The 122,562-nt window shown below is 55.3% G+C and overlaps 3 protein-coding genes across 5 annotated transcripts; 1 reads left to right on the top strand and 2 right to left on the bottom strand.

The window, feature by feature from the left end:
- Window positions 1-1,012: 1,012 nt before the first annotated feature.
- On the bottom strand, window positions 1,013-11,708 carry LOC132486017 (palmitoyltransferase ZDHHC11-like). The gene is made up of 7 exons (XM_060092674.1): window positions 11,532-11,708; window positions 6,199-6,374; window positions 5,708-5,809; window positions 4,505-4,629; window positions 3,719-3,874; window positions 1,380-1,492; window positions 1,013-1,129 (listed from the first exon to the last, which is right to left on the bottom strand). Exons 1-7 carry the CDS (start codon window positions 11,706-11,708, stop codon window positions 1,013-1,015), a joined length of 966 nt encoding a protein of 321 aa, XP_059948657.1.
- A 3,974-nt stretch (window positions 11,709-15,682) lies between these two features.
- Window positions 15,683-37,668, bottom strand: BRD9 (bromodomain containing 9). Of its 3 annotated transcripts, none has more exons than XM_060092695.1 (16): window positions 37,506-37,668; window positions 36,633-36,847; window positions 36,245-36,377; window positions 34,429-34,489; window positions 33,847-33,991; window positions 31,814-31,924; window positions 31,021-31,133; window positions 29,709-29,841; window positions 28,021-28,096; window positions 26,760-26,855; window positions 26,161-26,293; window positions 24,257-24,368; window positions 20,777-20,815; window positions 19,593-19,692; window positions 17,465-17,632; window positions 15,683-16,439 (listed from the first exon to the last, which is right to left on the bottom strand). In XM_060092695.1, the coding sequence occupies exons 1-16, from the start codon at window positions 37,555-37,557 to the stop codon at window positions 16,339-16,341; spliced, it is 1,788 nt and encodes a 595-aa protein (XP_059948678.1). In that variant the 5' UTR covers window positions 37,558-37,668; the 3' UTR covers window positions 15,683-16,338. The 3 variants fall into 3 exon arrangements, with proteins under 3 accessions (XP_059948678.1, XP_059948676.1, XP_059948675.1); XM_060092693.1 differs by having other exon boundaries at window positions 31,021-31,136; XM_060092692.1 differs by having other exon boundaries at window positions 31,021-31,196.
- A 58-nt stretch (window positions 37,669-37,726) lies between these two features.
- TRIP13 (thyroid hormone receptor interactor 13) lies at window positions 37,727-52,396 on the top strand. Its single transcript, XM_060091562.1, has 13 exons — window positions 37,727-37,950; window positions 38,985-39,150; window positions 39,245-39,374; window positions 40,079-40,134; window positions 40,933-41,023; window positions 42,282-42,354; window positions 44,990-45,053; window positions 45,850-45,936; window positions 46,147-46,253; window positions 47,940-48,093; window positions 49,974-50,086; window positions 51,069-51,138; window positions 51,448-52,396. Exons 1-13 carry the CDS (start codon window positions 37,859-37,861, stop codon window positions 51,541-51,543), a joined length of 1,299 nt encoding a protein of 432 aa, XP_059947545.1. The 5' UTR covers window positions 37,727-37,858; the 3' UTR covers window positions 51,544-52,396.
- The last annotated feature ends 70,166 nt before the right edge of the window (window positions 52,397-122,562 follow it).

The following is a 122,562-nucleotide window of genomic DNA, read 5'->3' on the forward strand; positions in this document are numbered from 1 at the left end:
GGATGAGGAAAAGTGGACCATTTAATTAATGAGGTGGCAACCAACAGTTATGCTGTAATAAAATAACCTCAGTAAATACAAAAATAAATAGAAGATGGTTTAAAAACCAAATGTAAAGAAAGCAAGTAAAAATTACAAAAATATTAGGAAAGAATATGGAGGATGTTCCTTGGGCTAAGAAAGACTTTTTTTTTTTTTTGCAGTACGCAGGCCTCTCACTGTTGTGGCCTCTCCCGTTGCGGAGCACAGGCTCCGGACGCACAGGCTCAGCGGCCATGGCTCGTGGGCCCAGCCGCTCCGTGGCATGTGGGATCCCCCTGGACCGGGGCACGAACCCGTGTCCCTTGCATCGGCAGGCGAACTCTCAACCACTGCGCCACCAGGGAAGCCCGTAAGAAAGACTTTTTAAAGCAAGCCAGTTAAGAGGAGAATATAGCTGCTCTAGGCAGATGACGACTTACCCCTGCACAGATGATCTCAGGTCCTTATCCAGCTGCTGTGGGAGATAAAGGAAAAGTCATAAAATGAAAGCACGTTGTTGACACTTTCAGTGGATTTGCAGCAGTGGTACCTAAGAGTCCCCTGGGTCCTGGGAAGGGACCTCACAGGAGGGGAGGGGGGCACCCTCCCCCACACCCTTACACATGTGTGCACGTTTCCACTTCTCTTTGGCAAGAGACAGGGAGTGGGGTGACTGGGTCACTGAGACGTATATATTTCACTTTTTAAGAAAATGCTGAACCTCCTTGCAAAGTGATGTAGTTCCGCATCCCCACCGCCATCTACAGCCTCACCGACACTCGGGGCTGGTCTCTTTGATTATGGCCACTCTAATGGGCATGTGTGATGTCTCACCGTGGTTTTAATTTGTGTTTCCTTAACGATGAATTATGTTGACCATCTTTTCATGTGCTTATCTGCCACCCATAGATCCCCTTTGGTGCAGTGTGTTCAAATCTTTTGCCCATTTAAAAAGCTGGGTCGATTTTCTTATAATTGAGTTTTGAAATTTCTACACATTTTCTGGGTACAAGTCTATGATCTGCAAATACTCATTTGTGTCTGTGGCTTTTATTTTCATTTTCTTCATGGTGGCCTTTGAAGAGTGGGTGTTAATTTTGATGAGCAGCTGCAGAAATGGGCGGCCTGAACGGAGTCGGCCCTGCTGACTCAACCTTGGGGAGAGTGAGTTCGGAAATGACACAACACACACATGCACACTACATGCCAAACTCACGCACATGCACATACAGCCACACACACACACACCAACATAGAAGCGAAGGACTGTGGCTAAGTGGTCCTAGCTGCAAGGTGACCTTGGGTCTTGCCCCGGCCCTGCATGAACCTGGATGGTGAAGCAGAGAGACGTCCAGTACCTGCGACAACTCTTTTCCTTTAGGGGTCACACCTCTCTGCACTGCCGGGGGCTCCGAGCTCTGTTCTTCTTTGTCTCGCTTTAGGTAATCATATGTGCTCAGCTTCTTGGCCCCTAGAAAGGAGGACGGAGGCAAGGGGCAGAGTCACCCTCCATGAGCTGCGCAGCGGCCCCGCCCTCTGTGGTCCGGGGCGGTGGGGGCTGGTTCCCAGGCCACCCCAAGCCCGGCTGGCCTTGGGCCACGGCCAGCAGTGGCCCACCAGCCCCGTCCCGGGCAGGGGAGCCATGGCCCTGCGTCCCTCACAGGCCCGTAAAGCCAAGGTGGACGGGGGAGTGCTGAGCCCAGCTCCGTTTTAATTAAGGTGAGATACCAGCTCTCACACGTGGCGGAAGGACCCCAGGTTGTTAGAAGAAACTCTCAAACATGTTTGCCAATGGAAAAGCACTATTAACAAAAGCATGCTCTGTGCCCGTTTCACTCGTGTGCCTTCGCGGAGGGGCCAAACTTTCCCTGAAAACTAACAAACGTGAGAACAGAGGGTTGACCATCATTTCTGAAAAGCGAAAAGGGCCACCCACAGAAGCCTATTTGCCGCTTGAGGAGCAGACGGAGGGCCACCTGCCCTCACAAGTCCTCACAAGGCCTCACAAGACCCGCTCGGCTGCAACCCCGCGGGGGCCCGAGGCTCAGAACCCCTTCCCCGTCCACTTCCGTGAGGGTTCCTCCAAGGGCTTTTGCTTCGTTTGCCTTATCTTTCTTGATGAACTGCACACATTCCCTCAGAACCTGTGTCACACTTTGAGGATGTAAACTTGACCCTGTTTGTATTCTCATGAAAATATTCATTCTTCTGTGTGGGTCTGCACAAACACCACCAAATCCAGACTGAGACACCCCTGCGTGCCTCCGGAGCTCACCCTCTTCTGAGCGCACTTCGCGTGAGGTGTGGCGATCGGACTGCAGTGATCAAGCAGAGGAGGGGACACGGACGCAGAGCCTCACACACCGCGCGGCCTGGGAGCTGTGGCCGGAGCCCGGCCTCACTGAGGAAGGGCCACCTGTGTCCACCCGCCTTGCAGGGCCCACCCGCCAGCTCGGGCCGCTGGAGGACCCTCTTCTTCCTCAGCATCTTCCATGGCGCTTTCTCTCCCACTTGCGGTGCCCGGCTCTCCCTTGAGCCTCCGGCCCGAGGGTTTCACTCCGATTGCACGCTGAGCACTCGCCACTGCGCTGAGCCTGGACTGAATTCCGACTCGCCACTGCGCTGAGTCTGACCCCGCAGAGACTGAGGGGCCGCGAGGATGTTAAGTAGATACGTTCCAGGGTACTTTTACTGTAACTAACAATAGCTAAATCCCAACGTTTTCCTGGAAATCCATTCTTGGAGGTTCAAAGACCCTAAAATAAACCCACTCGGACCTGAGTCCCGCACGTCTCCCCCCGTACAGGCCTCCTGTGTGTCCTCATGCTCGGTGACGGTGGCACCACTAGCCCCTGGACACTCCTGTCCTTACGTGTCCAGCCGGCCACCGAGTCCTGTGGGCTTGACGTCTCCAGGCCCCTCCTCACTCCTGCGGACTCACCGCGTCCCCATCAGCTGCAGAAGTGCAGAGAGCAGCGCTTGGGCATGCTCCGCCTGGACGGACGCAGCGGCCCCCGACACGCACCCCGGCCCGAGCCCAGGGCCCTGCTGGCCCCGCCGTGCACGCAGGAGCTGGGGGAGCCGTCCGGGGCTTCCAGGGCGGGTTCTGCCCTCGTCTCTGGCTCAGCAGGGCATGGTGGGCGCCGGAGCACCCGGCACGGCCACCACAGGCGCCTTGCCTTCCCTTTGGGGCCGCAGAGGTTGGTGACGGTTGTGACTTCCAAACAAAGGCTTCACAGGGTGCGGGACAGGCCTCCTCCCCTCATTTTAAAGGCAGATGGAGCCGGCCCCGGGCAGCTGCCGTGCGGACACGAGAAAACCACCGGTTCTCCCTCAAGCGAGTTTGGTTAGTGGAGACGCCATCGCTGAGTTCAGTGCTCTTCATTGTTAGGGTTTCTGGTTGTTGCTCTTCTAAACCTCTCTGCTCTTTTCCACAGTGTCCTGTTCCTGCCTCATGGATTCTGTTCCCTTTTCCGTCTCTGAACACCGTCCTGACCACTTCCTGAACCTCCTTTATGTTTCCCGCAGGTCTTGGAACAGAACTCAGCCCTTCTGCCCCTCGTGGGGTGTTTCTTCTCTTCCTGTGACTTGTCCTTTGTGCTCTGAGCTTGTTTCTGGCGGAGGCTGCCTGCCCGGGGACCCATGTGAACATAGGGGCGAAGGCTGGCCAACACGGGGCAGCCCAGGGGGCACGTACTCAAGTAGAGGTGGAACAAGAGCAGCTGACCAACCAGCAGGAGGCTGATGAGCTCAAGCGGCAGCACCAGCACCACGATGCCCAGGAAGACCGGGGTGCCCGTCCTCACGGGCAAGAGCGGAAGGAGCAGTAGCCACGTGTTCTGGTCGGAGACACCTGTGCCGGGGGGGAGAGACACGCATCCAGCTCCTGCTGACAAGGTCGCACCTCTCGTCAGCTGAGTACCTGGGGACAGAGCTTGGCAGTGGGGGAGGGAACACCAGCCCGAGGGAGTGACTCCCTGCCCAGGTGAGCCCCTCCCTGCCCAGGTGAGCCCTTCCTCCTCGCCCAGGTGTGCTCTGCCTGGCCTAAGTACCCTTGCAGCCCCTCCTGACTGCAGTGGGTATATCACGATCCACTTTCTGGGTCTGGAAGGTAAGGCTGGGAGAGGGTAACTAGGTGCCCAGGTCACAGAGCCTGACCCCGGCGTCCCCTGCGCTGCCCCGCTGGGCCCTCCCCACTCTAACTAGAGCTGGAAGGTCAGAGCCACCGCCTGGGGCATTTCCAGGATACAGTCCTCTGTGACCCAAGGGGACCCGACACCACAGCCACGCGGCTTCCAACAATTAAGTGAAGAAAAACAGAGAAGGGTCAGGTGCTGGCCAGTGAAGACCGAATTCCAGCTCAAGCGGCTTCACCCCACAACTCAGCCTGGACAGGTGCTCGACCCCGGGCTGCCCTACGTGGCCCCCCAGAAGGAAGGTGGCGGGAGGGGAGGCCCGGGCCCGGGCCCGGGGCAGCGCATACTCCCGTAGTGTGGGTCGGTGCGCAGCCTGGCGGGGTTGATGAAGTACTGGGTGAAGACATACAGCAACATGGCGACCACACACAGCAGTCCGGCCGACGCTGAGGCCACTGAGGCGAAGAAGTACCTGTGGGACGAGAGCCTGCTCGGGCGGCTGCACAGCCCAGGCCCTGGGGCGGTGGCGGCTGGTTCCCACGCGCGCCGGGGCCCAGGGCAGTGTGCGCGACCCGGAGTCGCCCCTGCTGAGGGTGTGCCCCGGCCGCCGTCCCGCAGCCCGTCCCCCTCTGGCTCCCGACCTTTGGGCTTCTCTCTCCTGCTCTCGGGGTGACCGCACAGACCCACGGCCCCGGGGCCTCCCCTGCGGTTTCTGTTGCTCCACAACACGCACCTGAGATCTCACTCGGTCCTACAGGAGGGCCCTAACCCTAACACTAAGCACCCCAGCTCACAAGAGGGAGATGGAGGCTCAGACACGGGGCACGACTGGTCCAAGCCGGCCCCTCCCGGGTCCCCTTCTCCTGCTGGTTCAGACCCGGCTCCCTCCCAGCCACCACCAAGGGCACGGCCGGCCGGGGTGCTGATGCCAGCGCCAAGGAGCGGGGCCACACTGCCTTCGAAAAGCACACCCGTCAGGGCTGCGTGCTTCGGTTTTAGACCCAAATCACTGCTGCACTCTGCGCACAAAAGACACCGAGAATGGTCTCCCCGTCCGAACAAATAAACCCTGGGTGGCAATTCCTGGAATACGGTTCCACTAAAACGCCTTCCTTTAGTCTTTCTGCTGTAATACCTTTAACATTTTCAGTGTTAAACAGTGTCTGTGGTTCACCTGAAGTCGCCGTACACCTGCCCTGAGGTCCTCCCCCAATGCCCCCGATAACCCCGCACAGGCCAACCCTGTTGCGTGCCAGGCCCCCCCACCCCGCCGTCCTGCCGACCCTGCCCAGTGGACATGGGGAGGCGCCCGCCAGGAGAGCCCTCTCAGCCAGCTCTGTGCTTGGAGCCGCCGTCGGGACCTCCTGGCCCCCTCGGTGCTCTTCACGGCAGGGCCACACCCCTCACCCGTCCCCACGGCAGGTGGACCTTGAGGTGCTCGGCCAGTTAGGAGGCCCCTTAAGGAGGCTCGTCCCGGAGGAGGGGGAGCGAGCCGCGTGAGGGGTGAGTGCCACCCCAGGCCCCACGTCCCAGGCGGGGAGACCCCTCACCAGTAATTCCTGCTCCCCACGCAGTTGTTAAGCCATTTGCAGTGATGGTCGAAGCCTGAGACACACTTGTTACAGGCGATACAATGCTTGGATTTCACATTCCTGGAAGGAAGGTTGGGAGGGGCAGCCTGTCAGAGCCCCTGTCTGCCTGCAGGGCCAACCTCACGCGGTGGGCGCCTGCCCGGGCAGGCGCGGCCGTCACAAGGTACCAGGGCCTGAGGCCCGGAGGCTGAGTCAGATCCCTCCCGGCCCCTACTGACACCCCTGGGGCCCTGAGCAGCCCCGGGCTGGGATCCGGTCGGCGGCAGAGGCTTGTGTGAGACCCAAGGCCACAGCGCTCCTGCCCCGGCCTGGCGGGGGGCTGTGTGTCGGGGCCCCTGCTTCTCTGCAAAAGGGGCGGCGCCCGTCGGCTGCTGGGGACCAGGTGCTCCCGAGCCCAGCCCACCCCCGCGGGACGGCGCGGGGGTCCCCTCGCACGGCTGGGTACTCACACAGTGACCTTGCACAGGTAACAATACTGCCTCTCGATGACATGTGCGTGTTTGGACCGGTCGAAGGTCGGCACAGAGCGTGAGTAGCTCTTGAGGCGGACACTGGCTTCGGCCGGGTCGATGGAAACCACCACCAGGTGGGCCAAGATGTAGAAGAGCCAAATCCCGCCGGTCACCTGGGGGGTGTCAAGGACAGCTCGGCCTGGGCGGCACGCGCGAGGGGCCCACTCCGGGTGGCCGGGTGGCCAGGTGGCCAGTCCCCAGGCAGCCACGGGAGCCTGTGCCTGGCCGGGAATGGGAGCGGGCCCTCTGGCTCCTGCGCGCCCAGCAGAACCCGCCCGAGTCCTTTGTCCCTGAGGGACAGAGCAGGGCCCGCCAGAGGCCGTGGCCCTGCGACCCAAGTGGAGCTTTGCTGGGACAGCGGGAGAGGCCCGTGTGCGTCCGCGGGCACTGAGCCTGGCGCCGAAGCCAGGCTGTGGAGGTCCTTGGGGCAGGGAGGCCACACTGAGCGCACGTGCCATCAGGAGAAGGAGGGAGGGAGGGAGGGAGGGTTCCAGTACCCCCAGTGAGCCTCTGTGGTGAGTGGGCCGGGGCTGTCTGTCTGTCTGTCTCTGTCTCTCGCTGTCTCCCCCAAGCCCAGGACCCCCCAGGCCCACTCCAGCTCCCACGCCCTCCAGGGCTCCCAAGGTAAAATCAATTCCTCAGATCCCACCCTCTCCACCTCCTCTTCAGGAACTGACACACGGTCCCCATGGAAACCAAACAGAAGGGGAGGAAGTGTCGGCCTGGCCTCCCCATCAGCCCTGCCCTGCTTCCCAGGACGGGTCTGAGCTGGGAGGGTTCGGGTTCACAGGTCCAGCTCCTGCGAGGGCGGCCTGGGCGTGGTGGGGAGACGCCTCTCTCCGCCCGCCCACAGGGTCTCGTGGCAAAGCCGCATGTGCACAGGGTCTACGGTGCCTGTACAGAGGCCCACCGGCAGTGCAGACTCTGAGCAAAGAGGCCCCTCTTCTGGGGTCCTTCTCAGGCTGCACCGCGTTGGGGGTCCAGGGCCTGCTGGCCCTGCCTGTAATGCTCAGCCGCAGTGGAGCCGCCCTGGGGCTCTGGGGCTTGTGCTCACAGGCGCGGTCCTGCCTGGACCAAGCATCCCTGCTGCACGGTGAGCCTCAGTGGGGAGCTGGTCTGGCCAAAGCTGCTTGGCCTCCCTTGTCCTCCAGCCTCCAGTGCAGACCCAGGGCCCTGGGTGCCAGGCGTGGGGCACCAGAGGCCCGGCCCAGCCAGGGGGCACAGAGACCACGGTGAGGGCGAGAGAGCCGAGGACCAGCCAGGCCAGGGGACCTACACAGGGAACGGGACTGACCAGATCCCGCAGTGCCACATAGGACACCCTTCCTGTGGCCTGGACCTCCCTGCCCCTGCTGTCCAGCAGACGGAGCCACGCTCCTGTGCAGGGTGTGGGGCAGTGGGCAGGTGGTCAGCGGCCAGCCTGCACTGTCCCATCTGGAGATGCCAGCAAGGTCGCACTGTTTGTGTGGTTGCTGTGGCCACGGGAGCGTGTCCTGAGCGCAGGACACAGGCTGGGGCACAGCCGGGACAGGAGATGCGGCAGGAAGTCGCACTGCGGCCCAGGTGCGGCCCTGCTCTGCGGAGCTAGAGGAGGCCGGTCCCCATCAGACGGCGGGGGGCGGGGCCAGGAGGGTGGACAGGAGGGCAGCTGGGAGGCTGGAGCCCAGGGTGGCCCAAGGGCTCTGTCCACACGTCCACACTCGGCTCCACACGAGACCGCCGCCAGGGAGGGCGGGGGGACAGCAGCCCACGCTCAGACCCTCAGCCTCACGGGGGAGGGGCCCGGGGGCCCAACCCAAGCCTGACAGGCAGCCCTGCAGAGCCCCTAAACCTGCAGGTGCCCGGGGGTTCCCGAGACCCCGATGCGGTGGGCCAAGCTGCCACGGCCCCTCAGACGTCACACGTCTGCCACAGGTACGCGCGTGGGCCCACCTGCCTGCCCGCGTCTGCGTTTGCCAGAGACGACCCGGCCACTCCCGCTGTCGGTCACACACTCAGTGGCCGTCACCGAGCCCCCAGAATAGAAGGTGCCACAGGCGGGGTGTCGCGCCCTCAAGCTGCCAGCTTTCACTTTCGATGTAATTTTATCTCAGGAGCGTCTTAGGTTCAAGTAAATAATAAAAAGAACCCGGTCTGCCTTCTCACTTCCCCTGCAAAGCAGGGCCCCAAGCTGTTCTGAGGACGCGGCGGTCCCCTAGCAACTATCTTTGTTCAGTAAACAAACAGCACCGGGCGCCAGCCCAGGATGCCCGCCCTGTCACACGGCCGCCTCGCCGGTCCTGCAGCGGGAGGGCGCGGCCCCCGCGGAGCTGCCCTACCGCTGCCTGGGTCCCAGAGGAGCCCCACCCCGCCCAGTGCTTTCCGCAGGCCAAGGGCGGCCAGGCTTCCGCACGGTGACCCCCACGCTGCACGTGCAGCCTTGCTGACGCTTCCCTGTCTCCACCGGGCCCACGGAATGCCACCCGGCTTCCTGAAATCCCGCGGCCCTGACCCGGGACACTGCCCTCCCTGCTCCTGGGTCGCTGCAGGCGCCAAGTGACGCTGGCGCGCCCTAGTGGCCAGAGCATGGCGCCCAAGTGCAGCTGCCGGGGCCTGAGGAACATCGCTGGGGCAGTGGCGGGTCTGGGGGGCAGGAAACTGGACCAGAAAACATGTCCTGAAGGCCGTCTGAGCTCTGAACAGCCAGGGACGCCATCCTGCATCCACCGCTTGGGACAGGCAGGAGGGGGCCACACAGACTGGGTGCTGAGCCACCCAGAGGCAAGAGGCCCACCAGGGGGCCAGGACTCTGGGAAGAAATGGCCGTCCATGTGGGACGGGGTGCACTTGACCCCGGGGCTCCTTGCTGTGCACAAAGCAGGTAAGCACTCACAGTGGCTACTGGACAAAGCACACAGGACACTCAAAAAGGCTCCAAGGGCCAAAACTCAGCTAAGTTTTGGGTCGAAAGAGAATGAAGATACAGCATCATAGCCAGCACATAAGCAAAGACCCACAGGTGAGGCTGAACTGTGTCCCCAAAAGATGTTGAAGTCCTAACCCCAGGAACTGTGAATGATTTTACTTGAAAATGGGGTCTTTGCAGATGATCAAGTTGAGATGAGGTCCTTATGGTGGGTCCTGATCTCATAGGACTGGGGTCCTTATAAGAGGGGAAGATCAGGACTCAGACACGCACAGCGGGACAACCCTGTGAGGACGCAGAGGTGGTGGCATCTAAAGCCAAGGGATGCCTGAGGCCACCGGAGCTGGGACAGGTCCTGGGAACTTCAGAGGGAGCACGGCCCTGCCAAACCAGTTGGACCTCTGGCCTCCATCTTGGACCTCTGGCCTCCATCTTTGTGCCTCCGTGCCTCTGTGTGTGTGGCAGAGTGGGTGCCCATATGTGTGGCTGGTTTGTGACTTGTGCACTGTATGTATATTTGTGTGTTTGTAGGTCTGTGTGTGCTTGCACCTAGGGGGAAAATTATAGCTTCAGATACGACAAAAAGAAAAAAGGTCTAAAATCAATGGCTTAAGTTTCCACCTTAAGAAGGTAGAAAAAACAGAACTTCCCTGGTGGTCCAGTGGGTAAGACTCTGCGTTTGATCCCTGGTCGGAGAGCTAGATCCCGCATGCCGCAACTAAGAGTTCACTTGTTGCAACTAAAAGCTCCCACGTGCCACAGTGAAGATCCCACGTGCCACAGCAAAGACCTGGCACAGCCAAAATAAATAAATAAATGGATAAAGATAAATCTTAAAAGAAAAAAAGAAGGTAGAAAAAGAGGAAATTAAAGCCACAATACATTGAAAATAAATAGTAAAAATAAAAGCAGAAATTCAAAAAAAGAAAACAGGGAAAATCAGTAAGTCCAAAAGCTGACTCTCTGAATAATTGATAAAAGCAATAAACCCTAGGAAGACTGATCAGCAGTGGCATCACGACAGATCCTACAGATAACAGGAAATAGTGCAAATAATTTTATTCCAAGAAATTTGACAATTTAGACAAAATACTAAAATGTCTTGAAAAACATGACTTGCCAAAACAGACAGAAGATGAAACAGAAAAGCTGAAGAGCTCTTTTCCTATTCAGGAAACTGATCACTGCAAACCTTACCACAAAGAAATCTATCTCTGTGACCTCGAGGGGAAAAAATGGGCCTCATCTGAGTGAGAGGCACTCCAGGCAGATGCCCTGCTTTTTCTGACTGATTGGGGCTCAGGGGGCCCCACCTCTGCACAACGACACGTGTCAATCTTGGTAACGTCCCATGGGATTTTTTAGATGAGATAAGAAGAATGGTGGTGTGGAGACAAAAGTCTCTGTCAGATGCAAACTGGGGCATTCCAGTGAAATTTCATGATGTCTGGGGTTTTTAAAGATACTCAGTGTATGTGTGTGAGATATGAAACAACACCGGCAAAGTCTTAACTGGTGAAGCTGAGTACCTGGTAGCTGGGGTCCATCACACTGTTCTCTCCACTTCTTCAACGCTGAAAGGCGCCACGATACGGGGCTGGGAGGCCCCGGGAGCCAGAGGGCCCTTCTTGGTCCTGACACCTCCCTCGCGCCCGATCCCCACCACTTACACACACCTGGCCAGGGGCACGGGGCAGCCTAGGAGAAGAGGCAGGCCGTGTAGCCACAGGCGCAAACACCCCACTCTTAGAAGCCGGTTCCAACGCCCACATCGCAGCAGCCCAGCCTGTCCACTGGCTGTAACGTGTGGCGACCCTCAGTGTGAGGGCCGGGGTTCCTGGTGGAGTCCCGCGCCACCCTGACGCCCACCCCGACGCCCACCCCAGCATTCAGAGCAGACGTCTCTCGCCCAGAACACAGCCACCACACATTATCACAGACGTCAGCGCCTCGGGTCCACACAGGTGACCCTCGCGGGGGCACGCGAGCTCTTCGAGTCCTTATTAAAACCCACCAATCCTCTTGGACAGCACAGAGCGACCGCTTAGCCATGGTTGGGAAAGTGCGTGGCCCGTCTGCGGCTCCCCCGCTCCTGGGGTCTCTGTCCACCCGGGACCCTCCCACCCCTGCTGCCAGCTGGGCACCCTCTCCCGGCCCCAGCACTGGTGGGCACTTGTAGCCCAGGCCCTGAGGCGGCGGCGGCCTGGAGGACAGCTGTGGGGTTTCCAGCACTGTGACCGTGGGAGCCGGGGCGGAGGGCAGGTCTGACCACCTCTGCGGGTGGCCTGGAGCCAGGCCTACTGGAGGCCCCTCCGGGACCCCCTCGCCCCCTTAGATGACAGCAATGCCCCCAGTAAAAGGATACACTGTAGGCAATGTATCTCCACTCGGGTGGCAGGAAGGGAATGAAGATGCCAAAGGTGGTGAAGGTCAGGATCAGGAACACGATCCAGACCACGACCTGAAAGCAGTGGATGGGCTGCGACCAGCCATTCACCCTGGACCGCCTGGGTGGCACAGTCTCCGTGCTCTTCCTGGACATGGTTCCTCGGAGGGTGAGCCTCAAGATCCTGGCACAGAACGCCATCTGCAAGGCAGGACGGGGCATGGCAGGCCATGTTCTCCTGCCCTCGTGGCCCGGGGACTCGGGGTGGGACCCACGGCCCAGCATTGCCCGGGGCCCCGGTGACATCACAGCTGCGGAAAACAGCTCTTGGAGGGGGGTGGCCCCCTGGGTGAGGAACAAAGGGCACCCCCTGCCCCCCACCATGACCGCAGGGCGGGCAGCTCCCAGCCCCGCATGGCCTGGGGACCACTTGCAGCAATGAGCCTGGGGGCTGGTTTATAGATGCACATGCCCCATCAGAAGACTCATGGGATGTGGTGGACCCAGTGAGGAAAAGGTCCTCATCCCCGGGGAAACCGAGGGCGGGGCAGGAAAAGCCAGCTTTAGCTGGTGTGATCATGTGACACTTTCATCCACCAGAAATCCTACAAGTTTCCCGTGTGGCAGGAGAGGCCACATTTCCAGAGTCCTGTGTTTTTCCTTCCACAGGAACAGGCCCTCCAGGGGTGGGAGGGAACCAGCCAGTCAGGTGGGCAGGGCCACTGGGAAAGGGAGGGACATGGCCAGGGAGGCTGTCGGGTGTTTGGGGGTGCTGGAGGGGGCAAGGATGTTAACGGCTGTTACAGGTGGAATGTTGAGGTTAGAAGGCCCCGTGCACGGCCTTCATTGTCTCTTCAGGAAGAAATGCACAGAAAATACAGCTGATATTAATGTGTTACTCTGGGAAGAGACAGAAATGTTGAAAAATATTCTAAGACTCTTTTTTTCTGTGAGCTGTGACTTCCCCTTGGGGATTGTCCTAAGAGCAGGTTTCAGCTGCTGGCCACAGCTTTTGGTCATCTGCTCTGGCCCTCTGGATGTGACGCCACGTGGACATCGGGACACAGCAGCCCTGAGTTTGCGTGGGTTTCATGAGCATCTAACAGCACATCTGTACAACACAACCAAGGCACCAGGGGTTCAGAACCCAGAAAGGCAGGCTTGGTATTGAAACATGATTCCCAGATGAAAGCATCCAGATGGAAGGGCCAACTAACAGAAGAGATGCTGCCAAAAATCAAACTCCAGTCACGTGCAAGGTCACATCAAGGGATGACTGCAGATCTTGAAACAGAGACGTGTGGAAGGGATAATTGTGAGAGCAAATTTAAGTGACACAGACACAATGTGTGTCTGTCAGGGTTTCCAGAAGAGGAAAAGGAAGAGGGCGTGAGAGAAACAAGAAAAGTGAAGCAATGTCCGCACTGCAAGGAGACTGAAGACTAAATTATCCTCCAAGAACCAGACAGTGGAAAGAAGAAGACATCTACGGTGGTGAAAATGCGAGCTTCCAGGACACAGAGTCCTACAGGTGTCCCGGAAGAAGGAACAATATTACCTATGACATGATGTAACTGGCATTTATCAAGTTCAAGTGCTGAGTCTTCTGTCCTGAGATGGACCAGCCAGCCTGTCACTGAAGGTGAGATAGAGCAAGCCCCCAGGAGGCTTGGAGACTCAAGCGCACCCACTCACCTTTTCCCAGAGGTCTTCTGGAAAGATTTACTCCATCAGACCTGAGAGTCACCCTGACACCCCGCACTTCAAGTGCAGAATGCAGGCCCGAGCGGGTGGGTCTTCAGTGAAAGCCGGAGCCCACGGCGCTGGCCGCGCGGACACCCGCCAGCCCGTCAGCAGGCCCGCCATGTGGTGGCGCGAGGTGGCGCCCGGGCCCCCCCGACCCTGACCCAGGGCCCCCTGCACACAGACCTGGCAACCGTGGCCTAAGTCCTTCCTCTCCAGGACCTGCGCTGGGACGTCGGGATCAGCTGGGTTGTTCCGACCAAGAGGACCTGGGGGAGGAGAGAGCTGACGGGGTGGAGGGGCCGCGGCCCACGCTCGTCCCGCGTCTGTCCTCGTGAGCCGCGCCCTGCGGCCTGAGCCCCGCCTCCCCGCGTGGCTGAGGGGACACGCGGGGTGACGAGGGCCATGCAGGGCTGCGAGCGCGCGTCATCCGTGGGACGTTCACGCGGGGCCGGGCCCTCTGCCCCGAGACGGGACTGTCCCCACCTTCCTGTCAGGCTCCACCTCCCACTGCAGCCTTGGCTTGTCCTGCCAGGTCCTCTGCGTTCAGCCCTCTGCCAGGAGCCTGGTCCCCCGTCGCCACAGCCACCGGAACCCTGCCGGTCGCTAGGCGACAGGCTCTCCTGCCCCAACTGTCCTGAGACACAGCTCCACACTGCTGCTGCACGCGGACACACAGCACACGCCACACACGCAGGCACGCACACACACCACACACACACATACACCACACATACACATACACCACACACACACACAAAACACACAATCCGCACATGCCACAGACACATGCCACACATGTCACAGACACATGCCACAAATACACACCACACACACACACACACACACATCACACACGCCACACACACAGACACACAGCACATAGCACACACACCACTCGCCACAGCTGCACACACTCTCAGGTTTCTGGGCTCATTTCTCACTGCTCAGTGTTTTCCAGGCTATTTCCTGGGCCGGGGCCCTGGGGCCATCTTGTGCCCCTGCCCACCCCGGTAACAGCCGCCTTCTCCCTCCGTGCCCTGTCCTGGTGCCACCTCCTCTGGGACATTCTGATTTCACTATGGGGCAGACCGCTGGTGTTGGGCTCAGGAAATTAGCCGTTTGGGGCATGATGGTGCCTGGGTCCACTTTTTGCCCCATTTTGGTTCCTGCATCTTGTTTTCCAGCCTCCCTGGGGCTCCAGAGTCTGTGTTTGGTGCTGGGATGACCCGTAAGGTCATCGTCACCTCCAGGCCCCCGACACGACCATGGCCGAGATTCACAGGCCGTGGTCGCCATGGAAGCAGGGGGGTCCCAGATCTCCTAACCTGTCTGCAGTGCGGACAGAGCCCCTCCCCCACCCCGTCCCCCATCTGTTCCCACCCCATCCACACTGCCCCCACCCCATCCCCACCCCGTCCCCATCCTCCCCGGAACAGGGCATCGGGCTGGCTGCACGCTGCGTCCTGAGCCAACCGTGACCTCTGTGAGCACGTTTCCTGACCGTCCCCCAGCACAGATCCTGGCAGCTTCTGGACCCGTGTCTCACCCGCGTCCCACGTGGTCCTGGATTCCCTGCAGACGGAGGGACAGACGGAGGGGCGAAGCACCCACCTTCCCCGCAGCCAGACGCGCAGCCAGAACACACTCTCCTCACTCCTCTCCCGATTCCCAGGTCCTGGATGAGCGGGAATGCAAGGTGCCTCTCGCTCAGCGCAAGCCCACGTGAGGGGAGCCGGGTCTCGTGGCAACACCCAAGGCGCGACACAAGGCCGGGGCCCCGCCGCCGGGACTCATCACCAGATCTAGGGGAGGGGCAGGCGGCACAGGGGCGGGACCAAGAGACCCTCAGGAGGGACCCTCACCACCCGTGCCTGAGCCTGGAGAACTTCAGCCCTCGGTGAAAAGGCGGTGGGCTCAGCTCACGCTGGGGGAGGCCAGGGCGTCCATTACAACCTCGTCCTCACACTTGACCCAGGAGCCGAGACTCCAGCAGCCACAGCTGCTCCTGACCCTCCGCCTGTGAGATGCCTTGTGCCCCCCTTTCCCCAGGGCTCACGGGGATCCTCGTCTGTCCAGACAGCGAGGCAGCCAGCCCTGCTCCCTGGCCTCTCGGCCACACACCTCTCCCAGGACCGACCCTGCCCCGGGAGGTAACGGAGGCTCCGGTTTTACGTTTCACGGCGAGGGAACAGGAAACTGTGCGGGGATGGGTGTGACCCTGGACGTCACTGCGGTGCCAAGAACCGGGCCAGATGCGGAGGAGACCGCAGGAGACGGGGCTAGGAAGAAGGAATGCCATCCAGCTCGCATGACAAGGGTTTTTACTAAGTCACGCAAAAGGGGACACCTAGCAGTGCTGTAAATAACTACGCGTAACGACACTCTTTGTGTATCTTTTTATTAAGATCTGTATTTACATTTTGCAAATACAAACAGGCATCCAGTAAACACATCCAGAACAGAGTGTTTTCAGACACTTAACCCTTCGCCATGGCCAGCAGGACAGGCCAGTTGTCAGCAGGGGGCGCCCCTCTCAGCACAAGGCTCAGAGAACGGGGGACGCTGCCCTCACTCCCAGCCCCCACGCGGCCCCCGCCATGACCCGCCTGGGAAACGTGGGGACGTGGGGCACGGGCGGGGCGGGAACGTGTAGGATGCCCCAGGGAACAGAGACAGACGCACCCACGTCTGCCTCCCGAGGGCTTCTCCCGTAGGACGCGGGGCAGACAGGTGCGTCCACACAGGCACAGAGGAGAACTTCACCGCCACCGAGAAGCTCAGAGACAGACCACACCAGCTTCCCAGCATCTGGTCACACACCCTTTATGAGTGATCTCCAGCTCTTCAGGACCCACAGGGCTACCACAGAAACGTTGCATCCCAGTGCGGCTAACATGATAACAGACAAGTCACCACCTCCCCGGGGCTGCTTCCCGCACGCCAAAGGGGACAAAATGAAAGTTTTCATCTCACGACAAAAACTCTGTACATGCAAATAAAAGCTTACAAAATAAGAAACCACCAAAGGCCACCTCCAGGGCTAGCTCTTCGTGGAGGCTGCGGGCTCTGGGGACTGAAGAAACTCGTACGGGTCGTGGGTCCCCTCGGGCTGCTCCCCAGCACTGAGGCGAGAAGGGCTTCCTGCAATCACGGGAGAGAAGGGACGTGTCACCCCAGGGTCTGCCACACGTGTGCAGCTCAGGACCCTCCTTCAGGGGCACCGCTGCTCCACGGGACAACTTTAAAAGCTACAGATGCACGCGTGCTGAATACGAGTGTCCACGTGGCTGCAGTCAGCTGAGCCTGGGCCTCAGCCCCGAGCAGTGGCTCCCAGGCTCCCCCAGATGGGCCACCCGATGGCCCCAGAAAGGGGGCCCCGAGCCTCCATGCAGCAGGGCTGCTGCTTCTGCAGGAAGGAAGGCTCCTCGGCCGGGGGTCCTCAGACAATCCCAGCCTCCGGAGGAGCCCCAGTGTCACCCTGAGTCCACCAGGACCTTGGGGTCCTCATATCTGGAGCTGCCCCAAGGTCACCTGGAACCTCCTTCACATGCCTTTATCACAAGGTTAACAGGACCAAAATGCTGGTCCTCACAACAGTCTTAGCCAAACCTCTGCAGGTGATCACTCATCTCCCCCTCCCCCAAATGCCCAGATTTGTTACATTGAAAGAGTAACTCAGGGTCTGTATCTGGGAACTAAAAAGGCAGCATGAGGACTAACCCAGCACATTCAAGGAGCCAGGAGACACCCTGTCCGGGCGCGGTCCCGATCCACCCACCCACCCTCACTGGTTCAACAGGGGACTCCCAGGCCAAGCAAGGTCCTGTGCACTCCCCACACGAGGGTCCTGCAGGAACACACTTGTCCACACGCTGCCTCAGGACCAGAAGCAGGAACAGCAGAAAGAAAGCAACGTTCCCAATCCCTCACCCTGGAGGCTGGCAGGTCCTCGGCCCGGGGCTCCTCCTGACACAGGACCTGCAGCACCTTCCGGCCCAAAGCCCCCAAATCCCTAGACTGAGTCCCATCCAAACCCTTCACCTCAGTGCAGCTGCCCGACCCGGGAATCCCAGGGGACAGGGGCCTGGACCCGGTCCCGCATGTGCCCTGGCCTCCCAGGGTCTTCCCGGCCGCGACCCACACCACTCCGCACGAGGCGGCCTCACCCAGGTGGTGCTGGTCCCTGTCAGAGGCGTTGGACAGGGAGCTGAGGTTGGAGGATGGCCGGGAGCCCCCACGCTCTGCCTGCGCCTCCTGCAGGTCCTGAAGGAGCTTCGTGGTCTCATCCAGGCTCAGGTGGCCGTCGTCGTGGTCCAGCTCCTTCTTCACTTTCCCTGCACACACGGGACGATGGCATGTGGGGCAGGCCGGCCAGCGCGTCCATCCGCAGTCACGCCCGCGGGTCACCACGCGCACAAGGACGACAGCCGCCTGGCCGAGCCGGCCCTGCGCCAGCGTGAGGTGGCCTCTTGGGGGGTCAAGAGCCACACACGTGCTGTGGTCACCTGTGGCCCAGGCCCCCGGCAGGGCGCGGCCTAATGGTGGGACGACGTTCGCCCGGCACCGACCTGGCTCTGCACCCTAAGAAAAACCTGGACAGGGCCTGGCGCTCCAATCTGCCTAACGACCATCAGAACAGCGCCTGGCACGTGCAAAGGCACGGACTAAATACAGCGCATCCGACCCACCACGACCAGGCAGGCAGAGAAACAGGGACACGCAGCCCCACCGGGGGGAGCACTGCAAATGAGATGCGGGGACAGCGAATAGGAACACACACCACGTGTTCGTAAGGCAAAGGACACGTGCCCGGAGGCAAGAAGGGGACGGTGCAGGACAAGCTTCTGGGGTGAAGAGGACGGCAGCCACGGCGAGCCCAGGAGACTGACAGGCCGGCAGTAGGAAGGGCGACCAGTGCCCCCAGGACTCTGTCCGCCACGGCCCGAAACCAAGCAGAGAAAAGACCAAAGGCAAACGGGCAGAACTGGGCTCAGGAGAGTGCTGAAGAACAGCCAGACCCCCCCCATTCAGTAAGAACGCCAAACCCCCAGGCCCAACGAGGAAACGTAAACCTAAAGGAGAACAAACCAGGGCTGCTGTAACCAAACTACCAAAAACAGGTAAAATGGAGAAAACCGTAGACTCCGCGGGAGGAAAAAGAGCAGCTGGTCAGAAGGCCAGACCGGCCCGTGGCTGGGTCCCACCACCCGAGTGACCGAGGGGTCACGGTGCCAGACCGTCTGTGCCACAGTGTGCTTTGTCCTGGGCCCCTGCCTTCCTGCTGGGAGTCCAGGGCCTGGGGCTGGGCCACGCAGAGGGTGCCGGTCGTCCCAGCCCCAGCCGGGGGCCCGCGGGGAGGGCGCTGGCAGCTGCTGCCGGGCCTCCCGCAGCAACCCCCCCCGGGCCCCTCCCCTGTGGGGATCCTGGACTTTGTCTTTTCGCTGTAATGAGCCTTGAGTACGACCACCACCTGCCGAGTCCTGGGGTCCTAAGGAATCACATCTGGGGGTGGTCCTGGGGACCCCTGAACCGCTGGGAAACCAGAAAACAGCCAGATGGCAGGCTGGAACACAATCCTATCCACAACTGTGTTGAACACCAAGGGTCTGAAGCGCTTCAACCAGAAGGCAGGGCCTGCAAGGCTGTGTGACGGAGTGCGGCCTGCCTGACACCCTTCAAGATGCGGTGACGAGGTCCACTTCCAACAGCAGGCAGGGGCCCGGACTCGGCCCCCGACCTCAGGCCAGGCCATTCTTGCTGGGGCTCTTCTGGGGCTTCAGGGCCATCAGCAGCACCTCCGGCCTCTGTCTATTTGAGGCCAGAAGCACCAGGTCCCAAGTGTGAGGCCAAAGACGTCTCCAGAGGCTGCCCCAGGTCCCCTGGGGGAACTGCCCTGGGCGAGACCACCGAGGGGACGCACAGCACGTCCAGCAGGTCTGAAAGGGGACGGGAGGAGATGCACCACGAAAACCACTGGCCACGAGGGACTGGGAGGGCCTCGTCAGCACCCAAGAGCCGAGGGGAGCACAGAGGCATCCATCTTCCCCGACGGGGCCAGCCCAGTGGGCACACATGGACGACGGTGGTGAGCACACCGATGCACACACCGGGGGCGGGACCCCAGCAGACGATTCCCAAGGATGGGGCCTGAAGTCAGACAGGAGAGCCGGGCGAGCCCCATTTGGAGTCGCCTGGGGGGTTCCTGAGGATGGGGGTCTTCATCATGTGGCCAATGGGCAGGGCCGAGCCACCCTCCTGGGGGGCAGGGTACACACAGCGCCCAGCACAACCTACCCAGACAGCCGAGCACAGAGATGTCCAGAGAGACGTCCGAATAGGACTTCATGGCCATGAAGTCCAGGGTAGAGCCACCATCCCCGAGAGGGTCCCCTGCCTGCAGGAGACAAGCAACGTGAGACAGGAAAGGAGAGGCAGCTGACACGGATGTAATGGCCTGTCAGCCACGGGGAGGCCAGGCCTGTTGCGTCGTGTCCACCCCGAGAAGCCCACGCTGCAGCCCAGGGGTGAGCTCCCAGAGGATGCCTGTACCTGGACCAGCAATGAAGGCTGCCGGTCTCTGGGGACCTACAGGCACGGAGGGGACCTGAGAGAGACCCAAGACCTGAAGGGCCAGGCTACCTTCCAGGAACTTAACAGGTAACGTGGCAGATTCCAGAGCAGCGCGCTCTCTTTCCTTCTCTGGGCTGACCCACGGAGGCCCTGCTGCAGGCCAGAGTGGGCGGGTCCCTGCCCAAGGTGGCCCGCAGCCCATCCCAACTCCTCACAGACTGTGCGAGGCTGGCACCCAACGCCACACGTGTCTGTGTAATCCAGACAGAGACCCGAGCAGAACCCTGGTTGCCCCGTGCACCCGGGGGAGATGCCCTCGGCACCCTCTCCAATTCTGCCCATCCAAGGGCCCCCACCTGACAGGCACCTGACGCTCTGCCCTGGGTGGGCTCCCCGGTCACCAAGGCCAGGTGACCCCTGCAGTCCAGGCCCCCATACCCTGCCCAGAGTCCTGGCACCTCTGCCCACATGGCCGTGTGCAAAGCTGGGGGCCACAAGTGCTCCAAGTCACCCCAGGGCAGGATGAGGAAACCATGGCCGGACCGCAGCAGAGCGTTTCCTCAGAGTGCCCGCCCCCGCACTGGTGAGGCCCCGGGACGCCCCAGCTGACAGCACGTGCCCACCGGCGAGCCCACCTTCTGGGAGGGCTGGAAGACCCCTGCTCACCCTGTGGGCCGCCCCACCAGCCCGTGAATCCCTCTGTCCAATTTGGAGGAATGTGCTGTGCCCACACCCTCAGCCCAGTCATCACAGTCGGGCTGGGGGGACCACCACTTAAGATTCCTCATCAGCAACGTAGCCAGTTTCTAAATAAAAAATCTCAACCATCCCATTTCAAAGGCCAAACACAACTGTCCTCACGGGAACCCAAACGATTAGGTTTCTACTAACTTGTCCACGAGACGCACCTTTACTTCATCCGGAGGCTTCGTCGGAACGCTTCTCCTCTGCAAAGCAAAAGAGACAAGAACCAGTGTTCCACAGAACCACTCATCCAGTCGCCCACGCGTGAGGTGGACGCGGCTCATCCGCTGCTCCGAGCTGGCCCTCATGGGGTCATGCTGCACTGTGAATCACACGGCCCGCGGGTCACAGCCAGCACGAGGCCGCCACTCACCCCGTGGGGCCCGGCTCACGAGACCACCCTGGGGTGAGGTGGACACCAAGGAGAGCACCCCAACCTGCGTCTGCATCCCCGGGGGCAGAACACCAAAGAGGCAAGTCAGACTTTGGAAAAACAGCCAAAGGTTTAAGCTGGAAGGCGGTTTAACCCAGGAGGTAGAGAGATCCAGAGACCAGCTGGATCCCGACAGAGCAGGACGCCTATGGTGCCACCGCCCTCGCAGGGATGGGGCCACAGGCCAGGCACCCTTCTCTCTGGCCTGCTCAGCGCCAGGGGAGGGCGTACACCTGACCACCCCTGTGACCACAGCACAAAGGATGCGCTGAGCCGTGTCCTGTGATCTGGCAGGAGCACTGTCTGAAACTACCCTAGTTCTGTGGATGAACCTAGAAACAGCTACTCAGCCTGCACGCTCTCCATCTGTGATCTTTTGCTCAAGATGTTTCTGAGATGCACTTGTTAAAAGCTTCACGACTTTTAAGTAGAAAAATAAATACTGCCATTATTTTAACGTCTGTTTCCTCACATAAACTTCTGCTGACATATACATTTCATTATTGGATGTTATTTATGCTGTGGCACATCTGAAATTATGCCACTCTGAACACAGTTCACATTCAGAAAATTGATCAAACCGTTCTTGCCTCCTTTGTCATAAATTGGCCAGAAGTGGGTGGGTTTATTTCTGGGCTCTCTATTCTGTTCCACTGATCTGTGTGTCTGTTTTTGTGCCAATACCACACTGTTTTGATTACTCTAGCTTTGTAGTACAGTCTAAAGTCTGGCAGTGTGATACCTCCAGCTATTCTGTCTCAAGATTGCTTTGGCTATTCGGGGTCTTTCGTGTTTCCATATCAATTTCAAAATTATTTGTTCCAGTTTTGTGAAAATGCCACCGGTATTTTGATAGGGATTGCACTGAATCTGTGGACTGCCTTGGATAGCATGGCCGTTTTAATAATATTACTTCTTCCAATGCAAGAAAAGACAGTCTCTTCAACAAGTGGTGCTGGGACAACTGGACAGCTACATGTAAAAGAATGAAATCAGAACACTACCTAACACCATATACAAAAATAAACTCAAAATGGATTGAAGACCTAAGTGTAAGACCAGAAACCATAAAACTCCTAGAAAAAAACACAGGCAGAACATTCTGATATAAATCGTAGCAATATTTTTGTTTTTGGATCTATCTCCTAAAGCAAAGGAAATAAAAGCAAAAACAAACAAATGAGACCTAATTAAACTTAAAAGCTTTTGCATAGCAAAGGAAACTATAAACAAAACAAAAAAACAACCTACTGAATGGGAGAAAATATTTGCAAATGATATGGCCAATAGGGGTTAATATCCCAGATACATAAATAGCTCATACAACTCAACATCAGAAAAACAACCCACCCAATTAAAAAATGGGCAGAAGAACTAAACAGACATCTCTCCAAAGAAGACACACAGATGGTCGACAGGCACATGAAAAGATGCTCAACATTGCTAATCATCAGGGAAATGCAAATCAAAACCAAAATGAGTTATTACCTCACACCTGTCAGAGTGGCTGTCATCAAATAACAAATGCTGGAGAGGGCGTGGAGAAAAGGGAACCCTCCTACACTGTTGGTGGGAATGTACATTGGTGCAGCCACTATGGAAAAACAGTATGGAGGTTTCTCAAAAAAACTAAAAACATAACTACCATGTGATCTAGCAATTCCACTTCTGGGTATATATCCAAAATATATACTAATTTGAAAAGATACATGCACTCCAATGTTCACAGAAGATTATTTATGTTTGCCAAGACATGGAAGCAACCTAAGTGTCCATCAACAGATGAATAGATAAAAAAGATGTGGTGTATATGGGTGTGTGTGCGTGTGTGCGTGTGTGTGTGTATATATATATATATATATACACACACGCACACACGCACACACACCCACATACATACAACGAAGTACTATTTAGCCATAAAATAGAATGAAATTTTGCAACTGGCAATAACATGGATGGACTTGGAGGGTTTTATGCTACGTGAGGTAAGTCAGACAAAGAAACACAAATACTGTGTGTTATCACTTATATTTGTAACCTAAAAAACACAAGAAACCAGTGAATACAACAAAAAAGAAGCAGACTCACAGACACAGAGAACAAACTAGTGGTAACCAGTGGGGTGAGGGAAGGGGGGAGGGGCAAGACAGGGGAGTAAGAAGTACAAACTACTCTGCACAAATAAGCTACAAGAATGTATTGTGCAACACGGGGAATAGAGCCAATATTTTATAATAACTAGAAATGGAATATAAACTTTAAAAATTGTGAATCACTATACTGTATACCTGAAACTTACATAACATTGCACATCAACTAGACTCCAATAAAAAAATGATAAAGAAATAAAAGCACAATCTAGACTTCACACACAAAAAAGAAAAAAGATATTTGAAGAAACAAAGGCTGAAAATATTCCAAGTTTGATGAAAACTATACACTGAGAAGCCCAAGAAGCTCAACAAATGTTAAGCAGAATAAATACAAGGAAAAGCACACGAAGAAACACCAAAAGTAAACGGATATAAGTCAGTTATAAAGACCATAATTTTCAAGTATCTAGAGCAGCAGGCAGCACTTTTTCTCCAAATGGCTGGAGAGCAAATATCTGAGGCTTTGCGGTCACACACGGTCTGTAGCACGTTTTTCTTTTTTTCTTTTTTTTCTTAAATCTTCAAAAACTGTAAAAAACATTATTAGCTTATGGGCCAAAATTTGCCAATCCTTGATCTTGACCAAAAAAGACACATTACAAATGGAAAACAAAGATAAAAATGACTGCAGACACTTCCTCAGAAACAAAGAAAGTAAGACATCGTTTTAAGTAGAGGCTAAAACGTCACCCTATAATTCCACACCAGGAAGATGACTTTCAAAAATGAAGGAAAACGAAGACACTTTTCAGATAAAGAAAAAGCTGAGTAAATTCACAGCCAGCAAATCTGTCCTTTAAGAAACGTCAAAGCAACGTTTTCAGGACGAAGGACAGTGACAGCAGATGAAAGAAGTGTAGGTCTGGAGAGCGATGGAGGATACGTGCTAGACAGAGAGGAACTCTGTAAGCTTCTCTGAAAGACAATGAATGGACTAAAGGAAAAACAAAGAATACAGAATAACCAGCGGGGGAGAAACAGCCACCGGTCACCTCAAAACAGCACATCCCCTAGCGCCCAGTCTGGCGGGCACAGGGGTGGCCCAGCGCGCCCACCTGCCTCAGCTGGAAGAGCATCCGCGAGTGGTCTCCGCCCGTGATCTGGTCCAGGAGGTCATCCACCAGCTTCTTGCTGTAGCTCCCGGCATCCTTCACAAACTCCTGCAGGCTGGGAGGGGCCGCGAGAGAACAGGCTGGAAGCCACCCTCCGTGCCCACTCCCCATCCTGGCTGCACGCCCCTCAGACATCCCCCCACAGGACAGGCTCTCCCTGAGCGCTGCAGCCCTCCAGGTGCAGCGGTCTGGGGAGTGGACAACAGCTTCATCAGAGCTGCCCATGACCCAGTAAAGTTAAAGAGCAACGTGAAGAACACGTATCCGCATCCCGACATACCTCACGCTAGCTTTCACGAGAGCAGCACGCTCCTATCTGCGCGTTTTGGATTTAGAAACACAAGAAGCCTGAGGAAGAGTGTGCTGCGGAGGGCTCCACGCTGGGGAGCGGGGGGCAGGTACGGGAGCAAGACTCCCCACGTGCACCTTGAGTGTCATTTGATTTCTGGACCGTGTGAATGCTTGAAAATCCAAAATAAGACTAAACAGCAAATTTGGAAAGGCGTCCAGGAACAGAACCCACAGCCCAAGCACAGAGCCAGGCAAAGTCCCAGAAGGGGCCCCGGACCGCAAAGGCCCTCACGTGGGGAGGGGAGGGCTGCGGGCCTGGAGGGTCTCCACCAGGAGCCTTGGGCTGGGGAGCAGGGCCGAGCAGCAGCTCTCCCGGGGGCCCGGGAGTGCCCAGGGGAAGGGGCGCTGCAACCGCGAAGGGCGCGGCCTGCTTCCTGGGCTGTTTAGGCGGCCCGGGATCCGTAGGCCTTCCAGGAGCTCGTGGAAGGTCACATATTGAGCTCATATATTGAGCTCGCCGAGGGCGAGCTCGTGCCGGCTGCACTTGCTGCCTGAACCACGGGGCGTGGAGTGGTACCCCCAAAGCTGAGCTGAGGAGAGGGCCACCACTCGGGACACGAGCCTCCCACCTGCAGCGTCCTCCCTGCGTCTTTACCGTCACTTCTCTGTTTGCACAAAAACCAGGGTTAGGTATTCATTTACTGTGTTAGGGGCTAACTGATTTCTTGTTGTGTAATCTTCAAAAATATTCCATATTCTCTTTGAAATAAAACAGAGGTCTGATATGGGAAGACTCTATTTCTCAGAGACTAGCAAAATCGTTACTTTCCCCATAGAAAACCACTAAAATTCTAAAAGAATGATCCACTTTTACTTTGTCTCAGAAAACAAAAAATACAAAAACAGCCCTATAGAAATGCAGTACTCTATCACTAATTTTAACATCACATTTTAACTACAGCTGGGGCTGAACCGCGTTCCCCAAACTCACACGTTGAGGCCCTGAGCCCCCAAACCTCAGAACGTGACTATATTGTGAGATGCGGCCTTTAAAGGTGATTAAGTTAAAACCAGGTCTTTAAGGGGGGCCTAACCTTGGTGTCCCCAGAGGAAGGGAGCTCAGGACACAGACACGCAGAGGGAAGTCCGGGGAGGATGCGGGGGACAGCTGTCTGCCCGTCGGCGAGAGAGGCCGCGGGAGGAGCTGCCCTGCCCGCACCTGCACCTCGGCTCCCGCCTCCAGGACTGGAGGCCGTGAGTGTGTGCTATACGAGCCGCTTTGTTCTGGTGGCTGGAGACGTCACGCAGCCACGAGACCCTCTTCAGGACAGCCGCGACCCCGGCTCTCCCTGACGGCGCACGGCCGTCCCACACATGGGATCCCGTGGCCCCGGCCTGGACCGTCATCACCTCCCAATCCCGACCGACCGAGTGACCCGAGCTTCAGGGCCGCCTGCGGTGGCCGCAGAGGTCTACTGGAAACAAGCCGCCCCGCTGCCGTGGCCGGCGCACGGCCCCCACCCCGGCCCTGCCCGCAAGCCGGCCGCACCGCCCACCTCAGCGCGCACTGCACACCCGTCTCGTCTCCGTAGGCCGAGTACAGCAGCTCCACCTCGTCGCACTTCAAGTCCCCGAACACTGAGTTGTTGTGCGTGGACAGGGCGGTGCTGGCGCCGGACAGGAAGGTGACTGGGGGGGGGCGGGGCGGCGTCAGGGCTGCGGGCCACGCCACGCCCACGCCGCATCCTCCAAGGACGGGGAGGTCACGGAGGAGCCGCACAAACCAGAGGGCCCAGCGCGAGCCCCACGCGCCCTCCCGCCCTTCGCGCAGGGTCCCCGCTGCAGTCTAGCGACCCCTCCAATGGATGAAGCGTGACAGCTTGTTGAAGGAAATGTAAATCGCACACGCAGGCCCCGCCCCCCAGCGGCAGAGGCGGCTCCTGCCCACCTGCCCACCTGCCCGATGGGCTCCTGAGTCCCAGCACCTGACCTGTAAGGTGAGGTCCTTCCCGGGACCTGCCCTGTAAGGTGAGGTCCTTCCCGGGACCTGACCTGTAAGGTGAGGTCCTTCCCGGGACCTGCCCTGTACGATGAGGCTCCGGGCCAGGCCCGGACGCGGCGCCCACACGGTGAGCCGGGGCCCCGGGGCGCTCACCTCTGCTCCTCCGCTCCTCCCTGAAGCCCAGCGCGGTGAAGCCGGGCAGCAGCTTGCTGGACAGCGCGCTCAGGTCCACCGGGTGGGTCTCCTCCTCTGCAAGGGGACCAGGGCCGTGAGCAGGTGACCCCGGAGCCCCCAACCCCAGGCAGCGTTGGGTGCACGCAGGAGGGCAGGCCCAGGGGCTCCCCGTGCCCGTCTACAGCCGACCTGCCAAGCTGGCTGCCTTTCCCTCATCTCAGCTGCACCGTGATCTCACCTTGGTGCCCCCGCGGCTCTCATGACGACAGGCCAGCGGTCTGCCCACCACAGGGCAACATAACCTTCCCAAACCCACGCTACCGCTCACCACCTCCAAGAGACCTTGGGCCACGTGTCACAAGAGCAACAGAGCAGCCTGAGGGCAGTCCCTCCGCTGAATTCTCCCTTCAAGTTGCCCAGTGGCCTGAGCAGGACCCTTCACATCCCCAACCTGAACCTCAGTCGCGTGCTCTCTAAGTGTCGACTAGCTCGCCTGTGCTCTTCTGGCGAGAACGTTAGGATCCCCTCCAGCTGAAGGTCAAAGGCGGTGGTCAACGCGTGTCCCCCTTGTCCATCAGAGGACACCGAGTGGCCCTGCTCACCTTGGCGGTGGCGGGGAAGCACCAAGGGGCATGCTGGGCCGTGAGAGCCGTCCCACATCCACGCAGATGAGAACAAGGGGAGTGTTTCACCTGCTGTGTGTGTGTGACAAGCCTTTGAAATACTTTTCCAGAAGATGGAAAAGTGTAGGAGTACTTTAAAGACCACAGCCGTGACCATACAGGCTGGATGGACCCTCCCTTCAAGGAAGCTCATGCCTCCTTCGAAAGCTTCCCTGATGCAATCGCCCAACAGGCCGTGTGGGGCAGACGCCCGCCTCGTTCTAGCTTCGAGGGCGGGCAGAGCTCAGTGCCCCGGTTCCAACAAAGGAGCCTCAGCTGGGCCGTGAGGCAAACCCAGCTCCCAGGGCTTTGCTGCAGCTTTGGGGAGTGCGACCCAAAGCGCCTGGGGCTTGGGGGCCCTTGGTCCGAAACGTCTGACCAGCATCTCCGGCCCTGCTGGACGGCCGCCGATGGTCCACTGACCACATTTGCATCCCGCCGTGTGGGAGACCGGACATGCCTTTATCTACACTTCACCACAGCATCGTTACCAGGGAAAAGGGGCACCTCGGGCAGGCTGTGAGGTGCAAGGTCACCCAACGGGACAGAGGTGAGGCGAGCGCGTGTGAGCCACCCACCGTCTGCGTCCGGCTCGGCCGTGTTGACCACGCTGTAGAGCAGGCTCCCGTCCCCGTTCTTCTTCAGGTAGCCCATCTGCAAGGAAGCACGCCTGAGCACCCGCCCTCCGGATGGCCCTGGCTCCCTGGCCCAGGGCTCCACCGAGGCACCAACAGGACAAAGGCCTCCAAGGACGGCCTGAATCCTGAAAGGCCACGAAGTTACTTGTTTCCCCGTGAACAAATGACCACGTGCACACATGTGCGATCGAAGAACTTCTGGGACGGGCTCCTTGGGACCCCTTCCAAACAGGAGCTTTGAAGACAGAGAACGAACCCTAGAAACAGCCTGTTGCAGCAGTCAGAGGCCCGAGCAAAGCGAGCTGGGTCGGGGCCTGGTCAAGGAAACCAGAGATCCACCTGACACCTGTGGGAACTCATCTCCGTTTGAAAACCAGCCTGCGCACAAGAGCAGCCCCTGCACAGGCTGTCGGGAGGGCCCAGGAAGGGGAGGCTGCCGTGTGGGTCCGTGTGTGCGAGGGGTCCGGCGTCCGAGCAGGGTGAGCAGGGCACGGGGTAGAGGGGGATGGAGAGGCGATGTAAGTTGGGTTTCTCACAGTGGAACTACGAAACTGTAAGGGGGAAAAGCAAAGCAGACCCACTGGTGTTGGACGGAATTGAAGGTTTCAGTGTGAAAACTCGGTGTTCAGTGAACGTAAACACGGACGTCATACAGGCTGTACGGACGGACGGGGCCTTCCTAGCTTTGTCCACCAGGGCCCAGGTCTAGGTCTGGGAACCAGGGCTCCTTGGAGAAATGCTGACTCCAGGGCTGAAAGGCCACAGGAGTGCAGACAAGCGAGCTCAACAGAAAGAACTATCACGTGAGCCACACGGGCAACTTCAAACTTTCTAGAAGGCACATTGGAAATAAAAAACAGGTGGCGTAAAATGTAATGTATTTCATATAATCCGACACATCCAAATTGTTACCACTTCAAACTTCTTTATGTAAAATGTAAATTCCAACACGTTTCGCAGACTTAGTCCAAAAAAAAAAAAGTTAAGCTGTAATAAGTCTTTACACAGACTGCACGTTGAAATAAAATTTTAGACATATCAGGTCAAACTAAACACTAGGGTTAATTTCATCTGTATCCTTGCTAATACAACTACTAGGAAATTTAAAGCCGCACACGTGTGTCATTCACCCTATTTCTATTGGATGCACGGATGGAGAACACCTTGTGTGTCAGAGAAAAGGTGCTCAGAGGAGGGCAGGGCCCCCTCGTGAGGACCAGCAGCCCTCTGCACAGGCTCACACCTGGGTCACACCCACGAGGGACTGCAGGGGCACACAGACACGTGAGCACACAGGGGAAAGGATTCACCTACAGCGGAGAGTCCTGGACGGCTTGGCCTCGGTCCGGGGACAGAGGTTAGCAGCCCTGCTGGCAGGCGGCCCGCACACAACCACACCCCTCCTGTCCTTGAGGTGCCCTTGGAGTCCCTCCCTGCCCTCCGGGAGACCGGCCAGCAGGCTACCACGGCCAGTGGGGACGCGGAGCTGGCCCCTCCAGTGACAACAGCACCACCGGGACACCAGCGGGACTCTGGGCACATGCTCGTGACGGCCGGCTAACCCCTCGCTCTTGACGGCTGTGCCCCTGTCCTGGCAGAAACACAGCCATCCTGTCCGGGAGTGCTACCTTGCCCCCGGGGCGCAGCCGGGTGACCCTGCCCCGGGCCTCGTCGGCGGCGTGCTCCACCAGGGCCAGGACGTGCTCCTCCGCGGTGCTGTCGGTCAGGCTGCAGGCGTTTCCTTCCGGCTCGAACATGCAGCTGCGAGGCAGAAACAGGCAGGAGTCAACGGGCCGCCCGTGGGCACGCTCACCCCTCATCCCCACAGTCCGTCCCTCACGCCACGCCAGGGCGCAGCACAGGGCAGCGCGGAGCGCACTGTAACTTCCTTCCTTCTACTTCCGACGCTTCGGCTAAGACGAGAAAGTACGAGCCAGCAGACGCGCCACGTGTCTTGTGTCGCCTCCACGTTTCGGTCACTTTAAGAGCAACAGCAGCCTCACGGGTTCGTGCCACTCGAGGCGCCAGTAGAAAAAATGACAACCCCACGCGGGGCTGGGGCGCTGGCAGTGAGCTTGGGCTGGAGAGCGGCCCCCCAGGACCCGGGGCGCCTAAGACCACAGAGGCGGAGGAAGAGCGGACTGCCAGCGCCCGAGGGAGGCGCCCCCCACCCCCTCCCAGTGGAAGGCTCTAGAAGCAGAGGCGCCGAGCCCCTGCACGGAACTGTGGGACTGGGGTGAGCCCTCCTGGGGGCTCTCGAGCCCACAGAAGGCCCTCGCTCACAGCTACCGGCACGGGGAGCCCGCCCTCACGCAGCTGTCTGCCCAAAGCAGCACACCGGCGCCGAGCCTGCAACGGGCAAGCCCAGGTCGCCAATGCGCGTTCTACCCAAGAGGGCATGTCTTGGGAGGGAAAGGTCAACAAATATTCACACAGAGCATGAGTGTGGGAATAGCAGTGACTGGTCAGCAGTGGACACCGCAGAGCCAAACAGCTGGGCCTGGCAAGCCACACCTGGGACAGAGCGTGTGTGTGGCCGGCCGGCCGGCGGGGGTCCATCAGGGTGACAGTGACTCTCTTCCAGGACACGTCACTGTGCACTGGCACACGGAGAGTGTGGGTCACAGAGCAGAGAGCTGCGCCCCTCACAACTGACCCCCGGGCTCAGGGTCTTCGGACAGTCCCAGCACCCACCGCGGCCACCTCATTCCCGAAGTGGACAGGGGAGAAGGGTCACCTCCCTCTGAACACAGGGTCCAGGGCCTGTCCCAGCTGCCTTGAAAGCCCGGGGGCTACAAACATGGCCCTCGGCTTCCAAAGAGCACACTCTCCCGCCAGCATTGCGGGCAGCCTGTCCACAGCAGCTGCGCAGACCCACGAGGCCCGGCTCGTCACCCGCTCCCCACAGAGCCCCGGCCCCCAAGGCGGGCGGCCCTTTACCTGATGACTTCTCTACTCGGCCTTTTGGATTTCTTGGCAGTTTCTACTTGTACGGGCACAACTTCAGGAACAGGCTCCTCGACGGCTGTATCTTCGTTGCCCAAAAGAGCTGCCTGCTGAGAAAAATCCATGTCCTGCATAAACGACATGCTGCGCTTCAAAGCTAACAGCCGCTCCTAGAATCAGAAAGGACAGAGCAGCAGGGACTTTACCTCTCCCTCCGGCCAAGGCACCATGACGATGGGATGGGATGGGTGGCCACAGCCTCACCTGGCCTAACAGCTAAGCTGCCACGGGGTGCGGCACCAAAGGGCGTGCCAATTGGCCGGGAGTGGTCAGAGCCGGCGGGGATGCACCTCACCTATGGGCTTGTCAGGCCCAAGGCACTGGTCCTGGACGCATGACGCATGCAGCCTGGCTCACAGGAGAGGTCGGGGAAGCCACCTGGGATGCCCGGGATGGCTGTCTGGATTCAGAGAGGCAACCACGTAAAACAAGCCCGCAACGCAGGCTGCGACCCAGTGAGACCAACAGATCCGGAACTCTGCGCCAACCCTACGCGAGGCCCTGCAGCTGGGGCGGGAGCAGAGGGCAGAGAGCGCCTGCAGGAGAGGGGCGTGGGGAGGGCAGCTGGCTGGGGGGGCTACCCTAGAGCAGAGGGTCCACGCCGTGGCCAGGGGCGGATGGATGGAAGCGTGTCGGTCACTGTGAGCTTCTGCTTAGGCATGAGGGCCGTGGAGGAGGAGGGCGCTCACAGCCGCGGCTCCTGGCTCGCTGTTAGGGGGGCCCTTACTTTGCTCATCATCTTAAAGCCCGCGTGCAGGATCTTCTTGGCTAACTTGTAGTACACGGTTTCCGGTCTGTTGTATGTCATTGCATTATCACACATCAGTTTGAAATCTGCCTGAAAAGAGAAAAGAATTCATCAAGTTTGAAACGCCACAGATAACAACAAAGAGTTGAGATTCCTATCCAAAGAGGCCGGAAGTGGCTGAAACAGAGCGGAAAACAATCTGGCTCTTCAATTCAAAGAGTAATCTTTGTTAATTTATACGAACTTTGACAGGTTATTTTCCACTACGGATTACTATTAAGATACTGAGCATATAGTTCCCCGTTCTATGTAGTAAGTCCTTGTTACCCATCTGTTCTTTATACATGATAGTCTGTAACTGTTAGTCCCAAAGTCCAAATTTATGCTCCCGCCCATGCCTTTCCCCTTTGGTAACTGTAAGTTTGTTTTCTATGCCTGTGAGTCTGTTTCTGTCTTGTATACAGATTGTTACATTGTTTACATTCCACAAGTGATGTCGTATAACATTTGTCTTTATCTGACATATTTCACTAAGTATGATCATCTCTAGGTTTATCCATGTTGCTGCAAATGGTAATATTTCATTCTGTTTTACGGCTGAGTAATTAAAGCATAATTTTTTAAAACTCTGAGAAATCTTCATAATTGTTCATTGATCTTTACTTGTATGAAAAATATCCCAGTGAGAAGCTTGCCAAAGTGTGTAACTTCTTTCTGAACGTAATACACACATTTCATAGGAGTAAAATGCTGCTTTCCTCTGCTTCCTCCCTGACCCACCCTATTCCCTCTCTTTGGAAGGAACTCAGACATTAATAGGAACAAAAACCAACAACCAGTTCTTTTAAGCAAAAGCAGAGGGACGAACTGAGAGGTGGGCAAGTCCTCTATCTCTGGGAGTTTTCCATAGGATTTAAAATTCTGTCTACAGACAGTGACTCTAGTACCATTAGAAAAACACTTTCCCCTAAAATAAAGAAGAGCCTTTTAGTAAAAAACTTACAGTAAAAGTAAATGCTTTGAAATATCAGCATTTTACCACCTAGCCAAATTCCTTAGGGTACACCTGTCACAGGTGAGTCAGACCTCAGGATGGACGACTGCTCACGTAGCGTGTGCCACCTGGAGTCCTTACCAAGTCACTATGCCAGTGCCCCCAGGGCTGGGACCGAGGCCGTAAAGTCCCTCTGTCACAAGTCCCAACTGTGACAGGTTCAGAACACTCTCTGGAGGACATGTCTTGGCTTTGTCACTGTGTGAGTGACCAGATTCGGGGCCTGCAGGTAGACAGGTCGCGACTCTAGGACGTGGATCTTTATTAACCACCGGCCTGCAGGACTAGTGCCTGACCTTCCTATGAAAACTTCCCTTTTCTCCCACCCTCCCTTTCGTCTGTTGTGCTGTTTCTGCAGGTCAGCAAACCCTTTCAGTAAGGTCTCCAGTAAATAAAAACAGAAAAGCCAAGCTTTCCCAAAGTTAGCAGAACCTAAGAAACCTAATGCCTTTTTCTAAGTGACATTATTGCCAATGTTGTCAAGCATTTGTTTTGATCTCCCCCGAATGTGAAAGCCAATGAGCAACTTTCCCCTTTCACAGCCAGTGCTGAGAAACGGAGTTAGGAACAAAGTGCTCGGGAGACATCAAGATCTATTATCCTAAAAACGTTAAACTCCCGGTCATTAAGATAAGGACAATTATGTTTCTAAAAACACCCACTCTGGAGCCAGAGGCCACAGCGAACCCATCCTCGCCTGACCCAACACGTCCGTTTACGCCAAAACAGTAACTTAAAAAAGAAACACGTCTACTGGCACGCAACATACAGGCCAGCTTCTAGGCCAAAATACTGAGAAAAGTACAACCAACCCCTATGTTGGCGAAACGTCAACCCAACACAGAAACACCCACGAACACCTGGAACTGGAAACAACCTAAGATGTATGAAGTGTCTACTGGACATGAAGACACATGGAGCCTCCGAACAGTTACTTCAGGAGCTGAAATGAATTTACCTTAAATTCCGTGACCGACTTGTATTCATTAGCTACAATTTTGTCTTTCATCGTGCCAAAATCCATCGGGTGTTTTATTATCATTGAGTATCCAGGAGCGATTGCATCCGTGACAGGAAAAGCAAAAAATCCATGAGGATCTTTTCTGAAAACACAAACATCTTTACTTAAACTGGAAAAACCCTGAAACCTAAATTTCTAAACAAAACCCCTCACAGTTAAAAATCTGATACAATTAACCAGATTTTAAGATTTGTTTCTTAAAAATAACAAATAAAATTTATGCTCTTTACAACTGTGGTATTTTGGATACACTGAAAATTCCAAAACTACCATCCCGGCTCCTGCCACGACTCTACATCAGGGTGTCTGACAACCGGTGTGGCCTCAGAGGAGACGAAGGAGGTGTTCTCGAGCCCTCCCAGCTCTGCGCCCACGTGGCAGTGCCCCACCGCCCCGACTGAGCATTACCCAGTGAAGGTGAAGTGCCTGCTTCACAGGTGACGGGGTGAGGCAAGAACACCAGAGAAAGGAGACACCTCAGACGTCCCCTAGCGCAAACTCTTGAGAAAAGCTCTTTACCTCTGGAGCTGGCGGAGGAAATGCTCTAGTAGTTGCTGAATAGGCGTGCTCTCATTTTCAGCTGGCGATTTCAAAAGTAAAAAAATAAAATTGAAGAAAAGGATTTTGGTATCACTTCACCAGAAAGAAAACTCCAATCTCGTAATACTTATTTATCTATTTCTTTTTCTACAATGTTTTGGGTTCAAATGAGAACTGGATATAAAGATAAACAGGGGGCTTCCCTGGTGGCGCAGTGGTTGGGAGTCCGCCTGCCGATGCAGGGGACATGGGTTCGTGCCCCGGTCCGGGAGGATCCCACATGCCGCGAAGCGGCTGGGCCCGTGAGCCATGGCTGCTGAGCCTGCGTGTCCGGAGCCTGTGCTCCGCAACGGGAGAGGCCATGACAGTGAGAGGCCCGCGTATCGCACAAAAGAAAAAAAAAAAGATAAGCAGACCCCGCAAAGCTCAGCAGGGTGAAAAAGGGCACCCGCAGCATTGGTCCTCTAAACCCCTCAGACTGCCAACACCCCTCTAAGAGAGTGATGCAGAGCCATCACCCTTCACCCTGTCCCCAGCCCCCATCACTCCTGGGCCTGGGACATTCCACACAAGGTATGAAGCAGCAGATGAAGGCTCTGGACATGGAAGCTGACCCTGGATGCACCGATATCGCTGTACTCGCTATTGTTTACGGGCCTAAACTTGTGGGCGCGCCTCTGTTGATGTGTAAAATGGGGATAAACATGAGGGTTCCTGTGAGGACCCCAATTGTCAACTACGTCTCTGGGCCCACAGCGTGAAAGACACGGTTTTCAGGGAACGTCAACGCAGATGTCGGTACAGGCTTCCTTCCACAGGAGTATGTATTAACTGGTCCTCCCTAGCTTTGTCCCCCAAGGCCCACAGCCAGCGCCCAGATCTGGCATTTTGAATGCTGTTCTCCACCAAGGAACCAGGGCTCCTTGGGGAAATGGCTCACTCCTGGGCGGAAGGGCAACACGAGTGAAGACCTGCGGGTCCCAAGAGTGACGCTCCCGAGAGTGATCAGGACAGGTCCAAGAGAACGTCATCTGATCACGAGCTTTTCAGGTATACCGGGGCAGGTGCGAAACGTATGACCTCAAACAGGTTGTCATGCAGATTAAGCTAGCAATTACTAGTAACTGTGGTAACTTCAGGCGCGTTCGTCTGAGGAACTGATGCTCTGTGCCTCACCTTCTCTGCTCCACAACAGGCCCAAGGGCCCTGAGTCCTACCTGTTCCCTACAGCAACGACTCCCGCAGGAGAGGGTGTTGCCAGGAAACAGCAACCCCGCAAGTGCAATACAGTACCTCCCCCCGCCTGTCCCGACAAATCAAAGGTGGCCAGACCCCAAGCCAAGAAAGAAACACCTGCAGAACAAACCTGCCTCCAATTCAGTACCTCCCGACAACCTCTGAGGGAAGTGACCACACACAAATCAGAGGGTCCCGAGCACTCCAGAAGCCTTCCTCTGCTGGAGCCAGCATAGCTCCCAAGGGAGCTGATGTCCTGAACAACTGATGCCAGCACTAGCCTCCTCCCGTCTACGATGAGCTTCTCAATAGCTCCTGGGCTTTAAAAAAAAAAAAAAAAAGGCCAGGAGCAGTGGTGGGCCAAGCCCTGCTCTCGGAGTTCGGAGCGGACGGCAAGAACCTTAGGTCCATCCAGCTACTCTGTGTGAGGCCCTGGAAGAGAAAGTGCTGTTCCTTCCCTCCTATGCTTCTCCCAAGAGTTGGAGGGCAGATGCCAGCCACTAGTTCACAGCGACAAGCTCCAAAGCTCCAGGGCGTCTCTGAAAACGCCGCCACTTGCCTGGCTGTGTCCGGCACGCTCGGACAGGCCGGTCGGGGGGCGGCTCCACCTCCACCTTCTTCCCGGGATCAAAGTCGTCCGCCTCTCCCTCTGTGTCACAGTGTTCCTTTTCCCGTTTCCGCTTCTTCTCTTCCTGTGAGGCAGGGTCAAGGCAGCGAGAGCAACAAAGCGCTTGTTAACAGACTTCGCACTCCTCAGGGAAAGCTAAGAGAGAAAAGTCCTCTTCCAGAGCCCCTTCTTACTCCAGCACCACCCTTCAAAGACCCGCCCCCCACGGGCCAGACAAGAAACGATGCGAAGCAACCGACCCCGGCACCGTGCGCCCTGCGAGAAACAGAGCATCCCTTCCCGAGGCCAGGAAGCCCTTGCTCCACCCGCCCCGGCTCACCTTTCGCTTCCTCCTCTCTTCATCGTCCAGGTGCTTCTCCTTCTCTGACTTTTTCTTTTTCTTCTTCTTCTTCTCCTTGTGCCTCTCTCGCTCGTGGTCTGACCTGTCATCGTAGTAACTGGAGTCGTGGCCGGACCCCGAGAGCTCTGTCACTTCACTTCCTCCAACCTTGAGCACCAGCTTCAGGGGCTTCTCCAAAGGCTTGTCTGTATAGTCTGTGGACACGCAGGCAGCCTTCACCGGGTGTGCTCAGGGCGCTCAGAGGCGCATACTGCTGCCCTGTCGGCAGCATAGCGGGCCCAGGGTGGGGTGTCACGGGGAGGACACAGAGGCCCAGGAAGGTGGGGGGATCGGCTGAGCTCAGGTGGACAGCAGGGGAATGCCAAAACCAACAGCGAAAGATGCTGCTGGGTACAAAGACAGGTGGGGTGCTCCATCCCCCTCGCCCACAGTCATTCTCAGGGGGGCTGCAGGGAGATCTCTGGGTCACTGTCAGGGGGCAGGAGCCAGACCACGTCTGGGGCCCAGGCGCCCAATCCCCTACCCCCAGGTTCTGGCCCGTGGTCACCCCCTTCCTGTCCTGCAGCAGCCCCCGTGCGGCGTCCCTGACACCGGGACCAGGGGCGGCCGGACCAGGGCACAGGCGGGAAAGGCGGGAGAAGACCTCGGGAAATACGGACGAAGAACCACAGAGGTGCTCAACGCTTCTCTCCAGGATGCGGTCAGGGCTAGACGGACGCTTGAGAGGCGCGGCCCCGAGACCCTCGCCGGCGCGCCCCGGACCCCCGCTCTCGTCCCCGGGATCCCCGCCGCCTGGAACGCCCGCCCCCCCGTCCGCCCTCCCGTCGTCACAAAACGCGTCCGCCGCCTCACCCTCGTACGACGAGCGCCACTCGGCCTTATGCTTCTTGTGCTTCTTGCCCATGGCGACGGCGCCGAGGACAGCAGCGAGCCCTGCCGCACCGTGGCCGCCGACCCCCCGCCCCAGTTCTCCGCCCGCCTCGCCGCGGAGCTTCTGGGATCGCGCCGGAAGCGGGCGCCGCGGCCGGAAGTGATCCGCCCGCCGGCGCCGGCGCTTCCGGGTCAGGGGGCGGGACGCTGCGCGCGGCAAGTTCGAAGCGCGGGCGCAGCGGAGGGCTGAGGCAGCTACGGTGGCGGCTGCGTGGGGCGAGAGGCGGCGGCGGCCGCGGTCCGGCTCGTTCCTCTCGGCTCCCGGCGGCGGCGCCATGGACGAGGCCGTGGGCGACCTGAAGCAGGCGCTGCCCTGCGTGGCCGAGGCGCCGACCGTCCATGTGGAGGTCCACCAGCGGAGCGGCAGGTGAGCCGGGCCCCGAGCCGACCGCGGCGCAACCCCGACCTGACAACACCCGACCTTGACCCGGCCCCCCGAGCCTGACCCCGACCAGATCCCGCCCTGACAGGAGCCGACTCCGATCCCGAGGCGGACTCCGGCCCGGCCCCGGCCGAGCCAGGGAACGCCGGGGTCTGGGACGGCCGGTCGCAGGAGCTCCGAGTCTGGGGAAACGGCCCTGACACCGCACCCTCGCCCGCAGTCCCGATCCCCGGCGAACCCTGTCTGGCCTCGGTGGGCGGGGAGGGGCCGGAGGTGCCGGTGGCGGGTGACTGGCCCCTGCGCGCGGCGGGATGGGGGGCTCTAGGTGCAGCCGAAGGGTCTGCGAGGTCTGGGAAGCAGCGGGCAGTGGGCTGAAGGGGGACCGCAGCTCACGGCCTCGTCGCCCGCCGCCGCAGCTGTGGGGCTTCCAGTCTCCGCTAATCACAGCCCTGTCACTGCGGCTGCGCCTTGCGGGCATCACGGTGGGCCTCGCGTTGTCCAGCACAGCTCCAGCGTAGTGACTGACCTCTAGGAGCCCAGGGTGGCACGGGCTCTTGCCGTCGCCCCTTCTTCGGATGGGGACCTGGGGCCCAGAGCCCTTGGGCGGCTTCCCCAGGTCACTAGGAGCCCGCGCAGGTCTGCTCCCCAGGCAGGCCCTCCCGCCTGCCCTCTTCACTGCTGCACTTTCCCCTGTTCCGTCTGGTTTTTTTTTCTTTTTTCTTTTAAATCACTTATTGTTAAAATGTTGGTTTTGGGCTTCCCTGGTGGCGCAGTGGTTGAGAGTCCGCCTGCCGATACAGGGGACACGGGTTCGTGGCCCGGTCCGGGAGGATCCCACGTGCTGCGGAGCGGCTGGGCCCGTGAGCCATGGCCGCTGAGCCTGTGTGTCGGGAGCCTGTGCTCCGCAACGGGAGAGGCCACAACAGTGAGAGGCCTGCGTACTGCAAAAAAAAAAAAAAAAAAAAAAAAAGCTGGGTTTTAACTCAGACCTGACTTACATGTTTTGTTTGTTTTCCTAGCACCGCAAAAAGAGAAGATCTAAAGCTGAGTGTTAGAAAGCTTCTCAGCAGGCACAATATTGTGTTTGGTGATTACACATGGACTGAGTTTGATGAGCCTTTTCTGACCAGAAATGTGCAGTCTGTGTCCATTGTTGACACGGAATTAAAGGCTAAAGATCCGCAGGTAACTTACTAATTCTCAGTGGCCCCGTGAACGTGCACTTGCTGTTTTGAGGGTGTGTCGTGTAGATTTATCTGATGTTTCCTTCTCATCGCAGCCCATTGATTTGAGCATGTGCACTATTGCACTTCACATCTTCCAGCTGAATGAAGATGGCCCCAGCAGTGAAAATTTGGAGGAAGAGACAGAAAATATAATTGCGGCAAACCATTGGATGCTGCCTGCAGGTACCTGGGACAGTAACAGTAGGCAGAGCATGCCAAGAATGGGAGGTCGGAGGGTGGCACACGCCTTGGCTTGTCGAGGAGATTTTGTCCGCTGTGTAGAATTTTAGAATGTTTTATCTGCTATGAAATAGAAAGTATATCATGACAGAGAAAGGTAGAAATTTCCAGTATGAACCTATTTGGATGGATCCCTCAAGGACAGTGCTAATGGAGAATTACACTGCTGCTCTTCTTTCCTGCCCAGCTGGTCAGTCCTGCTGGACCACTCCTTTCTCCTGCCTTCTCGATGCTCCTCTGTGAACTTTGCCGATGGGGTCTAGCAGGCAGAATCCTGCTTCTAATCCAGGTTAGGCTTGATGTCCTAACGACTAGAATAGACCCGCCGCTCGGCCCTGCCGGAATGTCGGCTCGTGGGGAGAGTGGTGGGTTCAGGGTCTGTGCTTGTGTCCGAGCATAGGTCCCCAAAGACAGGTGCACAGAATAATATGACAAGGAGGTTAATTATCTATCCAAAGCCACGTGCGACTACCATTTGTTCAACGTCTGTAATTTTAAGAACAATTTAAAAAGTTTAGCTTCCCTGTAACCAGAATTTTAGCTTACCGCGTGTGGAGCGGTGGAGGGCATCAGCGGCTCGGGGCAGACCTAACCAGTAGGTACAAGGCTTCCTTTCCTAAAATTAGGTTTTTGTTTTATTCTCTCAGTTGAATTCCATGGGCTTTGGGACAGCCTGGTGTATGATGTGGAAGTCAAATCTCACGTGAGTTGTGCGTTTTTCCCAAAAGACCCCATTATTTGAAGTAGAATCATTATTGTGTCACTCTCTAGCACTCCTTGACTCAGGTGGGCTTTTGTGAACACTGCTTACCAGCAGCCCATGTCCTGGATTTCTGTCCTGTGGGATTGCTCCTGAGTGGAGCTGCCCTCCGGGGAGTTCCCCCTGGGAGAAGGGGGAGTGTTGGGAGGGTGAAGACCACTTGCTCTGGGTCACACGCTTGGTGTGACCAAGCACGTGCACATGGTCACTCCCGTGGGCTGAGGAGGCAGTGCTGAGGGGCAGACTCAGCAGGTGGGCAGGGCTGAGCAGGTACCAACGTGTCTGAAGCCCCTTCAAGGGGAAGAGTCCTGCACACTGGGGGGACACTAGGGGTCTGTCCCCACCGCCCCTCATCACCCCAGGCTCCTCTAGGCGGCCACAGTGGACTGCAGAGCCCTGGCTGTTGTTCTTTCAGTGAATGTGCCGTGTGCTGCTCCACTGCTGTGTCCCAGAGGAAGGAGCTCACTCTTACTTGGCGTGTCCCTCAGTTGTTTTGTGTGTCGTTGGCATTTTAAATAAAAGTGATCTTTGTGTTCCCCTTTTATCCTTAAAACAGTAACAGCCAGCGCTTGTCCTCTTATACCTCAAGTTACCGTCCGAGTTGAAAGCCTGTAGGTGTCTGGCAAGTGTCTGGCCATGGCAGTCTCTGAAGACTCCCGTCGCTCTGCTCGTTTAGGGCACGTTCAGCGGAACCTTTGCCTTGCTGGGGACTTTATCTGCATTTTTCCCTTCTCCACGCAGCTCCTTGACTATGTGATGACAACCTTACTGTTTTCCGACAAGAATGTCGACAGCAATCTCATCACCTGGAACCGGGTGGTGCTGCTTCACGGTAAAGCACTACAGCTTTGTTTGACAAGATAAACTGCGTGAAATCAGGCTTTTACTTGTGCCTTTGTCCTTCTGCGAGGAGTTGCAGCTCCTTTTTTCTGGTGGGGCCAGAGTTGTCCTAGACCGTCCTCCTCTGTGAAGCCAGTCGGGCTCATGCTCTCTGGGCTTTGGTTACTTGACCCTTCATTTGGCAGCCACCTGATTATGCCTTGTGACTTTTTATACTATTATTAAACTTTTCAAATAACTGCCTTATTTCCCGATTGATTGTGGACTCCTTAGGATAGCAGTTGCCTTGTATTTCTTCATAGTGTCCTTAGAGCTTCCCTTGACGGGTAATAAACTGCAAAAGCCACACTTTACAGGACTCTGTCTAGTTCTTGGAGGAGAATACTGGGTTTTCTTTCTTAATGTCCCTGGAGAGAAAAGAATCGAGAGAAAAACCCCAATTTTAGTGAAGTAGGAGCTATAATTAAAAGGGTAATTAGTCTCTTTATACAATAAAGATTGTAGGCTTGTATACAACTTAAAGAAAACAATGTCTTTTAAATAGCACATATTCTGGCAGATTGTCTTAATACCAGGGTCAGTGTAGGCAATCAAGAGGCGTTTTAACTAGTGCAGTACATCACTTCCATTTAGAATTGGTTGTATATTTACTCGTAAACTATGGAAAATGCAGAAAATCAGAGCTGGACGTGTCAGCATTTTCTAGGGGTGGGTTCATGCTTCCACATCAGTTACCTCAGAGTTCCTGCAAAACTCTGTGCTAAGTGACACACACACAGGGCACAAGCCCTCGCCTTACGGCTCTCCCTGTGTAGCGTGGGGTTCGAGCCCACGTCCAGGTAACTGGAGTGAAAGATGGTGGTTCCTTGGGCTCCAGAAAGAGCACACGTCAGTGCCTTCAGGGTCCTGATGGCTACCAGGAAAGGTGTGTTTGACTTTTGAAAGGTGGATTTTCGTAATCAGTGGATTTCATAGAGGATGTGTGGGGATGAGGAGGATGTCAGTGAAGATATGGACAAAGAAACGTGGAGCGGATTGTGGGCCATACTTGGCATACTTGTTGATGTTTTCTAGCATTTACACCGCTAGGAGATTTCTTTGTAAGTTCATAAGCGGTACTTGTGGTAATAACATTCGTAGCATTGAAGTCTGTTCGTTATCTTATATCCTGTGGATGATGCAACTACTGTTGTTTAAGAAATTTGTTATAGCGCTAACTTAAAAACATATTTGCTTGCATTTTGTTCCAGGTCCTCCAGGAACTGGAAAAACATCCCTGTGTAAAGCTTTAGCCCAGAAATTGACCATCAGACTCTCAAGCAGGTAACTTCGGTAATTTGAGAGAGGAGAGCCACAGAAGTGGGTTTGCTGCGTTTTCAGTTATAACAACGGAAACTGTTTTTATTTTTAAATCATTTTACATGAATAGTAGGTCTCTGTCTTTCAATGTAAATTAATGAATTCCTCTGCACTCAGCATTGTCTTGAGTTACGATTCCAGTCTTTTTAAATGTGTTGAGACTTGCTTTATGACCAGCACGTGGTCTCTCCTGGTGACTGTCCCACCATGTGCCCTTAGAACGTGTTTCTGCTCTTGTTGGGTCGACTGTTCCATGTATGTTAGCTCAGGATGCTTGATGTCCATGCTGATCATCTGTCTGCTGTCCTGTCACTTCCTGGGAGGACTGTCCAAGCCTAGCGCTGGGTTTGTCTGTTCCTCCTTGAGTTTTGTCAGTTTTGGGGTTTATAGTTTTATCACATTTGGGGAATATTTGGCTGTTATCTTTTCAACTAATTCCCCTGCTCTCTGCATTTGTTTACGTGTTAGACTGCCTGATATTGTCCCACAGGCCACTGATGTGCTCTTATGTTTTTTTCAGGTTTTTGAAATTTTCTGTCTGTGTTTCATTTTGTATAGTTTTCTGCAGTATACGATCTGTCAGTGAAATTTTCATTTCTGATAGTGTATTTTTCTTTGGAGATTCTGTTTGGTTCCTTTTATACTTGCGTTTCTTGTCCCATTGTGTTCTTGGTAAATCCTTGGGTACGTGTATGATAGCTGTCTTATGCTCTGTCTACCAAGTCCATTGTCATTATCATCTGGGTCTGGTTACGGGACACATGTTTCTGCTTCTTGGCGTGTCAGGTAATTTTTGATTGAATGCGGACGTTATGATTTCAAGCGTCTGGATTCTGTGGTCTGTCTATAATGACTGCTGGGTTTTGTTCTGGCAGGCATTTGTGTACTTGTCTTTGGTGTGATCCTTTTGAGGTCTCTTTTTAAGCTTTGTTTGAGAGGCGTCTCGATGTGGTCTAGGCTTAACCCTCAGGTGGGGCCCTTCTCGGGTCTCAGTTGAGCCCCTGAATGAGCAGCAAATACTCTGCACGTTGGCTGTTGGGGCCTTGAACACTCCCGGCCTGTGAGCGCCAAGGTTTCCCTACTCAGACACACCACATATCCAGGAAAGACTCCAGGGCCCCGTGATGGTTTCTGGAGCTTTATTCCTGTGTATCGCCCTCCTCTCTGGAACCCTGCTCTGTAGCATCCAGACACCTCAGGCTCCTTGAACTCTGGCCTCTGTCTCCTCGACTCAGCCTGATGGCCACTCTTCCTGGGTCCCCACCACGGTCACTGTTGGAAGGTGCTCCAGGCAGGAAGTCAGGGCGGTCGCGCTCGCCCCATTGCCCTCCTCTCGGGTCACAGTCCTCTGCAGCTGTTGTCCAGTGCCTGTCACAGACGTTGTTTCATTTGTTCTGACTGGTTTTCCAGTTGGTTAAGGCAGAAGGTAAATATGATCCCTGTTGATCCCGTATGACTAGAAGAGGAAATCCTGTGAGATTTACTTTTAAATCTATTTTGTTTTCAAAAATGTCTTATAAGTAGGGAAATTGCTTTATTTCAACCCTTTTTTTTATGTTTAGTAACTTGGCCTTGGGCTTTACATAGTGAAATGCATCTGTGTTTTGAAGACCTCTTAAGGGCAGTTTCCTAAGCCACCAGAGGGGGAGGTGTTATTACAAGAAATGTGACTTTTCCAGTACAAAGATCTGGAAATCTGTACTTATTTTGTGGCAGAAAGAAGTCTTAGCAAGGCTTTTTCGCCCACTTCACTTAATAATCAAAATGCTTTATAATTAATTTTGTTTAATAGTCAACCCGATCTGTATTCATTAAGTTGTCTGTCTCCCCCTTCTCCTATTTTGTTAAACAGAATTAGTAAATGGTCTTTTTTAACTGGAAAATTAATGATACTTTTTAAAAGTAATTCTTTTTCTTCTGTGGACTTTTGACATGAAAGAAACTGTGAAGAGGACCTGGGAGTTAGCTTTTCTCGGGCCTGTTTCCTGTTCAATTTTAGTCAGAACTAAGTGCATCCAGATCTCTTGCCACCTCCTTGGTGGATGGAGTGTTAGTGCTGGATTTCAGTCAGTATGTGTTCAGGTTCCCTTTTGAGCTTTCCAGGGCTCTAGGTTTGCAGGAAGTAATTTTATGCTGGAAAACAGATTGTCACATTCTTTACGGTTTTGTGGAAGGAGGAAAAAATGTTCCGCTCTGGCCAAAAAATTTTGCATGCTTGTGTTTTGATTTGTTTGCTGTGTTAGTGCAGGTAATGCTTTTTCAATATGGAAGTGTAAATTATAAGTAGATTTAAAATGAGAGGGATTTTATTCTTGTTTTAATTCAAATGAAGATACTGTTCCGTTCGAGAAACTTAATTTGCTGCATCTATAGAACCATTGACGTTGATGCATCTTGTTAGACTTTTCATAATTTTTCGTATATAGCTTGCGAGGGAGCCCAGTCCTGTGTCAGTGGCTGTAATGATGTAACAAAGCAGCCATTCTCAACCTACTGGGCATTCGAGACATGTCGCATTAACAGGTGGAGGTGGCTGCTGCCGGGGAGGCTGCCGGGCTGATTTGTAACAATTGCTGTGACTCTATTTTTCCTGTCTTAGGTACCAGTATGGCCAGTTAATTGAAATAAACAGCCACAGTCTCTTCTCTAAGTGGTTTTCAGAGGTAAGTGTTAGTACTAATTCCAGTTCTCTGGATTGTCAGCCATGCAGCTGAAAAGTTGTCCTGTAGATTAGGCAAACTTTCTCCTCCAAAAGCTTTAGGAGAGAAAGAAGTGAAATGGGAAAGTGAACAAGGGGCTAACTTTGTGGTCAGAGAAAACTTGCAGAGCTCAGCGGTAACTTGGAAATAGCGTGAGGCCTGAGAGGACCCTCTGCCCGTCACATCCAGACCTCTGACTGGCTAGGACAGGAAGGTCAGTGTAAGCTTAGGAGGGAAGGGTCTGCCTTCTCACGGGGCGGCACCCCTCAGCTGCGCGTGCGCTTGGGGCTTGAGCCTCGGTCACCACCTGTGAACTGAGGGACTCCAGCCACGTGATGTCACAGGCGCCCCTCACCTCTGAAAGGCTCTGCCGCAGGCACCTGTGTCAGGAGGTCCCCCTGGTGGGTGGTGAGTGGGGACAGGGAGTGCCCATAAGGGGTGCACCGGGCCGGTTAGCACACGAGACCCAGGCTGTCCTGGTCATGAGGACAACTGGGAAGGGAAAGGAGGGAAGACAGGTGGGCCAAGGTGCGAGTCACCCGAGCCATGCATCCCTGGCCCACGAAGCCAGGAGGGAGGACATCTGGGTTCTCTGCAGACTGGCTTCTCTGGTTCAGGGAGTTTTCCGAGGGGCCGTCAGGAGACGGTGGGCTTGTGTGGCCACCTGGGGTCAGAGCGAAGCCAGGTGGGGACAGTGGACACGTGTGCACCAGGCAGCTTGATGAGTGCAAGTGGATAATAAAGAGTGATTTGCTTCCAGAGTGGCAAGCTGGTAACTAGGATGTTCCAGAAGATTCAGGACTTAATTGATGACAAAGATGCTCTGGTGTTTGTGCTGATTGACGAGGTACGTGTGTTCAGACGTTAAACCTGTGACTGGATGAGGCTCAAGACTGAGCGGCCTCGTAACTTGCTGGGGCGCCGCCAGCCCCGCATGGCTCCGTGTCCTGCAGTCCTTGCCCCTTGGGCACCCCTCTCATCAGGCTCAGGGTGCCCCTGCGCACGCTCACACCTGCGTCTGCCCAGCTGACAGCGCCCCGTTGCTTTGTCCCTACAGGTGGAGAGCCTGACGGCCGCCCGCAACGCCTGCAGGGCGGGTGCCGAGCCTTCGGACGCCATCCGCGTCGTCAACGCCGTGTTGACCCAGATCGATCAGATCAAAAGGTAGCGCTGTGCACGGCGGGCTTGCCTGAGAAGCACGGACACCGCTCCGCCTTACTCCCAGCTTTTCTAGCTAAGAAGGCATCTGGCACTGAGCGTGGGCTCTGTCTTCTCCACATTTGAGGCAGCTTGTGCTAAATGCACGTTTTAGAAATTAAGTATTTTTTGCTTTATTAAAGTATTAAAAATACAAAACAAACCTGGGGTGTGGGGAGGATGTGTGTCCTGCAGAGAAGCATAAATGTAGTGTCTGAGTCAGTGCCAGCAGGACCCGGTGTCGGTGGCCGTTGAAGGGCCGGCACTGGGCAGGTGGGGCACCAGCTGCTCGCCCTTCACGGGGCCGGGTTCGTGTGTCCGCAGCCCAGCCTTGCAGCCCAGGCCTGTGGCCAGTGTGCCCAAAGCCGGTCCAGCTCTGGGGGCGGCTCCTGACTCACGAGAAGCCCCATCTGCTCTGTGCGGTCTCCCGCCAGCCCCTCGGGGTTCTCCCGTTGCTCCCCACGTGCCGCGCTCAGAAGGGGGTCTGCTGAGTGGGGTGCCGTGAACTACACTGTGCTATGTCGGACGTAATTACCGTGGCCGTCACAGTGTTCTTCACGGCGGAGAACATCTTCAGTGTCTGTTGGCGTCAGCTGCAGGCGTCCCTTGCTTGTCCTGCAAGCGAACTTCGTGTGAGGTGTAGGCCCTCTCGTCTCCCCCCGCTCACCCCGCCGCCCCACTCTTCGGTCTGGTTTCTCCCCCTGCCGCTGCCCCCTCGTCCACCCCAGCGCTTAGTGTGGAGCCGTCCTCGGCATTCGGCCCCCGGGCCCCTCCCTCTCTCCGCTCTCCTGACCGCTCCGTTTCTGCTGCCAGCGTCTCCCCGGCGTCTCTGGGCGGGGGAGGGGCCTTCACTCCCGCCCTGCTCACGGTTCTGGTGGGCAGGTCTCCACCGAAGACCTGTACGTCCACACGGTCCCCGGCCCTCGTTCGGCCCAGAAACCCCAACTCCCTGCGGTTGCCATTGCACCGATGGCCTTGCTGCGCACCCACTGCTCAGGCAGAAGATGGGCCCCGGACCACCCCCGTCACTCCGGGAGGACTGGAGACTGGGGCTCTGGTTTGTCTCTCACCCCGTCACCTCATGCTGCCTCTGTGTGGGTCTGACCGTTTGTGAAAAGCCCGAGCCCCGGACGAGGGTCCCAGCGGCGTGTGTGCGCCCTCTGCGCAGCCTGGGCTCACCAGCCTCCTGGCCCGTGTGCCCGCTTCACCCCGGGCTCACCCTGCTCACCCTGCAGAGGGCTGTGTACCTATGTATGGCCATGCCCAGGCAGGCGGGAGTGTAGGTGCTGGGGGCTCGGGGGCGCGTGCAGAGGTGAGGGGTTTGCCGTGGGTGGAAGGCAGGGGGATGTCAAGCAGGGGCCCAGCAGAGCTTTCCGGGAGGCAGGGGAGCGACCAGGGCACAGCCCGGGGAGGGTCTGCTGTGTTGCAGCCAGGAGAACCTGGCAGGAGTTGGGGGTCAGGCAGGAGCTCAAGGCGCAGGGCTTTGGAAGGCCTCGTGGGCAGGTGTGCGGAGGGGGCGTGTAGCCGGCTGAAGGGCGCTGGCTGAATGCCCGGGACCTTGGTGGCCGTCTGTCCTGATGCTCCTCGTGTCGGGTCAGGTGTGGTTGAGTCCCTCCGGCATGGGGTGACCGGTCCCCACCTCTCTGTCCGCAGGCACTCCAACGTGGTGATCCTGACCACGTCCAACATCACGGAGAAGATCGACGTGGCCTTTGTGGACAGAGCTGACATCAGGCAGTACATTGGGCCGCCCTCCGCAGCAGCCATCTTCAGAATCTACCTCTCCTGCCTGGAAGAACTGATGAGGGTACCTTGGTTTTTTTCTCTCTCTACTAATCAGTAGGTTTCTTATGCTTTCTTAACTTGCTGATGGAGCCTAATATATCTGGTTCCAATATGGAATGAGGTCTCTCAACCTGACATCAATCATCTCCTGAGATTGAAAGTTACAGTTGTTGGGGACTTCCCTGGTGGTGCAGTGGTTAAGGCTCCGTGTTTCCACTGCATGGGGTGAGGGGTCGATCCCTGGTCGGGGAGCTAAAATCCCACGGGCCATGTGGTGAGGCCAAAAAAAAAGAGAGAGAGAGAAAGCTACAGTTGTTGTATCTGCAGGTTGAGCGAATAGTCGAAATCACAGCCACTGGTCCAGTGTTTTGCTGATCACCACGGTGGTTTGATCTCCTGATGTGCAGGTGCCGAGTGCGTAGGGGTGTGGGCCCGTCCCGGACCTCATGGCCTTTGCAAGTGACCTGCTCTCTGGGCCTCGATTTCCTCCCCTGAAAGAGGAAGAACAGTAGTGGTCCTGGTTCACAGGGAGGTCACCGGACTGGAGGTCGTAGTTCACAGGGAGGTCGTCGGCTGCAGTGTTTGCGGCCCCAGGTTCTGCCGTCAGTGTGAGCGTGGCGTCAGCGAGTGCGTCCACGTTCACAGTCTGTCCCTCGCGAGTCAGTCTAAGGGCCCGCGTGTGCCCGTGGCAGCCAACAAACGGGGATTTATACAGCGATCGCCAGGCTGGCATCCTTGTAACCGGCTGGGGGATGGGACCACTGCCTGCACCACGGAGTGGGGGCCCCAGCGTCCTCACAGGGGTGACCCGGCCTCTGTGACGGGGACGGGAGCTGGTCTCTGCCCCGGCTGCGCTGTCCCGGGCCCTTCTGCCTTCCCGCGCCATGGGGGGCGGGGTGGGGCGTGGGGTTTTGACGTGATGCCGCCGTTCAGGAGCCTGCGTGGTGGCGGATCCGCTGGAGGCCCCGGGTGCCTTCCCAGGGTGCCCCTGCGAGTCCAGGGTCCGCCCTGAGGTTTCGCCAGGCATTCGGACGTTTTCTGGGAGCCGAGTGCCTGGAGCAGGTATTGTTTCTTAAGACGGTTTATGGGAAATGAAGACATTCCAACGTGGCGGAGGTTTGGCCAGCCCTGAAGGCTGTCGGCGAGGGACTGTGATCCTGCGCCGTCGGGAGCCTGCTGGACGGCTCGAGTCCCTGGGGCGAAGGCCGCGGGAGCCTGAGCGAGTGTCACGCAGTCAGGTGGGAAGGTCAGAACACACCCAGCACAGACCCTGTTGCTTAGTTTTACCTGCGACCCCCAGCAGCGCTCCCAAATGTGCAGCCAGACCTCTCGTTTCTCCTCTCGTGGCCTCTGGATCAGACGGCGTGGCAGCGGCAGCGTGGCAGCCTGACAGTTCAGCGCGGGTGCTTGGGAAGGAGCGTCCCACGTGCAGACACGTGGTCTGGCCGGTGGACTCTAGGACCTGGGTCCACGGTCAGTTCGAGGCTGTCTGTCATTCCACCAAATGAGAGTCTTGATGTTAAGACAGTGAACAGAGACCCTCCTTGAAAGGCCGGCCGAGTCCGGCTCCAGGGCCCAGCTGTCCATCGTGGGATGTGACGCATGGTTGAAACTGAAGATCAGGCTGGACTCAACGCCTCTGAGTTCCTCTGCACGTGACACGTGCTGAGGACGCGTTTTGCCCACAGCAGCAGAAGAGGCTGAGCCGCTGTGGCTTCTGAGACATGTTTGGCTGTCTGTATTCTTGCCTTTGTTAGAAGAAGCGGGGCTGTGTGAGAGAGTTGCTTCCTGGGGCCCGTGCAGGTCCAACGGCCCTACTAGGATTTCTGAGATGTGACGTGGAGCGTGTCTGCCGTCTAGGTGCTGCTGTCCCTGTTGCTGACCCTCCCTCTGTCCCCACAGTGTCAGATCATATACCCTCGCCAGCAGCTGCTGACCCTCCGTGAGCTGGAGATGATTGGCTTCATTGAAAACAACGTGTCCAAGTTGAGCCTCCTTCTGAGTGAAATTTCAAGGTGAGCACTGACCTCACTTTGGTAACCAAGAGAAGCCCGTTTGCTTTGGGATTGGCGGGGAGGTCGTCGTTACTGCCTGCGGCAGCCGGGGTGGTAGTTTGGGGTCAGACGGCACGGGCTGGATCCCGAGGCATCGCACACGCACCAGAAGCCCCCCAGCCTCCCCGACCCTGGGCTCCTGGACGGGAGGGTGGAAGGCAGCTGCCCTCCTGCTTCCTAGACGTGACAGTGGACCATGAACAAAGTGCTGCCCTGGTATCTGGAAAGATGTTCAGATGAAGGCTCTCTTTGACGCATTACTGATTTCTTAAGCGATATCTGTTAGACTTTTACAAATGGGCAAGAAAATAAAATGGAGGCTTTTGCTTTGATAAGCAAACAGTTAAACAATCAGGGCACTAGGCTTGGTGCTTTGGGAAATAAAGGAAAGTGGTCCAGCTGCCTGGGCACTGAGGGACACGTAACACGTGAGCATCGAGAGTCGTGGGCACGCCTGCTCGAGGCCCAGGCTCGTAGTGCTGTCAGCTTCTCCGATGGCCTTGGGGATCGAGGGAAGCTGGGGAACGGAGCGGAGCCCCAAGGGACCGTTAGAATTTGCATCAACTGGAGAGAAATCGGAAGGCTGTGGGCGCCCTTCGGGGGGCTGCGCTGCAGACACCAGCTGCTGGCGCGGGCGGGGCCTGGGGGGTGGAGGCACTCCCTGCTGGAGAGATTTAGTTCAAGTGGCTGAGGTGAGACAGACGAGGGCAGTGCCGAGACTTGGGCAGAAGTTCACCAGGACGTGAAGCAGCCCGGTTCCCGGGGGAGACCTCGTGGCCAGCCATGTGCCCACCTCGCTGTGCTCCTTGTGAGGCCGTGGGTGGCGTCAGGACCCTGTCCTGGCCCCCCTCGAGGGGCTCTGGGGGAGGGACGTGCAGGGTCTAGTCCTGAAACATGCAGCGGTCCGGTGGAGTTGACGCCCCGAGTGTGGTCCTGTTCACAGGAAGAGTGAGGGCCTCAGCGGCCGTGTCCTGAGAAAACTCCCTTTCCTGGCTCACGCCCTGTACATCCAGGTGAGTCCCCGGCCGAGCTCCGCCCCCGGGCCCTGGTCCTCCGCCGCCCGCCCCGTCCAGCAGGGTGTGTCCTCGCTGACAGTCCCACTTGCCGCCACTGGGGTCTCTGCCTCATTTCACGTTTCTAAAGCGACGGGCTCCTGGGGCGGTGGGAGGAGGTGGCCGTGTGTCTGCTCACCCCTCGCTGGCACATGGAGAGCTCACGTGCAGGCCCTCCCTGCCTCCTCGGAGGTGCTTGTGCCTGGGGCGGGGGGTGCCGGGTGGCCCCTCCGAGGACGAGAACACGCATGATGCCGTCTGTCTTTCCAGGCCCCCAGCATCACCATCGAGGGCTTCCTCCAGGCCCTGTCTCTGGCCGTGGACAAGCAGTTTGAGGACAGAAAGAAGCTCTCGTCGTGCGTGTGACCTGGCGTCCCCGTCTGCGTTCTCGTTGAGCACACAGCAAGGAGGCGACAGGCTTCTCTCACAGCAGCGGCCGCCCCGGGAATCTCCGAGCCCGTGGCTGAGCCTTGCTGGCCAGAAACCCACAGGCTGGTGTTGTTCAAGAAGCGTGTTATATTTACGTATTTTTAAACGTGTGTTAGAAGACAAACAGCCTGTCGTTTTCTCTGTTTTAGAAGACGATCATCTGAGCTCTGTGTCTCTTTGTAAAGAACTGTCTAGATGTCCTTACTCTAGCCTGGCTCCGGTTGATTGGGCCCAAAATGCTGACAAATTTTGTTTAAAAAAGATGACTAAGTAAGTTTTATAGAAGCGAAGCAGAAACTACATTGCCTTAAATAAGAATGTAATCATAGCATTAAAAGAAAAGTACACGTCACTCAAGGCAAGGCAGCATTTGCTTCTTGCCGTGAGCTTGTTCTGTTTAGTGCAGACATTTTGGAGACGGATGAATAAGAAAAACCCGTTCCTATGTTAACAGAAATTGAGGAGAAAATTCTAGGGCAGGCGCTCTTCTCAGTAAGCAGACAGGCTCCATTTGCGGGGGAAGAGCGGCTGACGCGGGGCGAGCCTCCCTGGTGTCCCGCGCAGGCCGTCGTTACGGGGACGTTTCCCGGTCAGTCACGGCTCAAATGCAGATTGACGTTAACAGGTGTAAAATAAATTGGCCAATAATTGATGTATTCCACAGAATATTGTTTGTTGCTTTCATCTCAAGCTAAAATAAATTTCACGTTAGTGTTTCGTATATACTTTTAAAAGAACACGTTACCTTTTGTCACAGAACTTCTTAAGTATTAAAATTGTTTTTCCAAAATTTTCTCATTTTGATTCTCTTATCACTCTCAAATGCTTTGAGTTTTATTTTAAAATTACTCACACGATTACTTGACTTTTAGCCTGTTTTACGCCTTGAGGTGAAGGTGCATCGTCTGCAAGTGGCTGTGCAGCCCGGGGAGGCCCAGGGTCAGGGCTGGGCTGGGGGTGGGAGGACCCGAGTTTCCGCCCCTGGGCCGTCGGCCGTGCTTGGCTCCGGTCAGATCCAGGACTAGAGCGACTGCGGCCCTGGGGCCGGGGCCTGGCTCTGTGGTCTCCTCAAGACCCTGAAATAGGGTGAAAGTGGTGTCTGTGGGCCCTGGGGTCAGAAGAGGGGAGGGGGTGCTCCACGCTCCAGGGTTGCTACTGAAGTGCCCAGCGTCCAGGTGTCCAGATGGGAGGAGAGGGGAGCGCGGGGGCAGCGGGGGAGGGAAGCCCCGAGAGGGACGGCGGCGGGCCCGGCAACACAGGTCTGAATGGGCTCCACCGGGCCGTTTCCCAGAACGCGGGTATGTCTGACGCCACCGCCTCTGGGCACCAGGGGGCAGCGCTGCTCCGCGGGACGGACAGCAGGGGCTCCGGGTTCAGCCAGGGCCCCGGGGGCGGGGCGAGAGTGGTCAGCAGAGACGGCCAGCCTTGCCCCGCGCTCCTGTTCAGGCCCCGTGGCCTCCTCCCCCGCCGCCGTGTGTGCCCGTGCCCACGGGACATCGGCACCCGCATGCCAGCCAGGTGGGGGCGGGAACACGGATGCTCCGCGCCCATCCTGCCTTCTCAGGCCCCAGCTCACTCGGGGGGAGCGGGCCAGGCCCCCCAAGCAGAGGACGCAGACCCCGGGCGCCTCACCGGGCGCAGGCTGTCGTGGGCACGTTCTGGGCCGGGCCCTGGGGCCAGGGTGGGTCCGCGCGGCCGAGCCCCTGGGGGCAGGTTCCTGTGCGGCCCAGTGAGCCCGCCGGACACGGCGCCCGCTGGCCAGGCCTCTCCTGAGCCCCCCGCCTGGCGCGCAGGGCTCCGGCCCGACCCCTCAGCCGGGAGGGGCGCCCTGCGGGAGAGGCCGCGGACACGGGGCCGGACAGAGCAGAACTTCCCGGGCAGGATGACCTGGAGGACGAGGTGACGGGGATCGGGGATGGCGAGGGCAAGTCTCACGGTCACGCCACCGAGGAGCCAGGCGCTGAGCTGAGGGCGCCGTGGCCGCAGCCCCTCCACCCGGCTTGGAGGTGACACCTCGCAGAAAGGCCCAGGAGCAAGCTGACGACGGTGGCTCCGCCCGCCCAGCCTGGAGGCCCTTCTGTGGAGGCCAGTGGTTCCTGCCCGAGGGCCCGTGACTCGAGCGAAGCGGTGCCCCAGGGTGGTGGCTCCTGTCACCATGGCAACGCGGTGGCAGCCTCTCTCCGCGGGCTGAAGTGTCCTTCGTGATGGGGAGGTGGGTTTTCCGTCCCCTGAGTTCTGATTTCCGACTCAAACTTCCTCCCTCGACCATCTGGTTACTGTTCAGGACAGGAAATATTTTGTTCTCAGTCACCTTATATCATTCAGAACTGGAACCTCCTTTCTCTCTCACCTGAGCTGTCACTTACGGATGGAAACCTTTATTCTCTATCATCTCCAGATTCATCTACTCTGACCGGAAACCTTCCTTTTCTCTAACGTGAGTTATCCTTTGTTCCTGAAAGCTTCTTTGTCTATAATCTGAGTTCGCATCTGTTATTGGAAAACTTCCTCCTCTATCAATCACCTCAGTTAGAATTTAAGACAAGACAGTTTCTTCCCCTGTCACCCGAGTCATTATTACCGACTGGAAACCTTCCTCCTCTATCCCCCGACGTCATCACAACGCGAAGCCTCTTTTCTCTTTCAGAGAATCATCCCTTCTGAGGGGAATCCTTTCTTTCTGTATCACTTGGGTTGTCTGTGTCGGCAAACTACCTTCTCAGTGGCTCGATGTGCCTCTGTGACAAGTGGTCTTCTGTCTGGAGCACCTGAGTTACGATTTATGATCAGGAAACTTCTTTCTACGTCACCCGACTTGGGTTTTATGACTGGAAAGGTTTTCTGTCGCCTGAGTGACCATTTATGACTAGAAACTTCTCCCTGTGTCACGGAAGTTACCGCTTAGGGCTGGAGACCGTATTTATGTCTCCTGATTTAGCATTTGTGACTGGAGGTCATCTCTTTCTACCCCCGGTGTTGCCACTTAGGACTGGAAACCGTCTTTCACCATCACCTGAGCTATCATTCCTGACTGGAAACTCTTCTTTTTTACTAGTTTTGAGCAACAACCTTCAGTTTTGCCACCTGAGTTGTCATTTGTGACTGTTACACTTCTTCCTCTGGCACCCGAACCCTCGTTTACGACAGGACATCTTCTGTCCTGACACCTGAGTCATCACATGAGGCTGGAACATTTCCTTCTCTGTGACCCTGTTACCTTCGTGACGGACGGTCTCCTTTTTTTTTTTTTTTTTTTCCCCAAGCGTGCACTGGTTTATTGACCATGGACGGTCTTCTTTTTCTGTGATCCGAGTTATCGTTTGTGATGGAAACCTTTTTTTAAATAATGTTGGTTACCATTTATGACTGGAAACCTTCTTTCTCCATAATGTATGACTGGTACCTTGTCTCTTTATCACCTGACATCGTTCAGGCCTGGAAACCTTCCTTCTCTCTCACCTGAGTTATCATTTATGAGTGAAACCTTTTTCCTCTGTCACCTGAACTATCACTAATTATTGGAAACCTTTCTTTTTCTGTCTTATCTATGCCTAGAAACCTTTTCTCTATCGCCTTACTTCTCTATTTTGACTAGGAACCTTCTTTCCGTATCACCTGAATGATTATTTATGACTGGAACCCTTTCTGTCTCTATAATATAAGCCTTCATTTGTGATTCAAAACCGTCCTCTCTAGCTTATGAATTATTATCTATAACTGGAAGTGTTCTTTCCTATTACCTGAGTTACAAGTTTTGACTGAAAACATTTCATTTTCTCTCACCTGAGTTTCTCTATCACCTGAGTTATTATTTACAGCTGGAAACACTCTTTCTCTATCATATGATTTATCTTTTATGACCTGAATCATTCTTTCTCTGTCACCCGAGTAATCAGTTATAACTGGAAACCTTGTCTGTCTCATACTAGTGACCATTTATGACTGGAAATCTTCTTTCTCTATTTCCTGAATTATCATTTATAACAAACTTCTTCTCTGTCGCCCAAATGATCACTTACGGCTGGAAAACCTTTTCCTTCATCAGATTTATCCTTTATGCGTACGAACCCTCTCCATGTCACCTGGTATCGTCATCTTTCTCTATCGTGTGTTTTCTCCTTCATGACTGTAGTTTTCCCTTCTCTATCACTTCACTTATTGTTTATGACCCAAAACCTCCTCCCCTGTCTCCTGAGTTATCATGTAAGACTGGAAAACTTCTTTCTTTTTGACCTTAGTTTTCATTTATGAGTGGAATTCTTTTTCAATCTCTTGATCATCATTTATGATGGAAACATTTTTTTTCTGTGACCATGGTTGTTATTTATGACTAGATACTCCTTAGTTGTAAGCATCTCTTTAGTTACAAGTTATGACTGGAAATTTTTGTTCCTTATCTGCTGAGTTACCATTAGTGACTGGAAACATTTTTCTCTGTCTGATCTGAGTTATCATTTATAGCTAGAAATCTTATTTTTTATAAACTGATTTATGACTTGTGACAGGAAATCTTCGTTCTCCGTTACCTGACATTACTTATGACTGGAAGCCTTCTTTTTCTATTACTGAAATATCGTTTACATCTAGAAAACGTCTATCTATCTCTATCACCTATTTTCATTTATGACTGGAACCTTCTCTTTATCCCCCAAGTTATCACTTATGACTGGAAACCTGCTTTTTTCTAACATTTGAGTAATCATTTGTGATTGGGAAACTTTTTTTCCCGTGGATTATCATTTATGACTGAATACCTTTCTTTGTCTAGCACCTACTTTATAATTTATAAAAGGAAATCTTTCCTATCACCTGATTTGTCATTCATGATTGAAAACCTTTTTCCTTTATCACCTGTCTTCACATTTATGATAGGAACCTGCTTTCTCTAGTGCTTGGGTTACCGCCATGACTGGAAATGTATCCGCCAACTGAGCTGTTGTTTATTTACTGAAACACTTTTGGTCCCTGTCACATTAGTTATCATTTATGCCTGGAAACGTGATCTCTGTCACCTGAGTTAACCATTTTGGGCTGGAAATCTTTCTCTCTTTACCATCTGAGTTATTCTTCACGATTGGCACACTTCTCCTCTATCAGCTGTGTTGCCCTTTTGACTGGAAACCTTGTATTCCATCACCTGAATATCTCTTATGACAGGAAAGCTTTCTCTATCACCTTCCTTATGATTTGTGACTAGAACCCTGTTCCTAACACCCGAGTTACCACTTATGACTGGAAACCTCGGCTTCTGAATTCTTTATGACTGCAACCTTTCCCTCAAACATCTGAATGATCATCTCTGAAGTAATATTTTCTTTCTCTATCACCTTGGGTATAATTTATGACTTCAAACCTTACTTCCCTATCTACTGAGTACTTATCTTTGACTGGAAACCTTCTTTCTCTACAGCTGCCTTATCAGTTCTGACCGAAAACACGTTCACCTGGGGTCATGTTCCCCCGTGATCACGTTCCCCCGTAACTCTGTCCCCCTGTGATCACGTTCCCCCGTAACTCTGTCCCCCTGTGATTTAGTTCCCCCGTAACTCTGTCCCTCTGTGATTTAGTTCCCTCGTAACTCTGTCCCTCTGTGATTTAGTTCCCCCGTAACTCTGTCCCTCTGTGATTTAGTTCCCCCGTAACTCTGTCCCCCTGTGATTTAGTTCCCCTGTAACTATGTCCCCCTGTGATTATGTTTCCCTGGGACTGTGTTCCCCTCTCTGTCTGGTTCCACCACGTTTCTCCATGAGGCTGCGAGGCTGGTGCTGGGACGCAGTTGGGCAGGTGTCCCTGGCTCCGGGCTGTGCTGCCCTGCGTGGGCTCTGAGCACCCCCTCTGCCCTCGTCGGGTGGCCTGAACCCCAAAGGCTCTCTTCACGTCACCAGCACTTTTGCTGTTTGGGCAGGTGCCAGGCCTGCCACCATCCTGCTCCGATTTCTCTGAGCACGTTTATTATGTGCTTTTTAAGTTCACCCTCCAGCTGTCCCGCCTCATCTGCCTCTGTGAGCCACGGGCGTGTCCTTGGCTTTATCAGGGCTGCCCTCCTTGGCTGTGCTCCCAGCTGTCCACGTGGGGCTGGCAGGGATGGGGTGACATCCCTGCAGGCTCAGCTCCCAGCACCCACTCCCAGCTGCACAGAGGGGTCACGTCGGACGTGGGGACAAAGTGCGGGGGTGAGGTCTGGCGTCGTGCCGGCCCCCAGGCCCCACGGGGAGGCGAGGGCAGGACCCTCGGAAGCCCCGGCCCAGGGTGGCCCCTGTGTCTCCCTCTCACCCCCCACTCCTGGCAAACCTAGTGCAGTGGGCATGATGGAGCTTGGTGGGGGGGAAGCCTGGATAACATATTAAACGTATCTAGCAGAGGAAGATGTGGCTTTTGAGCTGAAATAACCCGTCTGGGGCTGCCGGCCAGAAAGAGCTGGAGCTGGGCTTGGATCCCGGGGAGCTGCCCCTTGGGGAGAGTGGAGGACAATCAGGCCCCCCTGGACCCCTCTCTGGGCTCATCTCTGAGAGAGAAGCTTTCTTCCTCCCTTTTGTCATTTTTGACACCCTCTGAGTCCAAGTCCTGGGGTTGCATGCGTCCTGGGGTTGGTAGTGTGGCGGAGACCGAGGCTGCTTCTCAGGCACCCCTGTCACTCGCCTCCTGTCCAGGCCCTGTGAGGCGGCCACACTCACCGCAGGCCCCACTGTGCACACAGACGCTGGGGCGGGGTGGGGGCACTGCGGCCAGGGTGACTCGTCACCACCCCCCTTAAGCTCACAACAGCCCCAAAGGCATCTCAGCTCCTCCAACAGCCTGGGGGGTGGGGGCCGCACCAGCCGCTCCGCATGGGCCTGTCATGGCAGAAGGTCCGGAGTCGGGAACCAGATTTTCTCTGGGCAGAGACCTCAGCACCTCATCTCTATCCAGTGCTCTTCAGACTTTAAAAAATCCACGAGGACTTCCCTGGTGGCGCAGTGGTTAAGAATCCATCTGCCAATGCAGGGGACACGGGTTCAAGCCCTGGTCCAGGAAGATCACACATGCTGCGGAGCAGCTGAGCCCGTGCGCCACAACTACGGAGCCCACGTGCCTAGAGCGCGTGCTCCGCAACAAGAGAAGCCCCCGCTCCCTCAACTAGAGAAAGCCTGCGTGTAGCAATGAGGACCCAATGCAGCCAAAAAAAAAAAAAAAATCCACGAAACTTCTTCAAGAGAAGTCTTACCTGGAAGCCCCATCTGTGAATGAAATGAAACAAAGCTTCCCGGCTGGCAGAGCAAGGGGGAGCTGGGCCCTGCACTGGCGCTGTGCTCCCCACTTCGGGCCTCCCCGGGGTGGACCCTCTGCACTGTGTCTGTGGCCCGGCCTCCCTGCAAACTGCTCCCCTGGAAGGACGAATTCCTTCTCTGGCTCTGGGTGGGTGATAAGAAGGCAGGGCTGGGAGGGGAACTGGTTCCAGGAAAACCATTCAGTGGTCGGCTTCCTGGAGAGGCTGGCATCTGAGCTCTCGGGAGCTTTGCAATTCTTGCATCACGTCGAGGGGGAAACAGAGGCAGCCTGGGATTGCTGGGCCCTCGGCCCCATGCCCTGGTCCCCCTGGGCAGGCGGGAGAGTTGCTAAGGCTCAGCCACTGAGACCCCAGGCCCCAGGATGCACCGGCACAGGCTCTCCTGGAGGCGATGCTGCAGAGAAGTACCTGAGCTTCACAGGGAGTTCAGGCTACTGAACAGGGGGGTCCCAGGGGCCGACTCAGCCAGGCGGGAACCCTCTGAAAGGGGGCGAGGTCAGAGGATGGCTGTGCCACAGGAACGAGACCTCTGGGCCAGGGACAGCCACCATGTGGGCCCACAAGGACCCGGAGTGACAGTGACCTGCCCCGGGGCAGGGGTCACGTCCCATGGCTGCGCTAGGGCCAAGGGGTGGCACCAGCCAGCCCGCCCAGGTTAGAGGCTCACAGGTCGTGACCTGTGTTTCGTCTGACTCGGAATTTTCCTTTCATGACAATGCTGGTCCAAGGCGGGGCTGGAACCCTGCTTCCCTGCGGTCAGCCCTCCTGGCTGCATGGGGCCCCTGAGCAGGTGGTCAGGACGCCCCCGAACCTGTGGTCTTCCAGAGGCCAGGGATCCTGGCGGCCACCTGGCAGTGGGATCAAAGCAGGAGGAAGCAGCAGTCTTGACTGGCAGTTGGAGCCTCTTTCTTTTGCAGGTTTACAAAGACGGGACCGTGTGGACGCAAGTCAAAGGGTGACACACAGCGTGAGCTCAGGTGTCAGGCAGTGCGAGCTCTAGGCCGGGGTCAGGGCACAGACCTGGGGCCCGGCTGGGGCAGTGAGGGCTGGGCGGATGCTCTCCGGCCCTGCTGAAGCCGAGCGGGGGGAACCACGGATCCTCACCCAGACGCCCCGCTGCCACGGGACCACAGGGCTTTGACTGCCAAGGGGTCTGACTGGACCCTTGTCAGCCTCCACCCTCCCCTCAACTCGACCCACGAGTATATTGGTGGCGGGGTCTGGGGTCACAATTCAGCCTGTCGCCAGGACACTCCTCAGAGGCTGGAGACCAGGCGGTGGTTCAAGGGGACACGGCAGCTGGCAGCTGAGGCCGTAGCTCCAGGGGTCGTGGTCCTCCGATGGTACGGGAGGTGCCAGCCTCGTGGGCTCCCGCTCCGGCCCTCAGGGAAGAGGACGGCAGCCCCCGCCAGCCGAGAGTGTGTCTCCTCTTTGTTTCTGCAAAGGCGCGAGGGTGGACCCGGCCTCATGCGCCCACGTTTCCTGTCTCCTGCTCGGACCCGAACGTGGAAAGTGCGGGACGGAAAACCCGCCCCTGGCGTCTGTGAAACGCTAACCGCGCCGCAGCCGTCGGTGGGGTGCTTGGGCGCGTCTGGCCCAGCGCGCAGTCAGTCAGCGCGAAGCAGGACGGACGGACGAGCTTCAGATCACCTGGGGCCTGGCAGGTGCCCTGTGCGGGCGGGGGGCTCCTGGGGAAGTGGCCGTGCCACTCCTGTCCTGGAGAGACAGCTGCTCGGGAGACGTGACCGCAAGGAAAGCAAACGGGGCTGCTCTGAGGCCCCCCCCTCCCCCCGCCGCCGGCCCGCACTCCCGCGCCCCGCGAGCCGAGCGCCACCACTGTCCCTCCGGCCCCTGCTGACCCAGGAGCGGCCACCCTGCTGCATCAGGGAACCCGCGCTCCTGAGAGCAGGCTCCCGTTTCCAGCTGTACGGTTCTGAACCCTCTTCCTCTGAACAAATCCCAGAGGACCTTTCAAACTGAACGGGCCTCACCCTCCTGGAAGGCTTGCCTTCTGGTCCCGGTTCTGTGTTGACTGAAGTGAGGGTGTCGCCCGGGGTTCCTCCGAGTCCCAGGGAGACCGGCGTCTGGGCCGTGACCTTCTCACGCTGGGTTTGCTGGCTGCCCCGAAGCTGCCTGTCCCCCAGGCTCTGCGTCTGGACCAGGGCAACCTTGACGTGGACAAGTGAGGGTCACAGCCACTGCCGGGCCCGGCAGCCGACGGGGGAGATGCAGAGGGAGGTGAAGTGCAGGGCCCGGGGCCTGGGTGCGGCTTGAGGAGCTGGGAAAGGTCCTTACGGTGGTGGGGCCAACGTGTGGCCCTGCCCACATGGTGCTCACGCAGCTTGACTCACCCACTGGTGCCAAAGGCCGGAGCCTGTCCAGGAGGATGGGTCTGGGCCGGACAGCCGTCAGCATCCAACACCCACAGACGGGCTCTGAGTCTTTACTGCACCCCAAAGGGACCCCGGTGGGTCTGAGTCCCACCTTCATACACAAACACACACAGAGACATACACATGTAGACACACACAGACATAGACACACAGACACAGAGACACACATATAGACACACACACACCTAGACACACGTGCTTTGCAGTCTCATCATTCGTGTCGTGAACACATGTCCAGCAAGCTCCTGACGGGGTCTTGACATGCACACGGCCAGTTCACTGCTTTGCACCGAGAACACAGGCCATGGGTGGGATGTGGAGAAGGTTCCTCCTGCATCACCAGGTGCGGCCCACTCTGGGTCGAGCCCTAGAAACCTCTCTGTCTGGATCCAAACTCGACTGGCAAGTGGTCTGGTCCCTCCATCTGGTGAAGCCAGGGCAGCAGGGTCTGGACCCTGGCGTGGGCAGGGCTTGTCTTGAAGTGACTGTACAGCCTGAGGGCGGTGGTTTTACAACGAGCTGCAAGGCAGTGGAATTCTGCTCCCTGACCTGAGGCTCTCATGTGTCCGGAGCCCAGTGTCTCCACTCATCCCCTGAGGCTCGGGAGATGGGGATGGAGGGGTCAACAAGGGCCCCGCGAGCTCACACAGCCACTCCAGCTGGCCAATCCCAGGAGCTGTCCTGTTGCTGCAGGCCTGCTGGTCAGGCCTTTGTCCTGCCCTGGGGAAGGCACCGTGGGCTGCGTGCGGCTGAGGACATGAGGGTGGGACCAGGGGAGCCCTCGAGGTCGGCAGGGAATGGACTTGCACCCAGGCTGCGGCCGGGCCCTGCGGAATCTTCCTGATGGTGGCTCCGGTGTTGGAAAGCCCTGCTTCTGGGTTGGTCCCCTGAGAGGTGACCCGGGAGCCAAAGAAACCCTGACCCAAGTGGGGGATGACATGTGGGGCAGTGAGCTCCCTGATCCCTAGTGGGTCTGGGGGCTGGACAGGAGCCGAGGGACAGCTAATCTGATTACTTCACAGACGGGGACGCCATCAGGGTCACGCAGCTGGACCAGGCCCCGTTCCCCCTGCCCAGTGCCCATCTAGGCTTCCTCCCTCCGCACTCAATGGGCAGCCTCGCCTTCAGAGCCTGCCCCGCACTCCTCACCACTCTCAGTTTGCCTTCAGGTCAGAGGCGTTCTTAAACACTTTTCATCTATTTTTCATATACCATACTTTTCACTTCTAGAATTTCCATTTGGTTCTTTTCAAGCACTTTCATTTCTCTTTCAAAATATTCCGCCATTCTTTCATCCATTGTATATTTTTTCAAGAAAACTTTTAATTTCAGAATAGTTTTGAGGTTTCAGGATAGTTGCTGAGGCACCACCGAGAATCCCTGGACACCAGGCAACATGTCCCTGCAGTTGGCATCTCACATTAGTGTGGGATGTTTGCCACACCAGCCAACATGCGTATTATTCTTAACCAAAGTCCACGGTTTCTTCAGACTGCCTTAGTGTTTTGCCTAGTGTTCATTTTCTGTCCCAGGAGCACACGACATCAGCTCTCTCGGCCATGACAGTTTCTCAGGCATGGCTCGTTTTGGAGGGAGACTTGCCACGTGTTTCATAAATGTCCCTCCAGGAGAAGTTGTCTGAGTGCTTTGGGATTGGAAGACCACTGGGTAAGCTTCCATCTTCATCGCCACTTGGCCATCTGGAGAGAAGCCCGTTCTCCTCCAAAGGCAAGGTGGCCCCCTGCCCCTTTTCACCACATTTCTCTGTGTATTTTGTTTCCTCCAGTTTGAGTATAATGTGCCTGGGTGTGGATTGGGGGAATTTATTCTGTTTGCGGTTCCCTGAGCTTCCTGGATCTGTGGTTTGGTGCCTTTCATTACTTCTGGAAAGTTCGCAATGTTTTTTGTGTCAAATTCTCCTCCCTCCCTTCTCTCTTCTCTTCCTGGCATCCCAGTTACACACTTGCTACACTGTTGAAGTGTCCCAAGATTCCTGGATGCCCTGGGTCTCCCATCCTTCTTTCTCTTTGACGTGGTGGGGGGATGCTTCGTCAGCCCCCCTTCAGCTCATTGATTCTTCCCTCGCTGTGTCTGTCTAATGCTGAGCCCGTCAAAGGCTTTCCTCATTCCTGTTATGGCTGATTCCTAGCGTTTCCTTGTGATTCTTTCTGAGAGCTTTTATCTCTGCCTACATTACCCATCTGTTGTGATCTTGTTCATTTTCTCGTTGGGGCCTTCATGGGTCATCACAGTTGTTTTAAATCCCTAGTCTCAAGCTTCCAAAATCTCTGCCGTACTTTGTTGAGTCTCATTCTGATGGTTTGTTTGCTCTGCTGACCGTGTTTCCCTCGGCTCTTACAGGCCTGCCATGTACTGTGTTGTTGGAAGGCAGACCCAGTGTCTGGGGTCGTCAGAACTCAGGCATATGGGCCTTTACCACGAGGCTCATGGTTTCCTGGCTGCGGTTGGGTTGTGCTGTGGCTCTGGGCGCCAGAGGCTGTAGCCTCCTCCTGGTCCCAGGTTTGTCTCCCCTTGTGATCTGGGCTCCCCAAGCACCCCTCCTTGTGTGGAATCTGCATCTTGCAGCCCCTTCAGGTACGACCCCTCAGTGTCAGTGGACCCCTGGTAGTACGGTGGTCGGGGGACCCCCGTGACCTTGTGATCAGACCCTTACCTGCTCTGGGCTGCCTCGTGGCCTTTCCTCTGTCACCAGCGTCCAGAGGGGACGCTTTTGTATCTTCGCCATGAGAACCTGGTGGGGTTCCTGAGGTAAAGCCATGAAGGTTTGGGGGAGTCTGTCCTCCGCCCCAGATGAACCCACCTGGGCTGTGATTCCCTGTCTCTCCAGACTTCCGGGTGGTGGTTCGCCCTGTGACTTCAGTCCCCTGGGGGGTCAAGCTATGACCGTGAGGATGATGTGAGGACGATCCTCCTCAGTGTCCAGGATGGGGACCTGCCCCCTGCCTGGGGCCCCGGTCACTCAGACACACCGGATCACAGCCTGCCCTCCTGTAGAGAGCCCGGCAGGGAACAGGGGGCCCATGTTACCTGGGGGCTGAGCCGACCCACCCCCCGCCCTCTCCCTGCTCCCCCCCCCAGGCGGGCCTGGGCTCCACTGGCGCTTGGGCACGAGGGCCTGGGTGGGTCAGGGGCTCAGCCCCCATGAGGCTTTCGGGGGAGCTTGCTGGCAGGCATTCTTCTTTTCAGTGAACATGGACTCCGGGCTGGAAGGAAAGCGTCCTGAGGTCAGAGAGGGTGCGTGGGGGCCCTCTGGGGTCTGCCCTACGGCCTGGGCATGAAGGATGTTCCAGAGGGGCAGAGGCAGGCGTCTCCCCACGCCCAGGACAATCCCTGCCGAGCCGTGGCAGATGGAACACGCACAGCCCTCTGCAGCCCTCACAGCGGGGCACCTAACGGCTGTGTGGGGCTCCGAGCACATGGGGTTAAATAACATATATTGCTAAAATGAATATCATCTGTTTCTTTTTGGTTTCTTTAACATGGCTGCTAGAAGGTCTATGTTTATCCTTGTGGCTCGGACGGCACCGGTCCCGGTGGAGAGAACCGTCTGGGTGATGAGCCCTGCGTCTTTTTTTTTTTTTTTTTCGGTACACGGGCCTCTCACCGCTGTGGCCTCTCCCGTTGCGGAGCACAGGCTCCGGACGCGCAGGCTCAGCGGCCATGGCTCACGGGCCCAGCCGCTCCGCGGCACGTGGGATCCTCCCGGACCGGGGCACGAACCCGTGTCCCCTGCATCGGCAGGCGGACGCTCAACCACTGCGCCACCAGGGAAGCCCAGCCCTGTGTCTTTGATGTGCAAAGGAAGGGTTTCAGCGGAAGCCAGCTGGACAGTCTGGTCTAGACCCAGCAGTCCCACCGGGAAGGGCTCCTGGCACCAGGTCACTGCAGCCTGAGCCCTGAATGGTCTCACGTGAGAAGGTGAGCATGGGGGTGACCTGGCCCTGGGGGTGGCGCACGCGTCCTCCTGAGGGTGCTGGAACCGTCCAGGTGCATTAGAGACTCAGGGTCCAGGGCGTGTGGAGCAGCCAGGCCTCACTGACAGCGTCTGAGGGGTGAGCTCTGCAGAGAGGCCGCCACAGCCAAGGGGCTGCTCTGGAGGTGGGGTCCCTGCCCTCACCCCAGCCCGGCACGCGGCACGCAGTGGGGGTGGGGAGAGAAGGCTGGGGCCCCACTGTGGGGTTAGAGAAGCTGGCGGCTTCCAGACCCAGAGGGCTGCCTTCATGGGTGTCCTATGGGATCATGCGTGGGTCGGTGGGGAGGCCGGCAGCTCAGGGGCCTCCCTGTCTCCACGGCGCTGGTGGGTCACACTTGCACGAAGAGCAGAGGCTGCCCTGGGAGCACCTCCAGGACACACGTGCTGACTGTGAAGTGGATGCAGCCTAAGCTGCTCCTGGCTGCTGACTGGACCCACCGGGACGAGGGCAGTGGGTGGCCAGGCCCCTCCCCGCCTCGCAGACGTTCTGTGCCAGGCGCAGTGTCAGGGCCTGACCCATTCCTCGGGGGCAGGGCACTGACAGTGGACAGTCCTGCTGGGGAGTGGGGGTGTCACCATGGGGCTGCACCTCCAGCTGTGGAGGAGACATCCACGCAGGGCTGAGACCTGAGGTGGGACACATGTGCCGGTTGGTTCCAGGCATGGCCCAGCGTGTAGGAGAGGGGCCTCCAGGGGTGTGTCAGGGCAGGAGGGCCACCCACCGTGCGGGGGCTGGTGAATGGAGTCGTTTTGCTTGTTAATTTGTGAAGGTGGCTGAGTGACCCGAAGAGGCTGGTGCCATTGAAACAGTTTGAAAGAAGCCGTTTATTACTTAAATTTCCCGAGGTGGCGGGTTGGGGGATGCCACGCCACGTACGGCCACACGGGGAGCCCAGGTTTCCATCAGGAGGCAGAAAGGAGGAGGGGAACAACCAGAGCCTTAACGGAGTTTCCGCAGGAAAGTGAGGCTGGGCAGGACCCCCATCTTTGGATCGGCCGGTTTGAATGATTCTGGTGGATTTGGGGGCACAGGGTGGGTCTCCACTTGCCTGGTACCTGGGCCTGGGGAGACACTGGCTTGTGTGTGAGAGTTAGGTAAGGAGGTGGAATTCTAGAGACTCAGGACTGTTTGGTTTGTATATGAACGGTGTGCTCCCGTCCAGGCCCTTTGCTCTAAGAATTGCCTAGCCCTGGCCAGAGGACCTTTAAGGTGCCAAAACATCATAGATACAGAAGATTGGAAAACATGGTTAATACAAAAGTGTGAGGCTTAGGACAGGTTTGTTTGTTTTTTGTTTTGAGGGGGTGCCTGGGTATGTTTAGTTGTTTCAGTACCATTTGATTAAAAGACCATCCTTTCTTCATTGAATGGCCTTTGTGCTTTTTTCAAAATTTAATTGGCCATATTTGCCAAGTCTATTTCTGGACTCTCATTCTGTGTGTATCTCTTTGCCAATACCACACTGTCATGATTCTGTAGCTACATCTCAAGTCTTAAACTCAAATAGTACTCTTCACTTTAAAAGTTGTTTGGTTATTTTAATTCCTTTATCTTTCCATATAAATTTTAGAATGAGCTATTATTTATTTATTAAAAAGTGTTACAGGGTTTGTTTGGGTTTTTTGGAAATTGCATTAAATCCATGGATTCACATAGGGACAATTGACATCTTTACTGTGCTGGGTCTTCTAGTCCATAAACATGGTCTGTCTCTCCACTTATTTGATTTCCTTCATCAGCATTTTGTTATTTTCAGCATACAGATCTTGTACATGATTTTTTAGATTTATATTCATGCTAAGTTTTGAACTATTGTGAATTGTATTGGTTTTTAAAATTCAGTTTTCCTATTGATCATAGTTACGATACAGAAATATAATGTTTTTTGTTTATTGACCTTATATCCTGTGACCTTATTAAACTCACGTCTTAGTTCTAGTACCTTTTAAAAAAAATTCTACCCAAATTTTCTGCATAGACAGTCATGTTATCTACAATTAAAGATATTTTAACTTCTTTGTTTCCAATCTGGGTGTCTTTTATTTCCTTTTCTTGTCTCAATACCCTAGTGATAGAAGTGGAGAGAGAGGACATTCTCACCACACGCCAAGTCCTAGAGGAAAGCACCCAGTCTTTACCACCGAGTATGATGTGGGCAGCTCTGGTATGTAAGGAGCTTGGAATCTAAGAAAGGATCAAAAGGACATGCGAGAAAACACCAACACTGTGACAGGAATGCTGGTAACAGAAGGCTGTTTTGTAAATTCCTTTTATCAGATCGAGGAAGTTCTCTTCCATGTTTAGTTTACTGAGAGTTTTTGTCATGAATAAATGTTACATTTTATCAAATGCTTTTTTCTTCAACAATATTATAAAATTTTAAAGCCTGTTACTATAGTGCATTACATTGATTAATGTTCAGATATTGAACCAGCCTTGCATTCCCAAAATACATCCCACCTGATTGTGGGGTATTTTTTGTTAGGATTTCTGGATTCCATTTGTTAATAGTCTGTTGAGAGTTTTTGTGTCTAGGTTAACAATTAACTGTAGTTTTTTTCTTATCTTATAAAGTCATGTTTAGTCATCTGACCAAATACAATGATTTGCAAAGTATTCCCTGCTCTTCTGTTTTCTGTAAGAGCTTGGATAAAATTGATCCAAATTTTTCTCAAATGTCAGTTGGCTCAATTTGGTTGAGGATGTTTGGTTTCCTGTATCTTTGCTGATTTTCTTTTTATGACGTCTATCAGTTTTGAGAGAGGAGTGTTGGAGTCTCCTATCAGTTTTATTGATTTCTGCCTTCTGTGTCCTGAATGTCTCCTCTTATGTTCACATAGATTTTGAATTATTATGTCTTCTTGGTGAATCTGCTTTTCCTTTTTCTTTAATCATTACATAATGTCTCTCTTTATTTCTGTAATTTCTCTGTTCTGAAATCGACTTTGTCTCATATTCACAATGGCACTTCTGCATTTGTTTAGGATTTGTGTATCTTCCAATTTCTTTCTTTCTTTCTTTCTTTCTTTCTTTCTTTCTTTCTTTCTGTCTTTCTTTCTTTCTGTCTTTCTTTCTTTCCTTTTCTTTTTGCGGTCCGTGGGCCTCTCACTGTTGTGGCCTCTCCCGTTGCGGAGCACAGGCTCCGGACGCGCAGGCCCAGCGGCCATGGCCCACGGGCCCAGCCGCTCCGTGGCATGTGGGATCCTCCTGGACCGGGGCACGGACCCATATCCCCTGCCTCGGCAGGCGGACTCTCAACCACTGAGCCACCAGGGAAGCCCAATTTCTTTTATTTTTATCTACCTATATCATTATATTTCAAGTAAGTATTTTATAGACAGCATATTTTTGGATAATTTTTAAAAATCATTCTGAATATCTTTGTTATTTGGTTTTGGTTTCTCCCTTGCTTTCTCATTCCTCTGCTTCTCATTTCCTGCCCTCTTCTGGGTTCTTTGATTGTTTTATAACTCCATTTTAGTTTATTTTCACCATTTGGGCTCAGGCATTAGAATTCGTAGTGTTAATCACTGTTCTTCTAAGTCACCTGAAACGTTTGCTGCAGATGTGTCAGCGTGAGTGGAATCCTCTCCCCAGGAGAGCGTGCAGATGTCTGGCCCTTCAATAGCTGCGCTATGTCAGGATTTCAAAGTGTGTAACACCTGCAGCCCCTGTCACCCTCATCTTGATCTCCTGGTCTTGGCTCCACCATCACATGGATCCCAGGTTCACCCTCAGAACTTGTGCTGAAGCTTCTCCAGTTTTCTTGTGGTTGTTGGAAGTTGATTCTTTAGCAAATTCTTCGGGAAAGGCTCACGGGACGACATTCCCTGACTGTTGGCATGTTTATGACTTCTTTTGCATTTATTCTTGCAGAACCGCTTGGCTGGATACAGCATACTGCTCACATTTTCTGCCCTGGAATATCTTTAAAATGCTGCTCCATTGTTTTCTAGCAGAGTTGCTTTTGAGACTTTTGGTGCCAATCTTATATTTTTTCCTTTGTAAATAAATTTGTAATTTTATTTTTGCTTAAATGTCCAAAGGGACTTTTCTCCTTATCTCTAGGATGTGATAGTTCATAAGGATATATCTTGATGCTGACTGTTCAGGGAGGGGTTTCCTGGTGCTCTGTGTGCCTTTCCAGTCTTCCCCGTGTCCGTAAAGTGATTCTAAATTACAGTTCTAAGTTCTTGTTCTATTCCACTGCTCTTCTTCTCTTTCTGGAAGATTCCAAATATGTGTATATATACCCACAGAACACACACATAACATACATACACACCACACACAGCACACAACACACACACACATACACACAGGGACTGCAGTGTAGCCACGTGGAAGTTATTACAATAAAAAAAGAATTAAATAACATTCCAGCCGACCACATAAACATATCAGAAATGTGTGACTGAAAAGTAGATGAAAATTGTACGGAACTGATGGAATTCAGGAAATAATATGGAAAACAAAGGAAAAGCAATTTCAGGCATGGAGACTGAATTAAAAAGAATAATAGACCCTATAGAAAGCAGTTGAGAAAAAGAAACTGTAAAGGGTAAGAGTGAAGAAAAGTGAACAACAAAGGAAAAAGTGAAAAGATCTGAAAGAAAGCAACTGATATCAAAGGTACAAAGGGTGAGTGTGAGTCTGTGTGTGTGCGTATCTGATGTGTGTGCGCTGCAGTGTGTACATGTCTGTGTGCATCTGTGTGTGATGTGTGTGTGTCTGTGTGTCTGTGTGTGTGTCGTGTGTGTGTGCATGTCTGTGTGGTGTGTGCGTGTGTCTGTGTGATGTGTCTGTGTGTGCTGTGTGTGTGCATGTCTGTGTGGTGTGTGCGTGTGCATGTGTCTGTGTGCTGTGTCTGTGTGTGCTGTGTGTGTGCATGTCCGTGTGGTGTGTGCGTGTGTGTGTCTGCATGTGTCTGTGTGCTGTGTCTGTGTGTGCTGTGTGTGCATGTCTGTGTGGTGTGTGCGTGTGCATGTGTCTGTGTGATGTGTGTGTGTGTGTGCATGTCCGTGTGGTGTGTGCGTGTGTGCACGTGTCTGTGTGTGCTGTGTGTGTGCATGTCTGTGTGACGTGTGCATGCCTGTGTGATGTGTGCGTGTGCGCGCATGTCTGTGTGTGCGGCGTGTGTCTGAGTGCGGGGTGCGTGGCCCTCCTGTGCGCACAGAGGGGTGTCCTGGGAGATGGGTGGAGGAGGAGGGTGTCTTCCCAGCTGGGTCTCCCGGGTTGGGGAGGACTCGTGGCCCGGCCCTTGCGCCGGCTCTTCAGGGAGATTCAGCAGCCTGTGTGCGGAGTGGGCCACGCTGCACTTGCTCCGCCCTCTGGCAGGCGCCCTGCTCCGCGGGGTCCTGTCCCCGGTCCCCCTGCGGGAAGGTTTGGCTGAGGCCTTAGGCCCGAGTGCAGTTTCCTGCACGCTGTTCTCTCGGGCATCCGATCTGGCCTCCTCTCCTTTGGTGACTCGGTTGCACGGCGTGTGGGGCAGTGTGGCCGACCTTGAAAGGGGCTTCGTGGGCTTTGCTGTTGCTCCAGCGGGCCCCGGACTCTGCGGAACGCTGCTGCTCCCCCACTTCGGCCTGGGGGCCCCCGTCCGGGACCCGCTTCCCGCCGGGCTACAGGAAGGCTGTGCAGCTTTGCCCACCATGAAGGAGGGTGGGGCAGAGGAGGAGAAGCGTCCGCACAGAGGGCGGCTTGGTGGGCAGTGACAGCTGGACAGGTCAGCTGTGCAGAGCTGGCCGTTCCTTCGGGTTACTGGACACGCTTCACTCCACCTGCCTCTCTGTTGAAGGGGGGGAGAACCGGCTGGGGTCCCACTGGTCACACGTGTGGGGTCGCCAGTGGCCTTATTTTCTTCTCTCTTGGTCTCCAGCCAGGAGAAAGGCCCTGGATGGGCCCGGCCGGAGCCTGAGGTCTGCAGGACAGTCTGTCCAGCCCCCCATCGACCTAGCACACTCTGAAGTGACCTGAGGTTTGTAATAATTGTGGCAGTGGAATTCTTCCTGAGGGGTCACTGGGAATCCAGTCGTGGGGACGGAAAGACCCTGGGGTCCTCCATGTGTCAAGAATGTGTCCTGAACATCCTGGGTCACTTGTTCCATAGCAGACCCACCTCTGGCCGAGTCAGGCAGCTCAGTTTTCCCCTGAATGCAGCCAGCACATGACACCAAGTACTCTGAAGGATGAGTGTCCAGCCTGAGGGCCCGAGGGGTCAGCGTTTGGCCCCAGCACTGTCCCAGTGTGGCACACTGGGACCACGTGCCAATCCAGAAGCAGCTCTGTCCAGCCCTGCCCTCCGTCAGCCCTGGCCGGGACCTGTGACTGTCAGCATGGACCGTGGCCTCAGGCACTGCACCCCATCAGGGCTCACGTCCCTGCTGGACCCGGCTGCCCAGAAGGCACCACACTTCCTCCTGAAGTCCAGTCAGCCCGAGATGCACCGTGGAACAGCCTGCACGGGCCGGACCCAGTCAGAGCTCTGCACAGACCCCAGGGCGGCCCAGCCCCTGGGATGGGCCTTTGGGGCTTGGGCATGTGCACGCCTATAACAATATTAAAAATGGGGAATATAAAGAAGTAACACAACTCAATCAAGAAAATAAACAACCTGATTAAGAAATGGGCAGAAGATTTGAATAGGCAGATGGTCCACAGGCACATGAAAAGAGGCCCAACATTGCCAATCATCAGGGAAACACAAATCAAAACTACAGTGAGATACCATCTCACAGCTGTCAGAATGGCCATCATTGGGGAGGGGGAAGGGGAAGCTGGGACGAAGCGAGAGAGCGGCATGGACATATATACACTACCAAATGTAAGGTAGATAGCTAGTGGGAAGCAGCCGCATAGCACAGGGAGATCAGCTCGGTGCTTTGTGACCGCCTGGAGGGGTGGGTTAGGGAGGGTGGGAGGGAGACACAAGAGGGAGGGGATATGGGGATATATGTATATGTGTAGCTGATTCACTTTGTTATACAGCAGAAACTAACACCCCATTGTAAAGCCATTAGACTCCAATAAAGATGTTAAAAATAAATAAATAAATAAATAAAATACATTTTCAAAAAAAAAAAGTCTTTAAACAATAAATGCTGGCGAGCGCATGGAGAAAAGGGAACCCTCCTGCACCATTGGTGGGAATGTACAGTGGTGCAGCCACTATGGAGAACTGTATGGAGGTTCTTTGAAAAACTAAAAACAGAACTACCATATAATCCAGCAATCCCACTCCTAGGTATTTATCCAAAGAAAACGGAAACACTAATTAGAAAAGATACATGCCCCCCAGTGTTCATAGTGGCATATTCACAGTAGCCAGGACGTGGAAACAACCTAAGCGTCCATCAACAGATGAGTGGATAAAGAAGATGTGGTGTAGGTATATATGTATATATACAATGGAATACTACTCAGCTATAAAAAGGAATGAAATAATGGCATTTGCAGCAACATGGATGGACCTGGAGGGTATTATGCTGAGTGAAATAAGTCAGACAGAGAAAGACAAATACTGTATGTTATCACTTATATGTGGACTCTAAAAATTAAAGCAAACAAATATAGCAAAGTGGAAATAGATTCACAGACACAGAGAACAAACTAGTGGTGACCAGGGTGAGAGGAGTAGGGGAGGGGCAAGGTAGGTGAGGGGGATTTAGAGGTACAAACCACTAGGAATAAAACAACAAAGTTACAGGGATATAATGTACAGCACAGGGAATATAGCCAATATTTTATCAGAACTTTGGAGTATAATCTATAAAAGTACTGAATTACTATGTTGTACAGCTGAAACTAATATAATATTGTATGTCAACTATATTCAAATAAAAAAATGTGAAATGGGGATTTAAACCACTTCATAATTAAATTACCTTAGAATTTATTTTTTAAAATTTTAATGAATTTAAGAAAATAAAAGAAAAACAGGACATGCCCGTGGGAAGCCTTAACCACAGAGGCACTGCCGACTGGCCTCATGTTTCCCAGTAACGTGGGCTGCTGCTGCCCCGGGGCTGCTTCATCCCCGCGAGGGCCCAAGATCCCCATGGGCGGAGGGCTCCCCTGGCGGGGCTGGGGTCCCCATGGTGCAGGCCCCACGTCGCAAGTTTCGGGAGCCCAGCAACTGGGCGGTGGTGCTGAAGTACAAGCGCCGCCCAGCTCTGGACAAAGAACAAGCTGATATTAAACACCTGATAGACACTGATGGCTGTCGGAGGCCGAGAGTCTCCCGCTGTGTCTGTGAAGCAGCACGTGCTCGGTGACCCCCGTGTCCTCTGAGGGCCTCACAGGAGTCCCCTGCCCCACCTAGCAGAGGGCATGTGGCCCCAGGGATCACAGGTCTGGCCCTGCTGAGATCCACCGGCGCAGCTCGGTCCTGAGCCCACGGCAGGGCTGGCTGGGGTCCCTCGTGGGAGGGTTTGAGCTCTAGCCAGGGCCCTCTCCTTCACGCCTGGTGCCGACTTCCCTTCCTGCTGGAACAAAACACGGGAACTGGGGCCTAAATAGCAGATTCACTCTCTCCCGGCTCCGGGGCCAGACATCTGGGATCCTGGTGCCCTAGGGCTGCGCTCCCTCCCGAGGCCCCAGAGAGGGTCCTTGCCACCTCTTCCGGCTCCCAGGGCTCCAGGTGTCCCTGGGCTTGTGGCCATGTCATCACGTGGGTCTCCTCTGTGGCTGTGTCTCTCTTCCCCTGTCCCTTGTAAGGACCCTGTCTTTGGGTTTACAGCCCGGCGGATAAGCTAGCATTCTCTCACCCTACGACACTCAACACAATCACATTTGAAAGAATCTTTTCCTAATAAGCCAATAAATTCTGGGGTGAGGCGGTGGACATCTTTTGAGGGCCACCCTCAGCCCACACGGGGCTCTGGGATCAGCCTGCAGGCCCTCCACCCTCCCCTCCTGAAAGCAGCGCATCTGTCCTGGGCAACTTCCCTCTGGGCCGGCCAGCCTTCCAGACGCAGCATTACTTCCAGAGTTTGGCCGTGTCCCAGAGGTCCTTCAGAATTTGTTCCAGAGCTAGAGCAGCAAGAGAGGAAAGCCCAGGCCCTGCACATGGGTAGGGGTCTCCGCACAAGGCCACCCCTGCCCTCGTGGGCATCAGCGGGGCTCACCCGTGGCCTCCCGGCCTGTGGGTGCCCCCGTCACACCTCTGGACCAAGGACGTGCCAGTGTCCCGAGGAACTCATGGGGTGTGGGATGCCTCATCGCCCCCTCTCCTGTGACCCCGAGGCCCTTTGCCACTTCTGGTCCCTGCAGGTGACAGGCCGGAGTGCCACACCTGGACGCAAAAGAAACAACAGCTCTTGTCCGGCCTCTCGCGACAGAGGCTGACTGGTTCCGTGGTGGGAGCGGCTCCAGGATGCCCCGCCCTCTGCTCTGTCTGCCATCCCAGGACCACCCTCCTTGTCCACCTGACAGTTGTGTTAGTGCCTGGGGCCCAGAGATCACCCTCAACCCCGCATACTCGGGGGGAAGGGTCTCCCTCTCCCCTCTCCCCCACTTCTCCGACGCTCTGGTTCTGTTGAATCCCACTCCCCCTCATCCCCGGCCTGGTCTCTGCGTCCCCCCCACTCCACCTGGTAGACATGAACCTGGTCCCCACTTGGGTCGCCCCCCCAGTGCTCCGCCATCAGCCCCCCTGCATTCTGGTTCCCTGGAGGGAAGCACTGCATGCTGATCAAATGTGCAAATGACAGGAGGCTGGGAGGGAGAGCTAATGTACTGAAGGATAGAGTCAAGATCCAAGACGACCTCACCACCCTGGAGAAAGGGCTCAAGTTAACAAGATGGAAGATGGAGGGAGAAGTCCGCAGTCGTGCCCTCGGGCCCACCCGGTTCACAAGAGGAGCAGGAAGACCCGGCCTGACAGTTTGTGAAGAAGATCTGAGAGTGTCAGTGGACCACACACTCATCAAGAGACAGCTGTGTGGCTCGGCTGCTGAAAAGCCCTGGTGGAGCCTTGAGCAGCCCGGAGAGAAGAGGACCCTCAGGCCAACAAAGGAAATAACCCCGCCTTGCCATGGTCTCCACTGGCCAGTGCCCACCAGTCAGACACAGGGCGACAGCAGCCCACACCGATGGGGCAGCCCTGTGGCCCCGTGTGGACATTTCACGGGTTAATAAGGGTGTGACCCTCACATCATGCAGTGGGTCTTTCCACTGAAGGGGACAGGAGGTGGGCCCAGGCAGTGGGAGGCGAAGCTCCGCCCTCGGGTGCCTCTCAGGGGTCCTGCAGGGCGCCCGGCCCGGCCTCAGGGTTTCCAGAGGGGCAGTGACAGACTCGTGAGTTTGCAGCAGAAGGGCAGGGTGGCAGGAGTCACGCACTGTGGACTTGGACGTCGGCGGTGGGACCGTAGACGCTCAGCCCCTGGAAGAGCCTTCACTGAAAAGGGAAGAGAAGTTGTCTTCTCTGTGGCCACGAGGTGAGTTTTCAGAGCCGTGGGGATAAAGCAGCCGGGCAGGGGCAAAGCAAGGCTGACTGAAGGGCCCAATGAGCCATGTAAGCGGCCCTGGCCACGTGCTCGTGGTCTGTTCTGTTCTGGTTTGGTTTTAGAATTATGAGACAAAGCAAGGTGACAGGACAGTGTACAAAAGCGCGTGTGCACAGCTTAAGGGACACGGTGGCCAAAGAGCCGCAGGCCAGACCCCACGGGAACGACATGCCTTGCTCGCCCTGATCAACGCCTCTCTCTTCCTCAAAAATAACCACCATCTGGAGGGTGTGTTTCTACCGGCATCCCTGGAGAAGACGCTGCTCGGTCCTGCCCAGTGTTGGCCTCTGTGAAGGGGGCCGCATTCTGCTCTGTGACCTGCTGCCTTTGCTCACTTTGCGCTGGAGCCTCCCCTGTACTTTCACAGACGTTCGTTGGCTGCCACAGGCTGCGTCGGTTTGTCCATGCTGCCGCCGTCGAAGCCCCTGGTCCAGAGCCCCCACTGCAGCAGTGACGCACGGCGCACAGGCACCGCGGGCCGCCCCGCGGTGAGCCCACTGGGACACGTGTCTGGGGGCCTGACTTGACCACGCGGCGGTAGCTGCTCCCTGCAGGGCTTCGTGGTCTCCTCCTCGCCTGCTGTGGGTGAGAAAGAGGGCCGCCCTCGGTGTCCCTTCTCGCCAACTCTTGGTGTTGCCTGACCTGTAAATTCTGCCAAATGGTTGGTGTGAAATGATGTCCAAATATATCTGTAATTTCCACTCACCTGATCACTAATGAGGTTGAACATCTTACAATTATTGGGTCGTTTGTGGTTTCCTTGTCGAGCGTTGGGGGTCTTCACGTAGCCTGAGTATTAACCCTTGGTGAAGAGTGGAAGGGATACCTCTTTCCTGCTTTGTGACCTCTTTACTCTCTGGGACGGGCAGACGTTCTTCATCTGAACGTGGTTGAATAGATCAGAATTCTCTTTGCCGCCTGTGCCTTTTCTGGGTTGTTTAAGGAATCCCACGTACCTTCAGGGCTTACAGATGACCTCCTGCCCCAGCTTCTAAGTTGTTGTTAACAGTCAGGGCTATGAGGGCACTAGGATCTCTCTACGTGTGGGGTGAGGGAGCAGCGCGTCCTTTTTTTCTTGCGATGACTAACTTCCCTCTGACTTTCACATGGGAGTCCAGCCACATGGTCCCCAGAGTGGGCTGGTCTATCCCCGCACCAAAGCCACCCGGCCCCTCAGCAACAGCTCTCAGTGTCGGTGGGGAAGGTCCCCGCCGTGGTCTTCTGCTTCTGGTTCATCTCTGCAACTCGTATTCCTCTGCCCATCCACGTGAATTATAGAATCATCTCACCAGGGTCCACAGCAAGCCCGCTGGAAGCTGACTGGAATTGCGCTGGATTCACAGACCCATTGGGAGGCCCTGGCTTCCTCACAGCACGAGTCCTGCACTCTGTTTGCGTGGCAACCTCTCCTGGATTTAGGTCTTTATTAATGTCTCAGTAAAGTGTATGATTTTCTCCTCAATTGCCCTGTTCATGTTTGGTTAGCTTTTTATTTTTTTTTATTTATTATTTTTTTGGGGGGGTGGTGTGCAGGCCTCTCACTGTTGTGGCCTCTCCCCGTTGCGGAGCACAGGCTCCGGACGCGCAGGCTCAGCGGCCATGGCTCACGGGCCCAGCCGCTCCGCAGCATGTGGGATCTTCCCGGACCGGGGCACGAACCTGTGTCCCCTGCATCGGCAGGCGGACTCTCAACCACTGCGCCACCAGGGAAGCCCCAGATATTTACATTTTTAAAATGTTTTATCTGGGATATAGAAATGCAGGTGATTTTGTGTGTTGGGTTCACATCCGACACACTTGCTACATCTTGTTACGTCTAAAGTATGTGCAAATTCTTTTGGATTTTCTATCTTTATTCTCTTTTATTTCTTTTTTTTTTTTTTTCCTTTTTGCGGTATGCGGGCCTCTCACTGTTGTGGCCTCTCCCGTTGCGGAGCACAGGCTCCGGATGCGCAGGCCCAGCGGCCATGGTTCACGGGCCCAGCCGCTCCGCGGCATATGGGATCCTCCCAGACCGGGTCACGAACCCGTATCCCCTGCATCGGCAGGCGGACTCTCAACCACTGCGCCACCAGGGAGGCCCTCTCTTTTATTTCTTATCTTTATTATTCTTTTTCATTTTGTTCATTTTACCTAATTTCTATAATATAATAATACCACTTGTGAATAATATATTTTTTCTTCTTTCCTTTCCAATCCTTAGCCATTGTCTCTCTCTCCATCTTCCTCTGTCTCTCTTTGTCTCTGTCTCTGTCTCTTCCTGTGTGTGTGTCTCTCCCGCAGATGACATGACCGCCTACCTCTCTCTGAATGTAGCAAGAAGTGCAGTCGGAGGTATACGTACCAATCCTGTTCTTAAGGGGAATACTTTCTGTTTCACCCTTTAGTGTTATATTTGCTGAAGGTTTTCTGAAGAGACCCTTCATCCAGTTAAGGAAATGCCTTTCTAAGTCTGATAAAAAGTTTTTCGTGGATGACTGTGAGTGTTCTCAGATGTTTTTCTATAAGCTGATCACATGACTGAATTGGAATTTTGTCTGTCTGTTCGCTGCTGAACGCCCACTGCTTAGAAGGGCTGCCAGGACAAAACATCTTGACTCCTCCATCTGGAAAATGGGTCCATCTCGGTGACCCGGGCCTGGAAATCTGGCTCCTGGGGGCTCTCTGTGGCCAGGTCCGGGTGGCACCAGCTGGGCCCAGGGCTTGGGCCGGTGGTCAGCGTGAGCCGTTAGGCCACCAGGAGGGACGGTCTTCCATCTCTGCCTGCTCTCCCGGCCCAGGAGACGTCCCAGATAGTGGGGCCCGTCGTTGCCACTCCTCTGGGATCTCAAACCCGAGAGGTGGCCTTATGAGGACTGCTCCGGCACGAGGGAGCCACGGGGTCTTCGGACTTGCCCGTGAAGCCCCCGACCCCTGGGGGCAACTCCAGCGCCCATCCCAGGGCAGCTGGGCGTGGAGGAGAGGCCGCAGGGTGCCGGACGCTCCAGGAAGGGCTCTGCAGGCTGGGTCCGGGCGTGAAGAGCACACGCAGCCCGAGTTCACCCCTCCATCCCCCGGGCGCCCTGCAGGCCCTGCCCCCAACCCCAGGCTCAGCCTCCACCGGGCTGGCCCCTGTCGGCCTCCCCTCCCCTCACAGGCCCGCAGCCAGCTCACGTCTCCAGGGTGATTGCACGTTCCTTCACCTCACAGAAGCCGAGAGCAAGCGAGGTGCCGATGCTCCAGTTCTTGGAACGTTTTCCGGTTGTTTGGGCCGAGCTGAGACCCCAGGCTGTGGGGCTCCATGGGGAGCCTGGCCTCGGGGCTCCTCCAGAAACCCTCTTTTGTGGCATTTCATCAAACTACTGGAACAGAAAATGAAAGGCCCTTGATGACCAGACAGGGGGGACCTGCCGGCCCCACAACTCTGGCTCAGTGGACGCCAGCTCTCTCCCCAGACACCCAGCCCGGCTGCTCCTGCCCCATTGCTTCCTGTTCTTGACCTTAATCTGCAGCGGCCACGCTGCAGGGACAGAGCTTCTTCATGTTTCAAGACCAGAAACACCTGTGTGGGTCCTGCCCCAAAGGGGGTTGTCGGGAGGAGACCGGCGATCCCACCCCGAGAAACCACGTGGTCAGCTGGGCCCCCTACTCACCTCCTGCAAGTGCCAGCGTTTGGGAGAGACGGACAGACTCAAGCTGCTCTGTGGGCTTGCCAAGTATTTTAAGCAGTCATTTGATGAAATCCCATGTGGTTTTGGCCAAGTCCTTTTCCCAGAACTGTAAACATGCATCACAGAGGGGAAAAAAAAGCGGCACAGATGTTTCTGATTCCTTCGCACTTGAGGGACCGTTTCCTGCTGTTCGGAGACTCCAGGCCCCTCCTGGGGTCCCTCCCCGCTGGGCCAAGAAGGGGCGGTGGGTGACCTGGGCGGGAGGGTGGGGAGCCGTGCTGGGGGCTCTGTGAGGGGGATGGGTCTTCCCACGCTGGAATTTCAGGGTTTGTAAAATATGCAACTGCCCACCTCTCAGGGCAGAATCGGTGCCCCAGGAGGGGCCTGCCTCTCTCTGCCTTTGCTTCCCAGGACCCCGCACCCCTCTCCGCCCCAAACCCACAATCTCCTCCAAGTCTCCCCTGAGCATGAAAAGGGGGCTGTGTGCCTACGATCTCATCTCAAATCTGAGCGACGTGTTCTCCGCCAGCTTTGTGTTAAAATGTTATTGCTGCTGCTCCGAGGATGGCCTTTATGGGGGAGTTTCCCTTCCTTCCTCTCTTCCTTTTACCAGTCCCTCCCTGTTGATGATTTACAGATTCTATGCTGAAACTGAGGAGGAGAAAATGCATGACAGAGTCGACAAAACCTGACCAGAACTCTCAGCCAGCCCCCAGTGGCCAAGGGCGCAAGCCTGGTGACACACGGGGACGAGGCTCAGCTACGCCGTGTGTCGGGGACCCTGGTTGGGACAGCCAGCCATCAGCACCTGCAAGGTGGTCAGGATCAGAAGCCACTCCCAGCAGATTCCTACCTCCATCATTTTCTCTGAGGAAAGCACATTAGGTCCAGGCGAGGGTGAAAACCAAACGAAACACGGACACGGTTTGGGAAGGTACGTCACACCACAAACGCCAGCGCCTTGTGGCTCTGTGTGATCACCACCAGCTGGCAGATCATCGCAAACGTGTCAGTTCACAGCTACAGTCACAGGCTGGTTCCAAACAAGGAGGGAAGGGGGCTTTCATGTTTCCAGGAGTGAGGATACAACAGGAGTTTAAGGGACACAGAAACATTGTGACTGAATCAAACTTGGGTCCCCTCGCCCGCGTGCAGTAGAGCCAGTCTACTGACCCCGGGTTGTGGTGAAGGAAAGGGGAGCGTTTATTGCAGGTGCCACAGCCGAGGAGTCCAGACAGCTAGTTCTCAAAGGGCTGGAACGCCCCAAAGGCTTCTGGGTGGGGGTGGCTTAAGGGCAACATCAGGGGTGAGGATTGTAGGGTGCGCGATCGGCTCGTGGGCACTCCTCTGATTGGCTGGTGGTGAGGTCATCAGGAGTCGGCATCATCAACCTCCTGGTTCCAGCTGGTCTGGGGTCTACGTGCTTGTGGGCAGCAGACAGTTAACGTCCTCCTCCTGGTGGGGTTTCAGTATCTGCAAAGCAGCTCAAAGATGTGGCTCAGACTAGTAACTATAGCCCTTGAGGAGGAACTAGAGGTCGTTAATTTTGTGACGGTTTTCCTTGGTTTCACATTTTCTCACTTCTCTGATGAAACTTTCTCTTTGGAACTCAGGGAAGTCCTAGGAGGCTAAAGCTTTTCTACAGACAAGAGGCAGGAGGAGGACATGGCAGGGTCCTGCTTGGTCTCAGCGTGCGGTTGCAGAACATCTATAGACTCTCTTCACTTCCTTTTCTAAGGGGCTGACCCAGAAGTCAACCTGGGTCTATGATAATGGGAAGTAGAAATGTCGCAGGGAGGGGGACTCAATTTGCAGTGATGTCATTTTATTTGTGGATGTCACAGCAGAGCCATTTCTCAACTCCACGTTCACATTCAGTGTTCTCTCTTCACAAACAAGAACCACAGATTAACACAGAGAATGTATTTTTGGTAACCAACAGTCTCTGAGAGCTTCTATGTACAAACCATCTTCCAATCAGTTCACGTATGTCAATACACCCGGTTCTCTCCTCAACACCGTGAGGGAGGCGCCTTCCACCCCATTTTACAGACGTGGAAACAGAGGCTCCAGAAGAGAAGCAGCACCCTCAAGGGTGCCAGCTGGAAGGGCACATCCAGGCAGCCGCATCTCTGAGAAGTGGCTCCCTGGGCTTGGGACTCCTAACTTGGGGAGCAGACGGGGAGGAGAAATCCCCCAGGCGTCAGGGAGCCAATGCCACATCTACTGGTGCCGATCTAGGCCTGGAGGACAAGGGTGTCCTCGGGACTTCTTCCTTCCAGGAGCACCAAAATTCAGAAACTATCAACAGCAGTTTCCTCGGGGCTCAGAGTGATGCTGAGGACTGTTACTTTTTAGCTTTGTGTACATTTTAAAATCCATGGACACTACTCTTTTGTACTTTTTGTTTTGAGATAATTTTAGACTTAGAGAAAAGTTGAGAAAGAGTCCAGAGCTCCGGTGTACCTTGTGCCCAGCTCCCCGTGACGGCGTCCTGCGCAGGCACACCGCAGCGCTCCAGAGCGGGGATTAATACGGGTAGAATACGGTCAGCTACACTGCTGGCTTGGGTCAGATTTCACCAGTTTCCTCACAAGTCCAACCCCTGTTCCAGGTCCTACAAAGGACCCCACTGCACTTTGTCTCCTCGTGACCTTCACACTTCTGAAGGTCAGGGGTTTGTCAAATGTCTCTCCATTTGAGTGTCTGTTATTTTATCACGACTCGGTTGAGGTTACGTATCTTTGGCAAGAAAACTGCAGAAGTGCTGTGCGTTTTCTGGTGTGTCTTGTGGGGCTCAGGAAGCCAGAGTGGTTTGACTTGATTCCCCTGGGAAAGGTGGTGTCTGCCAGGTTCCCCCACTGAAAAGTTACTATTTCCTTTGTAAGTAATAAACATCTTGGAGAGATTCTTAAAACTATGCAAATATCCTATTTCTCCTCAAACTTTCGCCCACTAACTTTAGCATCCACTGGTGGATTTTGCTGCGACAATTACCCCTGTGGTGTTCTAATGGTGACTGTGTGTTTACCTCATTCCTTCTACATTTAAGAACTGGAATTTCTGTGTAAGGAAGAACTGTCTCCCTTTCCCTCATTTTTTGCTTATTCCATTATTTATTTACATCAGTATGGATAGTGGATACTCACCTTACACTGAGGTTATACCCCTGTACTGCTGTTAGTTGTTTGACTGCTCAAATGGTTCCAGTTCTGGCCGTGGGGCTCTCCCAGGTTGGCTCCTGTGCCCTTTGACACACACCTCCCTCCTCACCATCCTCTTCTGAGCGCTTCCTTGCTTCCTGGCACAATGAGATACTCTGGGCTCATCTCATATTTTCGCCCAGCCCTGGAATCAATCACTTCTCCAAGGAGCCCTGGTGCCTTTTATTGGGAAATGGTATTAGAAACCAGTATCTGGGCATTAGGTGTGCTCTCTGCTATTGGGGTGAAATTGAACAAAGAGAAATTTAAGCAGAAAATTAGCCTGCAATTAGTATTAAAATAAATGTGTATCAGATAAATCAGTGAAAGAGTGAATGAAGGAACTGATTCTTCAAAATAGTCAAAAGATAGATTTTGACTGACTCACTTCCTCTTTATAAGAAATAATTTAAAAGTAAATAAACCTATTTTACTTGCATTGTCTTTCCTTCTCATTTCTCTCCTCCTTGCATTTAGAGAAAGAAAATTGCTGAAAATATGTTGACTAAATAATGTTGTAGTTCCCTCTCAGCTCCTTTCCAACTCTGAAACAGCACCTCTCACTGTCAAAAGGAATTCCTGGGGGTCTTAATAATGTAAATGAACTTCTCAGCTGAAACAGAGTGATCCAGATTGGGCTTTTTCACCTGAAAGTAAATGCCTGCACGATGCCACATCAGTAAGAGAAGTGCAGACAGCAGTGTGTTCAGAAGGCAGGGGCACAGCCCCAGGGGACCTCTGGAGCAGGACCTGTTCCCGATGCACTGGGCGCTCCGCACACACATCGGCCTCTTCGCTTCGGATGCTGCTCCTTGACCTGCACTTACACTGTTGTACTTTTCTTTGGTACTTACATTATTTTGGTACCGTGTTAACTGCATTCGTAGCAATTACACAAAACGTGTAGGAGGCGCTTCTGTCCCTCCTGAGACATGGCTTGTCTGGGGCAGCCACTGCTCCCCTGCCCCCTGCTGCACCCAGACTGGACGCTGGGTAAGAACACTTGTCACACCGCAGCACAGCCTGAGTGTACGTTTTCACATGTGCTGACTCCATCAGACTGTGGTGAGGGCAGGGTTCGAGAGCTAGAGGCCCAGCCGAGCGAGGGCCTTGTCATCTTCCTGTGTGCAAGCTGCTGAGACACATCAAAACGCAAGAGACACCCCACTGCGTGCAGACAGAAATGCTGCACAAAACACAGCAAAAGCAAAACAAGGGCTGTAGCGGAGTAGCTGCGCTTACGAGAAAGAAACACCACGTTCGGAAACATACCTCCTCCCGATACAATGAGGTGGATCGATGAACAGAACGGAGCCCACATGCACATCACTTCTGCGATCCACGAACCCCCAAGGTACAACGACAAAGAAACGTGTTTCCAAGCTGCTGATAAGCCAAGATTCCTGCCGAAAGTACAGGCCAGAATGTGCTGAAGGGGCCCCCCAGCCAGCCTGCTCGGATCCCCCTGAACAGTAGCCCGTAGTCCTAAGGACAAACACGCAGGGAGACCGGGGAGCACGACGGAGAGTGGGCAGAGGCCACAAAGCAACGGGTTCAAACCCTGGAATCTGCCCCAAGTCACTATGTTTAGAATCATTAATCATAAAGGAGGGACTGGAAGCCAAAATAAAATACAAAAATGAAGAACAAACGTGAAACGTGGAAAATAAACAGGAATAATGTTTAAAAGGTCAAAATAAAACTGTCTTATCAGTTCAGCTGCTATGACAAAAACACCACAGACCAGAGGCTTAAATGGCGATGTGTATGCCTCACGGTTCTGGAGGCTGCGGGTCTGGGATCAGCAGGAGTGGGTTCTGGTGAGGACCCTTCCTGGTTCATAGACTGCCATCTTCTCACTGTGTGCCCGAAACGCAGGAGGTGTGAGGGAGCTCTGCAGGGTCTCTGTCTTCAGGGCGCCGATCCCATCACGGGGGCTGCACCCTCATGACCTCATCAGCTCCCAAGGCTCCCACCTCCTAACACCATCACGTCAGGGGTGAGGGTTTCAGCATGTTAATTTGGGGGGACCCAAACATTCAGTTCATAATAAACTCCTAAGAATGAAGTATATTGTTCATTGAAATTAAAAATACAAAGAATGGGATAAGCAACAGATGAAACATCACTGCAAGTTATGCTTTGAAGAAATAACCCACAGTGTTCATTCATAGAGAAAAAGAGATGGAAAAACATGAAAGAGGAATTAACATACATGGAAGAGAGAATGAAAATGTTCAGCTAGTTTTCATGGGAGTCACAGAAGAACAGAAAAAAAAAAAAAACCTTAATGGCTGGCAGTAAATAGCAAAAGAAATAGAATAAACCGAACTTAGATCCATTGTATTGTAGTGAGATTGCAAGATACAAACAATAAAAACAGCTTGAAAGCATGTTGGAAAAAGGCAATGTGCCTGCCAAGGAGCATTTAGACAGATGCAGGCTTCTCAAGATCAGCAGCGGTGGCCAGAAGACAGGACAGTGACACCCAGACGTGAAGGAGAAGGACGTCGGCCTGAGGTCCACGGGAGCCATAGGGGTGAGAAGTGCTCAGCCTTGATAGTGGTGATGGGTTCACAGGTGTGTATCTATGTGATGAAACTCACAAAATTGCACACTCTAAATACAATCACTTTTTGTATTTTTGTATATCAATTATTTCTCCATTAAGTTATAAAAAGAACGTTTAAGACAACTCTTCATAGGCAGGTTTAAAAGCAGATTAGACACAGGAGAAGAGGGGATTGGAAAGCTGGACTGTAAGACGTAGGAAGTACCTGGGCTGGAGAAGAAAGACAAAAGAATTAAAATAGAAAAGAAACATAGTTTAAAAGGTGAAGATGTGATGAAAACACCTAACCCCACGTACATATTTGGAGTCCTAGAGGGAGAGTCGGGAAGCAAGACCAATTTCAACGCCAAGATCAGTGCTAAGAAAACCATGTATTGATGCGTCGACAAATCACAGGAGAACTGCTGAACACCAAGGGCCAAGGGACATTTTATTTTGTTTTTTTATTAGTTATCTATCTTATACATATTAGGCTATATATGTCAATCCCAATCTCCCAATTAAGGGACATATTTTAAAAGCCAGAGGAAAAACACAAATATCACTTCATAAGGGGCAATAAAGTGATGCAATCCAGAAAAGAACAGACTGGCATCTTTGTGGTGCTAAGAGAAAGTAAGTACATCCAGACTCCTGTACCCATGTGAGTAGCTTTCAACATGAAGACGGAACAGACATTCCAGGCTGAACACCAGAGATAAGACATTGCCAGGGGCCGGCACCGAAGGAAACGCCAGGTGAGTTACTCAGGTGGAGGAAGCGCATCCCAGGTGGAGGCACGAGAACGCAGGTGGAGTGGAGGCCACGGAAGGGCCGCCCGCCGCCACATCAACAGCCAGGGTGTCGTGTGGGACCCGGGATGCTGCGGGCTCATGGGGTGCCTCACGTGGGAGGGGCGGAGCAGGGGGGCACCGGGCCGGCGCTGCGAATACCGGCTGGACCCTAAGGTCAAGGTCGGGGCAGACCGTGGGGCTGGAGTGTTCACGGGGGTGAAAAGGCCATCCAGCGGGCGGTGCGGTGATTCTGATCTGTCCACGAGACACAGCCTAAGTGGTGACGGATGTCAGGTCCACAGAACCAAAGGATAAAGTGGGTGAGTCCACAGTCATCGCAGGAGATTTTAGCACACGAAGCTTAGCAACTGGGAACAAACTGCCTAAAGACATAGGTTTGTAAAACACACTTACATAATTGACAAATGTAGACCAGCGCATTCAGTGCACAGAACACAAGCCTTTCAAGGGTACGCAGGACACAACTGACAACAAGTGGGTCACGAGGCAAGACTCCGCAGAACTGAAGGACTGGATCGCTCGAGCGTGTTTTCTCTAACTGCAGCGGGACAGCAGAAACACGATTTAAGAAATCCGCAAATGTTTGGAAATTAAGCAATAACCTTTTGGATAACCCATGGGTCAAAAGTAAATCACCATGGAAATTAGAACGTATTTGGACTGAGTGATAAACATGATAAATTTAAACTTGGGGGATGCAGTGGTTTTATAGCCTTAAATGAACATTAAGGGAAAAAAAGAATTTAAAAACAATGACCTGATTTCCATCTTCAGAAATTAAAGAAAAGCAAATTAATGCCAATGAAAGTGGCAGGAAGGAAATAATAAGGATAAGGACAGAAGCTAATAAAATAAAAACCACAGGGTAAAGCATTGTTTTTAAAAAGCTGGCTCTTTGAAAAGATCAAAAACACTGATAAAACCCTGACAAAAGTGAACGAAAAGGGGAAAAGGCCTAAATTACTAACATCGAAAATAAAAAGTGATGTTGCTGTGTGTTCTGTGGACAGTTAAAGGGTGTAAGAGAGCGCTCTGAAACACTCTGGGCTGTTATATTTGAAAATACAAAAGAAATGGATGAGAGCCTCAATAAACACAATTTTCCAAAACTGACACAAGGGAAAAAGGAGAAACTGAATCCCTTAGCGAAATGAATGTGTACTCAAACCTCTCCCACGGAGAACATGCTACGCCTCACCCGCTTTTCTCGAGAATTTTCGGGCGAACCCGGGCACCGGAAGTGCTGCCTTCCCTCCCCCGCCAGGCGCTCAGGGCCCGGGTCTCAGGCGCCCGGAGGGCACAGGCAGGCCACGTGGGTGGCGCCGCCACCTCCCCTCAGCCCCGGGCCAGGGCTGTCCGAGAACCCAGAGCACCCGCGGTGCCGCCGGCTCTGTGCTCGGCTGGTTTCGGCCGAGGGACCCAAGGCCTGGGGCCCAACCCTCTGCGGACCCAGCCCTGAAGGCGTCCGCGCTGAGAAAGGGTCCGAGACAGCCCTGCCCTGAGCGCCTCCTCCCTCCAGCCCGAGGGCCAGCTCCTCCGGGAGAAAAGCCCCGCCCCGTTGCCATCAGGGGGTCACGTGGGCCCCACGGCCGCACCGGGCCAGGTTGGCTGTGTTCCCATGCGCATGCGCACCCCCTCCCCCCCGCGGGACTGCCGCCTGCCGCCTTCCGCGCAGCTGTCGCCGTCCTGCAGGCAGGCGCCGCGCGAGTCCTCCTTTGCTGGCGCCTCCGTGGTAAAGGTGCCGGAGGCTTGGCAGACAGGACGGGACCAGAGTCTCACGCGTGTCACGGAACTCACACCTCACCCTCCAATTTGTACAAAGGGAACCAGATGGACCACGAATAGCCCACGGAGTGGGGGGGCTCTGGGTGTGGCATGTTGTGCCCCCTCTTCTCCACAGGAGCCCAGCTGGGTGACAGGACGTCCCCACAGGCCCCTGGCGTTCCCTCTGCTTCGCTCTGAGTGCTTGCCTGGGGAGGGGTGGCATGTGCTAAACCTGCCTCGAATCCCGTTTTCATGACTTGGAGAGTGTGTCGGTCCTGCCCAGAGGGCCGAGAGCCGGGCCGCAGCCACTCCGCCCCAGAGCACCCGGAGAGGCCCCCGGAGCGGAGGGAGGACCTGGGGAGGATGAGAACCCTGACCCCGCACCACACCCAGCGGGGACGCGTGGGAGAGGCCCGGGGTGCCCAGGGCTCAGCAGGGGCCGGGGGGGCGATGGGCGTGTGTCCCCTTCCTCCCGAGGGGCCGCCCCCAGCAGAGGGACCCGCCCTCCTCTCTCTTCTCTTTGGTGCTTTACTTCCCTCCCTCTCGGCTTCCAGGGCTCTCACCGCAGGAACTGTCTCCCCGACGTCCCTGCGCCCACTGAACGCCCTACACACACTAGGGACCGATACACGCCGTGGGGGCGAGCGGTGAGCCGTCAAGGCAGGGGACGCAGGAGCTCCGAGCCTCGTACAAACTCTGCGGGCCCGGCAGGCTTGGGCGTGCTCGCCGGGCTGCTGGCCTTTCTGCGGGAGCCGGAGCCTGGGAGGGCTGGCCTGCCTCCCCTGGGCAGGTGACGTCGCCCACCGCCGGGCCAGGTGAGGGAGGAGTGCGCCCGTCTCCTCGGAGACACACGGACGCCACACTGGGACTCTGGGTGGGTGAGGGGGCTCCTGAGCAAACTGTTCACCTCCTGAGCTGTAATGAACCGGGGGAGAAACGGGGGCCCAAAGGAGATCAAAGGTTGACAGATGGTTCGGGCAGCGGCCACATCAAACAGCCTGTCAGCTCTGTCCACTGTTCAGCCCACGTGGGCCAGTGACTCGATTTTTGCCTTAATTGACTTAACATGTTGGTGTCATGGAGATGCTGACAAAGAGTGAGTTCCTGGACAGAGCTTAAACTTAAGAGCGGATTTCCAAGGGGGCCTGCGTTCTTCTCCCCTCCGGGAACTCTGGGCAGAGGAAAACAGGAAGGGAGGCTGAGGGCCTTTAACGCGGTTGGTTTCTGCCCTCCTGGACCACCAGAGTCACGAGATGAGATGCAACACCGACAGGTACATGTTAAAGGATCTTGTGTGCTTTCCGGAGTGACGGGGGTCTCGTCCGGAACCAACGACTAATTCTCAAGTAGGTCGGTGTGTGATGAACACTTACAACTAATCTTTTATGCATTTTAACACACAGCTCGTCTTTTTAACAGACTAACTTTTAGTGAATACTCATGCATGGGAGGCCCTGAACTGAAGTTTCTAGAAAAGGCCTGACGGGGAGAAGGGCTTGTTCTAGGAAGTAGCATAGCCTAGAGCGGACCTTTAGACAGCATCTCGCTGGGCGTTGGGCAGACTCTTCTCTGAGCAAAGGGAACTGCTCTCCTCAGAACAGCGAGGACAGACGTCCTCCTGTCCTTCTGGGCACGAAGCTGTGTCATGACTGCAGAGACGGGGAGGGCATGGCGGCCTCCTTCCAAAGTGTTTTGCAAGCCTCTCAAGATTAGACCCTGGGCCGCTGGTCGGGTTTCAAATCCTAACTGGAAACAGATTTGTTTTCTCTGCTTTGATGAAATTCTGCTGTTTTGTGGGGCTTTGAAGTTTATTTTTTTGTCCTTAAATTGCATTAATTATTTTTGAAGTTTATACTTTTGTTCACGAAGTCTCTGTGAAGGGCATAACGTGTGTAGATTCAAATAATTCAAAGGGACGTGTCTAATAGTTACTCTTAATTGGTAGCAGGGGACGGCATTCAACTTACTACAAACCTACATGCTATGGTTGGGAACTAATTAAACTTCCCCTTGAAGCTGGAATTCAAAGCCTCACTCATGGCCTGAAGTGGTATTATCTGCGGAGAATGTTTGTTTCATAATTTGAAACAAGAACCAGGATCTTATATGAGGCGCAGTATTACTTCCATATGAGGGGGCTGGACGGAAGGACAGAGCTGGACCCCTGACTAGTGCCTCTGCCCTGGGGGCACGGGCCCCTGCACTGGGGACTGCCCTACCCTGGGCCCGGGGTGCAGCTACCTGGTGAGGCTGGGAAGCCATGAACATGTCTGTGTGCCATGTCCCCACAGCGACCGTGAAAGCAGGGGCCCAGGGGATGGGGTACGTCCATGGTGCAGCCTCTGAGCAGAAACTGAAGGCCTGTGGGACCTGGCCCAGAGAACTCCTATCCTGGGGGCAGGACAAGTGGGTTGGGCTGGAGGAAGCTGTGGAGGGCGGGCAATGACCTGGGGCTGCAAGCGTTTTGGGGACTCTAGCTCCTACCGGGAGGGAGGAGGATGGGCACGGGGGGCTTCTTAGGGGGTGGCTGGGCCTGACTCTCAGTTCTAGGGATCCTTTGGCTCCCCATGGATGATACACTATGGGAGGCATAAGAGCAAGACCTGCCAGGAGGCTGTGGCCAGTGCCCAGGGCGGCTGGATGGGGACAGGGGTGCGAGTGCCTGGGTCCTGGGTGGGTTGGCAGGAGAGCTGAAAGCGTCTGCTCATGGCTGGGTGGAGTGTGAGGGGGCTGCCAGGAGAATCCTGGGGTTTCATCTGGAGCCCCTAGAGGAGGGGCTGCCAGTTCCTGAGAGCAGGGGAGATATGGGGGACATGTAATGAACGTGCTGGAGGGGCACCCAGAGTGGATGTCATGGAAATGCACATCTGGGGTCCCAGGGGGAGGAGCCAAGGGCATCATGTGACCGTGAGCCAGAAGGACACACCCCTGCATCCCAGTACAGAGACCTAGGCGCTTGAACTCTGAGGCTGGGGACCAGGAGGAACGGTCAATGAGGTGAAGGGAACTGAGAAGAGGTGTCCAGCAAACACAGGAGGCCTGGCGCAGCCCTGTCAGCCCACCCAGGTTTTCAGAGATTATTGATGTATTTGGACGTTTCCTATCACCTCTTAAATTTCAAGTTGCTCTACGTTTTCTCATTCATTTTTCTTGTTTTTGCCTTTATTCAGATTGATAGCAAACGCTCACTCGACCAGAGGAGGGTTTAGTGGCTCTCAGAACGCCTGGTCTCCACGTCCTGGTCCCACATCTCTTGAAACTACTGGGAGTTCTTGTTCTGGGTTCGTACATACGTGTGTCCATGTTTCTTTTCTTTGGTCTTAGTTTTTTCTTAAGACAACAACAAACTTTATAAAGTTATAGTTTTAATCTTTCTTTGTATCTTCTCACATCTCTTGCAGCTTTTCTGGGTTTGTTTCTTTATATTTTGAGGTTTCCTCCAAAAATGTTTTCATTGTGGGTTTTGTTGGCAAATCTTTTGAGACCTTGTAAGAATCGCTTTATTATGCCCTCAAAATAGTTTGTCCTTTCAAATATTGTGTACCTACTATTTCTACTTTCTTCTTTTTTCAGGGTATTTTTTTCTTTTTCCTATTGCTAATGTCTTCCTTTATTTTTAAAGCATATTTGTCATACTTATTTCAGATAATTTGTCCTAACACTTCTGCTTCAGATGTTATAAGCTCCCTGGTTTGTGGCTCTTTCTTTGTGATTTTTAAACTTCTTGGGTGTTTAGATTTCTTGACTCAGAGCTCACTTCCCACTAGAAGTGAATTAAGTGATCTTTGGAGGAAAATACCTCATCCAAGACCTCTATTTCCATGCATGGCATCCAAAACACACTCAAACTTTCCAACCATACCAAGGACCAAGTGGCCAAAAACCTTGGGACAAAAAGACAATGTAAACAGCATCAAATGTGAACAGATGCTGGACTTGCCAGATATACTTTTTAAATTAACTGTTTTTAACCCTTCCCTGCCAGTTTCTAACAATTAAATTAACTATTAATATATAAACAGAAATATGACAGGATGACCAATTTCACAGGAGAACTGAAATCATTTTTTTAATCAATGGAAATACTAGAGCTAAATCTACATTAATTGAAATTAAGTACTTGAAAGGTGGATTTAGTGACGGGTTAGAGCACAGGATAGAGGTCAGTGAACTGGCAGAGAGGTCGGCAGAAAATATCAAAAAGAGCATAAAAACACCTGAGATTTAGTGAAAAGCTATAGCATGCATGGATGGGAATCCCAGAAGGAGAAGAGAGAGAACGAGGGGCAGGAAATATTTGGAGAAATGCTTGTCAAGAAATTCCCAAGGCAATGGAAGACATCAAACCACATATTTGTGAAAATGTACAAACATGAAGCAAATGGACACAAGGAAACCACACCTGGGCACATCATAGTCCAACTGTCAAAAATATAAATAAAAGGAAAATTGTAAACAGGGTTACAGACAGCTGACTTCTTCACAAAATGATGGAAGTTGAGAGACAATTGAAGGGTATATTTAAAATCCTTGGGAAATAACAGCTCACCTAGAATTCTCTATCCAGTTAAAATGCTTTTTGAGAGTAAATATGAAGTTAAGATATATTAAAATGAACAAAAATTGAGAGAATTTGCCAATAGCAATTTTCACTAAAATAAATGTTAAAGGAAAATTTTCAGGCAGAAGGGAAATCTTGTTATTTTAAAGAAAGATAATAGAGAAAATTGTGGAAAACAATAGAAAGGGTACATATGCGGGGAAACCCAGATGGCTGCTGACTGACTGCAGCAATACAATATCTCATAGAATTTAAATAAATGTAAAATTAGGATACAGGAAAAAAAAAAAAGCCAGGATAGGTAAATGGGATTCAAGAGTTGAAGTGTGGTTGCTTTGTCCAGGAGGCTGAGTACTAACTCTAATATATCAAGGATGCATGGGGGAAATCATTAAAAGAAAAATAGAAATCGTATTTAGGGGAAATAATAGGAGATATTTAGATATTAGTCAAAATCTGTCGGAGAAAGATTTGAAAGGGACAGAGGAGACCACTGCAAAGCAAACTATAATATGGTAAATTTGACACAAATGTACCATTAATTACACCAAAAATAATTATTATTTCGTTAAATCATTAAAATACATAATCCTCTAACTGAAGACAAATATTGTCAGGCTGGATCACAAAAAACAAAACAAAACAAACAATTGTTCCTCCAAGTGACACATGTAAATGTGAGTACATCAACATGAAAGGATGGGGAAAGGTACACCATGCAAACAGACAAAAATCAGTAGAAATATTGAAGATCTGAAAATCATGATAAACAAATCTGACCTGGTTGACATGCACAGAACCCTGCATCTAATCGATGACTGCAGAATACACTTTTTTTCCAAGTGCACAAGGAACATTTACCAAAACTGATGATCTTTTGCATCCCTCAACAACTTTTGAAGTGTTGAAAACATACAATACTCTATGACCACATTGAAATTAACCTAGAAATCAGTAACCAAAAGATACAAAGCGGGGAAATCCCAAATGTTTGAAAATAACATGATAAAGTTCTAAATGATCCATTAGTCAAAGAGAAGTCCCAATGGAAATTAGGAAATATTTTGAATTGGATGATGATAAAAATATGAAGTATAAAAACTTGTGTGACATAGTTAAAGCTATACTGAAAGGAAAATGTACAACTTTGGGGAATTTCCTGGCAGTCCAGTGGTTAGGACTCAGTGCTTTCATTGCCGTGGTCCCAGGTTCGATCCCTAGTCTGGGAACTAAGATCCCACAAGCTGCAGCCAAAAAAGAAAACAAAAAAAGAAAAAGAAAAAGAAAATATATAACTTTCAATAGCATATATTAGGCAAAATGCTGAATATCAAAGAAATAAGTACTTTACTCAAGAATTTGAGAAAATATTGCCAAAATATCAGCTTCCCTGTGCACCAATGCCGAACAGAAATACGGAGACAGGGATTTTGGAGGAAGAGAGAGATGGCTTTACTTTTCTGCCAGGCAGAAGGGAAGACACAGCAGGCTAGTGCCTCAAAAACTGTGCGCTCCCTTGAGAATCAGGGAGGATTTTATATGTGGAGCTCGCAATCCGGGGTATATGATAAGGATCAAAGTAGTGAAGGTCTTGTACTCTCCTTTGCATTATTTCAAACAGTAATAGCTGGTGTCAGGCCACCCAGTAATGGTAATTGGGGTCCAGCAGTCTGGAAATTGCATCCTTTTGCCTCTGGTTTATCAGGGGCGCTGGTGATCTTGTTTCTGAAATGCAAAAACTACAGGGGGTGATTTGTTACCAGGGACATGTAGAATGTAAGCACCGGAACGTAATAAGGTTAGGGAGTGAGAGGCAGGGGATGTAACTCACACAGAGTTAGGGGTGATGGGTGCCGAATGTAAATTACATGGTGTCAGGGAGTGAGGTTAGCTTGGTAAAGTACAAATCTAGTTACTACAAATCAGTGACAGTTAAAGTAAAACAAGGAGTGATTAACCCTTTCAGGCCAGGCTGTGTTTCTTCTCTAGCCGGTTTGCCATTCCCTTTGTTTTCCTCGCTGTCGGGAGAAGAAGAAAGAAAACTCTCACTTCTATTTACATTGCAACAAAAAGAACAGAAAATTAAACAGTTGCACTCAATTAATTAGAAAGAAGAATACAGCAATGATAAAATCAGTAATTAATGAAATATAAATCACACAGGAGAAAAAAATCAATAGCCAAAGATTGTTTGCTTGAAATAGAATAATTAAAATGATAAACTCCTAGAAAGTTTAATCAAGAGGAAGATAGGGAGGCACAATTAACAGTGTCAAAGATGAGAATGGAGACATCACTAAGGATCCCACAGATATTGACTCATGAAAGGACATGCTGAATAATTTATGCCAATAATCTTGACAATGTAGATAAATAGAACAAATTCTGAAAAATGCAAAACTAATAGAAGAAAAAAATTTAAGTCTAAATAGTCCTACTGGGGCTTCCCTGGTGGTGCAGTGGTTAAGAATCCGCCTGCCAATGCAGGCAACGTGGGTACGAGCCCTGGTCCGGGAAGATCCCACATGCTGCGGAGCAACAAACCTGTGAGCCACAACTACTGAGCTTGTGCTGTAGAGCCTGAGAGCCACAACTACTGAGCCCGAGTGCCACACTACTGAGCCCGTGCACCACAACTACTGATGCCCACATGCCTGGAGCCCGTGCTCCACAACAAGAGAAGCCACCACAATGAGAAGCCTGCGCACCACAGCCGAGAGTAGCCCCTGCTTGCCACAACTAGAGAAAGCCCACATGCAGCTATGAAGACCCAATGCAGCCAGAAATAAATAAATTAATTTAAAAAACCCCACCTTAAATAGTCCTACTACAAACATTCCCACAAAAACTCCAGATCCAGTTGGCTTCACCAGTAAATTCTTCCAAATGCTGTGGAAGAAACGACATCAGTCTTACACAAACTCTTCTAGGGAAGAGAAAAAAAAGGTGATACATCACAACTTGATTTAAGAGAACAGAATGACCTTATTATTCATATCTGACCACAAAGTCATTGCAAAAAAGAAACATTACAGCAATCTCTGACATGAGCATGGACACAAATGTGCTTTAAAATTAGCAAATCACAGTCAACTGTGTATGCAGATATACACCATAGCCAACTGAGGTATAATCCGAATATGCAAGAATGGTAAAACATTAAAAAAGAAATCAATATAAATCATATGCAATCAAACAAGAAATGCTACAACATGGATGAACCTTGAGGACATTATGCTGAGGGAAATAAGCCAGTCACAAAGAGACAAATACTGTGTGATCCCACTTATACAAGGTACCTAGAGTCATCAATTCATAGAAATGGAAAGTAGGTGGTGGGTGCCAGGAACCAAGGGGGGGAGGGGCTTATTGTGTAACGGGTACATGGTTTCAGTTTTGCAAGATGAAAAGAGTTATGGAGCTGGATGGTGGTGATGGTTACACAACATTCTGAATATATTTAATACCACTGAACATACACTTAAAATCATTAACGTGGTAAATTTTATGTGTATTTTACTAAAATTTTAATTTTTTAAATTTTTTATTTTTTTGGCCGCTCCATGTGGAATGCAGAATCTTAATTCCCTGACCAGGGATGGAACCCACGTCCCCTGCAGTGGAAGTGCAGAGCCTTAACCACTGGACCGCCAGGGAAGTCCCAACTTTTTTTTAATTGGAAAAAGTAATAAGGGGAAATAGCTATGGAAAGAGAGTAAATTTTTAAAAATCAGAATTGATTATTGTCAAAATCAACTTAAACCTCTGTCCGATGGAAAACTTTATAGAAAAATATACTTTACCAAATGGAACTTGAAGACATATAAGCTTTAAATAGACCACTTTCCATGGAAAAAAAATAGTGGAATTTGTCAAAGACCTACCTCTGAAAAAAAGCACCAGACCTGCCCTTTAAGCTGTTTCAGAGCATAGAATAGGAATAAACAATTCTAGATTCTTTTTACAAATTGCATGTAACATCAAAGTCTGGAATGCATCAAAAATAAAACAGGCCAATCTTGCATCATGAATATTGATGCAAAAGTCTTAATATCTTAGCTAACAGAATCCAGCAACACATTAGGACCAAATGGGGCTATGATGATCAGATATTAGAAGACCTACAAATATCATAATATGTTCTCAATAGATGCTGAAAAGCCAACTGACATATTTCAAGGATAACTTGTCTCTTTTGTAAAAAGCGGGGACAGACTTGTGTTTTCTTGTATAATATTTCTTGTGTGTAAATTAAAAGAAAAAAACCTCTGGAAGCATGCACAAAAAAGTATTACAGCTGATTACCTCTTGAAGGAATGGAACTGGGAAGGTTAGCAGGGGGGATAATTTTCACTATCTTTCTATATATATATTTATTTTTTTATTATTATTATTATCTTTTTTTTTGCGGTACGCGGGCCTCTCACTGCCGTGGCCTCTCCCGTTGCGGAGCACAGGCTCCGGACACACAGGCTCCGCGGCCATGGCTCGCGGGCCCAGCCGCTCCGCGGCATGTGGGATCTTCCCGGCCCGGGGCACGAACCTGTGTCCCCTGTATCGGCAGGCGGACTCTGAACCACTGCGCCACCAGGGAAGCCCCTTTCTATATATTTATTTAACCATATGGATATATTATTCAGGACTGTTAACGAAATAATAAAAGAGTCAATTTGTGCCAACTATGTAGACAAGAAAACAAAGAAAGGGAAGATTATCAACTAAACACCAGTAAATTCAAGAACCTAAGTAAAACAGAAACATTTCTGGGAAAGTAAAGAATGCCAAAATTAGTGTGAGAAGAAACAGAAGATGTGATGGTCCAATACCTGCTGGAGAATTAGGGCTGCAGTCAGAGACCTAGGGCCACCAAGGCCACAGCCCGCACCATGTCAGATGCACTTTATCACCCTCTTCGACAGGACACGCAGCAGAGGAGCTGGTGCACTTCTCCAAGACCAGGAGCAAAATAAGGGTGACCTCCATCCCCACTGCATTTCATAAGAGCTTTGTAGGTTCCTGACTCCAGAGTAAAGGAGTTAGGAGTAGGTGGATGATTGGATCATCTACAGACAATGCACAGGATCCGTCGACAAGCAATCTGACCTAACCCAGGAGAAAGTCAATATTACAGTGTTATCCTTCTACCAGCAGCAGCCAAGTTTAAGAGGAACAGACTCTCCAGAACTGTGAAACAGGAAGAGGAGCCGTTCTTGCGACTACTGACTCCGAGACACGGCGTGGCGATAAGGCAGGGGGGCTGGTTTGCAAGGACAGGCAGGGAGAGCCAAAGTGCAGCCCCACATGTGGGACCAGCTCTATGCCAGATGCAGGCCAGATATCCACGGAGAAAGGATGCCCGGTCCAGTCAGAGGTGTGAACACTGGCTACTACCTGTGGCATCCCTGCCTCACACCATATGGAAAAAGGGGGAGCTGGAATAAAGCTCCAAAAGTGAAATCATAATCCTTAAAGCTAACAGAGGAAAATGTAAGACTGTCTTCACAACCCAAAACCCACAAACCGTAAGGTGAAAACCTGCTGGGTTTGCCTGCCTCAAAGTTCGATGCATGTGTTCCATGGAGGACATTGTAGGCAACGCTGTGGATGAGCAACAGGCGGGGGGGAGCCGTTTCCATCATCAAAAACCTGCCAGAGTCTCTGCCCTGAAGAACCCACCGGAGCTCCTGCCCACCACCGGGCAAGGGGCAGCCAGGACTGGGGCCGAGGAGGTATGTGGGCGATGCACAGAGGGGCACTCAGGTGAGTGAGCAGCCTCACCTGTAACGGGGAGTGGGAGCCGGCAAGAGCAAGCAGCAGTCTGTCGCTTCACGCCCACCAGGTGGGGGGGAAGGTGGGGTGCTGGGAAGCACCGCCCGGCGGGGGAACCGGCATTGCGGGCATCTGGAGAGCAATGGAGGAGAACCTGGGTGATGGGCACTTACCCTGCCCCTGGGGCACCATCGGGGGGTGCAGGCAGAGGGCCAGAGAGACGGGCTCGCATATCACTGCCACCTTGTCTGGGGAGGAGGATGGTGGTGGCCACTGGCTAAAGGTGAGGTGGTGCCTAACCCACCCCCAGAGGCAGTGAGCGGGGCAGCCCTTCACCTCTGCGCAGGTGGCAACCACTTGGCCTGCTTTTAAGGCACGCGGCACCCAGGCTGCACCCCAGATGCTATCAGTTGCGGTCTCTGGGGCTTGGGCCAGACACAATTTGTTCTGAAGCCCCAGGCTATTCCAAACGCAGCAGCTTTGAGGATCAGCAAACCGGCTGTGTGGACAATAGCGTAAATCTGGACGTAGCTTTAAGACAGTGTTAAGTTTTAAAAATCAACAATTATGAGTAAGACCATTGCAAATATCAATTATGCCACTAAAATCAGTTCAGGAAGCGCCCTGTGTGTCTGCACGGTTCATACACAAACAAGGACATGCCCAGTCGCATTGGGGGACTCCATGGAAGTTGCTGGAGGAAAGGGGCGGGGCATAAAGCAATGTAGCTGAACCAGAAGTGACCCACTGGAACGGCGCACGTTCCAGAAGCGAGAGGTTTGATGAACTCTGTACCCAAGCTCAAAAAGTAAGCAAAAGTGGGCTTCCCTGGTGGTGCAGTGGTTAAGAGTCTGCCTGCCGATGCAGGGGACACGGGTTCGTGCCCCGGTCCTGGAGGATCCCACATGCCGCAGAGCGGCTGGGCCCGTGAGCCATGGCCGCTGAGCCTGCGCGTCCGGAGCCTGTGCTCCACAACGGGAGGGGCCACAACAGTGAGGGGCCCGCGTATCGCAAAAAAAAAAAGTAAGCAAAAGTCAGAAGTGAAACCATAAAGGATTAGAATAAAATACGGATGGATCTTTTTACATAGTGTAATCAACATACCGGTCTTGGCATAAGACATGAAGAAGAGATCAGTGTTGTTTTCAGTGTTAAAGCCAGTTTAAAAAGCTCCACCTCTTCACACCCGACCTGAAATGCTGTCTCAATCAACAGTAAATTCCTGAAATCCTGGAATCCACTGCCGGCTTCACACCCCTGCCATATGGAGTTTCATATATTTTAACATCTCTTAGGGAAAGTCACTCCTTCTTCCTCTCTTTTTAGGACTTCCCTGGCTATTATTGGACTCTTTTTTCCAAATAAACTTAAGAATTATTTTGTTACAAGTTTCCAACATCGACCGCTGGGATTCACTTTACAGGCCAATTTGAAGGATGTTGACTGAACACGGGGGACAGCAAGTGTCCCACCTTCTCATGTGGCCTCTGCTGTGTGTGCTTTACTCTTTGTCTAACCGAACATTTCATAAAGCTGGTACCGCGTGCTGTTGAAGCCCGAATGAATGAACTGGATCTTTCCTGCACATCACCACACACAGGTGCGGGGAAGCCACGTCACAGCCCCTGTGGCAGTTCCCGTGGCAGCCCCCGTAGCCCGGCCCGCACCTTCAGCAAACAGCCACTCTCCACACTGGGAGGCGGTCAGGGGCACCACATCTGCTTGAGACCCTGTCTTGGTCCACGAGGCCCCTGTGACAGGGCAGGAGGGGACACCGTGCTCTCAGGCAGGTTGTGCAGGGGACCTGAGTGCTGGTGAGAGAGAGTCAGGCTCAGAAACGAGGAGCCCACGTCCGCTCACGGGAAGCACGTGACCCCTCCCAAATCAAGTCGCATTTGCAGACAGTTGCTGGGACGGGGTGTAGCCATCGGAGCAGTGGTGAGGGCCCAGTGGGGTGTGGACCCACCCCATCCGGCTGATCCACAGGGACCCGCAGGGTGGCTCCTGGAGACCTGCATTCCTTTCTTGCATTTGCTTTTGGTTTTCTTATTTTCATGCATTTATCAACATATCAGTTGTTGCTTCCCTACCGCAAGGATGACGAGAGCAGTTCTCAAGCTGCCGTCCACCCTCCCCTGAATGGCCGTCAGCCGGGAAGTCACAGGCTCTGCGGCCTGCACGGCAAACATCTGCTTTGTCTTTGTGGGCGCTGCCTTTTAAAACAGGAATAAGTAAAAATTGTTCTGGTTCACTTGATACGCTTTCTTTTACTCTCGACTTTGGTAGGAATTGTTTCTTCTTGCAGCCATTGAGCTCTAAAAGATGCCGTCAGAGGGGAACGTCAGCCCGCTCCCCATGAAAGCCACGGCGGCGTGAAGCGGGCAGAGAAGGCGGGGATCAGGCCAGAATGCGTCTGTAAAAACAGCCTAGTCTGAACATTTTCAAATAAAGGATTCAATTGTGCTCATGTGTTCCTCTTGTGCCGTCTTGGCTGGAGGGCCTCGTTAAACGCTTTCCTGGAAAACAATGCGTTCCTCTCTCTCCTCTCGGGAGCACTTTGGACGCCCCAGCGGCTCATAAAGGGCCCTCTGTGGGGCTGAGCCTGCGGAGGTGATGGGAGATGGGCCTGGGGGGGCACACCTGTCTCCTCTCCCCCCTCAGCTTCCACACCCCTCAGACCCTCAGGGGTGGGCTGTGGGCGGCCGTGGACCCTCGGGGGTGGGGAGCAGCGGGCGAGGCCATGACAGTGAACTGGACCCGAGCACCCGAGTCGCGTGGCCTGGACAAGCGCACCGCTGCCCATAAGGGAAGTCTCAATAAACGGTGCCCAGTCGACCGAGTATCTGCAGGGGAGGGGAACACGGACCTTGACCCACACTTCACATCAAAAACGAAAATAAGTTTGAAATGGATCTGAAAGGACACAGGAAAATAGCCTCATGACCCGGGGGCAGATTTCTCAAACTGGACAGAGACAGCGTGACTCATAGAAGAAAAGAGGGAGGAACGGGACAGTGTGAACGTTGAGGACGTCTGTCCGTCCAAGACTCCAGGGAATGAAGTCCAGCCCCAGCCTGGGAGACTCTGGGACACGCGGGTCTGACACGGGCGGCTGGAGCCCGTCAGGAGGGAGCTCACTCCGGACAAGAAGGCAGACAGCCCAGCACATCCAGGGGCTTTCCAGGCGACAGCAAGGGGCTCTGCGTCCCATTAAGCCGGGAGACACAGCTCAGACCACAGCAGCAGACTCTGCGGAGGCCGGGTGGGTGGTGGAGCCTGAGGGGCAGGGATGGGGGCCGCGGGAGGGGAGAGTCGGGGCTCCCGCCGAGGCTGCACCCGCAGTGGGTGAGTTCAGGGCCTGGCCACCCCCCGGACGGAAGCTGCACCGACCAGAAAGCAGAGCGGAGACCGGCCCGCCTCCCGGGCAGGGGGTGCAGGTGGGGGGAGCAGCCCTGCGCCCTGGAGCCAGCCCTCGGCGGCGAAGGCAGGGACAGGGGGGCTAGCACCACTTCTGTCTCGGGCTAATCAAGCGGCATGTGGAAGCCACCCTCCCGAGCGTTTACCCGCGTCTAACAGGAGGAACAGACGCACACTGCTTGCCGCTCCTTCCCCGAGGGAGCAGCACCTTCGTTCCCGAGGAAACCACGGGTGTGTCTGGGTGCAGAGCCCTCTGCCCGCCCCCTGCACCGCAGTGAGTGGGCTGCTCCTGGCCCTGCTCTGTGCCCTCGGGTGAGAAGGGATTCGGAAGACGTTCTCAGGGGCACTCAACCACCCGTTTCCAGATTGGGGCTCCCAGGGCCACGGGCAGCCGAGCAACGCCGCCTGCTGTCTGGGCAGCCGTATCCCCTGCCGGGGCCTCGGCTGCGGTGTCTCCCGTGCAGAAAAGAAGCAGCGTCTCACCCTGAAAATGGCTCAGTCCACACTGACGCTCGCCATACACTCTGTCTCTGTCTCTCTGTATCTCTCTCTGTATCTCGGTCTCTCTGTTTTTGTCTCTCTGTATCTCTCTCTGTTTCTGTCTCTGTCTGTATCTCTCTCTGTGTCTCTCTGTATCTCTCTCTGCCTCTGTCTCTCTCAGCCTGGGCAGGGCTGAGTCTGCTTTGGGAGCTGCCGTGAGGGTGTGGGTGAGAATGGGAATGAAGTTCAGCAGGAAGAATCCATGATTCCGACACTCCTCAGAGGCACGTGTGGTCCCTGGGAAGAGATGGCATCAAGGCATCCATGCACATTCCCCAAGGTCACCTCTGCGCCCATCTGATATACGTGCATCTGAATGCTGGATGCAACGGGCAGAGCCCCCAAAGACCTCTGCGTTCTAATCCCCGGACCTGGGAGCAGATACGTTAGGCTATGTGGCAAAGGGGGATTAAGCTCTGACCAGCTGGTTCGAGGTGGGGGTGTGATCCTGGGTCATCGGGGTGGCCCGGTGCAGTCACAGGGGTCCTTCCAGTTGGGGGAGATGGGGAGTCAGAGGGTGCACTCAGCTGCGATGCCGGCTCTGGGGCCGGAGCTGGGGAGGGCTGTGAGCCCAGGGCCACGAGGGGCCTCAAGAAGCTGGGAGGGGCGGGAATGGAGTCCCCCCTGTAGCCCCAGGGGTCCGGCCCCCTGCACACCTGGAGCGGAGCCCAATGAGACCTGTTTTACTTGTGGTCTCCGGAGCGGTGGGGCAAGAAATGTGACACTCATACCTGGTCACCAAGGGCTCGGCCAAACAATCCATCAGGATGGGACCTGGAGGGTGGGGAGGGGAGGGGGTCTGGGGGAGGGGAGGCCACGGGGGAGGGGACAGAGCTGAGCCCTCCTCCTCCCTCAGGGTCCTTTCCCTGGTACCTTCCCCAGGGGCCCCTCCTGCCAGGCCGCAGCCCAGTTCCCAGGGAGGGTCAGGGTCTTGGTCTTCAGGGGCAGCCCGGCCCACGGCCAAGGGGCCGAAACAAGCGGCTGCCCTACCGACTCCATGCCCTCTGTCCTCCTGCGGCCCCTAATGTCTCACACGCACGTCCACTTTGTGTCCAAAATCTTTTGCAGTTGCCATAGACATGGGGCCTGTGGTGGCTGGTGCGGGAAGCTGCCCCTCGGGGCTGCCCCGCCTGGTGTCCCCCGTGACCCCTCGCCCCGTTCTCCCGGGGGATGTCAGACGGCCCGACAGTGTTCCTGGGCGGGGCGGCAGCTTCCCACAGGGCTACAGTGGGCGGGAAGGGCAGGGCTGCACGGCGATGCCCCCTCCAGGCTGGAACTCCTGCTTCTCTTCCAGAGCCTTCTGTTCATCCCCTTCCCTCTCTCAGCTCCAGCTGATGCAGCTGGAGGTGTTGGTGGGGGGGGTGCGTCCCCATGAGGGCAGGGGGCAGAGGGCACGTGGGATACTAAAGGGGACGCAGACAAACCACGTGCCCACGTGTTCACACCGCCAAATGTACAGACAGCCCGCGTTCCCCAACTGATGCTTGGGTAAGCCGGGTGTGGCCCCCGCTGCAGCAGGATCCCCCAGCGGTAAAAAGGGACGGGCTCTGGTGAAACCCCGTCATGGATGAGCCTCGAAAACATCGTGGAAGAAGCCAGACACACATTCCATGAATGCGAAATGTCCGGAACAGGCAAATCACAGAGGCAGGAAGTGAGTGGGTCAGCGCTGCAGGGGCTGGGGGAGGGGGTGGGGAGTGGCAGGGTTTCTCTTCGGGATGACGAACATGCTGTAAACTTGGATCCAGCTGATGGCTGTGCAATTCAGTGACGAGACTGAAACCACTGGAATATACACTTGAAATGGGTGAGTGGTGTGACTTGTGAATTATATCTCAATAAAGCCATTAAAATTTTAACAAGACCTCTGAAAATAATAATGTTCCCACAACTAGAAAAAAATTAATGTAACATTTTTCGGTAGATTTTAAAAGATCAAAACAGTATATGCTCAGTGTAGAAAAATTTTAAATACAGAAAGCTACGAAGAAGGACATTGAAACCACCCCTACACCTTTCAGTGTAGGTACCACGTGTTTTCTGGTTTTACGTCTGACTTACTCATGTAAAATTACGAGCGTCTCCTGTGTCATCAGAAAGTTTCTCCGACGGCACGTTTACGTCTGCGTGGGCGTCCGTGCTCCGGTCACCAGGCTCCACCAGCTCGTCCCCGCTCGGCCCTCCCGGTGGGTCCCTGGCCTTCGCTGCTGTCAGGACAGCCTCTGGGCAACAATCCTTCTCTTCAGTGGTTCCTTAGAAATAATATCTAGAAGTAAAATTACTGAATGAAAGAATGGACTGTATTTTAAAGACCTTTGAAGAAAAAAGGGAGTAAGCGTCTCTAGGCTGTGGGCTCCTTCGGGCTCTAGTGTGATCGCCGGCGCCTCAGTGAACCTGGAGGATTCTGGCCTGAGTAGCGCTGACGTCTCTGACTGTCATTTGGCCACAGCGGACAGCGAGCTGGCTGTTTTCCGTGGAATGACCTTACTGAGGTTAGAACAACAGCAGGGGTTAATGCTCTTTCCTCGTGGACAGCATCTGGCCGCTGGCTCCTGGGGTCTGCCTGCTCCTCCAGCCCCTGGCAAGGGCGTTTCCGGGGCCCCAGTGGGATGCTGCGGGGAGTCAGGGCCGCCAGCTTGCCCACGGACAGCAGGGATGGCCCCAGAGCACCCCCCAAGCAGGGCCACGCAGATGCCCCTCCGGGGCCCCCGTGCGTCTCACCTGGCCCTTCCCGGCCTGGGGGAGTGCGTTATCATCCTGAGACGGCCCGGGACTCACCCAGGGGCCACCCCTTCGGACCCCAGGCCCCGGGATCATTTCCCTTCTCAGGCCTGGTCTCAGAGCAAGCTCCAGGGCTAGTGGGGGAGGCAGGGAGCCTGGGGTGCCAAGGCCTCCCCAGCAGGGCTGGGCGTGGGGTGGGGACCTCCCCCTCTGCACCCAGGGCAGTCACAGCAGAGCCTCCCCAACGTGCGTCTGGGTATTGCACCTGCTTTAGGCCAACAGTGCAACCCAGCAAAAGGAAACCCTGCCCTGGGCATGACCACTCCGTCCAGAGCTCGGTGTGCAGAAGCCCACCTGGGGTGGTCTGCGGGGCCTCCGTGCTGGGCCCACCAGCTGGGTGTCCCCTCCGCGTCCTGGTCTGGCTGTTGAGGAGAAGCCAGGCCACAGGTGGTTGGCCCCCAGCCACCTGGGCCTGAGCTGTCGGGGAGCACGTCTGTTCCCAACTGTTAGGAGTTCACTCTTGCTTTTGAAATTCAGGGGGAGGCGGTGACCTTTGGCTCTGACGTGCAAAGGGTCAGATGGCAGACGTGGGTGTCTGGGGAGGGGACGTGTAGCGGCTCCCTCTGTTCTTAAGGCCTGGAAGGCTTGGTGATGTTGTGCACAGCTGTGTGTGCACGCATACTTGTGTGTGTCTACATGGGCACCACGGGCATGTGTGCTGTGCGTACACCTGTGTGTGTGTGTGTGTGTGTGTGCACGGGTGGGGGCAGGCGCTGAGCCAGCCCTGGGTCCCCCGGCTTCCCGCCCTTCGAGCCCTGTCGGCTGCTGCCCCTGCTCTCCTGCAGGAGGGACAGAGGTCGGACCAACGACACTTCCCGGGGTGAAGGGTGCGCTGGGGGGTGCAGTGTGGCTGCAGGGGAGGAGCCGGGTCTCCAGCGGGGAGGGAAGAGTGACAGGCAGAGGGAACAGCTGAGACGGCCTTGTCCACAGGTTGGCCCCTGGCTTGGGGGTCCCTGTCCTCTGCTCAGGCCCCTGGTCTCCCCTCCACACCACGTGCCTGTTGCCCTCTCAGCACGTGCGCAGCTGAGGGGAGTTTGGGGTAAAGGAACGAAAGAATAATATCTTTTCTTCCCCTTCAGCTTTTCTTGGGTCGGGGCCATTGGTGTGTTTAAAGCCAGAGAGAAGCTCTGTTTCTCTTTCTCTTCACTGAAGGAAGAACACCCACTTTTTCCAGCATGACTTGTGTGGCTGATTTACAGAACCACCTGGAAAGAGAAAGGTCTGCCCGTGGGCTGTCCCTGCAGAGCCCCCGTCCCACTCCAGGCTGTGGAGGCAGCACGGGGGCTGGGGGTCCAGGGTCCAGCTCCCGATGGTCAGAGAACCAGCCCAGCGCTCGGGGTGCGGTCGCCGGAACGGAGGGTGGCACCCAGAGTCCAGCCGCTGGGCTCGACGTCTGCCTGGTGCTGGTGAGACACCGGCCTAACCATCACGGCCCTCTGCATCAGCTTTCACCCTGGACATCGGCGGAGGAGCGTGGTGCTTATTCTTGTTATACCTTTAAAGCCAAATGAATAAAACTGTACCCACCCAGGCCACGCAAACTCGGGTCCCATGCACTGGTCTAAAGAAAACAAAGCTCTCAAAGCATCTCCTTGGCCTCTCTTTCTGGAATTCCCCCTGCCCCTCGGCCCTCCCTAGTGGAGGCTGCCCTGCCTGGAGCTGCAGAGCTAGTCAGTTACCTTAGAACCAAAGTCAACTGCCTGAGCGCTGGCTAACCAGCTAACCAGTCCTCTGAGCAAGACTGTCCTGCAGAGGGATCCTTGCCCACCTCTACCCCCCACACAGTCCCTGGAACGAATGCTCCCGGGCAAGAGGGGGCCACACTGCCACACTTCAAGTCTTCTCCTTACACTTGTAACTTTTGAAAGTTTTCCCCCATCTATTAAAAAAAATGTGTTTATTGTAAAAAAGAAAAAGTCCAGAACTGAAACAAAAGTCTCCCACCCCCAATAGAAGTAACTTCTGCTAACAATTTAAGGGGTGTCTTTCCAGAGGTTCCCCACGCAAATGCAGACAGAATGATTTTTGTACAAACAGGATTCTGGCAAAAATATGTCCTGAGACCATTTCATCTATTAAAAGCAGGGCCGCGATGAGGACTCACACGTGCACGTGTGCACACGTGTGCGCCCCCAGGTGTGTCTGTAGGAGGAGGTCCTGTGGGCGGCGCCCCTGCTTCTCCGCGGAATCCTGGGCCTGACGAGGCCACCACGTTCCGGGTCAAACACCCCCCCGGACGAGCCCGCCGGCTGGGAGAAGGGGTCGCCAAGCCCCGAGGCCCCTTCCTTCTCTCTCACGTGTGTCCGGTGCCTGCCCAAGACTCGAGGCCTCATCACCGAGATCAACAGAACCCCCTGGGCTCGGCACTCAATGCAACATGGCCCTGGCATTAAGAGTTGTCAGAGGCCAGTGCTGGGCCGTGGACGCCAGCTTCTGAGAGGTGGATGGAGCGTCCGGCCCAGCCTGGGTCCTTCCAGGCCACCGTGAACATGGGGCTGACTTGAGTTTGCGGTGCCCGCAGGGACACGGACAGGACCACCAGAACCGAACTCTGTGAGCCTCATTCGGGGCAGCGGGTCCCAGTCTGGACAGCCGCCATGACCGTGACCGCAGTGGCCCCGGGGCGGACCCAGCGGGTCTGAAGCGTCAGGAAGCCTTGAACTAGGGAGGCTTGGGCCCCTCGGTGGGACCCCCATGGCCATGCCCTGGGAACTCCTCAGAGCGGCTGAGAGGCCCACTCCCAGAGGCCTGGGGGCCCCGAGGACTCTGTCGAGGAGCCGGGTGGCCTGCAGTGGACTCAACTGGGGGTCGCTTTGCTCCCCTGCCACTTTCAGGGAGGAGGGGACACTTCCCGCGGCCTCCTCTTCAGGCCGACTGGCCACACAGCCCGGGGTCATCCTGTCTCTCTTTTCCGCCTCTTTCTGCAAATTCTTCTGGGCAGCACTTGCCCGGTGCTTCCCAGAAACCAGCCCCCAGGCGGTGAGAGCCCAGAACAAAGTTTTCCTGGGCCCCCGAGGAGGGAGGCTCCGGTGAAGGTCTGAGGGGCTCACGGGGAGGCCGGCCCTCGACCTGCGAGGTTCTACTTTCTCCGGGGGACTGACCACAGAGAGGCAGCCCCTCAGCGGAGGGTGTCCCCAAGGCAGCCTGCCCTGTCCCCTTGAACCTGGGGGATTCTGATGACCTCAGAGAACAGAACACAGCACAATGGACACCCCACCCCACCAACCTCAGGCCCAGGCCGGAAAAGACCAACCTTTCCCCTGCACACGCCAAGGGCCTTGGGCCTTCAGCACTTCCAGCTGTCCTGGTGTCCGGAGGAGGCACTTGGAGCCATCCACTCCTGCGGACCCCGTTCCGTCACCCCAGACGGAGAAACAAGCACAGGGGTAGCAGCTCGGACCACACCCTCGAGGTTCCCGAGAGAACATTTCAGGGGATCCGTCAGACGTGGTTCCCACACGCCTCCCCCATCCAAGGCGGACATCCACTTGCAAACTGCCCAGGACAGCTCCCTGCCCCAACCTGAATCAACCCGATACGTCCAGGTTCCCCCTGTGGAGTCGCGTGGGAATGCCTCCCCTTCTAAGCTGGACTTGGAAGATCCTCGGGGGCCCCCTTGGACCAGAGTATTTCCCCCCACCCCCCTGGGCATTTAGAATGCTCAATTCATGAAGTTTCTATTGACCACGTGATATGAATGGGGTGCCGTGTCCTGCCGGGTTCATACACTGAAGCCCTAACCCCTCCGTGAAGGTGTCTGGAGGTGACTCGGGGGAGGTGAGCCCATGAGAGTGGGGCCTCCTCGGGGGTCAGTGTCCTTGCGGGGTCGCGAGGGAGCCTCCGCTCTGTTCTCTGCCCGCGAGGCCACGGCGAGAAGGCGGCGTCTGCACCCGAGAGGCCTCACCGGAACCCAACCCCGCTGGCAACCGGTCTCGGGCCTCCAGCCTACAGGACCGTGAGAAATGAGACTCCCCAGCCTGTAGGTTTCTGTTAGAGCGGCCTGAAGGGATTAAGACACACAGCCTCTCCAAGATTCTATATCCACCTGCAGGGGGAAGGACTCTCTGGACTTCACCTGTGAATGCAAGTGCAGGGGATTTGCCCTGAAAGGTTCGCTGGCTCTTTTCACTCACCCATTCACTCGTTCATTCATCCAGCAAATGATCTCTGAGCACCTGTCCTGTCTGGGCAGTTGTGCAAACACTCAGATTCCCAGGCTCCATGGAACTTAGAGTGGCCGGAAGGTGTGCTCAGGCAGTAAACAAACACACAAGGAGGGGGGCTTCCTGGGGACCGAGGACGAGCCACCCACGTGGAGGAGGTGAGGAGGGGCCGCAGAGGTGTGGCAGAAGCACCCCAGCTCCGGGGCCACACGTGCAGAGGCGCCGAGGTGGGACCGTGCTGGCACGTGTCCTACAGGCAATGAGGCTGCTGTTGCTGAAGCAGGGGGGCGAGGACCCTGCAAGGGGCGTCCGGTCAGAGGGGAGCGGGGAGGTCTTGTGGGTCCTGAGCTGGGAAGTGGCCTTGCCACCCCACTGGTTAAGGAGTCCCTACGCCTGGAGGGCTGGGCGGCAGCAGCAGGGACATGGGAGAAGGCGGCTGCCCCGCCCGGGACAGGGCCCAGGAGGCCGGGGCCACAAGCTGCCACGGGCTGTGAGGAGGGGCTGGACGGCGCGTGGGCACCGCAGGCGGAGCACACGGGCCACCACAGGTGTGAGAAGTTTCTGTCGACTTGGGTGGATGAGAGGGGAGATTTGGGGGAACAGGAGTTGGGCTGGGACCCTCTGAGAGTGTCGTCCCCCCAGACATCCAGGTTGGGGGGATGCAGGCTTTCCCTCTCCTCCCTGTGGTCACATGTGGTTGCCTGGGGGATGCTCCTCAGCCGGGTGCCGTGGATGCCATGGAGGACACCGCCCGAAATAGGCCCGGCCCATCTGGGCAGGTTTCTGAGCCTCAAAGGGGTCAGAGCCATCCCTTCAAAGCAAAGCCTTTACCTGCTGTGTGCCCTTGGCAAACTCAGAACAGGAACCGTGCAGTGATGCTGAAAAAGCAAAGGTGGGCGAGCGAGGGCGCCGGCTCAACCTTGGAGGGAGAAGGCGGCTTAAAGCTGGGGGACTCGGGGGCCCCTCTGGCTGCCTGGGGGAGGATGGCCCCCAGACACAGCCCCGCCGGGACGAGGGTGACACCCGGGGCTCCATCTCCCCCAGGGGGAGAGCCACACCCACGCCAGGCCCCGCACAGGTAGGCAGACGTCTTGGGTGCCAGACAAACCCAGCGTCCTGCCTGCTGACGGCTGCCTTGCCTTATCCTCACCACCCATCTTTGTCATCTTTGGAGAGGCCATGATTATCCCCATTACAGGGATGACAAGGCAGAGGGACTGCCCAGCATCACGGGGCCACGCAGAGCCCTGACCCCGGAGCCTCCCTCCCACTTGCTTGGCTACACACAGGCAGGCACCCCGGGGCCTTGAGAAACAGTGTATGGGGCCCCCACCGACCACTGACTCAGACTCCTGGGAATCTGGGGGGCTCACCGGAGGCCGATGCCCCAGACACAGGATGAGAGAGGTGGGCCCTTGACCCCGCCCGGCTGAGGAGGGAGCAGGTGCACAGCGGCCTCAGAACAGGGGCTGCAGCAGGCACGAGAATCCCCTGCCCTGGGCCGTCCCGGGGCTGCACGTTCTCCCACCTCCTGTATGTAGACGCCACTCAGGGTGGCGCTCGGGAGACTGGAGGCCTCGCCCTAGGTGCCCCCCATGCCCTACCCTGGCCAAGCTGCACTGGGCAGACAAGAGACCCTCTGTGACCGCCAGGCAATGGGAGCCCCGGAACATTCCGGATGTCCCCGTGCTCCTGGTCACTGGGGTCTCTCCCTGTGCTGAGTCACGGCCCTGTACCCCGCCCCTTCCTGGCCAGGCCTGCCCCCCACGATCACCCAACTCCCCAGCAGGACACCAGACACCCAGACGGCCGACCCCCCTGTGGCAGGGGCTTCCCCGACTCCCTCTGGCCACTGGGTGGCTGGGTGTCACGGGGCTCGGGGGGTGCGTGGGGCCCAGGGCCCGGCCTCAGTGTCCGCCCAGCCAGCCCCAGGCCCTGCCCGGCCTCCGGCCGCTTGCATCGCTTCCGCAGTGGGGACTTGCTTACCGTGGCCAGGGGCGGGGGCAGCAGGGGAGGCAGGAGAGAGAAGGCTCTGTGCCCACCCTTCTGATCGCCGAACGGAAAGCAGGTCGTGCCCGGCGCCCCCCACTCAGGGGCCTCCCGCAGCCGCCCAGGCTCCTGGCTGCCTCCAGCTCGGGGCCTGGCCCGGGGTCTCTCTACCCTGTCTCCCGCCCCTGCTCCCTGACCCGCGTCTCAGCGCTCAGATGTGCACCCGGCTTCCCCCGAGTAGGGGGCTGACAGGAGGGGCCTGGCCCCGGGTTGGCCCTGAAGGTCGGGGGGCGGGTCGAGCTGCTTCCCAGCTCCCTGGGTGATTTATGGGGCTGAGCTGCGTGGACGCCCAGCGCAGGGATGGTCTCTCATCCTCCCCCCTCCCCACCCACCCACTGTTCTCAGTAGCACGCAGTTATCACTCCGTTTCCCACGTCTGCGGGCGCGACCCTGACCCATTCAGTCAGGGGTCACCACGTGAGGACTGAGCCCCCTTCCTAGGGGAGCAGAGAGCCCAGCAGCCCGGGGTGCCCCCCGTGGGGAGCCCTTGACAGAGGTCCCGTCGGAAAGACTGGGCTCCACGCCGAGGCCCGGGATGAGAGGCTGGCTGAGGCAGAGGGAGGGGCCCTTGCGCCTGTGCTCAGCCCCACAGAACGTGCGGGCTCTTCTGAGGCCTCCTCGAGGCCGGAAGGGGGGACTTGGGGAGCAGAGAGAGACTTGGAGGCGGGGGCCCCCTGGCAGCAAGGGGAAAGCGCCCCGAGGGGCCTGGGGACACTGGGAGGGAAGGCCCGGGGCGGAGCCGCCTGTGCTCGCCTGAGGGCATCGAGCCAGGTGACCCAGCAGACAGCGGCCCTCGGGCAGGAGGGACTCAGTGTTTACGGTGCGTCCCAGCTTGGGATGTCTAGGACCCCGGGAAACCCAGGACAGCAGAGGTCAGTCCGGCTCAACGGTGCAGCATGGCTCATAGGCCCTACTGTGTGCCCTGAGCGTGACAGGGCCCGCCCTCGGGGGCCACGTAATTCTAAGTTCCCGGGGGCTGGCTGGGGCTCCGAGGTGCTGAGGACGGACTGGACAGAGGGGACTGAGTCTCGTCCCCCCGAGGCCCCCAGCTTCCCCAGTAGCCGCCAGCTGCCGGTCGCAGGCTACCCGTCGCCCTCCCAGCCCTGCTCTGAGGGGTCCTAGGACTGGTGGCCAAGGGCATCCTTGTCTGGCGCCAGGGTCCCCACCCCCACCCCGGGGAGAGAATCCTGGCTTTGGGCTCAAGGCCCCTGCTGTGCAGATGAAGGAGATGATCCCCTGTTAACAGCTGGCCCAGCACCGGGCCCACCTCCTCGCCTGCATCCTGGCTGTACCGGCAGGAACTCACCTGCAGGGCAAGCACTGGGTGGGCAGGGGGCGGAGGTCAGAGTTCAGCCCGCGGAGTTAGCCAGAAAGATGGAATTTGTGGTTATTTCCTAACAATCTTGTGCAAGCAGGAAGCAACTGGAAAGAGGTGGTGACAGCTTCAAACCCGTCTCAGTTTCTTGGTTGATTCCGAGTTTTGGAGGCTTGCAGTCGCGCTGGCCCTGACTCTGCTGCCGGCCTGGAGGAGAGACGGGGCTGGCGGGGCACGTGGCCGAGGTCCCTGCGGGGACTAGAGCCAGGATCCCACTAAGGGGTCAAGACAGCGACAGCAGAGCATTAAACCAAGCGTGTGGCCCAGGAATCGGGGACTAAGTGCAGAGGGTGGGGGGCCCTGGAAAACACCGAGGACGCCTGTTCCCACGTGCGTGTATGTGCGTGTTTATGAGCACGCGTGTGAGCGTGTCTGTGTGTTTGTACAGTGTGTGCACATACGTGTATGCATGTGAGCACCTGGGGGGAGGAGGGAGGAGGGCCCGCCCCACAATCCCCTTCTGCCTTCCTGTCCCAAGCTCACCCGGACCTTCGGGGGGGACACGGTGAGGGCCTCCGCATGGGGCTCTGCAGGACCCGCCCCCCCCAGCCAGTCGCCTGAAGAAAGGCGATGTGGGCCCCTATGTGGCTTATTGAGTGCACGCAAGGCACTGGCCAGCAGGCGGGCCTGGGGCCCGGGAAACCGACTTGACGGCACGGGAGCAGGTGGCATCCTGACTAAAGGGCCGTGAGGAGGCCCCTGGAGCAGGCTGACGGGAGGCTGCATGTGGCACCCCTTTCACCGGGGCAGCTGGTCCGGCCCCATCGAGAGGCAGCCTGAGCCGAGGCCACCCACCTCCTGCCAGCGGCTCCAAGGGCGCGGGCTGACTGGACCCCCAGAGCCGGGAAGGGCGACTCAGACAAGCAGGGCTGTGGCCGCCTGGCCAGGCTGCATCCTGCTCGGCCACAACCCCACAGCCCTCGGGGAGAAAAAGCATGCGTCCCCGCTCCTCAGAACTGGCCTGGGGAGCTTTCCCCCGGAGTCACGTGACCTGGGCCCCTCGGTAGCTGGCCAAAGACATCAGGCAGACGTCCGGGCAGGCGGCAGGGCTTCCTTCCTTCAGGGAAACCGGGGGTGGGCCTGGGCCCACGGAGGAGAGAGGTGGTGACTGGGGAGTGTGCGGAAGACCCTCGCTTCTATGTCTCCTCTGATGGGGGCCTTTTGGGAGCCGGGGGTCCCAGGGCTCCTCCCACCAGGGTCTCCCTCTCTGACCGGACGTCCTGAGCTCAAGTCACGGGTCCCCTCTGAGCCAGCTCTACCGCCGGGACTGCAGGAGACGCTCTTTTCCTCAGGACAGCCCGGCCCCATGGCACTCCCGCTGGCTGGAGCTGTGGGCACACGTTCAGGACGACACAACGCCTGTCACTCAGGCACCCCAGCCCCGGGCTCGCCCTTGCCCTGCAGCACATACTCGGCCGGGCCCCTGGTGCTATGAGTCGGTTTCTAGAAGCAGGTGAGCCTGAAAGGGCGACCCCACTGCTCTCCCATCCTGCCGAGGCTGCCAGTTCGGGGGAGAGGAGCGGCCGACGGCCTGGTCAGCCCTGCTGGACCTCCAGGTGCTCCAGTGGTGGACAACGGGCTTGGGGACACCACTGGGTGGCCACCGTCCACACCAACTGTAAAGCAGCCTGCTCCAATGGGCAAGGACTCTCCAAGGATAAACACTGTTCAATTAAATAAGAAGAGAAAATGTAGGTTTTTTTTTTTTACGACATAGAAATGTTAAACTTCTGTAAATCAGAAAAAAAATACAAAAACCAAGTCTAATGTGGCACATATGTACAATGGAATATTACTCAGCCATAAAAAGAAAGGAAATTGAGTTATTTGTAGTGAGGTGGATGGACCTAGCATCTGTCACACAGAGTGAAGTAAGTCAGAAAGAGAAAAACAAATACCGTATGCTGACACATATATATGGAATCTAAAAAAAAAAAAAGGTTCTGAAGAACCTAGGGGCAGGACAGGAATAAAGACACAGACGTAGAGAATGGACTTGAGGACACAGGGAGGGGGAAGGGTAAGCTGGGACGAAGTGAGAGAGTGGCATGGACATATATACACTACCAAACGTAAAACAGATAGCTAGTGGGAAGCAGCCGCGTAGCACAGGGAGATCAGCTCGGTGCTTTGCGACCACCTAGAGGGGTGGGATACGGAGGGTGGGAGGGAGATGCAAGAGGGAGGAGACGGGGGATATACGTATATGTATAGCTGATTCTCTTTGTTATAAAGCAGAAACTAACACACCATTGTAAAGCAGTTCGATTCCAATAAAGATGTTAAAAAACAAACAAACAAACAAACAAAAAAACAAGTCTAAGAGCAAACTGGGTGAATGTTTGCAACAAAATGATGGGGCAAACATATCCTTCATATACAAAAAGCTCTTACCCATCAATAAAAATAATACCATAATAGCAATAGAAATGTAACGGTAGACATTAATACAGAGGCCAACCTTGATCACAGCCAAAGAAAGAAATATTGAAGCAAAAATAAAACTTCATTTTCCAGTTTATCATGGTTTTGGAATGTGATGGGCTTGCCTATTGGTTGCCGATGGAAGTGTAAACTGGTGAGGGCTTTTGAAAAGGAATGTACCTCTAGACATCACAAGTAAGAGTGGTTCCATACCTCTGCCAGGCAGTTCAGGGGACAGTTAGAACAGAGACAATGATTTGTGACAGAGGCCAGGTGTGATGGTGTCACCTGTAATCATGACAGGAGGGAACCAGTGATACACGTGCTATGGTTGTGCCATGGAGCATCAGGTAGAAATGTAAATTGTGCTTTTAAAGACTATTCAGGTGTTCAAGAAAGTGACCATGAGACAGTTTTCGGTAAAATGAGCAGAAACAAAACCCTGGATAATGAAGCGGTTATCTCAGGGAGGTGGTATTGGGGACAGTTATATTTCCTTCTTCATATTTAATGTCTACATTTTCTAAATTATCTATAATGATCAGCCAGAACTTTTATAACAAGAAAAGGTCAGGAACTTTTCTTTTTACAAAAAACCAATTCTCATAAATGTGTATAATGTATACTGTGAATATTATGAAGCTTTTTGATCCACACGGGCAGATCTCAAAAAACTGCAGGTGTTGCTGCCAACATGCTGGCCCTTGGGGACTGCCAGGACCCTGGGTGGCTCTGGGCCCCTGCTCCTGCCTGGCTCCCTGGGGGGACGGCCATCCTGTATTGGAAAACCTTTCACCCTCCACTTCACGGCCACCTGGCTTGCATGGAAATACCCACCTCTGCCCAGCTCTGCTGATTCAAATGCACTGGGCATCCGCGGTGGGAACCGTGCCTCCACGTGGTCCTCTCCTCTCTCTCGTAGTTACATGTGTGAAATCCTTTCTAAGGAAAGCATTCAGTGTGGCTCTATTTGCAATAACTTGAGTCAGTTCCACTCGGTGGTGACAACAGAGGAGATCGGAGGTCTGAGGGTCAGAGACCGAGAACTCGCCTCGCTCGCCGGGCCTTCTGCTTCGGGCTGGAGGCGCTTTCAGGACCCAGCAGGCGAGGATGCTTATGGCAGAGAAAGGGCTCTGCTGATCCTGGTCCGGCCCGAATTCCCTAAATGAATGATCAAGGCACCTGGAGCCGCCACAGGACGATAAGCAGGAAGGAAGGTCCCGCTGGCTGCGGCACAGCGGGGGCCCCCACGAGCTCGCAGCCAGCTGGCGGCTGCCACCCAACCGAGTGTTTCTGCCCGGGAAGGGGCCAGGCCCTCCGTCCTGCATCCTGTGGGGTGGCCTATCCTGGAGGTCCTTACGGGACTGCTAAGCATGTCACAGCACACAGACCCAAGCCTTCACTGACATGGTCAGGCAGAAATTATTTTCATTTAGCAAAGATGATGCCCGACAGAAGCTTGGCCTGTGGGCGCCTCCTCCCAGGTTGAGCTCCGTGGCCCCCGTCTGTCCCTCGAGGCTCTTGTGAGCTTCCTGCACGTCTGTGCTCGGGCCTCCCTCGGGGCGCGGGGTGTCTGGGCCAGCACTGCCCTCCGCCAGCTGGGTGTGGGCCCCTCTCCATGGACGTGGGTCCTGGCGGGGGGTCCCAGGGTGGACACCCCTCCCCCCAGCACCCAGGCGAAGGCTCGGGGTAGGTGTAGGGCCCACAAACTGTGCTCCCCAGAAGTCGATGCAGGTTTTCAAGATCGGCCACTAAACACCCTGTGGGAGGGGGGCGTCCTCACGATGGACCCCAGCAGCCACGAAACCCCACTCACCATCCCCTCCCCCGGCCTCTGTACTCAGCACGATGGGGAAAGAAGCCCCAAAGGAACGCAGGCATGTGACCCCGAGCCCCACGGCGTGGGAGGTGGGGACCCCTTGGGGGCCTCGGGTGGGAAGGAACGTCCCAGATCCTGAGCTGGGGTAGGGCCGCTGTGCACACGGGCCCACCCCCATCAACCGAGCCCCTCCCAGCAGTCAACGGAGGCCACGGGCAGGGCATCCTGGGAACACAGGGCCCCCAGGGCTACGACGCATTTTCAGAGCAGGAAATACCCCAGCCAAACTGAAAGTGGTCTGGATCCGGCCTCCTCATTGCCTGCAGCTTTTCTCAATGGAAACTCTCCCCGTTATCTGCCCGCGGATGTGCTGGGTGAGGGACGTGGGGAGGACAGCGGCCGAGCATCCCCCCTCGGGCTCACCCCACCTCCAGACACGTCTCCTCATCTTAGAGACACGCCTGGGTCCTGATGCGATCGTGCAGACACAGATTTATGACTAGAGACGCGGCTTCGGCACAGCCCTGCCCTTTGAAAGTGCTGAGAACTGATTTCTACCAACAGTGGAACTGTCCCGAAGGCGCCACGCCTGGAAGGGGGCTCAGGACGCGGGCAAGGCTGCCTCTGAGGGAGCCTGAGCTGGTCTCAGCTCCCGGTCCGCCCCGGTTCTCCACCGGCAGAGGACAGGACACTGCAAGCGTCCCCGCCCAGACTGCCCATATTCGGGGGACCAGGACGCTCAGAGGGGCTGAGCTCAGCAGAGGGGAAGGGGCCTCGGAGGCACGGGGGCCCAGGCAGAGTGTCCGCCCTGAACGTGGATGGCGTCCCACGGACGGGCTGTGGCGAGGCCACACCAGTCAGTGCCACGTGAGGGGGCCACACGCAGACCACACTGGTCTGAGACTTGCGGGAAGAACAGACGGCAGCCCCGCAGGGGTCACATCATAGCGGAAGCACCAACGCAAACACGATGCCCACCGAACTAGTGGGCGACAAGGAGAGGCCGCCCCAGAGAAGGTCCAGGACAGGGACGGTGGCCAAGCACACCCCTGCCAACCGGAGTAACAAAGAGGGCACGGCCACATTGCACTGAGAATGGTCACAGCGGCTCCAGGCCTGAGTCTCAAGAACGCGCAAGCCAGCGGCTCTGCTGGGCCCTGGAGCTGGTGGCGCATCCTGTAGGGACCCCAGCTAGGCTTGGCCCCACCTGGGAGGGATGGTCAGAGAGGGGAAGGGTCCAGCAGGCGCCAGGGGCTGGGAGCCACGGCGTCCCAGGGCCACCTTTGAGCGGGGATTGCTGGCAGGGTGGGGGACTGGGGGTCTGGTGGAGGGTGGACGTGAGAGGTCTGGGTTCAGCCTGGGGTGCCCGTGCCCCGTCCCCCAGGGATCCGGCCCCTCCCTTGGCGCCAGCACATGTGAGCTCTCTCTGGGGCCTAGGGCGGAATCCGTGAGCTGGCTCTGGGTCAGAGCTCCACCCCTTGACCGCTATCAGGGCTTCTTGTCTGCGTCCCTCTTTAGGTGCGGGGCACTTTTACGCGGCGATGGTGTTGGGGCTGTGGCAGGCGGTGGCACCGGTCAGACTCCCAGCGCTGTTGCCAAGTGTGTGTGCTCAGCCTGAGATCCGAAGTGTGCATCAGCAAAGAGCCAGCTGTAGATTGTTAACCTGGAGGTTCCTCCTGAGAACTACAGCGATCGCTCCATCATTGTGAGCAGGGAAGGACTTGCCTTCCTTGCATCCGTGCCCTCCAGCTGGGCGGAGCCAAGGTCAGCAGGCGGGTGGCCTTTCTTGGGAGCCCAGGCTTGGCCGGGAGCCCGCGGCAGCCTGTAGGACCGGGAGCCCGGCCGGGGGACGGCACAGGGTGTGGGGCTCCGCGGGTAGCCCGAAGATGGATGAAAGGCAGCCTGAACCAGCTTCCGCTGAAGGGCCTGGTGGCCTGGGGCCCAGACGGTGGGTGCAGCCTCGGCCCCCGGGGCCCCGTGGGCTTGGTCAGTGATCTGGCCAGGACTCAGCCCTTTGGTGGGGAGGCTGAGGAAGCAATGCCATCGGGACAGGGGTGGGCACAGTTAGAAGATAGAATTTTCAGTGTTTTTTATGGAGAAAAGGGCCTCCAAAGGCCAAAGTGCCTGGTCTGGGCTGCTGAGCCCAAGAGCTGGACGGACGCCCGCATTTTCCAAGCCGGCACTGCAGACCCTCCTTCCTGAGCTCAAGCGGCGAGTGCACCCCGAAATCTGGGAGCAAGGGCTCCCCTCACCTCCCAGCCCCCCTGAGCCTGGGGGCTTGCTGGACACTCAGGACACCCTTGGCCCTGTGTGGACGACGAGGGACACGCACAGGACCCACCCGCGTGGGAGGCGCCCGTGAGCACTGACAGCCAGGCCAGGAAGCTGAGCTGAGGAGGACTGAGGGCCTTTCCTGCCCCTCAAGGCACCCAGATGCCACCCTGAGCCCAGGGAGCAGGCAGAGCAGGGCTCGTGTCCCTCCTGCGGCAGGGGGAGGGCGCTGCCTGCCCCGTAGGGACGCGGCCGCAGCCTTGCCCGGTTGGGAAGCACGGTGTCCCAGGCCGGAGGGCCTTTCCGGCATCTCTGAGGTCAGCGCCCCCAGACAAGGGCCCTAGGTGAGAAGGGAGCCTGTGCTCATCCCCGGAGTCGGCAGACATGTGGTCTGAGGCTCAGGAGGGACCACATGGAGTCGGGTGGAGTAGCTTTTACAGGTGGGAACAGGAGCCCGGGGGGCCTTTCTGAGGAGCAGGTGGGGGTCGCCAGCTGAGGTGATGGTGGCACCAGACAGCGAGTGACCAGATCGCAGGAGCCACGAGCAAAGCACAGCCTGTGGCCGGGCCCAGCCCATCCTAGCTGCTGCCTGGGCCTCGCCGGGAAGGGTCTGCTGGGACCTGGGCCTGAGGGCAAAGGGGGCCTGTCTGCTGCCTGCTCTTCTGTCAACGATCCGCCCCTCCAGCTGAGGGCACTGCGGTAGCAAGGTGGGTGGGAGGACAGCGGCCATTCTCTGGAAACTTCAATCCACACCCTGTTTTTGTACCCACTGTGGACCACCTGGCAGCCTTGCTGGGTGAGGCTGGGAAGCCATGGGCCACTCTCTACCCAGAACAGGACCAAGCGGAGGACACAGGACATTGCAAACAGCACTTCTGCCCGGACGAGCCAAAGATGATTCAGGATTTCATAGAGGGTGCGCGGGGCACCACATTGCCTCTGTCCTGGCTGGGACCCACACTCAGCCGGGGCTCTGTGAGGTGACGGCCGTGGTCCGTGTCAGTCCTGCCCTGCCCCCTTCCGCCATCAACCCCCCCCCAAGCACAGGAGTAGACATTCAGCAGGCTGACGGCCACTGCACACAGGCCCTTTCTTGGGACCTGCACAGCCAGAGCTGGTGGAACCGTCCTTGCTTCTTCCCCAGTTTTTGGGTGTGAGTGGGGCTGCTGGAGCTGCCGTGGCTGTGTCTACACGCACCGGGGGAGCCCAGAGTCTTCAGGCAGAGAGAAGCCCCAGAGTGTCCCGGTGGCTGAGTCCCCTGTCCCGTGCCCAGGCAAGCCCCACCTCTGCTCGTCCGTGGCTCTGGTTCGTGACCCTCTTTGGGGTTCAGAGAGTCTGAGTTGAGTTTCTTGCAGTCGAGAATTCCCGGCACCGTTAAGCTTGAGGGACTTCCCAGGATGACCGGCTGTGCCCTGCCCCGTGGCTGCAGCCACGTGAGCAGAAAGCCAAAAATTAAGACTCAGAGAAATTGGAGGTATGCCACCAAAAGCACGATCAACAAAAGATGAAATGGATACACTGGAAATATCCAAATTAAAAGGACACCATTAAGAAAGTGAAAAGACAACCCACAGGATGGAAAAAAATATTTGCAGATCCTATATCTGATAAAGAACTTGCAACCACAATATGTAAAGAACTTTTACAACTCAACGATAAAAAGGACAAAGATTTAATAGACTTTTCTCCAAGGAAGATATGCAAATGGAAAAGAAGCACACGAAAAGGTGCTGACATCGTCACTCATCAGGGAAATGCAAACCAAAACCATGTGAGACACCACGTCACACCCACCAGGACAGCCAGAACCAAAAGTCCCAGGACGGCAAGGGCGCGGAGCCTCCCACGCGGCCGGCAGGCTGTGAGGCGGGCGTCCACATTGAGAACACCTGGGGCTCAGTGGGGTCGTTCCTCTCGACGTGAAACAGAGGCCCCACGTGACCCAGGTGCGAACCCAAGAGAACTGGAAACCTGTCCACAGGCTTGTGCATGAACATCCACAGCTGCCTGAGAGAAGAAACAAGCCAGGTGTCCACCAGCAGATGAACAGACCAACAAAACGGGGTCCATCCACACCACAGAATGCCCTCAGGCAGGAAGAGGAATGAAGCACTGACATGCTACAACACGGATGAACCCTGGACACGTTATGTTGAGTGAAGGAAGCCAGAAACAAGGCTGCACGTCACGTGATTCCCTTCACATGAAATGTCCAAAACAGGGCCATCCATGGAGAACAAACACAGGTCGTGCGGCTCCCTGGGGTGGGGGGGGTGGGAAGACAGTGCATAGTGGAGTTTCTCTCTGAGGAGGGCAAAGATGTTCTGAAATTGCCAACGATGGTTGTGCACATCTATGAAAATACTAAGAATCATGAGTTGTACACGTCACGTGGGTGAATTGTGGGGCATGTGAACTAGATCTCAATACAGCTCAAGAATGAATTTAAAGCAAACAGTCGCCAGCGAGCCCAGGTCTGGGTGGAACAGGCGTGAGGTTTCTGCCTTGCGCTGTGTGACAAGGTGGCCGTGAGGACAGACACCAGGCAGCCCCGGCCTCACGCCACCCGCCTTCCCAGGACCCTCGCTCTCTCCCTGGGCCTTCTCCAGACCTTGTGACACCTGCACGGAACAAGAACCAGAGCCTCTGCCAGAAAGAATGAAGCTCAGTGGTCTCTGCCAACACACCTGGCTGCGCTCCTGGCCAGCGCCCCTCCGTGGAGTATGGGGAGTCCCGCTTTGCAGCCGCTGCACCAGTGAGCACGCAGGTGTCACGCACAGCCCCATCCAGGAGCGGATCTGCACACGGCGTTGCACGCCTACCCCTGAGCTGCCGCCGCCCGTGGACATAAACACGATGCCTTTGGAAAGGCTGTAATCCCCAAGCGGTCACTTTGCAGAATGCACAATAGCATCATCATTATTGTTGTCGCAAAAACATTAACAAGACACATGAAATCACAAGATGACGAGCCATTATATTCTCAGTTGGGGTCAAAGGCGGTATGGATGATGGAGACAGAGAGGGAGGGCTGCAGCGGTGAGCTGGGGAGGCCCAGCTCCGTTGAGGGGGCGAGCTCAGCCACCCACGGCAGCCCACCTCCAGGGCTTGGTGCCAGCCCTGGGCTATGTGGGGTCACCACGGAGACTGGAGACACGGCAGTGACACAGAGTGACGGGCACCTGCTGAGCTGAGGCCGCTGCAGGAGGTTCAGGTGCTTGGCGGGTGCTCGGGGGGCTCAGCTGAATCGAGGGGAGAGGCAAGCGGGGGCCCAAGCAGGAGGTGAGGCCGGGCAGCCTCCGAAGGCAGGCGGGTAGGGGCCGATGCAGGGCAGGGGCTGCAGGGCAAGATCAGGGAGAGCGCCCAGGGTCTGGGGGACGTGGAGGGGGCCAAGCGCAGGAGACCCCCTGCCCACTGCCCAGGAGTCCAGCCAAGGCCAAGGGGATGGGGTGCAGGGCGAAAGCAGCCCTGGGGCCCCACCCCAGCCCTTCCCTGTCCTTGATGCACCCGAGGCAGAAAGAGGCCAGCGGGTCCCCACCAGCCGGGCCAGGACCCGCAGTTGGCTTTTCCCAGAGACCCCCTCCTCTACCTCCTGTCCCTCCAAAAGACCCTCCCCAGGGGCCTCCTGTCCACTCGGATCCCCCCAC

Source organism: Mesoplodon densirostris, chromosome 3 (assembly GCF_025265405.1).
Source record: "Mesoplodon densirostris isolate mMesDen1 chromosome 3, mMesDen1 primary haplotype, whole genome shotgun sequence".
In the NCBI taxonomy this organism is placed as follows: Eukaryota; Metazoa; Chordata; class Mammalia; order Artiodactyla; family Ziphiidae; genus Mesoplodon; species Mesoplodon densirostris.

Bases quoted from the DNA above. Each gene is read 5' to 3' on its own strand.
- TRIP13 (XM_060091562.1), top strand. From the start codon at position 37,859: ATGGACGAGGCCGTGGGCGACCTGAAGCAGGCGCTGCCCTGCGTGGCC. The intron at 41,024-42,281 runs GTAAAGCACTAC...ATTTTGTTCCAG, and splicing joins CCGGGTGGTGCTGCTTCACG to GTCCTCCAGGAACTGGAAAA. The intron at 46,254-47,939 runs GTAGCGCTGTGC...CTCTGTCCGCAG, and splicing joins CAGATCGATCAGATCAAAAG to GCACTCCAACGTGGTGATCC.
- BRD9 (XM_060092692.1), bottom strand. From the start codon at position 37,557: ATGGGCAAGAAGCACAAGAAGCATAAGGCCGAGTGGCGCTCGTCGTAC. The intron at 36,378-36,632 runs GTGAGCCGGGGC...CCTGCCTCACAG, and splicing joins AAGAGAGGAGGAAGCGAAAG to GAAGAGAAGAAGCGGAAACG. The intron at 29,842-31,020 runs GTAAAGGGCCGC...TCTGCCTCGCAG, and splicing joins CCGAGTAGAGAAGTCATCAG to CTGCATGTTCGAGCCGGAAG.
- LOC132486017 (XM_060092674.1), bottom strand. From the start codon at position 11,708: ATGTCCAGGAAGAGCACGGAGACTGTGCCACCCAGGCGGTCCAGGGTG. The intron at 5,810-6,198 runs GTGAGTACCCAG...CCTTCCTTCCAG, and splicing joins TACCTGTGCAAGGTCACTGT to GAATGTGAAATCCAAGCATT. The intron at 1,493-3,718 runs GTACGTGCCCCC...CCTCCTTTCTAG, and splicing joins CTTGTTCCACCTCTACTTGA to GGGCCAAGAAGCTGAGCACA.